At 43.9% G+C, this 141,975-nt stretch overlaps 3 protein-coding genes, 1 long non-coding RNA gene and 3 pseudogenes across 6 annotated transcripts; 5 read left to right on the forward strand and 2 right to left on the reverse strand.

The window, feature by feature from the left end:
- Positions 1 to 1,843: 1,843 nt before the first annotated feature.
- Positions 1,844 to 2,680, reverse strand: LOC136620089 (ATP synthase subunit a-like). The gene has a single exon (XM_066594816.1). It carries the CDS (start codon positions 2,678 to 2,680, stop codon positions 1,844 to 1,846), a length of 837 nt encoding a protein of 278 aa, XP_066450913.1.
- A 1,798-nt stretch (positions 2,681 to 4,478) lies between these two features.
- Positions 4,479 to 6,928, forward strand: LOC136620090 (glutamic acid-rich protein-like; annotated as a pseudogene).
- Positions 6,929 to 22,405: 15,477 nt separating this feature from the next.
- On the forward strand, positions 22,406 to 22,804 carry LOC136620091 (uncharacterized). Its single transcript, XM_066594818.1, has 2 exons — positions 22,406 to 22,469; positions 22,515 to 22,804. Exons 1-2 carry the CDS (start codon positions 22,406 to 22,408, stop codon positions 22,802 to 22,804), a joined length of 354 nt encoding a protein of 117 aa, XP_066450915.1.
- Positions 22,805 to 23,954: 1,150 nt separating this feature from the next.
- LOC136620092 (glutamic acid-rich protein-like) lies at positions 23,955 to 33,162 on the forward strand (annotated as a pseudogene).
- Positions 33,163 to 34,244: 1,082 nt separating this feature from the next.
- On the forward strand, positions 34,245 to 38,544 carry LOC136620093 (glutamic acid-rich protein-like; annotated as a pseudogene).
- A 22,907-nt stretch (positions 38,545 to 61,451) lies between these two features.
- LOC136620512 (class I histocompatibility antigen, F10 alpha chain-like) lies at positions 61,452 to 109,658 on the reverse strand. 3 transcript variants are annotated; one of them, XM_066595330.1, is made up of 8 exons: positions 109,502 to 109,658; positions 100,057 to 100,317; positions 96,855 to 97,133; positions 81,066 to 81,338; positions 72,693 to 72,791; positions 64,037 to 64,068; positions 62,704 to 62,748; positions 61,452 to 62,267 (listed from the first exon to the last, which is right to left on the reverse strand). In XM_066595330.1, exons 1-7 carry the CDS (start codon positions 109,557 to 109,559, stop codon positions 62,722 to 62,724), a joined length of 1,029 nt encoding a protein of 342 aa, XP_066451427.1. In that variant the 5' UTR covers positions 109,560 to 109,658; the 3' UTR covers positions 61,452 to 62,267; positions 62,704 to 62,721. The 3 variants fall into 3 exon arrangements, with proteins under 3 accessions (XP_066451427.1, XP_066451426.1, XP_066451425.1); XM_066595329.1 differs by lacking the exon at positions 62,704 to 62,748 and having other exon boundaries at positions 64,039 to 64,068; positions 72,693 to 72,785; XM_066595328.1 differs by lacking the exon at positions 62,704 to 62,748 and having other exon boundaries at positions 64,039 to 64,068.
- On the forward strand, positions 67,716 to 73,981 carry LOC136620516 (uncharacterized). The gene is made up of 3 exons (XR_010791150.1): positions 67,716 to 67,768; positions 68,958 to 69,053; positions 73,925 to 73,981. It is a non-coding gene; the product is annotated as an uncharacterized lncRNA (long non-coding RNA).
- Positions 109,659 to 141,975: the final 32,317 nt, after the last annotated feature.

Here is a 141,975-nt window from a genome sequence, read left to right on the forward strand (position 1 = left end):
AGAAGAGGAAGACGATGAATCTGAATATGACAAAGAAGACGACAAAGAAGAAAATGAAGAAGAAGCAGGCAAAATAGACGAAGATTAAGAAGAAGACAAAGAAGGCAAAGAGGAAAAATAGAAGGCAAAGAAGATGACGAAGCAGAAGAAGAAGACAAAGAAGGTGAAGAAGATGAAGAAGGTGAAATCGAAGAAGACAGAAGCAGAAAACCAAGACAAAGAAGATGAAGAAGACAGAGAAGAAGACGACGAAGACAAAGAAGATGAAGACGAAGAAGACGACAAAGAAGAAGGCAAGGAAAACAAAGAAGATGAAGCAGTCAAAGAAGATGAAAAAGGCAAAGAGAAAGACGAAGAATGTGAAGAGGAAGGAGACGAAGAAGAAGCATAAGAAGAGGAAGAGAAAGATAAAGTAGAAGATGAAGAAGACGAAGATGAAAAAGTTGAGGAAGACAAATGAGAAGCAGACGAAGAAGACGGAGCAGAAGACTAAGAAGAAGAAGACAAAAAAGAAAAAGACGGTGAAGAAGACGAAAATGATGAAGATAAAGAACACAAAGAAGATGAAGAAGAAGATGCTGAAGAAAAAAAAGACGAAGAATAAGACAAAGAAGAAGGCAAAGATGAAGAAGACGAAGATAAAAACATGAAGCAAACAAAGAAGAAGCAGACAAAGAAAACGAAGAAGAAGATGAGGTAGACGAAGACAAAAAAGACAAAGTAGACGAAGAAGAAGATGCCGAATAGAAAGACGAAGAAGATGTAGAAGAAGATGAAGAAGACGTAGAAGTAGAAGACGCCGAAGAAGACAAAGAAAAATACGAAGAGGAAGACGAAGCAGACAAAGAAAAAGAAGACAAAGACGAATAAGACAAAGAAGAAGGCGACAATAAAAAAAAGTAGATGAAAAAGAAAATGAAGTAGAGAAAGAAGACAAAGAAGTTAAAGACGAAGATGACAAAGAAGAAGCAAAAAAAGAAAACGAAAAGGACACAGAAGATGTAGAAGAAGAAGACGAATACGAATATGAAGACAGAAAAAGTATAAGACAAATACGAATATGAAGAAGACATAGAAAAATTAGAAGACAAATACGAATATGAAGAAGGCATAGAAAAAGTATAAGAAGAAGACAAATACGAATATGAAGAAGACAGAAAAAGTAGAAGATGACAAAAAAAGAAGTCGAAGATGAAGAATAAAAAGATGACGAAGAAGAATACGAAGAAGAAGACAAGGAAGGCAAAGAAGAAGAAGCAGAAGAAGAAAATAAAGACAAAAAAGACAAAGGATGAAGAAGACGACGAAAAAGACAAAGTAGAAGAAGCAGACGAAGACAAAGTAGAGAAAGAAGACAAAGACTAAAAATACAAAGAAGAAGACACAGAAGATGATGAAAGCGAAGACGAAGAAGAAAACGCCAAAGAAGAAGACAAAGACAAAGAAGAAGACAAAGGCAAAGAAAAAGATTAAGCAGGCAAAGAAAAACAAGACAAAGAAGAGGAAGATGGAGAGGAAGCAGGTGAAGAAGACGAAAATGAAGAAATAGAAGACAAAGAAGGCATAGAAGAAGCAGAAAAAGAAAGCGAAAAGGACGAAGAAGATGAAGAAAAAGACTAAGACAAAGTAGAAGAAGAAGATAAAGTAGAAGAAGGCGAAGAAGACCAATGCGAAGAAGCAGAAAAAGAAGACGAAGAAGATGAAGAAGACAAAGAAGACAAAGACGAAGTAGCCAAAGAAGATGAAGACAAAGATGAAAAAGATGAAGAAAGACAAAGAAGAAGATCAGAAAGTTGAAAGTTGAAAAAGACAAAGAAGAAGATGAAGAAGACAAAGGAGAAGGCTAAGAAGAAGATGAAGAAGACGAATAAGACAAAGAAGACGAGGCAGACAAAGTAGAAGAAGAAGACGAGGATAAAGAAGATGTTGACCAAGTAGAAGACAAAGAAGATGAAGAAGAAGACGACGACAAGAAGGCGAAGAAAAAAAAGAGGATAAGGAAGTCGAAGAAGATGAAAAAGGCAAAGAGGAAGACGAAGAAGGTGAAGATGGAGACGAAGAAAAAGAAGATAAAGTAGAAGATGAAGAAGACAAAGATAAAAAAGATGAAGAAGACAAAGAAGAAAAATACAAAGGAGGAGCAGACAAAGAAGACGAAGAAGAAGACTAAGAAGATGAAGAAGAAGATGCTGAAGAAAAAAAAGACGAAGAATAAGATGAAGAAGATAAGGAGAAAGAAGACAAAGAAGAAGCAGAAAAATAAAGCGAAAAGGACAAAGAAGATGAAGAAGACGAATAAGAAGACAAAGTAGTAGAAGACACCAAAGAAGAAGACGAAGGCGAAGAATAAGATGAAGTAGGCCAAGAAGAAGCAAAAGAGAAAGAAGACAAAGAGAAAGACGATGAAGAAGACAAAGTAGACGAAGTTGAAGAAGATGAAGATGAAGAAGGTGAATCTGAATATGACAAAGGAGAAGACAAAGAAAATGAAGAATACAAAGAAGACGATTAAGAAAAAGACGTAGAAGAAGACCAAGAAGAGGACGGAGAATAAGTCAAAGATGAAGAAGCAGATGAAGAAGACGCAGGCAAAATAGACCAAGATGAAAAGGAAGACAAAGAAGAAGATGAAGACAAAGATGAAGAAGACGATGACGAAGAAGATGAGGAATGTTACCATGCGGCAGCTGCCGGGCCGCGGGTGATTGGTAATTACGGTGCACGTACTTGTCGGTCCAGGTGGTTTCAGTCAGTGTGTTTGTTTCCTGCTCTGTCAGTCTCCTGTTGTCAGCTTGTTTGCTATATCTGCTAGCGTATCCCATCTGCCTCAGTCTGTTTGTATTTTCTGTTGGTTTATTCATCTTCCCTTCCTGTCGGTATTCTACCCTGTTCCAGCTTGGTATGCCAGTGTCCCTCCTCGGTCCCTAGCGAGGGTAGGGACCGCCGCCCAATTGCCTGCCTGGGGTTAGACAGGAGTGGAGGCAAGTAGGCAGGGACAGGGGTTGCGGGTAAATTCTAGGACAACCCGGGCTGGCGTATCATCGGGTAGGATACTGTAACAAGGAAGTTGAGAAGGCAAAAAAGACAAAGAAGACAAGGCAGACAAAGTAGAAGAAGAAGACGAGGATAACGAAGACGTAGACAAAGTAGAAGAAGACAAAGAAGATGAGGACGAAGTAGACAAAGAAAAAGGTGAAGAAAACAAAGAAGATGAAGAAGTCGAAGAAGATGAAAAAGGCAAAGGAGGAAGAGGAAGAAGGTGAAGATGAAGGAGATGAAGAAGAAGCAGACGAAGAAGAAGAGATGTAGAAGATGAAGAAGACAAAGATGAAAAAGATGAAGAAGACAAAGAAGAAAAAGACAAAGGAGAAGCAGACAAAGAAGAAGAAGAAGACTACTTACACACCTACAGCTTTCGGACTGAATAGGCAGCATTTATTCATGGGAGTAACAATGCACCTGCTCTAAAGGCGGGGTTTTTTATGTCTCCTACCTATTGAATAACTGCAGCAATTTAACTAAGCTGGGAACATCATTCTTAGTGAGCCGACCTAGACTTCCCTCTAGCTCTAGGACATATAACACTGGATACAGGGGTAGAAAATCTGTCAACGTTGGTACAAAATACCGGTTGCCTAGACACTGCTTTCCCCTTTCTAAAATATAGGGGTGCAGTTTTTTATAGTTTTTTGTTTGTGTGTCTAGAATTTAGGATTTTGAGATACAAAATCCTTTTTATTAGTTTTTTGATGATTAAAAGTTACGTTTTAGAGATACAATAGAACCCTCACTGTGACGAGTTTATTCTACATCTAGGTGTTCTTCCTGCAACTGTGAAACCCCTAAAGGCAAAGAATAAGATGAAGTAGGGCAAGAATAACCAGACAAAGAAAAAGATGAAGATGAATCAGATGAAGAAAAAGAAGATAAAGAAGACAGAGTAGAAAAAGTTGAAGAAGATGAATCTGAATATGACAAGAAGACCAACAAGAAAATGAAGAAGAAAACAAAGAAGATGAAGAAGAAGACGAACAAGAAGACTAAGAAGAAGACAAAGAAGAAGAAGCAGACGAAGAAGAAGCAGGCAAAATAGACAAAGATGAAGAAGACAAAGTAGGCGAAAGGGGGAAAAAAGGCAAAGAAGATGCAGAAAAAGACAAAGAAGGTGAAATCGAAGAAGACAGAGAAGCAGAAATAGAAGACGAAGAAGACAAATAAGATGACGAAGACAAAGAAGATGAAGACAAAGATAAAAAAGACGAAAACAGACGAAGAAGATGAGGAAGTTGAAAAAGACGAAGAAGAAGATGAAGAAGACAAAGGAGAATAAGACTAAGTAGGTGAAGAAGACGAAGAAGGTGAAGACGAGGAAGATGAAGAAGAAGCAGATGAAGAAGACAAAGACAAAGAAGAAGATGATGAAGACGAAAAAGACAGAGAAGAAGATGAAGAGGAAGTCGAAGTAGACTAAGAAGACGATGAAGACGAAGAGGAAGAAGATGATGAAGACAAAGGAGAAGAAAAATAAGACAACAAAGATGACAAAGAAGGCAAAAAAAGCAAAGCAGAATATGAAGTCAAAGTAGACTAAGAAGAAGATGAAAAAGAAGATGAATATGGAGAAAACAAATTAGAAGAAGACAAAGAAGATGAAAAAGACGAAGACATAGAAGACGAAAAAGACAAAGAAGAAGAAAAAGAAGACAAAGAAGGCGAAGAAGACGACTAAGAAGAAGGCGGAAAAAAAAGATGAAGAAGAGGTTGAAGAAGACAGAGAGGTAAGAAGAAGACAAAGTGGAAAAGGAAGAAGACATAGACAAAGAAGAAGACACCGAAGAAGACGAAGAAGAAAATGATGCAGGAGAAAAAAAAGATGAAGAAGCGGAAAAAGAAGACTAAGATGATGAAGAAGAAGACAAAGACGAATAATACGATGAAGAAGACAAGGGAGACAAAGTTGAAGAAGACGAAGAAGGCGACAAAAAAGCAGATGAAGAAGATGCAGAAGAAAATGAAGAAATAGAGAACGAAGAAGAAGACGAAGAAGCAGGTGAAGAAGACGAAGATAACGAAGAAGAAGACAAAGAGAAACGGCGCAGATAAAAAAGGTGAAGAAGAAGACGAAGAAGGTGAAGAACACAAAGTGGAAGAAGACATAGACAAATAAGAAGAAGACGCCGAAGAAAAAGACGAAAAAGAAGCAGACAAAGAAAAATAAGACAAACATGAATAAGACAACGAAGAAGAAGACGAAGAAGATGAAAAGGACGAAGAATATGAAGAAGACAAAGTAGAAGAAAAAGACAAATTACAAGAAGATGTAGAAGACGAATGCGAAGAAGAGGTAGAAAATTTAGAAGAAGACGACGAAGATAAAGACGATAAAGCAGAAGATGAAGAAGATGGAGACAATGACGAAGAAGACAAAGCAGAAAAATACGAAAAAGAAGTCAAAGATGAAGAAGAATATGAAGACAAAGAAGAAGCATAGGGAAAACACAAAGGCAAGGAAGGTGAAGACGAAGAAGAAGCAGAAGAAGAAGATGAAGGATGAAGAAGAAGAAGATAGAGAACCAGACAAAGAAGTAGAAGAAGACAAAGTCGAAGAAGAAGGCGAAGACAAAGAAAACGTAGACTAAGTAGATGAGAAAAAAGACAAAGACGAAAAAGATGAAGAAGAAGGCGAAGAAGATAAAAGGAAGACAAAGAAGAAGATGATGAAGAAGAAAACAAGGTAGAAGACGTAGAAGATGAATATAGAATTGAAGATGAATGAGACAAAGAAGACAAAGAAGTCAAAGTAAAAGAAGACGAAGATGAAGAAGATGTAGACAAAGTAGAAGAAAACAAAGAAGACAAAGAAGATGAAGTGTAAGGCAAAGAAGACGAAAAGGATGACAAAGAAAAAAAGCAGAAGAAAACAAAGACAACGATGAAGAAAAAGTCCAAGAAAATGAGGACGTAAAAGACGAAGAAAGCACCAAAGAAGAAGACAAAGCAGACAAAAATGAAGAAGACAAAGAAACCTAAGAAAAAGGCCACAAAGAAGAAAACTAACAAGATGAAAAAGAAAATAAAGTAGAGAAAGAAAAAGAAGACGAAGAAGCAGGCAAAGAAGAGGAAGATGAAAAAGAAGACAAAGAAGGAGAAGACGAAGAAGAAGAAGAAGACAAAAAGGATGAAGAAGAATGAAGATGAAGAAGATGAATACAAAGAAGACATAGGAAATGTAGAAGACGATGAAGAAGATGAAGACGACAAAGATGTAGAAGATGAAGACAAAGATGAAGAAGATGACAAAGAAAAAGACAAAGATGAAGAAGACGACGAAGAAAAAGATGAAGAAGACGACGAAGAAAAAGACAAAGAAGAAAACTAAAAAGATGAAGAAGACAAAGAACACGAAGAAGAAGAAGATGAAGACAAAGAACGCGAAGAAGAAGACGCTGAAGAAGACAAAGAACACAAAGAAGAAGACAAAGATGAAGAAGCAGTCGAAGAAGAAGCAGACAAAGAACACGGCAAAACAGTAGACAAAGATGATGGAGAAAATGAAGACGAAGACGAAAAAGATGAAGAAAATGAAGATGAAGAAGGCAAAGGAGACGAAGGAGAAGAAGACGAAGATGAAGAAGATGAATATGAAGCAAATGAAGAAAAAAGAAGAAATAGCAGACAGAAAAAAGAAGACAAAGATGAAGAAGACAAGGAAGAAGACAAAGAAGACGAAGTTGAAGAAGATGATGATTTAGAAGAAGGCGACAAAGAAGAAGATAAAAAAAAGAAGAAAACGAAGAAGTAGACAAAGAAGAAGACAACGAAAAAGAAGACGAAGAAAAAAAAGCAGGCAAAGAAGAAAAAGATGAAGAAGACAAAGAAGGCAAAGAAGAAGTCGAAGAAGGTGAAAATGATGAAGAACATGAAATAGAAGATGACTAAGAAGTCGAAGATGAAGAAGAAAAAGATGACGAAGAAGAACACAAGGTAGGCAAAGAAGAAGAAGCAGAAGAAGAAGATAAAGAGGAAAAAGACAAAGGATGATGAAGAAGACAAAAGTAGAAGAAGCAGACGAAGACAAAAATACAAAGAAGACAAAGAAGATGAAAACAAACACAGAAAAAGACAAAGAAGATGATGTAGAAGAAGGTGAAGAAAACAAAAAAGAAGATGAAGAGGAAGTTGAAAAAGAAGATGAAGACGAGGAAGAAGACAAATAAGCGAAATTAGAAGAGGGTGAAGAAGATGAAAAAGACAAAGAAGACAAAATAGAAGAAAAAGAAGACAAAGATGAAGAAGATGAAAATGAAGAAGACAAAGAAGATGATGAAGAAGAATGCAAAGAAAACAAAGAAGATTATGGAGACAAATTAGAAGAAGAGGAACAAGATGAAAATGGCAAAGATGAAGAAGAAGACCAAGAAGGCAAAGAGGATGAAAAAGACAAAAAAGAAGAAGACAAAGTAGAAGATGAAAAAGACTTAGACAAAATAGAAAAAGACAAAGAAGGTTAAGAAGACGACTAAAAAAGGCGAAGAAAAGAAAGAAGAGGTCGAAGAAGATTAAGAAGAAGACAAAGTGGAAGAAGAAGAAGAAGACGTAGACATAGAAGACACCGAAGAAGAAGACGAAGCAGACAAAGAAGCAGACAAAGAAAAAGACGACAAAGGTGATTTTCAGACGAAGAAGACGAAGCAGAAGAAGAAAAAGATGAAGCACACAAAAAAAGTTAAAGATGAATAAGATGATGAAGAAGAATAAAGACGAATAATACGATGAAGAAGACAAGGAAGACAACGTTGAAGAAGATGAAAATGGCCACAAAGAAGCAGACGAAGATGCAGAAGAAAATGAAGAAGTAGAGAATGAAGAAGAAAACGAAGAAGCTCGCGAATAAGAAGAAGATGAAGAAGACAAAGAAGGTGAAGAAAATGACAAAAAAGGTGAAGATGAAGAAGAAGACAAAGTAGAAAAAAAGACAAAGTAAAAGATGATGAAGAAGACAGAAAATATAGAAGACGGCGAAGAAGAAGAGGAAGATGAAGCAGAAGAATACGAAAAAAAAGTTGAAGATGAAAAGGAAGAAGATGAAGACGAAAAATAAGCAGTAGGAAAAGATGAAGAAGACAAAGAAGGTGAAGACGAATAATAAGCAGAAAAGATCAAGACAACAAAGGCAAAGAAGGTTGAAGAAAGAAGAATACCAAGAAGACAAAAGCAGAAAAAAAAGACGAAGAAGAAGAGGACCAAGTGGAAGAAGACCAAGTAGACAAAGAAGAAGACAAAAACGAAAGACGAAAAAGACAAAGTAGAATGCAAAGAAGATGAAGAGGAATTCAAAGAAGACAAAGTAGAAGAAGACAAAGAAGATAAGAAGGTAAAGAAGGTGAAGGAGACGAAAAAGAAGATGGAGATGAAGAAGACATAGACAAAGTAAAAGAAGACTAAGGCTAAGAAGACCACAAATAAGAATGCGGAGAAAACAAAGAAAAAAATGAAGGAGTCGAAGAAGGTGATGAAGAAAAAGGAGAAAAAGGGGAAGAAGATGAAGAAGACTTAGACAAAGAAAAAGATGCTGAAGAAGAAGACAAAAAGGACTAAGATGATGCAAAAGAAGAAGACGAAGAAGAAAATGAAGAGGACAAATACGAAGAAGATGTAGGAAATGTAGAAGATAAAGAAGATTAAGATAAAGAAGACGAAGATGGAAATAAAGAAGTAGACAAAAACAAAAAAGATAAAGAAGACTAAGAAGATGAAGACAAAGAAGATGAAGAGGTAGATGAAGACAAAAAAGACACTGAAGAAGATGAAGACGAAGAACACAGAGAAGATGAAGAAGGGGGCGCTGAAGAAGAAAACAACGAAGCAGGCAAAGAAAAAGGAGACAAAGAAAAAGACGAATAAGAAGAAGACAAAGTTGAAGAAGATGAAGAAGGCGACAAAGAAAAAGATGAAGAAAATGAAGAAGATGAAAAAGAAAATGAAGAAGCAGAGAATGTAGAAGACAAAGAAGGCGAAGAAGATGGAAAAGGTGAAGATGAAGAAGAAGCAAAAAAAGAAGATGAAAAGCACAAAGAAGATGAATAAAAAGACAAAGTAGAAGAAAGCAAAGAAGACAAAGAAGAAGACGTAGAAGATGAAAACAAAGGCGAAGAGGATGACAAAGAAGAAGGCAAAAAACAAAACAAAACAGAAGATGAAGAAGAAGTCTAAGAAGAAGACAAAATAGAAGAAGACGTAGATAGAGAAGAAAACATAGACGAAGAAAAAGATGCCGAAGGATGAGACGAAGAAAACATAAAAGACGAAGAAGACGCTGAAGTAGAAGCAGACAAAGAAAAAGACCAAGAAAAAGCAGACAAAGAAGACAAAGACGAATAAGGGGACAAAAAGAAAAAGACAAAGGCGTATAAGATGATGTAGAAGACAAAGAATACAAAGTTAAAGAAGAAAGAAGCAAAGAAGACAAGAAAGAACATCAAGAAGCTAAAGAAGTGAAGACGAAGAAGCAGAAAAAAGACGAAAAGGACAAAGAAGATGAAGAAGACAAATTAGAAGAAAAAGACAAAGTAAAAGAAGATTAAGAAGACAAATACAAAAATGTAAAAAAGACAAAGAAGATAAAGAAAAAGATGAAGAAGACGACGAAGAAAACGAAGAAGACGAAGACCGAAATGAAGAAGTAGACGAAAACAAAAAAGATGAAGAAGAAGACGAAGAAAAAAAACAAAGAAGAAGCAGACAAAGAAGATTAAGAAGAATACTAAGAAGATGAAAAAGACAAAGAAGACGAAGAAGTAGAAAACAAAAGAAGATGAAGACGAATAAGAAGATGAAAACGCAAAGAGATGAAGAAGACAAAAAAGAACCAGACAAACAAGAAGACGAAAAAGAAGACTAAGAAGATAAAGACAAAGAAGAAAAAAGGTAGACAAGGATGAAAAAGACAAAGTAGACAAAGAAGACAAAGAAAAGGAAGATAAAGAAGACGAAGAAGTAGACAAAAAAAGATGAAGAAGACAAAGAAGATGAAGAAAACGACTGCGCAGATGAAGACAAAGAAGATGAAGAGGAAGACGAAGACGAAAAGGACGAAGTAGGCGAAGAAAAAAAACAAAGAAGATAAGGCAAAAGAAGAAGCAGACGAAAAAAAGATGAAGACGCAGACAGAAAAAGAAGACAAAGACAAATAAAACAAAAAGACAAAGAAGACGAATAAGAAGGCAAAGTTGAAGAAGATGAAGATGATGAAGAAGAAGGCGACAAATAAGAAAACAAGGAAGATAGGGGGGCGTGGCTAGACATGGAGGAGTAAGGGCGCATGCTCCGGAGCTTCGCTGCCGCTAAACTTCAGACACCAGGGAAACAAGACAGCAAGCAGCCCCAAAAATGATGACCAGAGTGGGGAAAAGAAGGGTGAGCCAGCCGCATACCCGCGGATCCCCCCTGAGCAGATACCTGCACGGAACAAGCGCCGGAGCAGAGAGGAGACCTGCCGGCTTGCATGTGGAGCCCGTTCCACAACCGCCCAGGGGAGCAGAGGCTCCCTCACCTACTACAGCAGTGGGCACAAAGAAAACGGCGATATCGGGAGCCCCGGGGCTGCAGAAGGAAGCCGAACAGCTGCGGAGCAAGGAGAAGGGCTCCCCAATACAGAGCACAGCAGGAGCGCTGAGGCACTCCGCCAACATGGCGCCAGTTCCACACAGAAAGCCCGCCGGAGATGCAGAGGCTCCGGAACCAGAAGCCAGCGTTCTTGCCACCTTCAAAACCCCACACGGGGCCACGGAGTGCGCCTCACAGCAAGATGGAGGGACAGAGGCTCCACACACAGATTCCGAGGAAGCAAGAAGAACCCCCCCTCCCCTATGCAACATGGCGCTGAGACACCACGAGGCGCTGGGACCTCGGCATGCAGAAAGCGCGGCATCCCAACTCCCAGGAGGGACAACTGTAACGGTCAGTTAAGGGAAGGGGGCAGTAGACCCTGGGACACCACAGGAGCACCCCACCAACCCAATTCACCACACAGGGGGAAAGGGGGATGCTGAAGTACCCAGACAGGGACATGGCATTACGAGAAAGCCCCACTTAGGAGACACTGAGGCAGCCATCACCCAGACACCAGAGGCCACAATAATTGCATTGTCTTGGAAGAAAAGCGATACTAATGAAGCACACAAACAAGGTCACAACACGAACACAAGGACCTGCGCATACAGTAGAGGAGCATCCCCCCCACAACCCACAAAGGAAAATGCAGCTATAACTACAGGAGAACAAGAGGGCTCACTGTCCCCCCACACTCGTTCTCCACTCACTGAAGGGGTTAAAGCAAACAATAGCCGCACTCCACCTGGCCCTTACCCCTCACAACTACCTACAAAGACGACCCCTGACAACTCAATAACACCACCTGCTGATGACTCCCAAACACTGCATGCCTTGTGGGTCATGATTCGTGCGTTACCTACTAAGACAGATCTTGAGATGCAACTGCGACGTATAGAAGAAAAACATGATAAAGCCATCGCTACAGTCAGTCACTCAGTACAGGCCCTCACAGCACGGGTTACGGCCCTCGAGGAAAACCCAGAGGTCTCGTCTACGGACTTTCAACAACTCTCACTGATAGTAGAAAAACAGCAGAAACAGATTAGAGACCTGACCTTCCATCTTGATGACATCGAGAACAGAGGTCGCCGCAACAACCTAAAACTACGAGGCCTCCCAGAAGACATACCCCCAGACGCATTGCATGACTGTGTAACTGCCATCTTCAATAAACTAATGCAGCGCCCGGAGGACAGAACAATAGAACTGGACAGGGTCCACAGGATGCTGGGGGGCAGAACACGGAATGCCAATCTGCTTAGGGACGTAATATGTCAGGTGCATTTTTATAGGCAAAAAGAGGAAATCAAACGACTGGCCTGGGAAAGAGGCCTAGTCAAATTCAATGGAGCGGAGATCACTATCTTGCCCAACGTCTCTAGGCTGACCCTCAACAGCAGGAGAATGATCCGCCCCTTGCTCTAGGCAGCGCGCAGAGCTTATGCCACATATAAATGGGGTCATCCTTTCCATCTGATCCTCCGAAAAAGAGGACGCATCTTTATTGTTAGATCTCCGACAGACCTGGAAGGAGCGTTCAAGTTCCTGGAGGTCCCAGCGGTCCCGATCCCGGATTGGACTGAACCCATGGACTTAGCCCCCCACAATCCCCTGAGCCAAAGAGTCCCCCAAGAGGAGGATACCAACATCCCAGCCCTGGAAATAGACTCACATGATATACACATTGAACACGGGACTTATTGACTTCGTTCTCGTTCGTTTTTAATGTTGAAAGTTCTTCAAAAAGTGCCCTCAGGCGAAAGCAGCCCTACAACTAGCGGTCTATACAGTAACATACTCACTCATAGTTTCCCACACATTAGGTCTTTCATCGGCGGCAGCCTGGAGCTTCCAGGCAGGATTGCAAAGGAAAGACACTACCACAAGAAAAGAATATGGTTCCCCCTCTATTTGATATACACAGTCAACAGACTTGGGAACCCGGAGGTTGCCTTGCTGATTCGGTGCACTTCCACGTTTTTCCTAGTAGGGCATCAGGGGACCTGGTCTGGCCTCACGGTTTGGAGGCATCAGGCTCCCTGATTAAGTTGTAGTTGCTAACCACTAGGTTGGTTAGAGGTTAGCCTTCTTGTTATTTTGTTCTCCCTAGTGTGTCGTGTGTCCCTCCAACTGACCCCCACCCCCCCGCCTCTTTCTTTTCCATCCACTCCCTCTACACATCACTTCTACCCCCCCTTCCCTCTGTTTATCTTCTAGTGACAACCCCAAGGCACATAGGTAACCATGTCATCGGATCCTAATAACCCTTCGATAATTTCAATTAACGCACAGGGCCTAAACATTCCAGAGAAACGGTCCTCCATCCTCCATCTACTCTGAAAGAAGAGAGCACAGGTGGCCTTCATCCTGGAAACCCACTTCCGTACGAACGCTTGCCCTAGGTTCACGGACGCCAGATTCCCAAAAGCATACCACAGTACGAACGCTGAGTCCAATTCCAAAGGGGTCTCAATCCTCCTGGACAACTCCATTCCTTGGAAGCATGGGGAGATGCGATATGACCAGGGAGGCAGGTACCTGTTCCTCAAAGGTAAGCTCGCCAGCACACCAGTCACATTTGCCGCGATTTATTCCCCCAACTCCGACCAGGTGTCCTTTCTTGAAAGGATCCTGGAGGACTTGGACGAATTCAAAGAGGGCACCCTGGTGCTAGGAGGAGACTTTAATGTCCCCTTTGACCCACGGATAGATACATCTAAGGGATCTGATAGCCTCTCCGCCTCTGTACACCGCAGAATCAAAAGAACACTCCACAAACACCAACTTGTAGACGCATGGAGAATATTGCACCCCACGACCAAAGACTACACATTCTTCTCCCACCCACACAACACGTACTCCAGAATTGACTACTTCCTCCTCCAACATTCCACACTATCGACCTTAGTCTCGGCAACAATAGACAACATTACCTTCTCAGACCATGTTATGATCACATTAACAGTAAAATTACCCTCCTTATACAACAGAACATGGTATTGGCGGTTCAATGAATCGTTCCTCCACGACCTGGAAATCTCGGACGAAATCCACAAAACGCTAAAGGACTACTTTACCCATAATACAATGCCAGATGTAGACCCACTAACGATCTGGGAGGCGCACAAATGCGTAATCTGCGGACTGTGCGTCAACCTAGGCTCCCGCATCAAAAAGGAACACCTTAAAAAGCTACTGGACCAGATCCAAGAGCTACAGTCCACCCATAAATCTACCCACGACAGCGCTAGAGGGGCAGAATTGATCCAACTCAGGGAAAAGGTCCGTTCTTACTGCCTGGGGCGGGCCAAAGCAGGCATAGCGAAATGCAGACGTCACTTTTATGAGTTTGGAGATAAACCCAGTCGCACACTGGCACGAGCCCTGCGGACCACAAGAGCCTGAACATATTCCCGCATATCAACAACTCCAAAGGCCACGCACAGCACTTACCTCAACAAATAGCTGGAGCATTCCGGGAATATTACCACTCTCTTTACAACCTATCCCCCCCACAGTCAACCCAGGCTAGAGAGCAAAAGAGAGCCATAATTCGAGAATACCTTCAGCAGGTGAACTTCTGCAAATTCCCGCAGGAGGCAATAGACATGATGGAAGCACCCATCTCCCCAAATGAACTAGCAGAAGCACTCGCAGCCTCCCGGCCCGGAAAAGCCCCAGGTCCAGACGGGATTATTTTAACATATTACAAGAAATACACAGAAATTCTAGCACCCCACTTCATCCAGGCATTTAATTACATAACCACCGGGAACGAAATTCCCAGAGACACCCTAACAGCACATATCTCGGTCATCCCTAAAGAGGGTAAAGACCCCTCCCAATGCCAAAGCTACTGCCCAATTTCCCTGCTAAATGCTGACCTGAAATTGTTTGCCAAAATTCTTGCAAACAGGATCTCCCCCTACCTACAAACTACAATCCACAAATACCAGGTCGGTTTCGTCCCAATGAGAGAGGCAAGGGACAATACAACTAAAGCCATTAATTTAATTCATGCAGCGTGCAAACTTCCCTTGCCAATATGCCTATTGTCCACAGACGCAGATAAAGCCTTCGACAGGGTGGAGTGGGACTTCCTGTTTGCAACCATGACACACATGGGAATGGGACCTAACATGCTACAGTGGATCACAAGCCTATACTCCCATCCAACAGCATCAGTAAGAGTAAATGGCCAGCTCTCACCGCCTTTCCCCATCTCGAATGGTACGAGACAGAGATGCCCTCTGCCACCTTTGATTTTCACTCTATGTCTTGAGCCATTGCTGAAAAAATCCACGCCAACCCAAATATTTATGTGATCACAACAGGTGACACAGAACACAAGATAGCGGCCTACGCAGACGATCTCCTATTCTTTATTTCCAACCCACGAGTCACTCTGCCAAACCTTATGGCCGAGATCAAGCATTACTCTACATTATCTAATTTCAAAATCAATTACCACAAGTCGGCAGCACTCAATGTCTCACTCACACAATCCCTAGTAGAAGAACTCAAGGACTTCTTCTCATTCACATGAGCAAGGGCCCATATTCACTATCTAGGAACGAACTTAACGCCGAGCAGTGAGGACCTATACATGGCCAACTTCCCAGCGCTCCTAAATAGGGTCAGGCAAGACCTTAGCTCATGGACCAAAGGCACATTCTCCTGGTTTGGCAGAGGAGCAATCATTAAAATGAATATCCTTCCCAGAGTCCTATATCTAATCCAAGCCCTCCCCATACATGTCCCAAAGAGTTTTTTCCATCACCTTCTCTCTCTTATCACCACATTTATCTGGGCAGGAAAGACATCCCGGATAGCACGTAACACACTGTCTAGGCCAAAAAAAGAGGGCGGTCTGGTGTTGCCGGACTTTGTGAGATACCACCAAGTGGCTCACCTGGTACGCATAATAGACTGGCATCGGCACTCTGCACTCAAGCAGTGGATAGCCATCGAACAAGCCGCATCTCATTCGCCGTTGGTGGTCCTCCCCTGGTCAGACGGCCCCAGCCCGGGAGAGTTGACGCAACACCCCACTATCGGTCCTACACTGTCAATTGCTGCCAAAGTATTAAAGAGGACAGATATATCCCCCAGGCCATCCCCACTGTTCCCGATCCTAGGTAACCCGGACTTCCGTCTGGGAGGGGAGAAGGGAGTATTCCGCACATGGCTCACAGAAGGTAGATATAGGGCTGAACATTTCATACAAAACGGCCAGTGGCTTTCGGTGGACACGTTGAGAGGGCCCACCGTTCCAGCCCCACTCCCACTTTGGCAGATACTACAGCTAAGACACTTCTTACAGTCCCTACCTCAGCCAAATGGGTTCTCCCGTCCAAAACACAATTTGAAGCAATATGCACTGAAGAGGGCCCCTCTAGACACACTCTATCCAGAATTTACAATATCCTTATTTCACAACCGGAAACCGCTCCCCCAAGATACATTGAGAAATGGGAGGAGGAACTGGGAATCAATCTCACCACAGAGGAAACAGACAAAATATTCACTATCACACATTCTTCATCCATCTCCAGCAGAATACAAGAATCCGGCTTTAAGATTCTCTCCAGATGGTATAGGGTGCCCTCCCATCTGCATAAGATATTCCTGTAGGTCTCCCCCAGGTGTTGGAGATGCGGATCGGAGCAAGGGACCATGTTGCATGTCTTTTGGGACTGTCCGGTGCTGGCGGGCTTCTGGTCAGAGGTCTGTCGGATCTCCTCTAAGTTTACCCATTTTACTCTACCAAAAACACCAGCACTCTTCTTCCTACATCCCAGTGATATCCCGTTGGCTGCCTACAAAAAATCGGTAGTATGTTTCTTGGTGAGCGCGGCGAGGTCATGTATAGCCAGACATTGGAGACAGACAGCCCCGCCATCGTTGGAAATGGCTAAACACAGTTAACTGGATTAAGGAGATGGAGGACCTCTCTGCAGCACTAAAGGGTACACAAGAAAGGTTCCGTAAAACATGGTACCACTGGATAGTTTTCCAAGACTCAGAAGAATACCGTCGGTTACTTAACCCTCAAACTAACTAAACTACCCCCCCACCCAATCACACCCCTCACCCCCTCTAATACCATCAGCTATATACTTACCCGCAACCCTTGTGTACACCCTTCATGGGTCTTGTCTGTCTCACTAAACACTTTTGAATATGTTATACAGTGCATAAAGTTATGAAGTTCTACACAGTGTACAGTGGAAAGAACTACAGACGGAGCCAGGAAGTTAGGCAAGATTTGATTTATTATATCATACCGTTTGACATGTTTTTATGTTTACGTGGAAATATTCGCTAACTATCCATTCCTCTAATACTGAGGCACACTGGTAATGTGAATAAGGTTGAACCTAAAAGTTGTAACTCAGTTGTTATTGAACAATTACCTGCAATAAATAAAGAATTTATTAAAAAAAAGAAAACAAAGAAGACAAAGAAGTAGACAGACAGAAGAAGACAAAGTAGAAGACGATGACAAAAAGATGAGAAAGTAAATAAAAATGAAAAAGACGAAGAAGACGAGGAAGACAAAGAATATGAAGAAGACAAAAGACAAAGAAGACAAAAAGGAAAACAAAGAAGACAAAGTGGACAAAAGCAAAAAAAAAAGACAAGTGAAAAAGATGAAGACAAAGAAGCAGACAAAGAAGATGAAGAAGGCTAAGAAGATAAAGAAGACAAATAATAAGATAAAGAGATAGACGAAGATGAAAAAGATGAAGTAGATGAAGAAGAAGACGCCGAAGAAGGAGGTGAAGAAAAAGACTATGAAGAACATTAAGAAAACGAGGCAAACGAAGAAGCAGACGAAGAAAGATATGAAGTAGCAGACAAAGAAAAAGAAGACAAAGATGAATAAGACAAAGAAGAAGACAAAGTAAAAGATGACAAAGAAGACGAGGTTTAAGAAGATGAAGATGATGAAGAAAAAGAAGACGGCGACAAATAAGAAGACGAAGAAGTAGGCGAAGAAGACGAAGAAGACAAAGAAAGCGAAGAAGAAGACAAAGAAGGTGAAGATAAGGAAGACGAAGAAAAAGTGGAAGACAAAAAGGACAAAGAAGACATAGAAAACGTAGAAGAAGACGAATGAAGACAAAGATGAAGAAGACAAAGATGAAAACGATGAAGAAAAAGACGAAGCAGCAGATAAAGAAGATAAAAAAAGATGAAGAAGAAAATGAAGACATAGAGAAAGAAGAAGAAGTTGGCAAAGAAGACAAAGATGAAGAAGAGGAAGTCTTAGAAGGCTAAGAAGATGAAGCAGGCAAAGGAGACAGAGAAGATGCAGAAAAAGAAGACAAAGTAAAAGAAGATGAAGAAGACGGCCCCTTTGATAAAGAAGATAAAAAAAGATGAAGAAGAAAATGAAGACATAGAGAAAGAAGAAGAAGTCGGCAAATAAGACAAAGATGAAGAAGAGGAAGTCTTAGAAGGCTAAGAAGATGAAGCAGGCAAAGGAGACAGAGAAGATGAAGAAAAAGAAGACAAAGTAAAAGAAGATGAAGAAGACGTAGACAAAGTAGAAGACAAGACAAAGAAGAAGGCAAAGAAGAAGACGAAGATAAAGAAGACAAAGTGGAAGAAGAAGACATAGACAAATAAGAAGACGCCAAAGAAGACGAAGAAGAAGACAAAGTAGAAGAAGACGAATATGAAAAAGACAGAAAAAGTCGAAGATGAAGATGACAAAGACAAAGACGAAGATGAAGTAGACAAAGTAGAAGACAAATATGAAAAAGATGAAGATGATGGTGAAGCAGAATAAGACAAGAAGAAGATGAAAAAAAAGACAAAGACGAAGAAGACAAAGTGGAAAAAGAAGACGAAGAAGACAAAGTATAAGATGACGGAGAAGAAAAAGACAGCAGACAAAGTAGAAGAAGAAGATGAAAAAGACAGACAAAGTAGAAGAAGACAAAGAAGATGAAGACAAAAATGAAAAAAGACGAAGAAAAAGGCGAAGAAAGCAAAGAAGATTAAGAATTTGAAGAAGGCAAAGAAGAAAAAGATGAAGAAGATACCGAAGGAGAAGACAAAAGGCGAAAAATAAGATGAAGCAGGCAAAAAAGAAGCAGACAAAGAAAAACAAGGCAAAGAAGAAGATGACACAAAAGAAGCAGTTGAAGGAGACGATAATGAAGAAAAAGAAGACAAAGACCACAAAGAAGGCGAAGAAGAAGCAGAAGACGAAGAAGACAAAGAAGAAGACAAATTTTAAGAAGCCGATTACGAATATGAAGAAGACATAGAAAATGTAGAAGATGAAGAAGACGAAGATGAAGAAAACAAAAGAGAAAAATGAAAAAAAAGTCGAAGATGAAGAAGAAATAGATGACGAAGAAGAAGACAAGGAAGGCAAAGAAGAAGCTGAAGAAGATAAAGATGAAAAAGACAAAGGATGAAGATGAAGAAGACAAAGTAGAAGAAGCACACGAAGAAAACATAGTAGAAGAAGAAGACGAAAAAGACAAAGAAGATGCTGAAGAAGAAGGCGAAGAAGAGGAAGTGGAATAGACTAAGAAAAAGATGAAGACAAAGAGGAAGAAGAGAAACAAGAAGAAAAAGAAGATGAAGAAGACAGAAAAGATGAAAACAAAGAAGATGATGAAGAAGAAGGCGAAGAAAACAAAGGAGAAGATGAAGAGGAAGTTGAAGTAGACTAAGAAGAAGATGAAAAAGAAGATGAAGATGAAAAAGATGAAGAAGACAATTTAGAAGAAGATGAAAGACAATGAAGAAGACCAGCAATGCAAAGAAGACAAAAGTAGAAGATGAAGAAGATGTAGACAAAGTAGAAGACAAAGAAGGCGAAGATGACTAAGAAAAGGGTAAAGATGAAGAAGAGGTCGAAGAAGATTAAGAAGAAGAAAAAGTGGAAGAAGAAGAAGAAGACATAGACAAAGAAGAAGACAAAGCAGATGAAGAAAAAGATGAAGAAGCAGACAATAAAAAAGACGACAAAGACAAATAATATGATGAAGAAGACAAAGAAGAAGACAAGGAAGACGAAGTTGAAGAAGACAAAGAAGGTGACAAAGAAGCAGACAAAGAAGAAGATGCAGTAAATGAAGAAGAAAATGAAGTAAAGAACGAAGAAGACGAAGATGAAGAAGGCAAAGAAGACAAGGAAAGCGGAGAAGAAAATGAAGAAGACAGAGTAGAAGAAAAAAGAAAAAAATGATGAACACAAACACGAAGAAGACATAGAAGAAATGTAGACAACAAAGAAGATGAAGCAAAAGAATATAAAAAGAAGTCGAAGATGAAAAGGAAGAAGATGAAGAAGAAGAAGAAAATGAAAAAGAATCAGAGGGAAAAGATGAAGAAGACAAAGAAGGTGAAGATGAAGAATAAGCAGAAGATAAAGACAAAAAAGACAAAGAAGATTGAAGAAGAAGGATTAAGAAGAAGACACAGTAGAAAAAAAACCAAGAAAAGGACCAAGTAGAAGAAGACAAAGACAAAGTAGAAGACAAAGAAGAAGACAAAAGCGAAAGACAAAAAAAACAAAGTAGAAGGCAAAGAAGATGAAGAGTAAGTCGAGGAAGATGAAGAAGGTAAAGAAGTTGAAGAAGATGTAGACAAAGTAAAATAAGACAAAAAAGACATAGAAGATGAAGACTAAGGCAAAGAAGACGGCAAATAAGAAGGCAAAGAAAACAAAGAAGAAAATGAAGAAGGATTCAAAGAAGATGAGGAAGAAGAAGAAGACAAAGGGGAAGAAGACGAAGAAGATGTAGACAAAGAAGAAGATGCTAAAGAAGAAGTCGAAGAAAAAGATGAAGCAGATGAAGGAAAAGACAAAAAAAAGCAGACAAAGAAAAAGAAGACAAAGAAAGAGGTGACAAAGAAGAAGATGAAGTAGAGAAAGACGAAGACAACGAAGAAGAAATGCAACAAAGAAGAAGATGAACAAAAAGAAGAAGAAAATGAAGAATTAGACAATGAAGAAGAAAAAGAAGCAGGCGAAGTAGATGAAGATGAAGAAAAGGACAAATAAGGGAAGAAGGCAATGAAGGTAAAGACGAAGAACAGAAGAAGACGACGAAAAGGACAAAGAAGATGAAGAAAAAGACAAAGAAAAAAGGGAAGAAGACAAAGTAGAAGAAAATGAAGAAGATGATCACAAAGAAAATGAAGATAAAGATGAAGAATACGAAGATGGAAACGAAGAGTAGACAAAAACATGATGAAGAAGATTATGAAAAAGGAAAAAACCAAAGAAGCAGACAAAAGAAGACTAAGAAGATGAAGACAAAGAAGAAGATGACGAAGATGAAGAGGTAGATGAAGACGAAAAAGACGAAGAAGGAGACGCTGAAAAAGAAGAAGATGAAGCAACCAGAGAAGAAGCAGACAAAGAAAAAGACGAAGGAGAAGACCAGGAAGGCAAAGAAGACAAAGTAGAAAATGTAGCTGAAGAAGACGTAGACAAAGAAGAAGATGCCGAAGAAGAAGACAAAGAAGAAGACAAAGTAGACGAAAAAAACAACTATAAGGAAGACATGGAAAAAGTTGAAGAAGATGAAGATGACGAAGAAGACAAAAAAGAAGACAAAGAAGACGAAGAAGAAGTCGAAAAAGACAAAGACGAAGACGACAAAGTAAAAGAAGACTAAGTAGATGACGACGAAGGTGAAGATGATGGTGAAGCAGAAGAAGACAAGGAGAAGATGAAGAAAAAGACGAAGAAGAGGACAAAGTGGAATAAGAAGACAAAGAAGACGAAGCAGACAAAGTAGAAGAAGACGAAGATGAAGATGTAGACAAAGTAGATGAAGACAAAGAAGATGAAGACTAAGATGAAGAAAAGAAAGAAGAAGGTGAAGAAAAGGAAGAAAAAAAGGAAGAAGAAAAGGCAAAGAAGATGAAGGAGAAGACAAATGCGAAGAATAAGATTAAGCAGGCAAAGAAGAAGCAAAACAAAACAAAGAAGAAGAAGACAAAAAAGATGAAGACGAAGAAGAAGCAGGCGAAGAAAACGAAAATGAAAAAAAGAAGGCAAAAAAGATGAAGAAGAAGCAGAATAAGATGACGAAGAAGGTGAAAATGAAGAAGCAGAAAATGAAAAAGACAAAGTATAAGAAGAAGACAAATATGAAAATTTTAAGAAGACGATTACGAATATGAAGAAGTCATAGAAAAAGTAGAAGATGAAGAAGACAAAGAAGAAGAAGATGAAGAAGACGAAATAGAAGATAAAAAGGAGTCGAAGAAGAAGAAAAAGATGATTAAGAAGAAGAAGACAAGGAAGGCACAGAAGAAGATAAAAATAAAGACAAAAAAGAGAAAGAATGAATAAGAAGACAAAGAAGATAAAGTAGAAGAAGCAGACGAAGAAGACAAAGTAGAATAAGACGAAAAAGACAAAGAAGAAGACAAAGAAAATAAAAACAAAGACAAAAAAGACAAGGAGGACGATGAAGTAGAAGGCGAAGAAAACAAAGAAGAAGATGAAGAGAAAGTCAAAGTAGACTAGGAAGAAGATGAAGAGGAAGAGGAAGAAGACAAAGAAGACAAATGAGAAGGCGAAGAAGAGGAAAAGGACGAAGAAGACAAAGAAGAAAAAGAAGACAGTAGCAGAAGATGAAGAAGACAAAGAAGAAGAAAACAAAGACAAAATAAGACAAAGAAGATGACGAAGAAGAAGGCAAAGAAAACAAAGAAGAAGATGAATAGGAAGTAGAAGTAGACTAAGAAGAAGGTGAAAAAGAAGATGAAAAAGACAATTATGAAAAAGACATAGAAGACAGAGAAGATGCTGAAGAAGAAGACGAAGCAGACGAAGAAAATGATGAAAAAGAAGCGGACAAAGAAAAAAGGCAAAGATGTATAAGACAACGAAGAAGAAGACAAAGGCAAAAAAGATGATGAAGAAGACAAAGAACGTTACAACAAAGAAGAAGAAGATGAAAAGGACGAAGAAGATGAAGAAGAAGACAAAGTAGAGGAAAAAGACAAAGTAAAAGAAGATGAAGACGAATGCAAAGAAGATGTAGACAACTTAGAAGAAGACGAAGAAGATAAAGACGAAAACGCGAGAGACAAAGACCATGGAGACAAAGACGAAGAAGAAGACGAAGCAAAAAATATGAAAAAGAAGTCAAAGTCGAAGGTTATAGAAGAAAAAGAATATGAAGACGAAGAAGCAGCATAGGGATAAGACGAAAAAGACGAAGAAGATGAAGGATGAAGAAGATGAAGAACCAGACAAAGTAGAAGAAGAAGACAAAGTCGTAAAAAAGGCGAAGGCTAAGAAGACGTAGACAAAGTAGAGGAGAAAATAGACAAAGCAGAAGACAAAGAAGAAGAAAAGACGAAAAAGGCAAAGAAGGCAAAGAAGATGAAGAGGAAGACAAGGTAGAAGAAGATGAAGAAGACAAAAAAGAAGACATAGAAGAGGAATACGAAAATAAAGAAGAAGGCAAAGAAGAAGAGGACAAAGAAATCAAAGTAGAAGAAGACGAAGATGAAGAAGACTTTGACAAAGTAGAAGAAAACAAAGAAGACAAATAAGATAAAGACTAAGGTGAAGATGACGACAAAGAAAAAGCCGAAGAAGCAAAGAAGATGAGGAAGGAGTAGAAGAAAATGAAGAAGACAGGCGAAGAAGATGTAAAAGATGAAGAAAACACCAAAGAAGAAGAAGACGAAAAAGAAGAAAACAAAGCAGACGAAGAAGAAGCAGATGATGAAAAAAGAAGAAATAGCAGACGCAAAAAAAGGACACAGACAAAGAAGAAAAGGAAGATGAAGACGACTAAGAATAAGGCAACAAAGCAGAAGATGAAGAAAAGGAAGAAAATGAAGAATTGGAGAAAAAAGGAGAGAACGAAAAAGAAGACAAAAGGCGAAAAAGCAGGCGAAGAAGACAAAGATGAAGATGAAGACAAAGAAGGCAAAAAAGTCAAAGGTGAAGATGAAGAAGAAGCAGAAGAAGACCAAAAGGATGAAAAATATGAAGATGAAGAAGACAAAGTGGAAGAAGACAGAGTAAAAGAAGACAAATACAAAGAAGACATAGAAAATGAAGACGAAGAAGACAAAGAAGATAAAGACAAAGATGAAGAAGAAAAAAAACTAAGAAGACAAAAGTGAAAAAGATAAAGAAGAAGAAGAAAAAGACAAAGATGAAGCAGACAAAGAAGACGAAAAAGAGGAAGACAAAGCAGATGAAGAGGTAGCCAAAGACGAAAAAGACAGAAGATGATGAAGAAGAACACCATGACGAAGAACACAAAGAAAAAGAAGCCGCCGAAGAAAAGAAGATGAAGCAGACATAGAAACAGACAAAGAAAAAGACAAAGATGAGTAAGACGAAGAAGAAAACAAAGACGAAGAAGACAAAGAAGATGAAGTTGAAGATGAACAAGGCGACAAAGTAGAATACGAAGAAGATGAAGAAAATCAAGAAGTAGCGAATGAAGAAGAAGAAGATGAAAAAGCAGGCGAAGACGACAAGGAAGGTGAAAATGAAGACGACGAAGACGAAGAACATGAAGAAGACAAAATAGAAGAAGGTGAAGAAGACGAATATGAAGAAGACAAAGATGAAAGACGACAAACAAAAAAAACAAAGAAGACGAAGACAAAAATAAAGAAGTAGACAAAAAAAGATGAAAAGAAGACGACAAAGTAAAAGACAAAGATGAAGCAGACAAAGAAGGCGAAAAACAAGGGAAAGAAGACGAAGAAGAAGCAGACGTTGAAGAAAAAGAAAACAAAGTAGAAGATGATGAAGACGTAGACGAAGACAAAGAAGAAGTCAAAGAAGATAAAGACAAAGATGAAGTATGCGAAGAAGATGACGAAGTTGACAAAAAAGTAGGATAAGAAAACAAAGAAGAAGATAAAGAAGAAGTCAAAGAAGACAAAGGCAAAGAATAAGACGAAGTGGGCCAAGAAAAAGCAGACAAAGACTAAGCAAATGAAGCAGAAGAAAACAAAGTAGAGAAAGACAAAGTTGAACAAGACGAAGATGAAGAAAATGAAAAGAAGATGACAAAAAAGAAGACGAAGAAAATGAAGTAGAGAACAAAGACAGAAGAAAACGAGAAGACGAAGATCAATAAGGAAAAGACAAAGAAGGCGAAAAAGATGAAAAGACAAAAAAGAAGAAGACGAAGAAGAAAACAAAGAAGGCAAAGAAGTCAAAGGTGAAGATGAAGAAGAAGACAAAGAAGACCAAAAGGATGAAAAATATGAAGACGAAGAAGACAAAGTGGAAGAAGACAAAGTAAAAGAAGACGAAGAAGATAAATACAAAAAAGACGTAGAAAATGTAGAAGACAAAGAAGACAAAGATGAAGAAGAAAAAAACTAAGAAGACAAAAGTGAAAAAGATAAAGAAGAAGAAAAAGACAAAGAAGAAGCAGACAAAGTCGACGAAAAAGAGGAAGACAAAGCAGATGAAGAGGTAGACAAAGATGAAAAGGACAGAAGACGATGAAGAAGAACACCATGACGAAGAGCACAAAGAAGAAGAAGAAGTTGCGAACAAAAGAAGATGAAGCAGACATAGAAACAGACAAAAAAAAATAAGACAAAGACGAGTAAGACGAAGAGGAAGACAAAGACGAAGAAGACAAAGAAGATGAAGTTGAAGACGAAGAAGGCAACAAAGTAAAAGACGAAGAAGATGAAGAAGAAAATGAAGACGTGGAGAAAGAAGAAGATGAAAAAGCAGGCAAAGACAAAGAAGGCGAAGAAGACAAGGAAAGTGAAAATGAAGATGACGAAGATGAAAAGGCAAAGAAGATGAAGAAGACAAAGTAGAAGAAGACAAAGTAAACGAATACAAAGAAGAAGACGACAAACAAAAAAACAAAGCAGAAGACGAAGACAAAAATGAAGAAGTAGACGAAAAAGAAGACGACAAAGTAAAAGACAAAGATGAAGCAGACAAAGAAGGCGAAAAAGAAGAAGACGAACAAGGCAAAGGAGACGAAGAAGAAGCAGATGTTGTAGAAAAAGAAAACAAAGTAGAAGAAGATGAAAAATAAGATGTAGACGAAGACAAAGAAGTCAAAGAAGATAAAGACAAAGATGAAGTTGGTAAAAAAAAAGTAGGCTAAGAAAACAAAGAATAAGATGAAGAAGAAGTCAAAGAAGACAAAGGCAAAGAATAAGACGAAGTGTGCCAAGAAAAAGCAGACAAAGATAAAGCTGATAAAGAAGAAGAAAACAAAGTAGAGGAGGACAAAGTTGAACAAGATGAAGATGAAGAGGAAAAGAAGATGACAAAGAAGAAGACAAAGAAGAAAATGAAGTAGAGAACGAAGTCAAAGAAGAAAAATGGAGAAGACGAAGATGAATAAGGAAAAGACAAAGAAGGCGAAGAAGATGAAAAGACAAAAAAGAAGAAGACGAAGAAGAAAACAAAAAAGACAAATATGACAAAAAAGTTGGAGAAGAAGACAAAGAAGGCAGAGAAAAAAAGAAGACAAAGGCAAAGTAGAAGATGAAAAAAAGACAAAGCAGTAGACGATGACAAAAAAGACAAAAAAGCAGACAAAGACAACGAAAAAACAAAGCTGACGAAGAAGACGAAGAGGAAGACGAAGAATACAAATAATAAGCAGATAAAGAAGACAAAAAAGCGGAAGATGAAGAAGACAAAAGAAAAAGAAGACAAAGACAAAGAAGACGACGAAGAGAAAAAAGTAAACATGAAGACCACAAAGAAGAAGACGACCAAGAAGGAGAAGACGAAAAGAAGACAAAGAAGATGAAGAAGATGAAGAAGGAAAAAACAAAGAAGAAACAGACAAAGGACACAAAGAAGATGAAGAAGACAAAGAAGACGGAGAAGAAGACGAATAAGACAAAATAGTTGGAGAAGAAGAAGGCACAAAAGACGGAGAAGAAGACAAAGGCAAAGTAAAAGATGAAGAAAAAGAAGAAGACAAAGCAGTAGACGATGACGAAAAAGACAAAGAAAACAAAAAGAAGCAGACAACGAAGATGAAGTTGACGAAGAAGACGAAGAGGAAGACAAAGAAGACAAATAATAAGCAGATAAAGAAGACGAAGAAGACAAATAATAAGCAGATAAAGAAGACAAAGAAGACAAAAAAGAAGATGGACGAAGTAGACAAGGAAGAAGAAGATGAAGAAGACAAAGACCAAGTAGACAAAGAAAAAAAACGAAGACGACTAATACCAAGAAGAAGAGAAGCAAGAAGTAGACAAAGACAAAAAAGACAAAGAAGAGGACAAAGACAAAAAGACGAAAAAGATGAAGATGAAGAAGAAAAAGAAGAAGCAGACAAAGACGAAGATGAAGAAGAACACCATGGAGATGAAGAAGACAAAAAAGAAGAAGATGAAGAGGTAGACAGACGAAAAAGACGAAGTAGATGAAGAAGACAAAGAAGATGAAGAAGACAAAGTTGACAAACAAGACAAAGCAGAAAAAAGGGAAGAAGACGAGGAAGTAGATGAAGACAAAAAAGACAAAGTAGAAAACTGACAAAAAAGACGAACAAGTAAATGAGAATGAAGGACAAAAAAGTGGATGAAGAAAACAGGAAAGCTATGAAAGACGAAAAAGAAGAAGACAAAGAAGATGAAGACGAAGACGAAAAAGACGAAGTAGACGAAAGCAAAATAGATAAAAAAGAAGACGAAGAAGAAAAAGGAGCAGACGAAGAAGTAGATGAAGAAGACAAAGGCAAAGAAGACGAAAAAGAAGAAGCAAATGAAAAAGATAAAGAAAACGATGAAGATGCAGATAAAGAAGAAGCAGACAAAGAAGATGATGCATAAGAAAATAAAGGAGTAGACACGGACAAAAAAAAAGAAGACGACGAAAACAACGAAGAAGATGAAGACTAAAAAGTTGGAGAAGAAGACAAATAAGACGGAGAAGAAGAAAACAAAAACAAAGAAGACGAAGTTGACGAAGAAGAAGGCGAGGAGGAAGACAAAGAAGGTAAAGAATAAGCAGATAAAGAAGACGAAGATGAAGAAAATGAAGAAGAAAAAAAGATGAAGATGAAGACAAAAAAAGACTAAAAAGAAGACGAAGAAGACAAAGTAGATGAAAAAGATGAAGCAGACAATGAAGACGACAAAGGCAATGAAGAAAACAAAGAAGATGAAGACGAAGAAAAAGAAAACAAAGTAGAAGATGAAAACTAAGAAGTAGACGAAGACAAAAAAGATGAAGCAGTAGATGAGGAAGCAGATGAAGATGAAGACAAAAAAACGAAGAATAAGAAGATAACAAAGAAGATGAAGAAGTAGACAAAGACGAAAACAATGGAGAAGAAAAAGTCAAGAAAGAAGATGAAGACAAAAAAAAGAAAGAAGAAGCAGGCGAAGAAGAAGACAAAGAAGATGAAGAAGACATAGAAGAAGATGAATAAGAAGAAGACAAAGAATAGGGCGAAGAAGACAAAGAAGAAGCAAACAATGAATACGAAGAAGACAAAGACTGAGAAGACGAAGACAACGTCGAAGATGAAGAAGAAGAAGACAAAGAATAAGACTAAGAAGTAGGCGAAGAAGAAGACGACAAAGAAGAGAAAACTAAGAAGACAAAGACCAAGAAGAAGAAGAGAACCAAGAAGTATCAGAAGATGAACACGGAAAGAAAACAAAGAAGGTGAAGAAGAAAAAATGAAGAAGACGAAGACGAGAAAGACAGAAGCAGCAAAAGGAGACGAAGAAGAAGACAAAGAACATAGAAAAGACAACGAAGATGAATAATACGAATAAGAATAAGCAGTAGACAAAGTAGTAGACGAAGAAGACAAAGAATGCGGAGACGAGGAAGACAAAGAAGAAGAAAACAGATGACGGAGGAGAAGATGAAGTAGACAAAGTAGAAGATGAAGACAAGGAAGAAGACGAAGAAGAATAAGATATAGAAGAAGTCGAAGAAGAAGATGAAGTTGAAGAAGACAAATACGAAGAAGAAGGCGACAAAGAAAAAGAAGATGAAGAAGAAAGCGAAGAAGTAGAGAACAAAGATAAAGACAATGAAGAAGCAGGCAAAAAAGACGAAGATAAAGAAGAAAGAATATAGATAGGGAACAGCACTTCCGATATAAGTCCAAAAATGCACTTACAGGCTTTCAAAGGTGCATGATCCAAAGCAAAAGTCCGGACCCAGAGACGAGGACATCTATATAGGTTGTGTTGAATCCGCACTCCAAGGGTTTTTTCAGAAAGTAAAAAACGGTTTATTCCTCAATGGTAAAACATAGCATGCTTGACAAAGATCCAGTGTCTGTAAGGATCGAAACGTTGCAGCTATGTTTTACCATTGAGGAATAAAGCGTTTTTTACTTTCTGAAAAAACCCTTGGAGTGCTGATTCAACACAACCTATATAGAAGATAAAGAAGAAGACACAGAAGGTTAAGAAGAAAATGAAGAAGAAGAAGCATAAGAAGAAGACAAAAAGGACAGAGGAGATAAAGAAGACAAAGTAGAAGAAGACGTAAAAAATGTGTGAGAACTTGAAGATGAAGAAGATGAAGACAAAGATGAAGAAGATGACGATGAAGACAGACAAAAGTGACAAAATCAAAAAAAGATGAAGATGAAGAAAGTAGATGGTGAAGAAGGTGAAAAAGACAAAGAAGCAGACAAAGAATACGAAGAAGAAGATCAAGAAGAAGACAAAGAAGATGGAGAAGACAAAGTATAAAACGTAGAAGACGAAAAAGACAAAGAAGCAGAAGACTTAGAAGTAGACGAAGAAGACAAAGAAGACAAAGATGAAGAAGTAGACAAAGAGGAAAATAAAGAGGACAAATAGTAAGCAGATGAAGAAGACAAAGAAGCAGAAGGCGAAGGAGACAAAAAAAAGAATGAGAAGATGGACGAAGTAGACAAGGAAGACAAAGATGAAAAGGAAGATGAAGAAGACAACGAACAAGTAGACAAAAAAAAACAAAGACAAAGACAAAAAAGACGACGGCGAAGACAAACAAGAAGAAAATGAAGAAGACCAATACCAAGAAGGAGAAGAGCAAGAAGTAGACAAAGAAAAAAAAAAGAAGTCAAAGAAGACGGAAAAAAAGAAAACAAAGAAGATGAAGACAAAAAGAGGAAGTAGCTTAAAATGATGAAGAAGAAGCAGACAAAGAAGATGAAGAAGATCACTAAGAAGATGAAGAAGACAAAGAAGATAAAAAAGAAGATGAAGAGGTAGACGTAGACAAAAAAGACAAAGCAGATGAAGAAGACAAAGAAGAAGAGACGAAGTCAACAAAGAAGACAAAGCAGAAAAAAAGGAAGACGATGAAGAAGTAGATGAAGACAAAAAAGACAAAGAAGTAAACAAAGAAGATGAGAAAGACATAGAAGACAAAAAAGACGAAGACGAAGAATACAAAAAAAGAGACAAAGACAAGGAAGATGACAAAATAGACATAGATGATGAATAGGAAGAAGATGAAAACGACAAAGAAGATGAAGAAAAAGAAGGAGACTAAGAAGTAGATAAAGAAGATGAAGGCAAAGAAGATGAAAAAGAAGAAGAAAAGAAAAAAGACAAAGAAGCAAATGAAAAAGACATAGAAGACAAGAAGAGGAAGAAAATTAAGAAGATGCAGAAAATAAAGATAAAGAACCAGCAGATAAAGAAGACGACGAAGAAGGCAAAGAAGTAGACACAGACAAAAGACGGAAACAACGAAGAAGAAGGCGACGAAAAAGAGGAAGACAAACAAGACAAAAAAGTTGTAGAAGAAGACCCAGAAGACGGAGAAGACCAAGGAGATGGAGAAGAAGAAAAAGAAGACAAAGACAAAGAAGAAGACGAAGTTAATGAAGAAGAAGACAAAGAAGGTGAAGGGGAAGACAAAGACAAAGAATAAGCAGATGAAGAAGACAAAGATAAAGAAAATGAAGATGAAAATTAGGAAGAGAAAGAAGGCGAAGAAAAAGATGAAGAAGACAAAAAAGACTAAAAAGAAGAAGACAAAGATGAATAAGATGAAGCAGACAAAGAAGACGACAAAGGCAATAAAGAAGAAGAAAACAAAGAAGATGAAGAAGTTGAAAAAGACAAAGCAGAAAAAGATGAAGACGAAGAAAAAGAAGACGCAGACTAAGAAGTAGACTAAAACAAAAAAGATGAAGTAGATGAAGACGAAGAAGACAAAGAAGAAGCAGACGAAGAAGACAAAGTCAAAAACAATGAAGAAGAAAAAGACAAATAAGAAGATGAAGTCGCTGAAGAAGTAGACAAAAAAGCAGCAGATGAACAAGAAGACGACTAAGAAGAAGGCAAAGAAGAGGGCGAAGAAGAAGACGAAGAAGACAAAGAAGAATCAGACAAAGAATGCGTAAAAAAAGAGGACAAAGAAGGTAAAGCAGACGAAGAAGATGACGAAGACAAAGTAGAAGACGAAGAAGACTAAGAAGTAGGCAAAGAAGAGAAAGACAAAGTAGACAATGACGAAAAAGACGGAGTAGTAAATGAAAACAAAACAGGCGAAGATGAAAAAGCAGAAGACAAAGGAGACGAAGAAGAAGACAAAAAAACCCGAAGAAGATGAAGAAGACTAAGAAGACAAAGAGGAGGAAGACGAAGAAGACAAACAAGAAAAAGAAGAAGACAAAGAAGATGAAAAAAAAGAAAACGAAGAACACAAAAACAATGACAGATGACGAAGAAGAAGATGAAGAAGAAAAGGAAGCAGACGAAGATGAAGAAGACGAAGGCAAAGAAGATGAAAAAGAAGATGGAAAAGACAAAGAAGACGCAAATGAAAGACGAAGAAGACAAATATGAAGCAGACAAAGAAGAAGAAAAAGAAGACAGAAGTAGACGAAGAAGAAAACAAAGTAGACAGAAGATGAAGAAGAAGAAAATAAAGAAGATAAAGATGAAGAAGAAGTAGACAAAGACAGAAGAAGACGCAAATAAGACAAAAAGAAAACGAAAAGGAAGAAAAAAAGGAAGACAAAGATGAAGAAGATGATGAAGAAGAAGAAGACAAAGATTAAGAAAAGAAGACATAAAAGAAGAAGAGGACCAAGAAGTAGAAGAAGAAGTTGAAGACGAAGAAGAAACCAAAGGAGAAAAATACGAAGAAGAAAACAAAGAAGATGCACACAAAGGAGGAGATGAAGAAAAAGAAGATGAAGAGGACGAAGAAGATTAAGCAGAAGACAAAGAAGACGGAGAAGAAGACAAAGTAGAAGACGATAAAGCAGACGGAAAAAAAAGACGAAGACAATGTAGTAAAGGAAGAGAAGAAAAAGAAGACGAAGAATATGAAGAGGAAGATGAAGACAAGAAGTAGACGGAGACGAAAAAAAAGAAGACAAAGAAAATAAATGCAAATAAGATGATGAAGAAGATGAATAAGAATAAGATGAAAACCAAGAAGAAGAAAAAAGAAGATGAAAATGAAGACGACAAAAAAGATGAAGAAGACAGAGAAGTCGAAGACGAAAAAGACGTACATGAAAAAGACAAAGAAGAAGCAGACGAAAAAGACAAAGAAGAAAACAAAGAGGAAGATGAAGACAAAGAAGTAGACGAAGACAAACAAGAAGACAAAGAAGATTAAGAAAATTAAGCCAAAGACAAAGAAGACGCAGACTAAGAAGAAGACAAAAAATAAGACAGAGAAGATGGAAAGAAGACGACAAAAAAGTTGAAGACAGAAGAGAAAGACGAAGAAGACAAAGCAGACAAAGAAGAAGACAAAGGCAAAAAGGAAGAAGATGAAGAACACGTGGCAGATAAAGATGAAGATTAAAAAAAGAAGACAAAGACGAAGAAGACAAAGACTAAGCAGTAGATGAAAACCTAAAAGACGAGAAAGTAGACAAAGAAAAAGCAGATGAAGTAGACAAAAAACGAAGAATAAGACGAAGACAAAGAAGATGAAGCAGCAGACAAAGACAAAAACAACGAAGAAGAAAAAGACAAAGAAGTAGATGAAAAACATGAAGAAGACAAAGAAGAAGCAGACGAAGAAGAAGACAAAGCAGCAGGCAAAAACAATGAGGAAGAAAGAGACAAAGAAGAAGATGGAGAAAAAGAAGACAAAGAAGAATACGAAGAAGAAGATGATGAAAAAGATGAAGATAAAAAAGATGAATATGACAAGAAAAAGAATATGAAGTAGACAAAGCAAACAAAGAAGACAATGAAGACGACAAAGGCACCGAAGAAGACAAAGACGAAGAAACAGAAGACAAAGACAAGAAAACAAAGAAGACGCAGACAATGAAGATGAAGACGAAGATTAAAAAAGAAAAGAAAGACGAAGAAGACGAAGACAACAAAGAAGAGGAAGAAGAAGACAAAGAAGTGGATAAAAATGACGAAGAAGAAGACAAAATAATAATAATAAAGAATAAGATGCAGGAGACAAAGACGAAAACAGCGACGGAGAAAAAGACAAAAAAGATAAAGAAGAGGAGGATGAAGAAGACAACGAAGAAGATGAAGACAAAGAAAACAAAGAAGAAAAAGACGTTGAAGAATAACAGGACAAAAACAAAGTGCAAGATGACAAAAAAGATGAAGACCAAGAAGTAGACGAAGATGAAGGAGAAAAAAAGAAGCAGATGAAGAAGACAAAGAATAAGTAGACGAAGAAGACAAAGAAGGCAACAAAGAAGGAGAAGAAGATAAAGAAGACAAGGACGAAAAAGAAGAAGACGAACAACTGGAAAAAGATGATGAAGACAAAAAAGACTAAAAAGAAAATGAAAAGAAACAAAGAAGACAAAGACAGCGAAGAAGACAAAGTAGACGAAGATGAAGACAAAGAAGAAGATGAAAAAGAATACGAAGATAAAAAAGAAGACAAAGTAGATAATAAGGAAGTAGAAGACCAAGAAGAAGTAGATGAAGACGAAGAAGACAATGTAGAAGCAGATGAAGAAGGCAAAGAAGACGACGGAGAAGAAGATGAAGAAGACAAAGAAAAAGAAGATAAAGAAAAGGAAGACAAAGTAGATGTTGAAGAAGAAGACGACAAAGAAGAAGATGAAAAAGAAGAGGACATAGACAAAGTAGAAGCTGAAGGGAATAAGATCGAGAAGTAGACCAAGAAGAAGACGACGAAGAAGTAGATGAAAACGGAGATGTAGAGGCCAAAGAAGACAGAGAAGAAGAAAACAAAAGACGAAGAAGTAGACAAAAAAGCCGACGAAGAAGAAGACAAGGGAAAAAAAGACAAAGAAGACGAAAATGAAAAAGACAAAAAGATAACGAAGAAGACAAACAAGAAGCAGACAAAAAACAAAACAAAGAAGGCAAAGAAGAAAGAGACAAAGAACAAGACAAATAAAAAGAAAAAGAAGACGTAGAATAAGGTAAAGAAAACAAATAAGACGAAGAAGATGACAAAGAAGAAAGCAAAAGAGAAGATGAAGAAGCAATAGACCAAGTAGAAGCTAAAGAAGACAAAGAAGCAGACGAAGATGAAGAAAACAAAGAAGAAGCAGACGAAGAAGAAGACGGAGCTGATAAAGAAGATGAAGAAGAAAACGAAGAAGACGAAAAAGACGATGAAGATGAATAAGACGAAGACGACGAAGAAGTAGACAAAGAAAAAGAAGACAAAGACGAAAAAAGCAAAGAAGACGAAAAAAGAAGATGACAAAGAAGATGAAATGGAAGAAAACAAAGTAGAAAAAAGCCAAAAAGAAGGTGAAAAAGAAGATTAAAATAAAAAGAAGAAAAAGTAGACAAAGAAGACCACGAAGAAGAAGACAAAGAACATGAAAACAAAGAAGACAAAAAAGATGAAAAAGACAAAGAAGAAGTAAACCAATAAGTCAAAGAAGAAAGACAAAGAAGAGGAAAAATGCGGAAGAAGACAAATCAGACTAAAATAACAAAAAAGAAAAAGACGAAGACAAAGAACACAGAGAAGACGAAGACAAAGTAAAAGATGAAGACAAAGAAGAAGACGAGGAAGACAAAGAAGACTAAGAAGTTGACGAAGAAGAAGACAAAGAAGTAGGCAAAAGCAAAAAAGACAAAGAGGAAGACAAAGATAAAGACTTAGCAGTAGACAAAGTAGAAGACGAACAAGACAAAAAGACGAAGAAGATGAAGACATAGACAAAGAAGAAGCAGATAGAGGACAAAGAGGGAAAAAAAAACAAGAATAAGATGATAAAGTAGAGGATGAAGAAGACAAAGAAAAAGGAGATGAAGAAGACAAAGAAAAAGACGAAGAAGTAGATAAAGAAGAAACAAGAAGACAAAGCAGAAGCAGATGCAGAAAACGAAAAAAAAATGAAGACAAGGAAAACGATGAAGAATACGAAGAGGAAGACAACAATGACTAAGAAAACGAAAACAAAGAAGATGAAGACTACAAAAAAGTAGACAAAAAAATTGGCCAACAAGATGAATATGAAAAAGATGAAGACCAAGAAGAAGACGAAAAGACAACAAAAGACTAAAACCAAGAAGATAAAGAGGTAGACAAAGACGGAGACAAGGAAGAAGTAGATGAAGAAGTCGAAGACAAAAAAGACGAAGTTGAAAAAGATAAAGACGAAAATGAAGCAGAAAAAGAAGACAAAGACGAAAAAGAAAATGAAGAAAATGAAGCAGATGAATATGAAGATGAAGAAAAAGAAGACAAAGAAGATGAAGAAAATGAAGATGAAGAAGACAAGGACAAAGTAGAAGACGAAGACCAAGTAGTAGACGAAGACAAAGTGGACAAAAAAGAAGCAGATGAAAAAGACAAAGTAGACACCAAAGTAGGCAAAGATAATGAAGAAGAAGAAGATGAAGAAGACATGGAAGAAGCAGACGAAGAAGACAAAGAAGCAGGAAAAGAATACAAAGAAAAAGCTGAAAAAAAAAGAATACAAAGAAAAAGCCAAAAAAAAGAATACAAAGAAGACGAAAACAATGAAGATGACAAAGAAGGAGAAGAGGGCGAAGAAGGCAAAGACGAAAAAGATGAAAAAGACGAAGAACTAGACAATGAAGACAAAGAAGATAAAGAAGACAAAACAGACTGAAAAAGAAGATGAAGAAGACTAAAACGAAAGACAGCAAAGAAGAAGACTAGGAAGACAAAGACAAAGAAGAAGATGAAAAAGAAAACAAAGTAAAAGATGAAGAAGAAAACGAAGAAGTAGACAAAGATGAAGAAGACAAAGTGGAAGCAGATGAAGAAGATGGAGCAGAAAAAGAAGGTGAAGCAGAAGAAGACGAAGACAAAAGTAGATGACAAAGAAAAAGATGAAGACCAAGTAGCAGGTGAAGACGAAGAAGACAAACACGCAGAGGACATAAATGAAGCCGACGAAGATGACAAAGAAGATGAAGTAAATTAAGACAAAGATGGCGAAGATAAAAAAGACGAAGAGCTAAACAAAGATTACGAAGAAGACAAAGAAGAGAAAGAAGAAAAAGAAGAAGAGAACAAAGGCAAAGAAGAAGACAAGAAAAGACGAAAAAGACTAAGAATATGAAACAGATGAAGAAGACAAAGAAAAAGAAGACAAAGATGATGAAGAAGAAAACAAAAAAGAAGACGAAGAAGACAAAGGAATACGAAAAAGGCAAAGAAGAAAACAAACAAGAAGATGAAGTAGACGAAGATGAAAAAGACAAAGACAAGAAGAAAGAAATGAAGAAGACGATGACGAAGAAGAAAAAGGAGACGAAGAAGACAAAAAAATAAGAGGAAGAGGACATCGACAAAGTAGAAGCTGAAGGAGAATAAGATCTAGAAGAAGACCACGAAGAAGAAGAATATGAGGACGACAAAGAAGACAAAGACGAAGAAGAAGTAGGAAACGAAAAAGAACACAAAAAGACAGACGCAGAAGACGAAGAACAAGATGAAGAAGACAAAGAAGAAGCAGATGAAGAACAAGACTTAGAAGAAGACAAAGAAGATTAAGGCAAAGAAGAAGACAGAATAAAGCAAAGAAGACAAAGAAAATGAAGAAGAAGAGGACGAAGACAACGAAGAAGAAAAAAAAGCCGAAGAATACAAAAAAAGACGAAAGCATAGACAAAGTATAAGCTGAAGAAGACGACAAAGAAGTAGATGAAGATGAAGAAAACAAAGAAGAAGCGTACGAAGAAGACGGAGCTGACAAAGAAGTGATGATAAAGAAGAAAACGAAGATGACAAAGAAGACAAAAATGACGAATAAACCGAAAAAAAAAGAAAGAGATGAAGAAAAAGATGACAAAGACCAAGAAGAAGACAAAAAAAGAAGACAAAAAGAGGAAGAAGAAGATGAAGAAAACAAAGAAGACAAGGAAGAAGCAGACAAAGAAGCAAACGAAGAAGAAGACAAGGAAGAAGCAGACAAAGAAGAAAACGAAGAAGACAAAGAAGAAGCAGACAAAGATAAAGAGAAAGAAAAAGACAAGGAAGACGACGAAGAAGAAAACAGAAGAGGACAAAAAAGAAGATGAAGAATATGCAAAAGACAAAGAAGAAAACAAATAAGAAGACAAAGAAGATGAAGATGAAAAAGACAAAGAAGACAAAGCAGAAAAACAAGACATAAAAGACAACGAAGATAAGGAAGATGAAGAAGAGAAGGAAACTAAGAAGAAGAAGAAGATAAAGAAATAGACGATAAAGACCAAGAAGAAGAATAGACGATAGGGAAGAAGAAGAGGAAGAAGACAAAGAAGAAACAGATGAAGAAGACAAAGAAAAGGAAGACGAAGCAGACAAAGAAGATGAAGAACGGGAAGACAAAGTAGACGTCGAAGAAGAAAAAGTAGACTTAAATGACAAAGAGGAAGATGAAGAAGCAGACCAAGAAGACAAAAAAGACAAAGATGGCAAAAAAGAAGACGAAGAAGATGAAGAAGGTGAAGCAGACAAAGAAGGCAAAGAAAAAGAAAACAAAGTAGATAAAGACGAAGAAGAAAAAAGACGACAAAGAAGACGAAGATGGAAGACAAAAAAGAAAATAAAGAAGACAACCAAAAAAAAGACGACGAAGAAGACAAAGAAGAAGCAGATGAAGATGACGACGAAGATAAAGAAGAAGACAAAGAAGATGAAAAAGCTGACACAGAAGCTGATGGCAATGGAGAAGAAGATGTAGAAGAAAACGAAGAAGACAAAGCAGACAAAGATGTAGATGAAGAATAAAAAGACAAAGAAGATAACAAAAAAGAAGACAAAGAAGATGAAAAAGATGATAAAGAAGTAGAAGCTGAAGAAGATTAAGACTAAGAAGAAGAAAGCAAAGACATAGACAAAAACTAAGTAAACAAAGAAGAGGCAGATGAAGAAGACAAAGAAGAAGCAAATAAAGAAGATGGAGCTGACAAAGAAGATAAAGAAAACAAAGAAGAAGATAAAAAAGACGAAGAAGACAAAGAAGATGACGAAGATGAAATAAGACAAAGAAGCAAACAAAGAAGGCGAAGAAGATAAAGTAAAAGAAGACAAAGAAGACGCAGAAGATGAAAAAAACGACAAAGAAGATGAAGGCAATGAAGAAGACGACATAGAAGAAAATGAAGAAGACGAAGCAGACGAAGATGAAGATGAAGAAAAAAAGACAAAGAAGAAAACAAGAAAGACGAAAAAGAAGATGGAGAAGACAAAGAAGAAGTAGAAGAAAAAGATTAAGAAGACGACGGAGAAGAAGAAGATGAAGAAGAAAAGGAAGACAAAGAAAGCGACATAGAAGAAGACAAAGAAGACAAAAAAGTAGAAGAGAAGAAGACCAAGACAAATACGAAAAAGAAGCAGACAAAGAAGACAGAGATGACAAAGATGAAGAAGACGAAGAAGACAGAGACAAAGAAAATGGAGAAGTCAAAGAAGTAGACGAAGAAGAAAAAGACAAAGAAGACGAAGACGACAAATAAGAAGACGAAGAAGAATACGAAGAAGACAAAGAACATGAAGACAAAGCAGAAGATAAAGACAAAGCAGAAGATAAAGACAAAGAATAATACAAAGAAGAAGTAGACTAAGACGACTTTGAAGTAGACAAAGACGAAAAAGACACAGACGACAAAGAAAAAGGTGACGAAGAAGCAGACGAAGAAACAGGCAAAGAAGCAGAAGACAAAGTAGACAACATTGAAAATGAAGAAGACAAAGAAGAAGAAAGACAAAGAAGCAGACGAAGAAACAGAGAAAAAAGCAGAAGACAAAGTAGACAGCATTGAAAATGAAGAAGACAAAGAAGAAGAAAGACAAAGAAGAAAACAAAGAATACAAAAAGAAGACAAAAAAGAAGATAAGAAAGACAGAAGAAGATGAAGAATACAAAGACACAGAAGCCAAAAAAGGAGAAAAACGAAGAAGACAAAGATGAAGAAGACAAAGACGAAAAAAAATGAAGACAAAGAGGATGAAGAAAACTAAGAAGAAGATGAAAAAGAGGACGAAGGCAAAGAAGAACAAGACAAAGAGGAAGAAGACAAAGAAGAAGACGACAAAGAAGACAAAAAAGAAAGTGACGAAGAGAAAGAGGAACAAGACAAAAAGTGGAGATGAAGACAAAGAAGACAAAGTAAAAGTAGAAGACAAGGAAGAAGACGGAGACGATGAAGAAGACGAAAAGGCAGACGAAGAAGATTACGATGACAACGATGACGATGAAGAAGATGACAAAGAAAAAGAAGATGAAGACGACAAAGAAGATGAAGACAAAGTGATTACTACTTGATTATTCAATTCTAAGTGCAAATGTTAGTGACCCCCTATGTAATGTAACTAATAACACAAATCTGTACCGCATAAACATGAAATTTGGCAAGACCATTCTTTAGGTCGTAATAAGGAATAGTAAAGGGGTCACAACTTGATTATTTAATTCCAAGTGCAAAAGTAAGTGGCCGCTTTTGTAATGTACCTAATCTAATTCTCTAACATCCCACTGTGGTACACACTTGAAATTTGACACGATCTTTGTTTAGCTCCTAAATAGGAAAAGTAACAACTCAATTATTCAATGTTAAGTGCAATAGTAATTACCTCCCTATGTAATGTAACTAATAACACACATTTGTATGGCACAAAGGTGAAATCTGCCTCAACCATTCTTTATGTCCCAACTAGGAAAAGTAAAGTGGGCGCAACTACAATATTCAATTCTAAGCATGTAAAACTGAAAATTCTTGATACATGAAAGAGCTCTTTCCTCAGAAAACATAACCCTAGGAAAATAATTTGTATACTGAAGAGAATCTACACCTCTATGTGTATGTACTGAGGAGAATTTAACTGACCTTTGTTTATATACTGAGGAGAATATCACTGACCTCTATGTGTTTATACTGAGAAGTACCTACCTCACCTCTATATGTATATACTGAGGAGAATCTAACTGACCTTTATGTGTCTATACTGAGGAGAATCTAACTGACTTCTGTGTGCATATACTGAAAGGCTGTAAAATACTTAAAGGGGTTGTCCGGCCGCCCATGGTTAATTTTTTCCCCCACTAATAACCTGTAAAGTAAATGTATTAGAGCATACATCATTATACAAACAAAAACATTATTCAACTTACCTTTTATCTTTTTTGTCTTCTCTTTGTGAAACTGACATGCTAAATGAATCCAAGATGGCCGCTGTCCTTACACTTCCAGGCAGATCAGTAGCAGTAACTTTTTCTTCCCCACTTCTGCCCTAATTAGTAATTCCAGCAACCTGATTGGTAAACCAGTCAACCCAAACAACCAATCAGGTTGCTGGATTTGCTGATTAGGGCAGAAGTGGGGAAGAAAAATGTAATATGCCCACCTTCCCTGCAAGCCAGCTGGCCCGACAAGAAAAGAAGATGAATTTGTCATATCCAAGGACGACCGGAGGATCAACACGGGGGTGGGGGCACCCCTGTAGGTAAGTATATAACTTCTGTTTGGCCAATTTATAGTGCACAAAGTGCATTGTAATGGGCAAACAGGAGTGCTCACATGAATTTATTACGGCCAGACAACCCCTATAAGGAAGCAGCCATAGGCTGCAGGGATGGAGCATGCCTCTAAGACTAAAAAGAGGCTGCAACCTCTTGTCTGGGGGTTAATTTGAATCAAGAGGGGAGTTACTTTTAAGGGTAAAAGGTTAGGAGAGAGGGCGGGTTGGCACATTCTGCAGAGGGACATCGGTACATGCAGTCTGAAGAGAATGTAATGCTACTCTATGTGTATACATATTTTATTCCTCTGAAATAACCACAACTTCATAAACTTTTTCATGCGAACAACAGGTGAACACATGTACCAAATTAACTCGGGTGTAGCCGGATATATCAGCTAGTATGTAATATTGTAATGTTAAAGAAAGGTCTCCATGCCCCTCTTAAACTCTTATCAAATTTGCTAACACCTGTCCTCAAGCAGAGAGTTCCATAGTCTCACTGCTCTTACAGTAAAGAACACCCTTCTATGTCGGTGTACAAACCTTCTTTCTTCTAAATGTAGTGGATGCCCCCTTGTTATAGTCACAGTCTTGGGTATAAACAAATCATGGGAGAGAGCTCTGTATTGTCCCCTGATATATCTATACATGGTTATTAGGTCGCCCCTCAGCCATCTTTTTTCAAAACTAAATAACCCCAATTTTGATAACCTCTCTGGGTATTGTAGTCCATTAATTCCATTTATTACTTTAGTTGCCCGCCTTTGTACCTGCTCAAGCTCTGATATGTCCTTCTTGAAAATCACTGCCCAAAACTACACAATATTCCATGTGTGGTCTGACCAGTGACTTGTTAAGAGGAAAAACAATGTCATCATCAGCACATAGAAAATATATTATAAGAGCAGTTCAAGAGATGTAGGTGCCATGAATTAAAGAGGCAATTAACGCAGTCTCACCTGAAGATAAGCTGTTAGCTGCTGGAATATAGAGCTAAGAGTGTCTCACAGGGTGGATTTATAATGACAGCATGTGTCTGAGGGCCATGCAAGAGATGCAGGTGCCATGAATTAGGAATAAATGCAGTCCTACCTATGACTTTGGAGAAAGGGCAACAGGGCTAATGACTAAGCCATCGTGCCTTTTCTTCCTTCTTCTTCTTACTCTTTCTCCTACTTCCTCTTCCTCCAGAGAAGAATGAGAGTAAGATATTCTCCTTCTCCTCCAGGAAGGAAAAGGGAAGAAGCTTGATGGCTCAGTGGCTAGCACTGTTGTCTTGTACTACTGGGTTTATAGATTCATGTCTATGGACAACATCAGCATGGAGGTTATATGTTCTCATTGTGTTTATTATTTTCTTTCTTCTCCTTCTGTAGAGAAGAAAAACAAGCATGGTGTTTCAGTGCTGGAGTTGTAGGTTCAAAGCTGACCAAGGGTAACACTGTATGGAGTTTTTCAAAGTTAATGTTGCCCTTGTTGAGATTTGAACCTAGAGCTCAAGCATTGCAAGAAAACAATGCTGACCACTGAGCCACAGCCATTGAAGAGGAGGTACCCATCGCGGCTTGTCGGTTATGACGGTGTCATGGCATGTTGGCCATGATTCAGGGACAGACCAGTCACTCTGCCACTATGCAGGACACTGGTTAGCACACATTTTGCGGGGGCTGCTGGCTGCTATTACTACCTGTATGCTGCATGCTGGCATTCTACCTGAGAGTCCAACCTGTGAGAGAGGGTTTGACGGTGCGGTTCCTTCTCTGTGCTACCTATCAGCAGGTGAGGAGGGCTTTATATTCCTACCCCTCTTTGTCCACTGCTGCTTATTTAGTTCCGTTGGAGGTAGTGATTGGAGCCTTTATCCTGGGTTGAAGCTATCTACATTCAGATAAGTGCTGTTTTCTTTCCTTTTGCTTTGTTAGTGGTTGCACAGTTGCTTTGCGGTGTTTAGTACATCCCTCCAGGTGACTTCTCAGGGATAGTCATCTCCTAGATGAAGACCAGGGGGCTGTCCTTACCAAGACGCTAAAGCTGCATTTAGGCAGGGGTTCGACTTCTTGCTGACTAGTAAGGGGCAAGTTTCTCCATTTTCTATTACCTGGAATGATGCAGTCTTTCTCAGCATTATATAGTATGTGGTTTTGCGGTTCTGTGTGAACGCTGCCCTGCGTCTGTTCTGGGCGTGGTGCTGTGGTGTCACTTGGACACAAGAACACCACCCCTTGCATTATTTGTAAGACATAACTATTCCCCATTAAAAAAAGCTAAACACATTGACATCAATAGGGAACAAAGTAGAAACATTTGATTCCTTTTTTATTTTCATTTCTCTGCTTCTCAAATGGAACAAGAGAATAGAAGTGGTTAACTGAAGCTAATGCCAGTGTGAACAAGTCCTCAAGCCTCATTTGCCACTTTTCTGCCCAAGCTTCCAGCTTATCCAGATCCATTTGAAACAATCCTCTCTTGTGTTAATTACTTTACATAGTTTTGTATCCTCGAATATTGCTATTTTTCCTGTATAATCCCTCTACTAGATTGTAAATATATTTAAAAGAATAGAGCCCAATACTGCCCCCTAGTAACAGTGACACAATCCTAGTATACGCCATTGATATCTACACTCTGCTTTCTATTATTGAGCCGGTTACTTACCCACTTACCCACATTCTTGCCCAGACCAAGCATTCTCATTTTATATACCAACCTTCTGTATGGTACAATATCAAATGCTTTGGAAAATTCAAGGTATATGACATCCAGTGACTCTCCCCAGGCCAGTCTAGAACTTACTTCCTTGGAGAAGCTGATTAGATTGGTTTGACTGGATCGACCATTCTTACACCCATGCTGATATGGAGTTACACAGCTATTTTTCTGGAGTCATTCACCCTTCAAACATTTCACCCACAACAGAAATCAGTCTTACCAGCCGATAGTTTTCAGGTTCACTTTTTAACCCCTCTTTGAATATTGGCATCATATTTGCTATGCGCCAATTTAGTGGAACAGACCCCATTGCTATACAGTCCTTATATATATGTAATAATGGTCTATCATTTACATTACTTAATTATTTTAGAACCCAGGGGTGTATGCCATGAGGATCTGGCAATTTGCCTATTTTGATCTTTTTAACCCCTTGAGTGGCGGGTTTCCTACCACCCTGTCGTGCCCACCAGGGCAGGTTTTTTAAAATGGTCTAATCATTGAATTTCAACTAATTTTGCAGTTGCGTCTCAAGAGCCATAACTTTTTCATTTTTCCATTGACATGGCCATATAAGGGCTTGTTTTTTGCGGGACAAGTTGTGATTTTTTAAACAGGGGGAAGGAAAAAAAGAAAAAAAGGGGCCATGTCATTAAGGGGTTAAATAATGCATTAACTTCCTTCTCTGGGTCATTACGACACATGGATACCACATGTGTGATTGTATTTTTGATTTTTTACAAAGTAAAGGGAGACAAGTGTTTTTATTATTTTTTTTATAATTTTTTAAATTTTTTTTTTAAATTTTTTTTTTTGTCCCTTTAGGGGACTTCCACAGGGACCCATCAGGACCCCTGATCACATTCAGGGGGGTCCGATGGTGACAGTCCTTTACATGCTGCAGTGACAGCCCTTTACATGCTGCAGTCACATAGACTGCAGCATGTAAAGGGTTAACACAGCAGAGATCGGAGGTTTTCTCTGATCTCTGCTGTAAGAGCTAGTACCTAGCTGTCCTCTGACAGCCAAGCACTAGCTCTCCCTGCCACAGAGACCATCGGCTTGCTTCTGACAAGCCGATGGTCTCTATGGCAACCTATAAACAAAGCAGGAGATTGCCGACATATCGGCAATATCTTCTGCTGGTTTTTCAAAGCCCTTGCTTTGTTCTCTGTGGGACTGTGCAGGCAGAGCACACTGTCACAGCTTGTGGCATTGTGCTCTGCAGCCCCCATAGTGATACATAGCCCGGAAATCTTCCGGGCTATGTTGCTATGAGCAGTGGAGCTCGTCCCGGAAAATTTCCGGGCGTGCCACTCAAGGGGTTAAAGCTGCTCGGCACTTCTTGGGTCAGACTGGTGACTTACTGGCGTGAGTGATATACTGGCGAAAAAACTGTTCAAAAATAATGTAGGAAAAATTGTAGAGGGTGTGGAGGATAAATCAAGTCTATTAAAGGGCCAGCAGCTTCAGAATTAATCTTTTTACTATTTATATAATTGAAGAACAGTTTAAGGTTAATTTTACTCTCTTTGGCAATAACTCTGTTTCAATCTTTGCTGCTTTTTATATAGTTTATTTTTACATATATAGTTAAATAGTTCGTAAGGCTGAATGAAGACAATGTCCATCTAGTCCAGCCTGTCTAGCCTCCTGTTTTGTTGATCCAGAGGAAGGCAAAAAAAAACCTCAAGAGCAGAAGCCAATTAGCCCTTTTGGGGGAAAAAATTCCTTCCCGACACCCTAATGGCAATCAGACTGTTCCCTGGATCAGCCCCTAATAGTTCCTACCTGCCTGTATACCCGGATTAACAAATAACCTTAGATTTATAGCCTATAATATCCTTCCTCTCCAGAAAGACATCAAGTCCCCTTTTAAACTCCTCTAAGGATTTTGCCATCACCACATCCTCAGGCAGAGAGTTCCACAGTCTAACTTATGGCTTTTAATACTTCTTCACTGCCTTCTTAGCTTATAGATTTTTATTGCTTCTTCGCTGCCTTCTTCCCTGTATCCCTGAAAATAAACCCTACCATAATATTTCAGAATTTTTGAGGATGCAGAATAATTTTTCAGGGTTTTTGAGGATGCTTAAAATATATGCCCTACATGAAAAATAAGCCCAAGTTACAAAAAAGTCAACCTAAATAGTGTCCAGCTAGCTATTCATATAAAAAAGTTACATTTTTTGGAGCAAAAATGAATATAAGACCCTGCCTTATTTTCGGGGAAACAGGGTTGTTAGTGGTTTAAATATTTTATTTTTGTTGTTTACTGCCCCCTTTTACTTTATTTATCCACATTCGTTTTCTCCCACTACTAATTATTTTTGTCTGTATGAATCTGTATGAAGAAACTTGCTACCTTTATGCGATCCGCAGGTTTCAGTTTCCCAGTTTACTTGTATGTCCGGATAAAGTCCTCCATAAAAATAACCTCATTTTGATTTGCAGCATGATCAATTTGTCTTAAGGTGCGTGTAGGAATAACGATGAACGTTCAAAATGAAAGTGAACGATAATTGTTAGGTTTAAACACGAGTTAACGACTGAACAAGAATTGTAAAATTTTCGTTTGTCGTTCAATTTCAGCCAAAATAAAATTATTGCTTGCTCATTGACTTCTCGTTCAGTTTAAACACTTCCACAACACAGGAATGTGAAACACTGAATGAGAAGTGAATGATCCTCCACAATGATCTGCTTGTCTAAACAGGCTCCCCGAGTGCAAATGAGTTAGCAGTGACATCGCTCGATCATTCAAACGAGAATCGTCTTGTCTATAAGAGGCATTAGTAATATGGTTTTAGTGGATTCTGTCTAGAGATGAGTGAGCACCAAAATGCTCGGATGCTTGTTACTTGAGTCGAACTTTTCGTAATGCTCGAGAGCTTGTTTCGAGTAACTAACCCCATTGAAGTCAATGGGGGACTCGAGCATTTTTCGAGCTGACCGATGCTCCGCATAGTGGAGGTTGTGTGAAACACCTGAAAGTCATGGAAACACCATAGAAACGGATAGGGAACGGCAGAGGCAGCATGCATCTGAGGCTCCCAGGTCGCACTATTAAGCCAAACTAGGGAAAAGAGCCTGGCAGTCACCCCCCTAACAAGCAATTGTATAGGTGGACCCCTGAAACATTTCTGTAGCAAGATTATAGGCAAACCCCTCAAACCTTTCTGTAGCAAGAGTATAGGCGAACCCCTGAAACATTTCTGTAGCAATAGTATAAGCAAACCCAAGAAACCTTTCTGTAGCAAGAGTATAGGCAAACCCCTCAAACCTTTCTGTAGCAAGTGTATAGGCGGACGGCTGAAACATTTATGTAGCAATAGTATAGGCGGACCCCTGTAACATTTCTGTAGCAATAGTATAGGCGGACCCCTGTAACATTTCTGTAGCAATAGTATTAGCGGACCCCTGAAACATTTCTGTAGCTAGAGTATAGGCAAACCCCTAAAAGCTTTCTGTAGCAATAGTATAGGCGAACCCCAGAAACATTTCTGTAGCAAGATTATAGGTGAACCCCTCAAACCTTTCTGTAGCAATAATATAGGCAAACCCCTCAAACCTTTCTGTAGCAAGTGTATAGGCGGACGGCTGAAACATTTCTGTAGCAATAGTATAGGCGGACCCCTGAAACATTTCTGTAGCAATAGTATAGGCGGACCCCTGAAACATTTCTGTAGCTAGAGTATAGGCAAACCCCTAAAAGCTTTCTGTAGCAATAGTATAGGCGAACCCCAGAAACATTTCTGTAGCAATAGTATAGGCAGACCCCAGAAACATTTCTGTAGCAAGTGTATGGGCGGACCCCTGAAACATTTCTGTAGCAAGATTATAGGTGAACCCCTCAAACCTTTCTGTAGCAATAGTATAGGCAAACCCCTCAAACCTTTCTGTAGCAAGTGTATAGGCGGACGGCTGAAACATTTCTGTAGCAATAGTATAGGCGAACTCCTGAAACATTTCTGTAGCAATAGTATAGGAAAACCCCTAAAAGCTTTCTGTAGCAATAGTATAGGCAGACCCCAGAAACATTTCTGTAGCAAGTGTATGGGCGGACCCCTGAAACATTTCTGTAGCAAGATTATAGGTGAGCCCCTCAAACCTTTCTGTAGCAATAGTTTAGGCAAACCCCAAAAATATTTCTGTAGCAATAGTATAGGCCGACCCCAGAAACATTTCTGTAGCAAGAGTATAGGCGAACCCCTCAAACCTTTCTGCAGCAAGTGTATAGACGGAACCCTGAAACCTTTCTATAGCAAGAGTATAGGCGGAACCCCTCAAACATTTCTGTAGCAATAGTATAGGCGGACCCCTGAAATATTTCTGTAGCAAGAGTATAGGTGAACCCCTGAAATATTTTAGTAGCAATAGTATAAGCGAACGCCTGAAATATTTCTGTAGCAAGAATATAGGCAAACCCCTCAAACATTTCTGTAGCAATAGTATAGGCGGACTCCTGAAACATTTCTGTAGCAAGAGTATAGGTAAACCCCTCAAACCTTTCAGTAGCAAGTGTATAGGCGGACCCCTAAAACATTTCTGTAGCTAGAGTATAGGCGGACCCCTGTAACATTTCTGTAGCTAGAGTATAGACGAACCCTTCAAACCTTTCAGTAGCAAGTGCATAGGCAGACCCCTGAAACATTTCTGTATCAAGAGTATAGGTGGACCCCTGAAACATTTCTGTAGCAAGAGTATAGGCGAACCCCTCAAACCTTTCAGTAGCAAGTGTATAGGTGGACCTCTGAAACATTTCTGTAGCAAGAGTATAGGAGAACCCCTCAAACCTTTCTGTAGCAATTGTATAGAAGAACCCCTGAAATATTTCTGTAGCAACAGTATAGGCGCACCCCTGAAACATTTCTGCAGCAAGAGTATAGGCAAACCCCTGAAACATTAGTGTACCAACAGTGTAGGCGAACACCTGAAAAAATTTGTTTACCAAGAATATAGACAAAGCCTGGAAAATTAGTTGGCTAAGAGTATAGGTGAAGGCCTGAAAAATTGGTGTACCAAGAGTATAGGCGAAGACCTGCAAAAAATTGTTTACCAACAGTATAGGCGAAGCCCAGAAAAATTATTTTGCTAACAGTATAGGTGAGGGCCTGAAAAATTGGTGTACCAAGAGTACCCCGAGGATAGTTGAAACCAATAAACATTTTGTAAAGATACAGCTCATTGTTGCTTAATTTGTAACAGAGCCTGGAGGCAGCCCTCCAAAAAAATTGTTTTAACAGAAAAATTGTCAGTTCAGCATGATGACATGCTGTTTTAGGAGGAGTAATATCTGATCGGAAAGACCAAGCTACTTGTCCCCTTTTTTGGGGTGATAGATGATGCATATTTCTCCTGTTGCAGCGAAAAGAATATGATCGCTGCTTTCCACTGGTGGAGAAAAGAAATCAGGGGAAATCCAGCATTTGTTCATCTTAATGAGTGTAAGCATGTTGGTGCTGTACGCTTATCCGTGATGATCCCCCCAACTACACTAAACACCCTCTCTGGTAAGATGCTAACGGCAGGGCAGGCCAGCACCTTCAGGGTGTACAGCACAAGTTCGTGCCACGTGTCCAGCTTTGACACCCAGTAGTTGTATGGAGCAGAGGCATCATGGAGGACGGTGGTACGATCGGCTACATACTCCCTCACCATCTTTTTACAGTGCTCCCTCCAGCTCAGTCTTGACTGGGGAGTGGTGACACAATCTGGCTGGGGAGCCAAAAATGGCAAAGGCCTTCAAGAGTATTCCCCTGCCTGTGCTGAACATGCTGCCTTATCCCTGCGCCTCCCCTGCTAGTTGGCCCTCTGAACTGCGTCTTCTACCGCTAGCGCTATCAGATGGGAACTTTAGCATCCCTTTTTCCACCAGGGCCCTGTGGTATTGCATCACCCTCGTACCCCTTACCTCTTTGGAAATGAGAGCAGAAATGTTCTTCTTATACCGTGTGTCGAGAAGGGTGTACACCCAGTAATCCGTGTTGGCCAGAATGCGTGTAACGCGAGAGTCACAGGAAAGGCAGCCTAACATGAAGTCAGTCATGTGTGCCAGAGTCCCAGTACGCAACACATCGCTGTCCTCACTAGGAGGATGCTCCTCCTCCTCAGCCCATACACGCTGAACAGAAGGAGGCAAAATAGGTACCCTCTGCAGTATGGGCAGCAGTCTCTTTCCCCTCCTGCTCCTACTCCCCCTCCCACTCCTCCTCCTCCAAAACACAGACGTGAGGGTGGTCTGGCTATCAAGCGACATACTGTCATCCTCCATCTCCTGTTCTAACTGCAAAGCGTCAGCCTTTATGCTTAGCAGCGAACTTTTCAGCAGGCAAAGCAGCGAGATGGTAATGCTAATTATGGCTGCATCACCGCTCACCATTTGGGTAGACTCCTCAAAGTTTCCGAGGACCTGACAGATGTCTGCCATCCATACCTACTCCTCTGTGAAGAACTGCGGAGGGTGACTACCACTCCGCCAGCCATGTTGCAGCTGGTATTCTACAATTGCGAAAGTAGGTTAAAGATAATGCTGTCCTCACGGAAATAGTGTCCACAAGCCTTTATTAGTATGAAGTTGTCAGGACCTCCTGCTCTCGGGGTCTCCGTGCCCGCACCTCCTATCACCCGACCTGATTAGGTGCGGTGCAGGGGAGCCCCGGTCTTGGTGACCTCACCTGGCTGCCGGGGTCCCGGACATTGGCTCCAGTCGCATGCTCCTGTGCGGCGCCTGGGTAATCAGGTTGCTGGGGATGCGGCGATGTCGTCCCCGTTGTCATGACATTCTATTAGCATGTTCTGCACTTGCTGCTGGATGTCTGGGATCTGCACTCGCTGCCTTTTGCCTGGGTCTGGCTGCTGGCCGGCTCCCCTGCCCAATCAGCTGCTGGGGCGGGAGTTCTGACAGCATTTAAGCGTGCCTTTTTCCTTCCAGCATTGGCAGTGTATGTTTGTCTCCAGGCTACACCGGCATTATTCTTATCTGATTTCCCGTTGTGACACTCAGCTTTTGGAACTGACTTTGACCTCGCCTGATCCCTGGTACCGCGTATTCTCCTGTTGCCGATCCGGACTTCCTGACTTGCCTTTGTGTCTGTTTGTTTCTGTATTTGTTTGTTAGTCTGACCCCCTGCCCTGCTTTCCTAGTGAGTATAGGGATCGTCGCCCAATTGTCGCCCTGGGGCTTAGCCCAGGGGGGCAAGTAGGTAGGGACAGGGGTTGTGGGTAGCTTTCAGGCCCTGACTAACCTGGCACAGGACCTGACTTCCCGTTTGGAGCACCAGGAACAGGTGTGGTCTAAGGCTCAGGTTCACCCTTCCTCGGTGCTGGCGACTATCTCTGAGCCTCAGGCCACGCTGCCTGATTTTTTTTCTGGGGAAAGGAAGCAGTTCTTCTCTTACTAGGAAGGCTGTAAGCTGTTTTTTGATTTGCGACCCCATTCATCTGGCACTGAGTACCAGAGGGTGGGCATCATGATTTCCCGACTGAGAGGAGAACCCCAAAACTGGGCATTCTCCTTACCCTCTGACTCTCCCTCACGACAGTCTTTAGACACTTTCTTCTCTGCTCTGGGTCAGATCTATGACAAACCCGACCGTGCTGCCTACGCTGTCGCTCAACTATTGTCCTTGCGCCAGGGTCGGAAGGTGGCAGAAGATTATTGTTCCCAGTTCAGACAGCACTGCACTGAATCGGGGTGGAACGACTTAGCACTCAAGGACTTGTTCTTGACTGGTTTATCTGAAGACCTAAAGGATCTGCTGTTGGTCCAGCCGGAGCCTGGTACCCTGGAACAAGCAATGTCATTAGCCATCCGAGCAGACCGGCGCCTGAGGGCCAGACGATCTGCTCGGTCCAGTCTGGTCCACCCGGCCTCCCCGGCCACTTCCGCTGTAAGACCAACAATTTCCCCTCCCGCCGCTGAACCCCTGGAATTGGGGACGGTGTCACCTAAACAGCGATGGGAATATCGGTTAAAGAAGAACCTTTGTTTGTATTGCGAAGAGTCTGGTCATCGCATCGCTATCTGCGGGAAAAAACCTCGGCAGGAGAAATGTCCGCTCCTAGGCAGTTGTCGGGAGGACTGTCTAGGAGCTCAGGTACTCCCTGTTGTGTCTAAAATGTTCTTGCCCTGCGTTTTAGAGTTACGTTCCTTCTCTCATGCAGGGCAAGCCTTTGCTGATTCTGGGGCAGCAGCAAACTTTGTAAATTTTGATTTTGTTGCTCAGATTTTGGGTTCCTTGCTACGTTTAGATCCTCCTATTCAGGTTTCAGGGGTAGACTCCACTCCATTGCATGCCGGCCTCGTCTATCTTGTTACCCCAGAGTTGAAATTTACCGCAGGAGCCCTGCATACTGAGACTTGCGCCTTCCTCGTTATGAAAGACTTGTCGGTGGACATAGTCTTAGGGCTCCCTTGGTTAAGGGAACACAATCCCACTATTAATTGGAACACGCTGGAGTTGGTCAAGTGGGGGTCCCACAGTTCCAGTCACATGAATACGGTGAATTTGGATACTTCTGTTTTGGAGGGGGTCAAGTTACCAGACTATATTGCTGACTTTTCTGATGTTTTCTCCAAACAACTCTCTGAAGTATTGCCTCCTCATAGAGAATTTGATTGTAAAATTGATCTGATCCCAGGTGCCAAACTCCCTAAGGGTCGGATCTACAATGTAACTGTTCCTGAGATGGAGTCCATGAAGGACTACATTCAGGACAGTTTGACCAAGGGACACATTTGACCCTCGGAGTCTCCTGTGGGCGTTGGGTTTTTCTTTGTTGAGAAGGACGGGGGTCTCAGACCCTGTATTGATTACAGGGAGCACAACCAGATAACAATCAGAAACCAATACGCTCTTCCTCTCATCCCCGAACTCCTCAATTAGGTTTCCGGGGCTCAGTAGTTCTCCAAGCTCGACCTGAGGGGAGCCTATAATCTCATCCGTATTCAGGAAGGGGATGAGTGGAAGACGGCTTTCAATACACCTCTGGGCCACTTTGAATACCTTGTTATGCCTTTTGGGCTATGTAATGCTCCAGCGATTTTCCAAGGGTATATGAATTCAATTTTCCAGGATATAATGGGTGTGTTTGTTGTGGTATACCTGGATGACATCCTGATTTTCTCCCCTGACTGGGAGACACACTGTGTCCAGGTATGAACTGTGCTGACTCGCCTCAGGGCTAACAAATTGTTTGTGAAAATTGAAAAATGTGTTTTCGGTGTTCAGAAAATATCATTCCTGGGGTGTATTATTACACCATGTGATATTCAGATTGATCCAGTTAAGGTGAAAGCTATCACGAAATGGGCTCAGCCAGTTACTCTAAAAGCTCTGCAGCGCTTCCTTGGGTTCGCTAATTATTATCGTAAGTTCATTAGAACTTCTCTGTGGTGGCTAAGCCTTTAAAGGATCTCACCAGAAAGGGGGTGGATGTAATTGGTCTCCGAATGCTCAGCCTTCTCTACACTGAAGGCTGCTTTCTCTTCAGCCCCCGTCCTCATCCAACCTGATCTATTTAGTCTGTTTGTGGTGGAGGTAGACGCCTCCGAGTTTGGAGTTGGAGCAGTACTGTCCCAAGGTCCCTCCACACTCACAAACCTTGGGCCTTGTGCCTACTTTTCCAGAAAATTCTCCTCCACAGAACGAAATTACGTGCACGTGAGCTGTCCCAGGCTCTGACTCGGTCCCAGCCTCCACCAAGTTCACCCAATGTGCCGTCAGGGAGATATAGTGGCCCTGCCCGCCAATACTTGTCCACGTGTTTGTTGTTAAGTGGACCTTCCCAGTAACCGCGTTGGTGAGGGCATGGTTTATGTTGCGGGAGACGTGCTGGTGTAGGGCTGGGACGGCGCACCGGGAAAAATAGTGGCGACTGGGGACCAAGTAGCGCCGGACCGCCGCCGCCTTCATGTTTTTGAAAGCCTCCATTTCCACAAGCCTGTATGGCAGCATCTCCAGACTGATTAATTTGGCAATGTGCATGTTTAAAGCTTGTGCATGCGGGTGGGTGGCGGTGTATTTCTGCTTTTGCTCCAATGCTTGTGTTAGCGACAGCTGAATGCTGCACTGGGAGACATTGCTAGAGGCCGTGGAGGTGAGGGTGTGGGTGCAGGCCGGGAGGCGCTCGTGCCTGCATCCTGGGAGGGGGGTTGGATCTGTGTGGCAGATGTTGGCACAGGGGAAGAGGCAGTGGTGTGACCCAGAGGCAGTGAATGGCCTTCGTCCCACCTCGTGGGGTGCTTGGCCATAATATGCCTGCGCATGCTGGTGGTGGTGAGGCTGGCAGTGGTGGCTCCCCGGCTGATCTTAGTGCGACACAAGTTGCACACCACTGTCCGTTGGTCGTCTGCACTCTCACTAAAAAACATCCACACCTTGGAACACCTAGCCCTCTGCACGGAGGCTTGCCGTGAGGGGGTGCTGTGGGAAACAGTTGGGGAATTATTGGCTCTGGCCCTGCCTATCCCCTTGGCCACCCCACTGGCTCTTCCAACCTGTCCTGCTGCTGCACTTGCCTCGCCCTCTGATGCCCTGTCTTCAGTAGGCTTAGCAAGCCAGGTGGAGTCAGTCACTTCATCGTCCAGCAGCTCTTCCTCTGAATCCTCTGTCCGCTCCTCCCTCAGACTTATTACCCTTACGACGACCTCACTGACAGACAACTGTGTCTCATCATCGTCATTCACAAAAAGCTCTTGAGACAGTTGCCGGAAGTTCCCAGCCTCATCACCCGGACTCTGGGAAATTTCAAAATGTTGGGCATCGGTCACACCAAACTCCTCAGGTGAGAGAGTAACCGTTTTTTCCCACTCATGGCCGGGACCCGAGTACAGTTCCAGGGAGTCTGACTGCTCAGAATCTCTCCTTTTCCTGGAGTGACGAGGCTGGGAGAAAGGAGGAGCAGCCAGAAGATTTAGAGGTGCAGTCCCTAGCCCGGTAGTGGACTGTGTGGAAGACTGGGTGTTTGATACATTGCTGGACTCGTTATCCATGATCCACGACAGGACCTGATCGCACTGCTTTGCTTGTAATAAAGGTCTACCACGCGGACCCGCAAAATGTGAGATGAAGCTGGGGAGCGGAGACATGGTGCTCTCCTAATCCCTCAGCAGACGGCTGTGGTTCACCCCACCCAGGACCTCGGCCTGTGCACACACCCTCACTTGGACACCCGTAAGTATAAGGGATAGAGCAGGGCCCAAATAAAGTACTCCGCTGTATAGCGCTGAGAACTGGGGCTAATTCACCGCACACAGAGGCTTGTAGATACTGGAAGTTCTATGCTGTGACAGAAAAAATTAACCCGCTGTGTTGCGCTGATACCGAGGGGTAATTTACCGCTCAGAGACTTGTAGATAAGATAGGATGTATGGAGTGGCAGAAAACTATTAACCATGTGGATAGTGCTGATAACTGCGGCTACTTCACCGCACACAAGGAAAGAGAATTGTGAAATGCTCTGCACAGGGACAGAGAACTATTAACCCAGTGGAAAGTGCTAATAACTGCAGCTACTTCACCGCACACAAGGAAAGGGTATTGTGAGATGCTCTGCGCAGGGGCACAGAACTATTAACCCAGTGGATAATGCTGATAACTGCGGCTACTTCACCGCTGTACTCACTGCTGTAGACGTGCACAGGGCTGGCATGTCTCAGCAGGAAATGGTAATGCCTTCCCTGCATGTTTAGTGCTAAACACACAGGGAGGGGAAATGAAATTGACTTGAGTACCGCGTGTTGCTTGACTCGAGTATCGAGCATCTCAAGTAGCCTAATACTCAAACCAGCATCAAGCTCAGACAAGTGTGCTCGCTCATCTCTAATTCTGTCATATTTAGTGGCTTATAGCAAACCCCTATGAGGATTATATTATTGTTTCCCCCCCATGTATTTCTACCCATAGAGACTCCATATGTTCATCTCTCTTGCATATGTCTTCCCATAGTATTTTTTTTAACGGCAATTAACATAAAGACAAACTCCTCCCCCTTTCAAGTCTTTAAAATAAATCTTATTTGTATAGTGCCAGCTTATTCCGCAGCGCTTTGAGGTAATGTATTAATTATCCCCCACCAAGCTGGGTACTCATTTTACGGACCTCGGGAGGATGGAGGGCTGAGTCAACCTTGAGCCGGCTACCTGAACCATGGAGGGATTGAACTTGCAACCTTCAGGTCGTGAGCGAGAGTTTAGGATTGCATTTCTGCTGCCTTAGGGTGGCTTCACACGAGCGTGTTTTTGTGCATGCGTTCTATTTGCAACAATGCATTCCCTATGGTGTGTTCACATGTCTGTGCTTTACAGGCGTGTGCCTGCAAAGATAAGACATGCGTGCACCATAGGGAATACATGCATTGCTTTCAATGGAGCCGTGGCTGCTGCCAGCGGCTCCATTGAAAACAATGGTCTTCCGGCACCCCTGCATTCTTTGTCAGGCACCCCGAATTAATGACGGGTGAGAGCTGCCTGTGATTGGCTGAGCACCTCAGCCAATCACATTTAGCTCTTTCAGCAGCTGGGGATTTTAAGTCCCCGGCTGCTGATAGATTAGCACCCCGGCAGCTGAAGCAAGGTGAGTATCTACTTTCTTTTTGTTTTTTTAAACCACTTTTACTTGATTTTCAGGTAGGGATTATATTTAAAGCCCTTCCCTGAAATCAATTGCCGGCAGCAGAATCCTCTACCGCAGCTGACATGTGTGGCAGCTGCGGTAGAGAATTGAAGAATTCCTCTGCTGCATCTGTCACAGATGTGGCAGATGTAGCAGCAGGGAATTATTTTAACTAGCGGGGATGAAGGAAACTTTTGCCGCATGCGGCAGATGTGTTCTGCATCCCTGTGGGAGTCACAGGAGCAGCAGACAGGTAAGTATATTTTTTAATTTTTTTACACTAAAATTTTTCTTTTTCAGGGAAGAGCTTTCCTAAAAAAGAATGCAGGGGCCCGGCAGACCATTGTTTTCAATGGGGCCGCTGGCAACAGCCGCGGCTCCATTGAAAACACTGCACGCAGCTGCATACACGCGTGTTTTTGCTCGTACCTAGGTGCGCACGCATGTACGCACAAAAACACGCTCGTGTGAACCCACCCTTAACCCCTTGAGTGGCAGGTTTCCTACCACCCTGTCGTGCCCACCAGGGCAGGTTTTTTAAAATGGTCTAATCATTGAATTTCAACTAGTTTTGCAGTTGCGTCTCAAGAGCCATAACTTTTTCATTTTTCCATTGACATGGCCATATAAGGGCTTGTTTTTTGCGGGACAAGTTTTGATTTTTTAAACAGGGGGGAAGAAAAAAAGAAATGGGGAAAAAAGAAAAAAGGGGCCATGTCATTAAGGGGTTAAATAATGTATTAACTTCCTTCTCTGGGTCATTACGACGCACATGGATACCACATGTGTGATTGTATTTTTGATTTTTTACAAAGTAAAGGGAGACAAGTGTTTTTTTGTTTTTTTTTAATAATTTTTTTACTTTGTTTTTTTTAATTTTTAAAAAAAATTTTTTTTTTTTGTCCCTTTAGGGGACTTCCACAGGGATCCATCAGGACCCCTGATCACATTCCAGAGGTCCGATGGTGACAGCCCTTTACATGCTGCAGTGACAGCCCTTTACATGCTGCAGTCACATAGACTGCAGCATGTAAAGGGTTAACACAGCAGAGATCGGAGGTTTTCTCTGATCTCTGCTGTAAGAGCTGGTACCTAGCTGTCCTCTGACAGCTAACAACCAGCTCTCCCTGCCACAGAGACCATCGGCTTGCTTCTGACAAGCCGATGGTCTCTATGGCAACCTGTAAACAAAGCAGGACATTGCCGACATGCCGGCAATATCTTCTGCTGGTTTTTCAAAGCCCTTGCTTTGTTCTCTGTGGGTCTGTGCAGGCAGAGCACAATGTTACAGCTTGTGGCATTGTGCTCTGCAGCTCCCATAGTGATGCATAGCCCGGAAATCTTCCGGGCTATGTTGCTATGAGCAGTGGAGCTCGTCCCCGGAACTTTTCCGGGCGTGCCACTCAAGGGGTTAATACTCTGCACCACACGGGGCTCTGAAAAAGCTTATTTGTATAGCACCAACTTATTCTGCAATGCTTTCAGGTAATTTATGAGTTATACAGTCTCCTCTGAACAGACTGTAACCCTGTAAGTTCCTTCGCTCAGTCCCAGCTTTCACCCAACCAGATCTTACTTATTCCCACTATGTTGTAGTTTCTTAGATATTATTACTTACAGTTCATCAACTTTATTGGTCAGACTTCTAGCATTAGTCATCATGCAGCGCCAGGAAAACAACAGGTGAGATGCTTATCTAAATGTACTTTATTGATAGATTTAATCAACAGAAGGTCAGTAAGCAGAAAATAATGCAAGATGGATTTATTTCAGCCCCGCACAGTAGAAGCGCTTACATTGTCCTCCTGTTTACAGATGTAGCAAGGTTTAATTTGACTGGCATCGCTTTCTGCGACAAGTTAGATTACGTCATTCAAAAGTTATCTTGCTCTTCTCTTCACATAACAGAAGCCATTGTAAAGCAATTTAAGGTGTAAACAAATTGCAGCACAGAAAGTTATCATAAGGCCTCCTTCACACGGGCGATAAAGTCGCGCGATTTTGTCGGGTATCTACAAGTTGCATGTTTGAGAAGCTCATGCTTTCCTATGGGTTCCTTCATGCATGTGATGTTTTATAGCATGCAACAAAACGACACAAAAACGTCACAGGTCCCGCTATATGCCAGCGACTCGTGAGGTTTTGTAGCCCATGTTTCGCTATGGAACCTTCCTCTATGTTGCAATGCACGAAAACGTGGTTTGCATGCAATGCAACTTTGACAGTAGCACATGCTACTGTCAAATCTATAAACTAAGCCCTGGCTGCAGAAAAAAAAACAAAAAACACACATACATACATCACCTTCGACACGCTGTCAGCCCGGCCACAGCTTCTCTCCGGGTCCCGGCACTGATCTTCTTCTCTTCTGGCCGGGGACTCAAAAATCCCCGCCTCCTTAAAGCGCTGGCTGTGATTGGCTGACACTGTGATTGAACCAATTACAGCCATTCTACGAGCAATGCTGTGATTGGCAAAGCGGCAGCAAGTCACAGCCAGCGCTTCCAGCAGCCGGCCAGAAGATGAAGAAGACCTAGAGAGAAGGTCAGCCGGACAGCGCGGGATAGGTGATGTATACTTTTTCCCACCCCTTTAGTTACAGCTTATATTTCAAGCCCCCCCCCCCCCCCCCCGAAAATCCTTGCATGTAATGCTACAAAGTCGCGTGACTTTGTAGCATCACATGCGACTTTGTAACACTACAAAATTGCGGTATTGCCAGAAGACGCAGTGATATCATACGGTGCAGCAATGCGATTTCGCCGTGATTTTCCCGTGATAATGCAGTGTCGCCTGTGTGAAGAGGGCCTGACAGGTAAATCAAGTAAAACTTTGCCCCATCTGTACTTGCTCACCCAGTGATAATTATTCCCATTCTCTAGGCAAAACAACATCTCAGCAAGCCTATACATCCATACAATAATCTGGTTAGTACATCTATATAGACACATGGGTGGCTGAGATGACATCTAGGGGCATACGGAGACCGTCCGGTATTCTCCCATCATGAACCCCACTTTTTATTGTCATTGAAGTGTATGGAGAATACTGTGGCTGAGAATTTGCAAACGGTGATTGGGTATTATTAGTATGTGGCTGTACAGTGGGCCCAAGGATAAATTATACTGTTGGGCCCTAGGCACTCCATTCCAACACGGCATATAGTATGGGATATAATGGGGTTTGACTTCCATTAGCCAGATCTGTTGCTTCTGTCAGAAACCATTCCCAAAGATGGCAGCTACATGGATGAATTTCTTTGTACTGATGTTTGGAGTGACCCAAAAACATGGTGGTCGTCCATGAAAACTCTTTGTCCATGTTTGTAGAAGTCTTCATGCACTCCTGAACACGACTCACTGTTAGTGACCAGAGCTGCCCCCGTCCTGCCCAACCTGAGCTTGTTCCTTCACAGCAGACACATAATACAACTATATGTCGTGTCCAACAAGCCGATGTGCAGCTTCCTATATAAAGATAATTCAGTACAATTCGCACATCCTTGATGTAAATATGTGCTGCACAATGATGGCTTACTGACCCCTCATTAGTCTCATGGTCTTCTGGCATCACTATCGGGGGTCCCCAAGTAACCCAACCCCCACTCACCCTCTTCACGCAGGAACGTAAGGTGCAGGGAGCGTTGTATCCCTGTATTGTAGGTGTGACATGACTAATCCGTGCAGAGCGGCCAGCGGGGGGCGCTCCTGAGCTGTATCTTGTATGGGGTCTGCAGTGTGAGGACTGGAGGGATGAAGAACTATTCTTTAGTCTATTTACAGCAGACATCTCCCTGTAATATGGAAGAACGGATAACTGTGCCTCACATCAGATACAACTGTTACCTGTGCGGTGTGACGTCTCCTGCGCTGATATCACGTTGTACAAACACAAAACAATCCACTAAATTACATCAAATCATGAAATACAATAAAATGTAACTGAAATCCCTACTGAAGATATGAAAAGCCTGAAATAAAGCGATATAATGCAATATAAGCCGATCCTGCCCTCCATGTTATAAGCTGTAAGGCACTTTTATTGTAAATTAGTGTAAGATAGTGAAAACTGTAAAGCCTGAACCCCGAAACCTTATTGTAATTATCAAGGGAATGTAAAGGAAACATCAGCAGAACGTGAGACGTCCGATCAGAAGAGAACCGGACGGATAACAAATGTATCACAAATGTCATTTACTACTGGATCCTCTTAATAGTTCTCCCAGGAAAGCTGATCTCCCGGGTCCGACCGCTGAAACTACCGCTGATCAGTCATTATGGCTGGGGACCGGCTGGTGGGCACACATTCCCCGCAGCGGCTCCATCCAGCAGCTTTCCTTTATGGCTGATATGGGGGCATCTCAAGTAAGAGCCGAGGAGTCAGTAAGCCGAACCTCTGACTCCTTCATAAATGGCTCATGTATAATAAATAGTAATACATGTACTGCAGTAAATGGTGACATCAGGATTATTATATGCTAATATATAACATTTTTATTTGGAGTTGGAGCGGGCATATTTTTATTGACTTCACCAAAAACCTGACGTTTTCTCCACAGCCCTTAGGGCCCGCCTTCTATGACATCCATATGTTCTGGCAGAGCAGATGGTCAAAGGTTGTCAAGTTGGGACAACCCCTTTAAGTCAGCCTCTTAAAGACCTTTCGGCCTCCCTCACACAGGGCGTTTTCAGCAGCGTTTTCAGCCCAGCGCTAAACGCTGTACAACACTCCCATTCATTTCAATGGGGCTGCTCACACAGGGCTGAAAACGCTGCTTTGAAAAACGCTACGTTTTGTAAGCGCTGCATGTTCTATTCTGGGGCGTTTTCAGCTGAGTCTCCCATTGAAATGAATGGGCAGCCACTTCAGCTGGGCTGAAAAGGCAACTGAAAGCTCGGCTGAACACTCGGCTGAAAACTCGGCTGAAAAGGCAGCGTTTTGCAAACGCCCTGTGTGAGGGAGGCCTTCCACACACAGGAATTACCCCTCCCTCTGATATGTCCTCACAGCGAAATGGCTAAAGGTCCATTTACACACAGATGATCGCTCAGAATTTGTCAGAAACTGACAGTTGTGAGCGATCATTTTGTATTACCGTGTTTCCCCGAAAGTAAGACAGTGTCTTACTTTCTTTTTATCCCCAAAAGCCCCACTATGTCTTACTTTTGGGGTATGTCTTATATTGGAAAAACGCCGGTAATACAAAAAAAAAAAGTGTAAAAAAAAAAAATCATTACTCACCTCCCCCGGCGTTCTGTCGCGCTCCGGCAGGATGTCGCTCGCTCCTCGTCCCCGGCGCAGCATTGCTTTCTGAATGCGGGGCTTGAAATCCCCGCCTCCAGAAAGCTAATACACACGCCGTCAGCCAGTTACAGAATGGCTGTGATTGGCTGAAGGCGCACGTGTGTTAGCAATCACACCCATTCAATGATGTCATTGAATAGTGTGATTGGCTGAAGCCACGTGTGTTTTAGCCAATCACAGCCATTCAATGATGTCATTGAATGGCTGTAACTGGCTGACGGCGTGTGTATTACCTTTCTGGAGGCGGGGATTTCAAGCCCCGCATTCAGAAAGCAATGCTGCGCCGGGGACGAGGAGCGAGCGACATCCTGCCGGAGCGCGACAGAACGCCGGGGGAGGTGAGTAATGATTTTTTTTTCTCTCCACTGTATATACGGTATGTCTTACTTTCGGGGTACGGCTTACATTGGCTGACCCCCCTGAAACCCCCGATACGTCTTACAATTGGGGGTGTCTTACTATCGGGGAAACACGGTAGCTACTAATGGGTTAATCAGTCCATTAGACAACAAGTAGCTTCATTTGCATGTATTTAGAGAACAGTAGGTGGTCTGTTCTCTAAATACATCACTATTGTTCTCCAGTGGACAGCAGCTGAAAGAATGTTATCAGCGCTGCCTGTGGAGAACACAGCATGCGGTCCGACAATGGATTTTATGCTGAGCTGCACTCAGCAATGGACAAAAAGTACACAGTAAGTGCACAACAGGCACACATTTAAACACAACGATTATCGCTCAAAGATGGCTTTTGAGCAAATTTTGAGCAATCATCATTGTGTGTAAATGTTCCCCAAGACCCAGATAGTGGGGACCTCCGGTGACACCCTGACGGCACATAGTGATTATTAGGAAGTCATCAGATGAATATTTCCATCAGTGTCCCATCATATCAATGACCCGTCAGGCGCCGGCTGGACGCTCAGTGAACACTACAAATCCCAGCAGTAGAGTAACCTCTATGGAGGACAGAAGTGGCAGAACTTAGGAACTTCAACTCTCTTCAGGTTTGGGAGATGTTCCTGTGGGTGATATTGCCGGAGAGGCTGTTATATACGAGGATTCGGCTGAACAGACTGAGATTCTTGTATCCGGCAGGATCCTCTTATTTCACACAAGGAAATGACAGATTTATAGGGGAGAATTGTTGGATCCCAGAAGAAAACTTGTCCGGTTCTGTAATGAGAGAACAGTAGAGAACATTCCCATCAGAGGTCATTGTACGGGGCTAATAATACCCAAAATGCTCAATAACCTTCTAGAACAGGAGACGATACAGTATAATATTACATGAGTGTTATTACAGCAGGAAGTGAGAACCAACATATTGTAAAGGACCCGACGGCTCGGAGCAGCGCTGTATATAGCTTATATATAATGGACAGAGCTGTAGATAGAATTATATCACATGCTTCGCACCGGTCCTGAGCTGTTATCGCACTAAGTTGGTTTTCATTGAAACTGTCAACAAGCTTGTCAGCAGACGCCTCCAACAGCTGAACTTCTATACTTCAGTCACAAACATACAGCGCTTTCCTGGATATGCTACGCAGCAGCACATTCCACATCTCATTACATGGCGGCAGCGCTTATATAAGACATTATCACTCACCGTTAGGCTCTGGCGGTATTAAATGGAGTCAGATGATATTTCTGAACCCGTAAAAATAGGAAATTATGTAAAAGCGACATTCCACATTAATGTTTCCCAGCTAAAATATAAAGTTTAGGAACTTTGTAGATTCTTTGATTTACAGTTTTTGTACAGATTGTTTGTTATTTTTTCCTCATTCATGGATGGCAGAAAATCCTTCTGGTTTTGTTTCGCCCAGACAGCGATTATCTCTGTTCTGCGGACGGTCATGTGACTTCACAAGATAAGTAAGGCAAACAATTTACAAAGTTATACAACAATTTATGTAAAATTAAAAGGGATCATATGGGATTAGAAAAATATGGCTGCTTTTGTCCAAACACAGCACCGCGCCGGTCCATGTGCTGTCTGGTATTGCAGCTCAGTTTTATAACCTTAGAGTAGCCCCTCCCCCATCTGGCGGACACAAGCCATCCATGTACAGTATTTTCATGATATTGGTGGAAAATATCTGGCCAGCCAAGACTTTACCCAACAAATCTGCCAAGGCAGCTCCCATATTATATTGATGTCCATGGTGGAGCAATACCTTTGGGCTAATATCACATGGGTGAGTGCGATATTGAGCCATAAATCACAGCCCATATCGCACTCACCAACATGGAAGTTCACCGCAGATGTGAGGCGTTTTTATGTCAAAACCACCTTGCATCACTTTGGGGAAGTAGCAATCCTCCTCTGTAGCTGACAGCCGTTTCTCTCATTGTTTTCAATGGGGAGACCTGGCATCGCACATGGCGAGCAGCTGCTGTCGGACACATTGAAAACAATAGGTAATGTGATAGGACGCCTCAATATAGGATGTGCTGCAATTTTTTACCCCGCACTGCAATGCAGAGGAAAAAAGAAAATCGCTCATGTGTATATCCCCATTCAAAAGAATGGGCTTCAAATTTCTGCAAGATTTGTGTGCCTCGCAACGCACAAATTTTGCACAATTTTCTCTGCCATGTGAAAATGGCCTTAAATTGAGGATTATTATAAAATTGCACTTAAAGGGGTATTCTCAACTCAGTCGGCCCTGGCTGATATGGGAATACCCATCTGTATGCCGCGGCCAGAGATGAATCAGATTACAGTAACAGGATGGATGTTCGATGTCTTTCTGTATCTCTCATAGACGTGAATGGAAGCCAACAATGCCCTTCACTGTCTCCACAACTTGGGAGTCGCAGTCACAGCCGCTCTCATATACATCATATACTGTCCTCCATACTCCATCACTAACAGCACATTAGTCATCGTCACCAATAGTGAGACCCCCCAGCGGAGCCGCAGACACAGAATACTCACTGCTGGCCGTCTTGTAGCCGGATTTATTTCCTATAATGAGAAGAGTAGATGAAATTAGAAAACCTGAAGAGTCCGTTATAATTGGTGACAGATGAGAGAACAATTCTGGGAATCATCAGCCAACTCTTATGGAAATGTCCGGTCACCCACCCCCCCACCCCTGTTGGGGGACAGATGGGGCTTTTATTCATTTAGGATATTTTGTTGATTATCTTGATCCCGAGGAATGAAGCACAAACTAAGCCTGATGTGCGCACCGGAGTCTGAGGAGGGCAGATTTATCACAGTGGCTCATGGGGGTGAGAAATCTGGCTCATCTTTAGACACTTTTGTCTGACCGTATACCACCTATTTTGGCTTTCGAAAGGAGTTTCATCATAATAACTAAAAAAAAAAAAAAAATTCTATACTGACATATTCTTTCCCAGCCAGACTCCTTACGTCATCTTCTCCTCGCTGATCTTCTCCAGTCCCCCGGGTTACCTCACCTCCAGCCAGCCGATTCTTCTTCTCCTTGTTATGAAGCCTGCATTCCTTGCATTCCTCTTCCTGCAGGTCAGTGAAGGTCACGTCTCTATGACGTAACATTCACTGGTTAGGAAGGAATGCTGATCTATTGGAGATATTGAATGTAGGTAGCCTCACAGGCTTTTGGACACATTTGAGCGAATTGTTATGAAAGAAATCAGAAATATAGATCAGAAAGAGTTCAGGAAAACCACAAACATGTCCCAGAAAGAAATGTCAGCCCTCAAGTCATTGGAAAATGACGAAAATATTGTCCTGAAACCGTCTGATAAAGGCGGGAATATTGTCATCATGAACAAAACGCAATATTCAGATGTCTGTTTAACACTACTACAAGACAAAAATACATATGAGAGATTACCATCAGACCCGACGGTACTATATTCCAAACAGTTACTCTCAATTGTGGAGAAAGCGCTGATGAAGAAACTAATCAGCCCATCCGAATTTGAATATCTAATACCTAAACACCCGAGAGTGGCTACCTTTTATATACTACCTAAGGTCCACAAAGGGCTGTCACCGTTACGGGGTCGACCAATCGTCTCCGGGATAAACAACATCTCCCAAAATGCCAGCATATACATTGACAAAATATTAAGACCGTTCGTCTCGGCGCTCCCGTCGCATGTCGAGGATACGCTTGACATGCTACGTCAACTGGACGGCATTCACGTCGAGACACATGTTTTGTTGGCAACCCTTGACGTGGAAAGTCTTTACAGCTCAATCCCCCATGATCTTGGACTAAAAGCTGTAGCACACTTTTTGGATCAAAAAGGAGTCCACTTCACAGAACATAACATCTTTGTGAGGGAGCTACTTAGCTATGTGCTGACACATAACTACTTCCTATTTCGGGGACACTTCTTCCACCAGCTCAGGGGCACCGCGATGGGGACATCGTGTGCCCCATCGTATGCTAACTTGCTCCTGGGCTGGTGGGAGGAGAAATTCGTATTTTCAGAGGAAAATGTGTCTCAAACTGGTAACATTCTAACATGGGCTAGGTATATCGATGATATTTTCATTCTGTGGACAGGGAGTAAAATCGACTTTGAGATGTTTGTGGAAAAACTGAACAACAACAACCTGAATTTAAAATTTACTGCAGAATGCGATTCATCTACCATCACGTTCCTGGATCTGAGAATTTCCAAGGGTGAGGATGGCATGCTAATAACAACTAATTTTCGTAAGGAAACAGCCACCAATTCCTTACTAACCTGGCATAGCCATCATCCGTATCCGCTCAAACGTGGTATACCCAAAGGTCAGTTCCTGCGGATTCGCAGGAACTGTTCCTTGGAGAAGGACTATACGATGGAAGGAAACAAACTTGCCACACGTTTCAAAGAAAGGGGCTACCCTGAAATCTTAATAGACGAAGCATATGATCATGCAGCACAACAAACAAGATCTCAATTACTACAGCCCCGTCAAAGGGAACAATCAGACGTGCTCCGCATTATAGGCACCTACGATACAGGTGCCTCCAAAATCAGACAGATCCTCACGAGTTTCTGGGATATCCTAAGGGACGATGAGGATCTGCGAGAAGTCTTACCGACCATTCCATCAATCACGTTCAGAAGAGGACGTAATCTACGTGATAGGTTGGTGAGGAGTCACTTGAAATCCAACATCCCTAGCACAATGTGGCTGGGTAGACACAGATTCTTGGGAACATTTCCATGTTCGAACTGTGCTGCTTGTACGTTTATTAAAAAAAGCCCCAAATTCTGTTGTTCAGTAACCTCGGTTGAATACACGAATCGTGAATTTATAAATTGTCGTTCAACAAATGTAATATATCTGGCAACCTGCACATGCCCACGTGACTATGTGGGCAAGACGAATCGGCAATTCCGCCGCCGCATACTAGATCATGTAGGGAATATCAGGCGCCACGAAAGCACACCAGTGGCATCCCACATGTGGGAAGTGCATGGTGGGGACATTACACAAATACGATTCCAGGGAATTGAAACGATCCGACTGGATGGTCGCAGAGGTGACTTAGACAAATTATTACTACAGAAAGAAACGAGTTGGATCTTCCGCATGCAGTCAGTCATCCCTCTTGGGCTAAATGAGAGTATATCCTTCAACAGCTTCGTCTGACATCTGTCTGAAATCTATGCGTATTGGGACATGTATTTCACTGTAATTATAGCCCCAGTTGTCATTTGCCTGAACTTATGCATTTATGCATGGTTGTTCCATCAGAAGTCTTGTAATCATTGCGCCAGTACAACTAGTGCGTTTACCATCAATTATTTTGCATCATAAAATCTTATGAACATCTAAACATGCATATAAGTCTTATATAAGCAGTTTTGGACGCTATACACCATCCCTTTAATAGGTTGACGAGTATGAACACAATAAATCCTTCTCAGGAATTACGTGCTTTACCTCTTTTTAACAGAGGTACACACCACCATGATAAAAATACAATTGCTTGGGAGCAATGAATGTGCACAATTATACACAAGTACATTACTATAATGGCATGTACATATGAGGCATCTTATATAAGTGGCCCTTTAGTGATATTGAAGCAATATTATCATGCGAATTGATATCTATTCCTTTTGAAAAGGGACTATACGATAAGAGTCAAATACGAGATCCATCTAGGTTAATCAACATAGCATAATGGAAGAAAGAAGTTGGAGGATTATGACTAAGGAAACAGCTGTGGGCTCATGCAATATGAATCTGAACTAGCTCATTGATCTCTATCTTCTCCAAGGCTTCCAACTGATTTAATACCATGGAATGCTTAAACGGAGCCTTAAATGATATTAAAGGGTTAAATCAGAGATGCTTGAGCGATTATGCGATCATGCGATGCAGATTTACATGGGCCTGCTTTGTTCTGCCCCTTGTGATAGATTAAAACTGTTCCTCTAGCATTGGATGCCGGGGGGGGGCGGGATGTAATGTGCTAATGAGGCGGCCGCATCACTAGATGATGTATGCGATCACATGACATGAACTCTGACACTCAGCCAGCCCCCCTCCAAACCACGCCCCGTGATGATGTCACGACGTGATGCGTATGGTCAGGTGACCGGGAGCAGGTCACATGACCTATTGCTCCCAGGAAGCCACTGATCAAAACGAACTTTTTACTTCATCAAAGATGCTATGCCATTTAGCAATGTGCAGGGAGGACTCATGCTACATCTCCCAGGTAAAGAAAACGTCAATTACTAATGTTCATAAAGGAGGAAGAAGTATTTTTTAAAGCGATTGTGTTCCACTTGATTACCATGGTTACCAGGATGTGTATGGGCGTTGCATTAGTATACCTGCTGTGTGGATTGGCCGCTGTGGGGTACACACCCTTAATGGGTGTAGCTATGCAAGCCTTATTTAAGAAGCTAGGCTACAAGGATTCAGTATGCTGGCAGTCCACCACCAGGACTGTCATGCTGCCGCTTGTTCTATTTATTTTATGATTTCATTCTGCTTTATCTGATCCTGATAGGGGGGGAAACCTTACAACCCTTCACTAGGCTGAGAATTTGCCTGACTGCAGAAAAACCCTATTTAGTGGGAGCTATTCTATTGATAGCTTTTGAGTATATCAAAACTCACCTACTAAAAGGATCTAATAGACAGCGATGTATTACCTGGGGAACCTTTTTTTAGTGCGCAGACTATCTGGGTATTGACCAAGACATCACTCTAAGTGATAACTGGGCACTGTTCCTCTAGGAAATATTATTAGGCTATTAAGTACCGCATATCAGCTTAAGAGGTATTATTGCAGCGATCACTCCTCATAGTGGGGTGCTAATTCAATACAGTACCTTACCTATACTTACTCATTGCCTCTAATGGATTATAGTCCTAATCTATAAACAATTTTCTATACTCAGTTGATGACTGATAACCCTTTCTCCAGGGAATCATCCCAGGAGATACTTGAGCCCCTGAGGAGCCCACGCAGTGGGCGAAACGCGTAGGGCAATTACAAGGTCTATTTTGTACATAAAAACATCTGGGCAATTACAAGGTCTATTCTGTACATAAAAACATCTCATGTCTATTATACATTGGACTATATGAGTTGCATGTAGATTCCGGCTAATTACGACATCATGTTCAGGTTCGGAAAAAATGCATAGGTTTTTTGGAACATTAAAACCAAGAAACCCCCCCAAAAAAAGAGCTATCTTTTGGACGTAAAAGACATAATAAAGAAAACGTTCAAGATCGATACTGATCTTGAAGTGTTACTGTATGATACAATTTCACATTCCCTACCGGATAGTGGATTTTTTTTTTTTTTTTTTTTGTTTGTGTGTCCATAAGGTTTTTAAGCAATATTTATTAAAAGTTAATTTTTATGAATTTATATTTTTGGGTCCTAAAAGTGAGCGTAGGTAGCCTCACAGGAAGCAGAAGAATCAGCCGGCTGGAGATGAGGTGACCAAGGGGGACTGCAGGAGAAGATCGGGGAAGAGAAATAGGTATAGATTTTTTTTTTTAATGACAGAACCCCTTAAAGGTGCATTTAAACGGAACAACTATCATTCCAAAAATTACTCAAACAAACAAAAGTGAACGAGAATTGTTCAGTTTAAACGGCAATGACTGAACAACAAACAAGAATTATGTGCTTCTCATTCGTTGTTCAGTTTCAGCCAATATAAAATCATCGTCGGCTCGTTGGCTTCTCGTTGCGGGTAAACACTGATCATTCATTATAGTTCACATAGGAATGAGAAAACACTGAACGTTAAGTGAACGAGAAGTCCACGATTCCCAATGATAATTTGCCTGTCTAAACAGACTGCCTGAGTGTGAACTGATGACGTCACCGGCTCGTCCGCTCCTGTAAATGAGAATCCTCAGATTCTTAATAGATGTAAAAAAATAACAGTTTATGCCAGTTTGGCCACACGCCTTTGCCATAACGGCAAGCTCCTTTTTTGGATGAAGTCCAAAGTGTCTAAAGGTGATAATTCTGATGCAAAGCATGCAAGACTGTTTTTTTTGGCACAATTTGCACAAAAAAGTGGCCAATTTTCAATAGTAAATCTGCCCCAATATGTATATACTACATATATACACATGACCCTGTATGGGAGAGCAGCAGCACTGCATTATTACTGACACTAAGGGCCGGTTCAGATGACTGCATTTTTGCCCCCTATAACAGTCAAGCAGGACATTCACTAGGCTGATGTTTCACACGGACTAATGCTCTACGTCAAATACATCATGCAGGAGATGAACACGTGGAATCTCTGTGGGTAGAAATACAGAGGGAAAAAACAAAAACAAAATCCTGATAGGAGATTTCTAAAGACCACCAAAAGCAACAGAAGAAACGGAAATCTTATTATTGAGACAAATAGAAGTGGCGTCAAACCGCAATGAAGTAATTATCATGGGGGACTTTAATTAATCCGGATATAATATGGGAAGACAAAACCTGCATATCTCACAAGGGTGATAAGTTCTTAAGAACAATTAAAGATAACTACCTTGCCCAACTTGTGCGGGAGCCAATGAGAGGGAGGGCCATTCTGGACTTAGTATTAACTAACGAACCGGACCGAATAATAGGGGTGCAGGTTGAGGGGCACTTAGGAAATAGTGACCACAATATAAATAATTTCCAGCTATCTTTCAATAAGAAGCCTTATCAGGGAGCAACAAAAAACCTAAACTTTAGTAAAGCAAAATTTGATCAACTACTATCGGTAACATTAACTGGGACAACATCCTCAAAAACAAAAGCACAGAGGACAAATGGGAGAAGTTTAAAAACATCCTAATCACCTCATGTGAGCAGTTCATACCCTTTAAAAACAAAAGAACTGCAAGTTGAAGGAAACCACTGTGGCTTGACAAGACTGTAAGGCGGGCAATAAACAAAAAAAGAAAGCGTTTAAACTACTAAAGCAAGAAGGCAGCGAAGAAGCGCTAAAATCATACAGGGAAAAAAACAAAATATGTAAGGAAAAGATCAAAATTGCTACGGAGGCAGCAGAAAGACTGGTCGCCAAAGAAAGCAAAAATAACCCTAAACTATTCTTCAAAAATATTAACCTTAAAAGGATTTCCACTGAGAGCACTGGCCCTTTAACAAATAATGCAGGAGAAACCATAGAAGATGATAGGGGGAAGGCAAATCTATTAGTTTCTTTTCAAGTGTATTGACGAAAAAAAAAAAATGCCACACAAGATGCAGGGGGATAAAACTAACCCCCTCTAAATATTGCATGCCTAATACAGGAGGAAGTGCAGAGTCGGTTAAAGAGGATTAAAATTGATAAATCGCCAGATGGAATACACCCAAGGGTTCTAAGGGAAGTAAGTGACATGATAGCTAGACCGCTATTTCTTATATTTATGGACACTATAGAGACCAGGATTGTACCACTGGATTGGCGCACTGCCAATGTGCTTCCAATATACAAAAAGGGACTAAAAGAGAACCTGGTAACTACAGGCCGGTAAGTCTCACTTCAATAACGGGAAAAATATTTGAGGGGTTTATGAGAGATGCCATCCTAGAATACCTAAAGGAAAATAATGGTATAATTCCTCATCAGCATGGGTTCATGAGAGGTCAATCATGTCAGACCAATCTGATCAGCTTCTATAATGAATTAATTCTAGGCTGGACCTGGGAGAGTCTATTGATTCCATATATCTGGATTTCTCTAAAGCATTTGACACCATACCGCATAATAAATTGATATATAAAATGAGACAGCTCGGATTGGGTGAAAACGTGTGTAATTGGGTAAAGAACTGTCTCAGGGATAGAAAGCAGAGGGTGGTAATAAATGGTTCGTACTCAGATTGGGCCACCGTTGCTAGTGGGGTGCCACAGGGCTCAGTATTAGGCCCCATTCTGTTTAATATATTTATTAATGACCTGATAAAGGGGCTGCACAGTAAAATATCAATATGTGCAGATGATGCAAAATTATACAAGGTAATTAATACAAAGGAGGACAATATACGGCTACAAAAGGACTTGGATAAACTGGGGGCTTGGGAAGAAAAATGGCAAATGAAGTTCAATGTTGATAAATGTAAGGTTCTGCACATGGGCAGGAGAAACGGATGTCACCAATATACACTAAACGGGGTACTGCTAGGGAAAAGTGACATGGAAAAAGACCCTCGGGTACTAGTGGATTGTATACTTAACTGGAGCAATCAATGCCAGTCAGCTGCTCCAAAAGCAAATAAAGTATTGGGTGCATTAAAAGAGGTATAGGGGCGAGGGACAAAACATTATTCTTCCACTATATAAGGCACTTGTCAGGCCTGACAGGGAATACTGTGTACAGTTTTGGACACTGGTGGTCAAGAAAGAGGTTACAGTGCTTGAGGGGGTTCAAAGAAGGGCAACTAAAATAATAAATGGAATTAGAAGACTGGAATACCCTGAGAGGCACCAAAATTGGGATTATTTACCATGGAAAAAAGACGACCAAATAACTATGTATAAATACATGAGGGGACAATACAAGGATCTCTCCCATGATTTGTTTATACCCAGGACTGCGACGATAGCAAGAGGGCATCCGCTACGTCTAGAAGAAAGCAGGTTTCATCACCAACATAGAAGGGGATTCTTTACTGCAAAAGCAGTGAGGCTGTGGAATTCTCTGTCTGAGGATGTGGCAGAGAGTTATTGGCAAAATCCATAGAGGAGTTTAAGAGGTCACTAGATGACTTTCTAGAATGCTATGCTATTACAGGATGTAGTCATTAAATAACCAGCAGGGTTGTTGATCTCAAATGTTGATCCAGGGATTACTCTGGCTGCCATTATGGAGTCAGGAAGGAATTTTCCTCCAAAAGAGCAAAATGGCTGCTTGGGGTTTTTGCCTTCCTCTGAACCAACAAGGGAGGGGGTTGAAACAGGCTGAACTAGATGGACATGGTCTTCAACATGGTCTTCATTCAGCCTAACAAACTATGTTACTTTTATATTGAATTCTCATCCATCTCACAGCCTTGAATAGCGCACAATGTGAGGGATCCGTGATCATCATGGGCTTCTAAAGGGTTTTGCTCCCGGTTTTCTTGAGTACAACATGGATCCGGCAGTGTGAATATAGCGCTATACTGATACTTACTTCTATATAGGAGAAATCCAACAACCGCAGCAACAAGAAGAGCGACGACCACCACAGCGACGACCACTGGTGTCACCCAGGAACTCGGCTGTTCTGGTTCTGGTTAGAAAACAGAAGGGTAACGATGAGCTGCGGATTATACTGAGAGCTTCATGTATCAGAGATCCACACGAGAGTCTCCCCCGCTGTAGTAACGACATACGTGTAGTGTAATAGTATCACATACATGCGCAGGATCTAGATTTATATCTCTTCACACAACTCCCTCTTATGGCCCATTCACATGACTGTATTTTCCGGGACAACATGTGAGGGGCGCTCAGCCACATTATTCTAGTCACGGACACAACATAGAATATATGCAAGTTATTATACATAAAGGCAATTTCAAATCCCAACGTCATAGAAGAATTTGGGAGTACAAATTTATGACCATGCTTGATACTATCCAAAACTAAATGAATCTCGGAGGGAGGGGTTTGCATCAGTGGAGAATATGAGCAGAGGTAACACGCTGGCCCAGTGACTCCCTAACACCAATTAAGAGACCACAAAACTTTCACATTCCTTGTCACTGAACTAATTTAGTATTTAATATCCTGCTCATCCCTTTCTGGTATTTATCTTAGTGGTTATTAATCACACCATATCTTTGTCTTCTTATCCTGTTCTGGAATTCTTTTTAAGTGCAAATTAATCACACCATGTCTGTGCCCTCACATGTGATCATGTGTATATCTATTTATATAGCTGCATCTTCAGATCTGTTCTATTTGCCTGAGGAAGAACCCTGAGTAGGTTCGAAATCTCACTATAGCATCATGTTAAAGTAGTGTCTGCGCTCCAAGGAGGAGAAGTAAGAATATGTAATGATTGGTTTAAATATAAAGTGCAGATGGACTCATCTGGTGTGGGGCCTGTCGGATGTTCACATCTATGGTCTACGTAGGCAATCACAGAACCTCACAGACATATAATCCTGTCAAGAAAGATGGCCGTTAGAGCGTCAATGGAAATACCCGGGTTGTGGGACCTCGGTTGTAGACAGCAGGATAATCACAGGGTGAACAGAGTTATAATTCACAAAGTGGCTTTTCGCTCTGGTGTTAGAGCATTTGGCCGTGGTGGTGAGACAGAATCCCACTGTGCACGGTCTCTCAATAGGGCCCAAAGAGTACAAAATGTCTTTGTTTCTCTTCAAGTCAACTAACTTGTTTTTTTCTCTTTTTTAGATGATGCGCACCTTCCATGTTCCGGTTATGCCCACCCGTCACACAGCACCTAGGACCTTCTTTTTGACCACCTTGCACTGTCTAAATTTTTTTTATTTTTGTACATGATTGTGTCCTTATATATTATGACCATACAATAAACATTAATTTTAATTGTTATTCACATTTCCTTGACTTTACCTTCAACATGGTGCGTTGTGTATTGAAATTCTGAGTACCTAAGTGCCCTTCTGCAGTCTGGCATTTGCTATATGCAGCGCCTCACTATGGTGACATGTTATTATTGAAGTCCTTTTGCTATGCATAGTATGGTACGGCCACTGTTAAACAGAACAGCCTCTTATGTTGTGTCTACATGGACCTTGCGCCGGACGCGGTGACGTCATTTCCTGACGCTCACTGTCTTGTGGAACGCACCTACGTCGGCTGTCATGTGGTGGCACGCTCCCATGCGGCGCACGCGGTGACGTCATTTTTCTGATGTCCGCTGTCACGCTGACCGCATTTACTATAAGCTGTCACTGGTTGACACGCCCCCATGCGGCATCCCGTACCAGGGTTACCTCCTATGTGTCATCACCCCCACATACGTCACCATGAGGCTTCCATATAAATATCTATGCTATTGTGCGCCGTTTATCCCGGCTGGTACGTGATGATATGTACATGTGACACTTCATCTTACCCAGTAGATTCTTATATATGTGTGTATATATATTTATATATGGCACCATATAATCATTTGCGGTTACTTTATTATGCAATACTGCATCATTAGTACATGTCTCTATACACACACTGACTGCACTAGGGATAGGTTTTTTTCTTGGTTGATTGGTTACTAGGCAACTCCCTATTTACTGCAAGCTGGATGTGACATCACAAGGGTGGAGCTCTGTTCACTACTTCCTTATCACTATGCTATTTAAGAGCTAGCTGCTGCACCCTGTGGACATGTGGAACATGGACTCCATACCTTGTGTCATCTGTTTTTTTGGTGCGTATCATCTTGTTTTTTAGTATGCTCTCTTTGGTTTTTATCTATGTAAATATTTTATGATATGTATGTACGTTGAGATATTTGTTTAGTGTTTATACACTTTTGTTATTGTCTTTATAGGCTTGAAAAAAACCTTTACAGTTTGAAACGTCGCCTAATTTTTAAACTATGAAACAATAAAGCATGTTCCTTTAGACAAGGAGTTTTTTTTGTGCATCACTATATGCTGCCACCTTTTCTGCTATACGTGTTTCCCCAAGGGGCTTCTGTCCATAGCCCTGTTGGTGGCTCTGCATCTATCTAACTAGATTTTTTTCGCTACAGAGAACTAAGATTCTCCTCTATTTAAAAATACTATTTTTCTCTAATTTGCCTCCCCCTAGTATTTTACTCTGGTGGGGTAGAGTGTGTGCCTTGGTCTTTTGCTTACTACTGTTTGTTATTAGGACCGGCAGCTCTCGGGGTCTCCGCATCCGCACCACCGGTCCTATCACCCGAGCTGATCAGGTGCGGCGCAGGGGAGCTCCGGTCTTAGTGACCTCCCCGGGCCGTCGGGGTCCCGGACACTGGCTCTGGGCGCGTGCTCCTGGGCTCAAGGAGCGGCGCCTGGGTGGTCAGTTGCTGGAGATGCGGTGATGCAGTCCACGTTGCCATGACATCCTGACTAGCAGCATCTGCACTTGCTGCTGGATGTCTGGGATCTGCACTTGTTGCCTTTTGCCTGGGTCTGGCTGCTGGCAGGCTCTCCGCCCCAATCAGCTGCTGGAGCGGGAGTTCTGACAGCATTTAAACATGCCTGTTTCTCTCCAGCATTGCCAGAGTATGCTTGTCTCCAGGCTACACCCGCTTTACTCTCATCTGATTTCCCGTTGTGACCCTCTGCTTTTGCACCTGACTTTGACTTCGCCTAATCCCTGGTACCGCGTATTCTCCAGTTGCCGACCCAGACTTCCTGACTTGCCTCTGTGTCTGTTTGTCTCGGTATTTGTTTGTAAGTCTGACCCCCTGCCCCCGCTTCCCTAGTGAGTGTAGGTACCGTCGCCCAGTTGTCGCCCTGGGGCCTAGCCCAGGGGGGCAAGTAGGTAGGGACAGGGGTTACGGGATGCGTTTAGGGACTTCCAGTACCCGAACCTCAGTACCCTGACATTTGTATGCGGATTATATGCTATTGTATATTACACAACCGCGTATCTCCCTTCCAGCGATTTTTGCAGAGATTCGCAGGTTTGGCCAATTGAGTAACTTTAAAATTAATAAGTCAAAATCGGAGGCACTGAACGTATCTATACCTCCCGGGGACGTTGCTAGCTTATCACAGCGTTTTCCATTTAAATGGAGGAACTCTAGCATAAAGTATTTGGGCACACATATAGCTAGAGATGTGTCGTCAATATATTCTCTAAATTACCTTCCATTACTAGAACGTACTATTAAGGACTTAAATAATTATGGCCAAAAATTCTTGTCCTGGTTGGTCTGTATTAATGTTCTTAAAATGGATGTTCTTCCTCGCTTCCTATATCTTTCAGACACTCCCCATTGTCCCTCCAGAGGGTTTCTTCAAACAACTACAAACAGCATTTACCGCATATGTATGGGGAGGGGACCAGAGTAGGATAGGTTTTAGAACACTAACAAGACCTAGAGGGGATGGAGGAGCGGGGCTACCTGACCTTAGGATATACCATTTGGGCTTGGTTTCTAATGCGCTTGTTTGACTGGCATTTCCACAAAGAGTCCAAGCAATGGGTGAGTCAAGAAGAGGATTTGTCGGAAACGAAGGTGGGGGGGGTTTGTCATGGTTGGCACAGACATTAAGACCTAATACTATAGAGCGCTCGCCTTTTGCAGAAGATTTCCTGAAAATGTGGGATAAATCGTCAATAACATACGGACTGTCCAATAAGAGGGGACCATTAACTCCATTATTTGGTAACCAAGATTTCCCTCCTGCTATGGAGGCTTCCAGCTTCCTAGGTTGGTCAATGAAAGATGACATTAGAGTGTATCATATTTTGAGAGAGGTAGGGGTCCCATCTTATGAAGGCCTGAGGGCAGCTCAACCAGGAAAATCATTATCATGGTTCTCATACATGCAATTGGCACACTTCCTGAAATCCAATTACACAAATTTCTCGATTATACCCACTCCCTTTGAAATACTATTTACTAAAAAAAATCACGCCCACCTAGATGCCTGTCAAAAGTTTACCAAGAAATTATGGTAAATACCTTTAACTGCCCCACCTTCATAAACAAGTGGGAACATGACTTGGGATGTTCAATTGAACGCGAGGAATGGGAGAGAGCCTTCTTACTGGCTCACAAGCTGCCCATGGCCTGTAGAGCACAAGAAAGGAATTATAAAATAACGAGGTGGTACAGATGTCCAGCTATGTTGCACTGCATTTTCCCCGCGGTCTCTCCAGATTACTGGAGGTGCGGTAAAGAGCTTGGAACCATGCTGCATATTTGGTGGAATTGTCCTAGCCTTGTGGAGTGGATACAGGGGCTAATGGGTTGATGACTATGGAGGAGTTGGTGGCAGAGGAGAGAGATAATCGGGAGAAGTTTATATGTATTTGGAGTCCTTGGATGCACTTCCAGAAATCTCCGGAATGTAGGGGACTGATTGGAAACTAGTAGAATGACGTTTAGGATCGATCTTTATTGTTCTTTTTATATGTCACATGAGAAATAATAGCTTCACCTGGATATAGACAGATATTTTATTTTTCCATATATCATTATACTACATATTTTTCCTTTCCCACTGATATGTGTATGGTGCATGGATTACAGTTTCCCCTTCTCCTTCTTTTAGAACAATCTAATTCTGGTAACTGTACGAAGAGCTATGATTCACGGGAAAGCTTAAAAAATAGGGCTTAGGGTGCGTTCACACGAGCGCATAAACGGCGCGGTTTTGCGCCCAAACGTATATACGTGACCATCTGAGGCATTGGTTTCCAATGTATTCGTTCGCACAGGCGATTTTACGGCGCGTAAAAACGGCAACCCGGAAAAAAAACGGAACATATGCGACCGAAATACGTGCCGGCGAATATTCGATGGCCGAAAAGATAGTTTGCAAAGTAGGAACAAACGATAATATGCTTTCTAGCTCTGGTCATGATCGCCGAAAAACGTTCTTTCCGGCGATTAAACGCTGCGCACGTGCGAACGTAAATACGCCTACGCTCGTGTGACCGCGCCCTTAGATAAACGCAACTGTTGGGTCATTTGATAGACAGGAATGTTAATTAAGGGATATTAGCACAATTAAGAATTATCACTTGTTGTTTGACTATCTGATTGTGTTCTGATATAATAGGTGGTTTAGTGAAAGATACAAGTAATGATGATGATGATTGAAAATGTTTATTTACAGTTATCTAAAAACTAAAATGCTTCAATAAAAACTGATTAAAGGGGTTCTGACATGAATAATTTTTTTATGCTTTAGCAGCCATTGTTCCCTGGTCTGCCTAATGGACCCAGGGAACCCATGGGTTAATGGCTGCTAAAGCATAAAAAGATAACACTTACCTGTTCTTCTGTTGTTGTTGACATTGGGGGGTCAGCTCCCGGCAGGCAGTCTTCTTCCTCCAGCAGCCGCGCCGCTCCGGGATCGCGCGCATGCGCAGTGGAGAGGTGCCCTCTGACAGGAGCCAGGACGGGCCGCGTCTCCACTGCGCATGCGCAGCACTCCGGAGTTCAGCCGGACGGACGGGCCGCCCACAGCAAGCACTGCTTGTGACGTGCTTGCTGTGAGCGGTCCGTCCGTTGACCTCGGAAGTGCCTGACGGACGGACCAGAGCAGGAAGCGGTCTTTTTGACCGCTCCTGCTCTGCTTTAAAGGCACAGAAGAAGATGCCGGCTGGAGGGGACATGCCTGGCGATCAGGCCAGGCCAGGCAAGGTGAGTACAATTTTTTTTTTTTCATGTCAGAACCCCTTTAAGCATAATTCACAAAGTGAGAAAAGAGAATCCAGCGCTGCTGTATGCTGTGTGGATACAGGGTGGAGCGGTAGTAATGTGTAAAAACAGGGATGTATCAGGTTTATGATGCTATTTTTTGAGCACTATTGTACATGTATCTCATGGGGTGTGAGGGGTTAAACTGTGACTGGTTTACTAGATCCTGAGTCAATAACATGTTCAACAAGAACAGATTCATTGGGATATACATACAGACGGGTCTTTCTTTAGATTCACTCTTAAAGGGGTTGTCCCGCGCCGAAACGGGTTTTTTTTTTTTCAACCCCCACCCCCCCGTTCGGCGCGAGACAACCTCGATGCAGGGACTGAAAAAAAGAACAGCACAGCGCTTACCTGAATCCCAGCGCTCCGGTGACTTCTATACTTACCGGTGAAGATGGCCGCCGGGATCCTCTACCTCCGTGGACCGCAGCTCTTCTGTGCGGTCCATTGCCGATTCCAGCCTCCTGATTGGCTGGAATCGGCACGTGACGGGGCGGAGCTACACGGAGCCCCATAGAGAACAGCAGAAGACCCGGACTGCGCAAGCGCGGCTAATTTGGCCATCGGAGGGCGAAAATTAGTCGGCTCCATGGGAACGAGGACGCTAGCAACGGAGCAGGTAAGTAAAAAACTTTTGATAACTTCTGTATGGCTCATAATTAATGCACAATGTATATTACAAAGTGCATTAATATGGCCATACAGAAGTGTATAGACCCACTTGCTGCCGCGGGACAACCCCTTTAATGCAACTTTTAATTACTTTACAATTGACTTTGCTGTGATAAGAGATCAGCCCCATTTACACGTAAAGATGATCGCTCAAAAATCACTCAAAAAACAGTTTGAGTGACAGTTTTGAGTGATCATTTTGCATAACTACTAATAGGCACTAATGTCCATTAGCAGCTAATTAACTGAGCCTTTGGGAGATGTATTTACAGAAGAGCAGGCAGTCTGTTCTTTAAATACATGCCCTTTGCTCTGCTGCGGGCTGTCGGCTAATAACAATGTTATCGGTGCTGCCCGCAAAGAACTCAGCGTGCGGTCCCTACTATAAGCTGGCAGGCCAAACAATGGTTTTTATGCTGAACTAAAAATCATCGTTCGGCCAAAAGCTAATGATGGTAGCATTTACACGCGACGACTATTGCTCAAAAGACACTGTTTGAACGAATTTTGAGCGATAATCGTTGCGTTTAAATGGGTCTTAGTGGATTAAGATAGGATAACTTTCTGCAATGATCTCACAATCAGGGTAAAATGTCACATCTTTATGTCTAGAACTCAGGGGATTATCGGACCGCTAAAATAGGGGCGGGATCAGTAGTGGATCTATTTAGATGATTCACATTAAATGGGATGTCTGACCGCTGCATTGTCTCCTCGCAGGTCCTTCTCCCCAACACCAGTCCTATCCCCCCACGTCATTACACACTGCTGCTGGTACCGTAACCATCAGTGCTGCTCTAGAAACATCCTTACTAATGATCAAAGCACCCACAACAGATCCAGATAACATGTGCGGCAATACGACTGCTATATCACAAAGCAGCCGGGGCGAGACGGAGGGTGACCCATGGGGCGAACAGCAGGAAGTGATACATTCTTCTGGCCATGTGACCAAAGGACAGAGCGGACCTTGGGGTCTGTTTTAGATTTCGCCTCCTGCCCATATAAAAACAAACTTCCTTTTAGGTGACCAGACGGTCCTTTAAAGGGAACCCATCACCTCTGATCACCACAAACTAAGTTATGGTGCTCTTCAGGGAAGGTGATGGGGGAGCTGAGGGATGTAACTTTTATACTCACCTGCTCTGTTGTTCCCCCGCTGTTGTTCCATTTCTATAGGACAACATGTGCACGGTGCTCTGAAGAGAGTCAGAGTTTCAGACTGTGTGCGGCCTTCACTGGGGGGACGGAGCGGGAAGAGGGGAGCGGGTAATTATAAAAAAAAATAAATCCCCTGGCTCCGCCATTACCTCCTCAAACAGCATCATAAGTTACTTTATGGCGCTGTTCAGAGGTGACAGGTTCCCTTTAATGAGATGCCGGTGATCGATCAATAGATTCTATAATTATATATCACAGTAGTGATCGCCAGTCATGACATATTCCATAGTCTTCTGTCATCCAGCCACTAAGGATATAACTCACCCCACACAATGTTCAGCGGCGCCCCCAGGCTGCTGTGATCCACATAACAGGAGTAACTGTCGTCCTCGCCGGGCATCACGTCCGCACTGACCCTGATCTGATAGGTGCCGTCAGGATTGGGGAGGACATGTGTGGTCTCATATGTGGGAACGTCATCCACCCCGTTCTTCATCCATTTCACATCCACAGGTCTGGGATGGAATCCGTACACCTGACAGTGAAGCATCAAGGTGCCATCTTTATGCTGACCGGATACCTTCACCTTTGGCCGAACTGAGAGGGAAATGAAGAATATAAAATGACAAGAATTAAGATGACGCATCAAACATCTTCACTCGGTAAGAACGAGAGCCGACCCTCCAGCAGCTGGGCATATGAATAACATGCATGGGGGCAGTACTGAGTCACTTACATTCTGGGGACTCTTTCTTTGTGTCCGGCCGCATAGTACGTGTAGTGCACCAGACCTGTGTATGCCATATCTGTGTGCAGGTATAGTACTCAGCAGCGCCCCCCTCAGTATAAGGAGGGGTGTGAGTGGTTGTCCATCAGTACCTTCACCTGTGCGGTGGCTCCTCCATATAGCAGTCTGGCTGTCTGCATGTTGAGGGATGTGGTGCTTCTACCTGCCCTCTTGTATTAGTACATTGGTAATTATATGGCCGCTTCCTGTGATTGTGTTTGTTAATATATTCAGTGCCTATTAGACTGATGGACTTAATGTTACACTTATCATAATTAGTCATATGGATCTCACAGAGATATATAACTCACTGGATCTGGACTAGTTACAGGCCTCTAAGTATCTGATGTCATTATCAGTAAGGGGACACGGTACTTATGTCCCCCGACCCTCTTAGAACAAGAGGTGAGTTAGCCCCTTATCCCGGTAGTCTGTTGGGGTTTCTAGTTTCTACATCATACATTTGTATAATGCACCAGGATGGGGGCAGAGAAACGTGCTGCTCTCCCCCCTCCAGACACCGGGTGCGCCCTTCATATCTAGAGGCACGCTCAGTTTAGACTACCTTGGCCTACTGACCCAATACTGTACTACATTATGACCTTCTGTCATGTCTGACTATGTTCCCCCACATGGCGATATTATAGCCCAGAGCTCTGATGGTCTCCGTTCCCCTCTTACAATAATTAGGTTTACTCCCCCTCATTCTATAATAGTCCTAACACTATCTCATAACGTTAAAGGGTTTAACCTCTCCATTTAAAAGGAGACAGGCCGGCATACAATATCTCACATCCAAGGGTGGGCATGGCTAGCGGTAGAGATGAGCGGACGCGTGTGCAGACAGCTCCGGCCAAGAAAGCGCATTCTACTGCAAATTAAACAGCCTTCTCAGCACCAAGGTAGCCCTAGGATACCTACCCTGTATTTGGGTGTCAGCTGACGACGGAGGCACAAGCGGAACCTGCCGGTAGGGCTTCAGGCGCCGCAGATAGACTTGAGACCTACCTTAGAGCTTGGGGCTGCGGCCTAAAGTTTCGTCTGTCAGGCGCAACAGAGGCGAGACTGCTCGGACGTGTGCCCGCGGACCTCCTGCTCTGCACCAGAGAACCACCGGAGAATGGAACTACGGGCTGATCCCGTCTCCTAATCAGCAGGGACGCTGTGGAGGCTGGGGCCCAGTGATAGACCTAAAGTCAGGGGCTGAATTTCCAGCCACCCAACGCGGTGGCCGGACTAAGATCCGCGAGTGCCCACAGACCCTCCTGCTCTGCACTAGGGAGACAGCGGACGGAGGTGCGGAGCACCAGACACATCTGGAGAGTGGTGGTGGTGCCTACTGCTGGGCCTGAAGCCGCGGACTAAATTATCGGGGCCAGCTGACCCAGAAGACGCAGCTGGAGGGAAGATATCCAGATCGCATTGAGGTAAATGGGCACTAAGTCCTCCCTACAAACCAGAACTCACTCCCCCAGGCCTGCAGATCTAGCCACAAGAGGCTTCCAGAGATTTGGGCACCAGAATTCTCTGCCTGCTGAAGCTATTAGAATTCTGCGAGCCCTGCATAGAAATAGAGCATGCCACGATTTGTTTACCGCGTGTGAAAAAATCGCGGCCGTCTAATGCAATCCTATGGCAGCTTCCAAGGGCGGAAATTTTGCGGGAAATCCCATCGCGGAATTTATGCCCGTGTGCAGGGGGCCTAAGACCTGTTATGGTTATTGATTGGTTAATAAACTTGGGTCTGTAAAACAGAGTTTACAGGAAGTGTTATGGTTATTATTGGTTACATTCTTTATCCAATATTGGTGTCTGTGTCGGTTATTTATAAGAGTTTGGTAAGGTTTTAATAAAGCGTAAGATCCCATGTGTCATCGGAAAATGAGTTTTGTTAAACATTCAGAATATTTTGTTTTTGCTGAAACTTTCAGTCACAATCTATATTAATTTTTTTTCCCTTCCAAGGGCCCTCTTAACCCCTTAGTGACCACATGTTTTTGCTTTTTTACATTTTCGTTTTTTCCTCCCCACTTTAAAAAAATCGTAACTCCTTTATTTATCCATCGACGTCGCTGTATGAGGGCTTGTTTTTTGCGGGACGAGTTGTATTTTCTAATGGTGCTATTTAATGTACCATATAATGCACTGAAAAACGTAAAAAAATTTTAAGTGGAGTAAAATAAAAAGAAAAACGACATTCCGCCATCTTTCGGTGCATCTTGTTTCTACGGCGCACAAACTTGAACAAAATGATGTGATAGCTTTATTCTATGGGTACTGACCGATTACTATGCTACCAAACTTGTAGACATTAAATTTTTTTTTTTTATTATTTTCTGCCGCCATCTTCTGCGCACAATAACTTTTTTATATTTCCGTTTGACGTGGTTGTGCAAGAGCTCATTTTTTGCAGGACACCCTGTAGTTTACGTTGGCACCATTTCGGAATAATACGACTTTTTGATTGCTTTTTATTGCATTTTTTCTGGGAGACAGGCTGACTTGAAAAGTGCATTTCTGGCGTTCTTTATTTTACTTTTTTTTTTAGACGCTGTTCACCATGCGGGGTAAATAATGCACACCTTTGATAGATCGGACTGTTACGGACGTGGCAATACCAAATTTTGTATTTTTCTTCTAGGAGTTAGATGTTTTTATTATAGCTATGGCAAAAGGGGGGTAATTTAAAACTTAACACTTTTTTTTTCACAATTAGTAAAACTTTATTAATCTTATTTTTGCTTTTTTTTAGCTCCCCCTAGGGGACCACAACTAGCGATGCTTTGATTGCTTCTGCAGTATGATGTAATGCTACGAGGGGCTGTTGATAAGTCTTTGGCTTTGTGGGGGTTTTTTTGTTTCTATGGTAACAAATGTTACATCACATGAAAGCCTTATTTGTCTAATATATGTTTTCAAAATGTGTTTGTAGCTTACGGCAACAGTGATCTAGCCACGCAGAAAAACAAAATGGCGGAGTGTAAGGCGATATTCACAGTAAATTACAGCAGAGGAGTGATGAAATTCTCGTTTCTGCAAGGAAAGTCCGCGAAGGATATTCATGGTGATATGTCACAGACATTGGGGGATCAACGCCCTTCATATTCTACAGTTAAGAACTGGGTTGCCAAATTTAAAGTGGGCCACTTCAGCACCAATGATGAGGAACGTCCGGGACGATCGAGAGAGGTTGTTGTTCCAGAGATCGTCGATGCTGTGCACAACCTCATACAGGAGAATCGGCCAATTTCAGCTGAAGGAATCGCAGACATCATGGGGATTTCTGGTGAACGTGTTTGTGTCATTATCCATGAACATCTGAACATGAAGAAGCTATCTGTAAAGTGGGTCCCCAAATGTTTGACAACAGATCAGAAAAGCATGCGAGTGAAAACTTCCCGGTCCATTTGTTAGCGTTTCCGGACTGATAAGAACTTCCTGGATCGACTGGTCACTATGGATGAGACCTGGATTTATTTGTATGACCCTGAAACCAAGGAGCAGTCAGAAGAGTGGAGGCACAGTGGTTCTCCTCGCCCAAAGAAGTTCAGGGTGCAAACATCAGCCACTAAGGTGATGGCGTCTGTGTTCTGGGATAAGGAGGACGGGCTGCTAATGGACGACCTTCACAATAGTTCCACCATCAATGCAAGGTATTACATTGAACTTTTGGCCCAATCGAAGGCAGCTCTGAAGGCCAAAAGGCGCGACAAGCTGTCCAAAGGAATCTTGTTCCTGCAAGACAATGCCTCCGCTCACACTGCACAAGCGACCACGGCAAAACTGGTGGAGCTAGGCTTCCAGCTGGTTGACCAACCACCTTATTTACCAGATCTGGCTCCCTCCGACTATCATCTGTTTCCAAACCTGAAGAAACACCTCAAGGGGACCAAATTTCACACCATTTCTGATGCCATGGCTGCTACAGATGACTGGTTTGAGGCACAACCAAAATCCTTCTTTTTGCAATGCTTACAGAACTTGGAATACCGATGTAAGAAGTGTATTGGCATCAGTGGACAGTATGTGGAAGTAATGTAAAGTTTCATCTTCCTATCTCCTTTCTTTCTGGGTAAAGCCAAAGACTTATCAGCAACCCCTCGTAAAGCATTACGTCATACTGCAATCTGACAGGCAGTCTACCAACCCACCCCACGGTGATGGCTTGATAGGCAGTCTGCTAAGGCAGCCCTGGGGCCTTTCAGAAGGCCTCCGGCTGCTATGACACCCGTACATCTCCCTGTGATCTCACGCAGGGGTGGCTGTACAGGACCCCCGAACATAGTTTGCGGCATTTAAAGGGTTAATAGCTGCGACTGGCCGCACGGCCAATTGCAGCTATTGCCCATGGGTGTCAGCTGTAATAAACAGCTGACACCCACGCTGTATCAAGAGAGGTCATGCCGCGATCTCTCTTCATACAACATTGCAGGACGTAAATGTAGATCCTGGAGCTGGAAGGGGTTAATGTACTGAAAAAATTTAAAAAAAAATTCTAAGTGGAGAGAAATGGAAAAAAAATGGAATTTCCGCCATCTTTTGGTGCGTCTTGTTTCTACAGCACACAAACTGCAGCAAAAAACATGATAACATTCTTTTGTTCAGTACGATTACTACGATACCAAACATATCATTTCGATTTTTTTTGCTGCTACTCGTATTTGTTCCAAAGATATTACTTTAAAAAAAAAATCTTTTCTGCCGCCATTTTCTGCACACAATAGCTTTTTTATTTTTCCGTCAACATAGTTGCGCGAGGGCTCAATTTTTGCGGGATGTCCTGTAGTTGGCGATGGTACCATTTTGGAATACATACGACCTTGATCACTTTTCATTGCATTTTTCTTGGAAATCAGAATTGACAGCTGCATTTAAAGGGTTAAAAGCCCCGATGAGACACATCGGGACTGTTGCCGCCGGGTGTCAGCTGTAAGAAACATCTAGGATATATAATGGGAGATCGCTGTGCAATCTTCCTCCATACATGTTCTGTAAAACAATATAGCACCGTCACTAAGGGGTTAAAGGGCTAATGTGCGCTCCTGAATCCTATCCCCCACCAATCACCAGCCATTCCCTGTTATATTAGACATCCTCCCCCTTATGGAGAATGCCTGATCAGTTGCTCTCTTATTACTACTTCTTGTAAAGCCCCCATTTGTGTATATCCTGGTGCTGATCCTCACCTGGTGCTGATCCTCACCTGACTCTGACCTGACTCTGGACTTTATAATTGCTTGCTGCCGGCCCTGATGTTCAGCCTGGACCTCGTTAATACACTTGTGCTGCCGACCCTGATATTCAGCCTGGACCTTGTTAATACACTTGTGCTGCCGGCCCTGATGTTCAGCCTGGCCCTCGTTAATACACTTGTGCTGCCGGCCCTGATGTTCAGCCTGGACCTCGTTAATACACTTGTGCTGCCGGCCCTGATGTTCAGCCTGGACCTCGTTAATACACTTGTGCTGCCGGCCCTGATGTTCAGCCTGGCCCTCGTTAATACACTTGTGCTGCCGGCCCTGATGTTCAGCCTGGACCTCGTTAATACACTTGTGCTGCCGGCCCTGATGTTCAGCCTGGACCTCGTTAATAGACTTGTGCTGCCGGCCCTGATGTTCAGCCCGGGCCTCGTTAATACACTTGTGCTGCCGGCCCTGATGTTCAGCCTGGACCTCGTTAATACACTTGTGCTGTAGACCCTGATGTTCAGCCTGGACCTCGTTAATACACTTGTGCTGCCGGCCCTGATTGTAGCCTGTATTACTGCAAGACTCCTGTTCAGACTGTTGGGTGCTGCGACTCGGCCCAGTGCAGCGTCAGCAGCCAGACTACGGGGACTATCCGGATGAGTAACGGCTTGGAGACCCTGCAACAAACACCGGATCCAGTTTGGAAGTGTCAGGGGTGCCGGACATAAACCTCCAGTGGCCGTAATTATCTTTTACTAAAAACAATTATGCCGAGGTGGGGCAAGGGGCTGAATGGCGCCACCCTAACACAGAACTGCCAAGACCTACTCCCAGATGTCCAGTCAATGCCATTGCAAGCAACTTCTCCTACATCGTCAATAGTTTTGGACACAAGGCCCTCCATGAAGGGTATAACCTCCTCCCCCTCCCCCGTCTCCTGCACTAATACATGGGGGAAGAGTCAGGTTATCCTCTGCATAGATCGCACTGCGTCTGGCACTACTGACAGTGTGAGTGAGAAAGAAGTGGCTTGTAGGAATGGTGATGTCCAACCAGAGGTTTGGGGTGTGGTCAATTACTAAATGAGGCCACAGAGGGGGCACTTACTTAGTGGGGGCACTATTACTATGATGGATACTGAGAGGAGGGAGTAGCGACACAACGGTAAGAGTCTACAGAGAAATCTTCACGGCGATCTAACTAAACCAGACGTCCCCTATAACCACAGGAGGTAACCGCACTGTTATCACTATCACTGTGTAGAGCTGCTATCTGACTGGGTCTACTAGAGCTGAGCTGCTATGTCTGCTGGGTTCTACAACTTGTTTACTAGAATAATATATAAAGTTTTATTTGGTAATGATTCGGAGTTCTGTAATGGGGCCCCATGAGTTCTGTAATACCCCCGACTATAGTAGGTCATGAGGGGCCCCTGGACTACCTGTGCATTATTATGAAGGTGTCAGCAGCTAGAGCCCCAATATGAGGGGTGTCTGTAGCTCGCGCCTCACTACAAGGTGAACCGATGACACAATACAGGAGGCAGCTAGCACTTTAATACAAGGGGCCTTAGAGTACAGCGTCAGAATATAAGAATGGTAATAGACATTTTGGAGAAAAAGATGGCCGCCTTAGTGGGGCGTCATGTCACCTTTTTGCCTTGGACAGAAGAAAAGTCAGAATGTGTCCCGGTCTTACGCCTACATGAGGTACAGTAAAGAGAGCATGGAGGCGGTTCTGTTACTGCCATAAAAGTAGAATAGCGGAATATATCACATACTGCACCACCAGATGGCGCTATGATAGAGTCCGGCTGTATTCTGTACTGATTGCGGGGAGAGGGGGGTCCGGACTGTAATATCTCTATATAATAAATACACTAATATATAAATCCCGCTGCAGCTCCGTATCTAAGCCACAAGAGGCAGAAAAAAGCCTCGTATCATAATCCACATTATCACACAGAGGACGGGCGGCTTATCCGGAGATCAGCGGTGCAGGAACAGGATAATGTCAGCACAGGAAGAATAATCTAAATTTCATTGGGGACATTTATAATGCCAGAAAGACATTAAAAAGTGCACATTTCTGTGGAAAATGTCTGCAAAAATTTGAACTTTTTAGCTTTTGTGCAGGCCTAGCCATTTCTGAAGAAAAAAAAAAGATGGGGGGCTGCCCTGGCCCGACATATTTAAAGGGGTTGTCCCGCGCCGAAACGGGTTGTTTTTTTTTTTAACCCCCCCCCGTTTGGCACGAAACAACCCCGATGCAGGGGTTAAAAAAACAAACCGGGTAGTACTTACCCGAATCCCGGCGGTCCGGCGTCTTCATACTCACCTGCTGAAGATGGCCGCCGGGATCCTCTCTCTCTGTGGACCGCAGGGCTTCTGTGCGGTCCATTGCCGATTCCAGCCTCCTGATTGGCTGGAATCGGCACGTGATGGGGAGGAGCTACACGGAGCCGGCATTCTGCACGAGCGGCCCCATTGAAGACAACAGAAGACCCGGACTGCGCAAGCGCGGCTAATTTGGCCATCGGAGGGCGAAAATTAGTCGGCTCCATGGGAACGAGGACGCCAGCAACGGAGCAGGTAAGTGAAAAACTTTTAAAACTTCTGTATGGCTCATAATTAATGCACAATGTACATTACAAAGTGCATTAATATGGCCATACAGAAGTGTATAGACCCACTTGCTGCCGCGGGACAACCCCTTTAAGTGTGAGTTATGCCAGAAACTGGAGTAAATTATGCCAGAAATGTACAGCGGGGGGGGCGTGGCTAACCAGCGGCGGGAACGGACGCCATCTCTGGGGCTCAAAGCTGGAGGAGACTTTGAGAGGCAATCTCGCCATCCTGAGAGCACCCCTGGAGCTGAGAACAGGCACCGCTGACACCACCGGAGCAGGAGCTGCAGAACGAAACCTTCCACGGGCCTCTAGCTGGAGCTGCAGAATCGGGGCCTACCTCGCCGGGTGCATCCCCGGCTAGAGTTGGGAGCACGGCCGACCGGAAGTGGAGGCTGGCTGACCGGAGGTGGAGGCCGGCCGCGGACGACTGCAGGGAGCTCCTAATGGGAGGCAGCTGAAGGGGAGGCACGACTGCTGGAGAGAGAGGGCCAGCTGAGAAGGTGGTGGTGGCGCCGGAGGGGAGGTGAGAAAACCCTGGATCTGCCTGCAGGCACTGGGAGGGCTGAGACTGCCACAGACTGAGGGGGGGGGGGCTGAAGAGGTGGGGAGCTCCATCTGCACTGAGGGCCTCTGTCGGGAGTGCTGTCCAGGAGGCCCCTGAGGCCAGAGAGGGGGTCATCCTCTACTCTCTGGGACTGCCATTTATTGTGAGCAGCAAGCCATACACATACAGGCTGCACAGCAGAGATGCAGCAGAGCTGGGACTGTTAAAAGCCTGTGCAGCTCATCAGACACCACAGTACAACACTGGGGCTATATTCTGTGGGCCAAAGAAGCACAAGCCCACATTTTCAGCCTTTACTTTGTTTCATAACCCACAAAGCCTGCTTCACTAGCATCTACCCATTGACTCTTGACCTGCTCTCTGCTGACACCTAGTGGTGGTGTGGCGCCAGTTCACTGACATCATTGCATCATCTCAACAGTTATGCCACTAACCACTAAACTACATGTGAACTCCCCCTGCGATACGTTACAAGCTCGGGCCGACGGATATCTCCAATTGTACCCCTCCGACGAGATGGCACCCATTAAACAAAATAAAATAGCCAACAAGCTGCAACAGTATGCCCGACCCAGCGGCTCAGCGGACACCCGATCTAACGAGCCCTGCAGCCCACAAGGCACATCGCCTGCGGGGGCTGCCCCAGTTTCACCTCCTGTGCCCGTCCCGACCATTGCTGATGTGTTGAAAGCAATTACGGAGTCCCGCTCTGCCCTCACCGAGAAAATCGATGCCTTGCAATCAGACTTTAGTCTGCTGAGAGCGGATGTTCAAACGTTGCGGGAACGCACGACCGAGGTTGAGACCAGAGTATCTGACCTGGAGGATATCACTACACCGCTCTTGGACCGGGTGCAGACTCTAAACACCAGATTTGCAGCGCAGCAGAGGAAAATTGATGACATGGAGAACCGGTTGCGTCGGTGTAATCTCAGGTTCGTGGGACTGCCGGAGGGAGCAGAGGGCGAAAACCCCTGCGACTTCTTGGAATCACTCCTCAAACAGACATACGGCCCAGATTCCCTTTCGCCTCTGCTCTGTGTGGAAAGAGCCCACCGTATTCCATCTAGAGCCCCGCCACCTGGAGGACCCCTCCTACCTTCATAGCTAAATTGCTCAACTATAGGGACAGGGACAAAGTCTTGGCGCTTAACCGCATGAAAGATCCGCTGAAGGTCGGAGGGCAAACAGTCCGAATCTTCCCAGACTTCTCTTTGGAGGTGCAGCAGAGGCGACAAAAGTTTGCAGAGGCAAAGAAAGCTCTGCGCGCTAAACAGCTTGTCTACGCCATGTTGTACCCTGCTAGGCTAAAAGTGATCAAGGACAATCGCTCCCATTTCTTCGAGAGTCCAGATGTCCTAAATTGGCTCGGGCAAAATTGAATCCTGTTTGTGAGACATTACGAAATTGATGCCGTGGCTGGCCTACTCTTTCTTCTCTGTGGCAACAACTGAAGGAAATTCCTCTCCTCTTCCCTACTGCTCCCTGCCCTCTCTGGTTTCCTTTCCCCTTCTTCGCTTCCTTTCCCCCTTTTCGCCTCCTCTCCCCTACCCACCTCCTTAGCCCTTTGGGCCAACCACTTATGATAAAATCGTCTTTGGTATGTGATGTGGATTTTGTTAACTATGCTATTCTTTTCCTCTGACTTTCCCAGCGACCTGGTAATGTTACTCTCTGTGGCCTTCCCTGGTGGACCCCAACTCATGGACAATGGCCTGGGGGGGGACTCCCCCTCCTTGGGCAACCAGCCCACATATCAGTTTCCCAGGTTATAGCCGGGTATATGCAAGCTGTGGAGATACAGCCCACATGACGCAATTGTGTCTCGCGCTCTTTCGCAGGGGGACCATATGACTATATTTGTTCTCTCAGTCCTCTCTGTTTTAAGTTTCTCTGTTGGTTCGCTGGGGCAGGCCTAATGCCCCTCACAAAGTTTTGTATTCTGGGATCCAAACCTGTCCTAAGTTTGGGGGGATGGGTAGGGTGGGAAGGGGTTTTTTGTTATGGTTCATACATCTAAGATAACCATTCTACTTTATTGCACTTTGTTTTGGCGCGACTCTTCTTTCGGTGTTATGCGGGTGTCCTGCGCAAACAATGTCCAACTCTATGGCAATGGCTAACACGCATCTCAAGCTGATCTCCTGGAATGTTAGGGGTTTGAATTCCAAATTTAAGAGAGCTTTAACTTTCAATTTTCTAAAAATCCATTCTCCCCACATCATACTACTTCAGGAGACACATTTACAGGGCTCAAAGATACTGGCTCTTAAGAGGGCCAATATAGGTGCTGCGTACCACGCTACTTATTCCAACTATGCCAGAGGAGTCAGCATCCTGGTAACTAAAGCAGCCCAATTTGTACTCCGACAAATCCACATTGATCCTGGGGGTCGGTTTTTGATGCTTCAGGGAACCTTCCATGGCCGGCTCCTCACAATAATCAATATCCATCTGCCGCCCCCCGCTGATGTTAAAATCCTCTCCGATGTGATGGCCCAGGTGGTTTTGCTCAAACCTGCTCCAATAATATTTATGGGGGACTTCAATCTGATTTTGGACCCGATTCGGGACCGGTTCACTCCAGCTGCCTCGGTATCAACCAGATTACTGACATGGGCTGACTCCTACTTGCTGCAGGAAATATGGCGCCTGCGACACCCGCATGACACTGCCTATTCATGTCATTCCCTAATACATAATACTTTTTCCCGCATCAACCTGTGTTTTGGCTCCCCGGACTGTCTTCCTATGGTGTGGGATGTTTCCTATCTGCCCAGGGGCATATCGGACCATTCCCCACTCCAGCTGGTCTTTGACCTTGGTGTGGAGGGCTCTCACCCTTTGTGGAGACTCAGCCCTCTATGGCTGGCGCAGGGAGAGGTACATGAGTACACTGAGCAGGAAGCAGGGATATACTGGGAGGTCAATGAGGGGACTGCTTCGGAGCCGACTGTGTGGGACGCCTTTAAGGCTTTTACTAGGGGGGGTCTTTCACATCCGCCATTGCTGAGTATAGAAGATCGCTGCAGGCTGCCCGATTGAACCTGGAACGCTGCCTTGTTGCGGCGGAGGCCAGACACATAGCAGATCCTTCCCCAGAGGCCTACCTGGACTTAAATAACCTACGGCGGGAATACAAGCTACTACTCACTGAATATACCAAAAAGAAGTTTCTTTAAACTCGTCACCAGGTCTTTGACCAGGGAGATAAGAACGGTCATCTGCTGGCCTATTTAGCAAGGAAGGATCAGACATTGCCGCCCATCACGGTGGTGCGCGATGCTTCGGGGGCCCTGGTGGATAATCCCAAACTGATCAATCTAACGTTTGCCCACTTCTATAGTAATCTTTATACTTCCAAACTTAGCTGCTCGGATGAACAGCTAATAGCTTACCTTGGTGATATCCCCTTCCCAGCGCTGAGCCCAGGTAGTGCCACTTATGTGGATGGGGACTTGAGTATAGAGGAGGTAATGGACGCTATCAAGTCACTTCCCAATAGGAAATTGCCAGGGTTGGATGGACTCCCTGGGGAATGGTATAAAAAGAATGCGGATTTCCTAGCTCCCCGGCTTCTAACTTTATATAATTCTATCCTGCGAGATGGTGCCCTGCCGGACACCATGCGCAAGGCCATAATTGTCATGATTCCTAATGCTGGAAAAGACCCTGCAGATTGTGGTTCCTATAGGTCCATTTCGCTTCTTAACAACGACGTTAAAATTCTAGCAAAAATACTGGCGACGCGCATAAATTCCGTTCCTAATGAGATTATGCACCCTGACCAGTCTAGCTGCATGCCTGGCAAAAGTGCAGACATAATTCCAAGGCGGCTTTTTGACCATCTGACATATGAACACTCTAACTGCGGAAAACGCACCCTGGTATTTATAGACCAGGCAAAGGCCTTCGAATCAGTAGAGTGGAGGTACTTGTGGGCAGTGATGCAACGGTTTGGATTTGGGCCAGTATTTATAAGATGGGTAAAGATCCTATATGATTCCCCAGTAGCCAGTGTTAAAAACAATGTCCATATTTCGGCCCAGTTCCCCCTCGGTAGAGGCACACGACAGGGTTGCCCCCTGTCCCCTGCCCTGTTTGCCCTTGCTATAGAGCCAATTGCAATCCGGGCCCGGACATCGCGGGTAATAAAAGGATTTAAACTTCACAACTATGAAGAGCGCATAGCACTATACGCTGATGACACCCTCCTCTTCCTCCAGGATCCTGAGTCCTCGCTTGACTCTGCACTCACCATTTTTGACACATTTGGCCTACATTCTGGTATTCGGGTCAATTGGGACAAAACCCATTTAATTGCGATAGACTCTGCAGCGGCTGAGCTCTCTTTGCTCCACTAAGCTGGACAGCTCAGACAACCTATTTGGGTATAAGAGTGTCGGTGAGGGCTTCTGCCTTCTTTGACCTTAATTTAGCTCCCCTCCTGAAATGGGCTGAGGAAATGGCGACACGATGGACCTCTCTCCCGCTCACTCTGGTGGGCAGGGTTAATTTGATAAAGATGAAGCTGCTACCAAAATTTTTGTACGTACTCCATAACTCCCCTGTCCTGGTCCCAATCAGATTCTTCGCTACACTTCGTGGGATTGTTCTGCGTATCCTGTGGAGAGGCTCCACCCCCAGGATTAAATTGGAGACCCTGTGCCTCCCGATGAGCTGGGGAGGATTAGCCTTACCCCTTTTTACTACCTGGCCAGCCAGCTGGTGTATGCTGGGTGGTGGCTGACCTCATCGGATTACAATCCGGTGGTTGGACTGGAGCGCAGGGTGGCGGACCCCACCCTGGGATTGAGGGGTCTGCTGATGCGCGGCCACTCCTCTTCTAGTGCCCCCTTACCTGCCCCCATGCTGGTAACACTTAAAATATGGCACAAGGCATTGCGGCTGACCCCTGCAGGGGAGGTCACATGGTCCCCGCATACTCCTCTGTTGGATAATCCACACTTGCTGCACCTGCAGTGCTTTACAGAGTCTGCATTCTGGAGAGCCCAGGGTATTAATCTACTGTCTGACATAGTCACTAAGGGCATCTTCTGCACCTTCCTTCAACTGCAGATAGTCTACAACCTGCCTGAACACTCCTATTTCAGATACTACCAGCTATGACATGTGATCAGGGCTCAGTTTCAGGGCCTGTCCATACCGCTGTCCCTGACTCGGTTGGAGGGTTTGGCACAGATGTGCAACATAGTAAGACCATTGTCCAGTTTCTATGCCCACTTAGTGCAGTGTCTTGCCCCGTTGAGAGAGAGAGAGAGACACCCAAAAATGGATCATTGACATTCCTGATCTGTTGGAGGGAGAGGGTGAAGACATATTGACGAGCTCTGGTCCTCCCTTGATTAGTGCTAGAGATAGGCTCATTCAGGTAAGGTTCCTACACCGGATATACTACACCCCATCTAAGCTACATGTAATTGGTCTACTCCCCTCGGCGACCTGCCCCCGATGTTTAATTGCCGATGGGACCATCATACACATGTTTTGGGACTGCGGTGTCATGTGAGACTACTGGGGGGGACGTCCTATTTATGGAATCTCGCCTGGGGGCCCCGAGGATCATGCACCCTGGGGTATGCCTCTTTGGGCTTGGTGGAGACCTACCAGTGGCAGCGGCAACCCGCACCTTATATAAACTACTATTTTTCTATGCTAAAAAGGTGATTTTGTTGAATTGGAAACACCCTGGTAAGCAGACCAGGAACGCATGGATCCAGATGGTGAACTCTGTGCTTCCAATGTACAAACTGACTTATATGGCGAGAGGATGTCTTGAGAAGTTTGACAAAATTTGGGGGGGCTGGGTAAACTGTCCTACAACGGCAGCCGAGATGCCTGTCTAGATACTAGGAAGGGATAAAATAACGTACACCCGCTTGAACCGATCTACTGTTTACTTTTTTTCTTTTCTCTTTAAGAGTCGCGCAGGTGTGTTGTTTAAGGGATTAAGGGGGGATGGTTAAAATTCTTTCTGGGAGGGGGGGGGGTTCTCTAATCTTTCTTATGTCCCTTTGCTTATTTTGACCTGGGGGGGGGGTCCTCCCATTCTCTTTTTCTTCTCTTCCTTTCTCTCCTGGTATTTTGGGACTCCGAGGCTTGGAGCCCTAACCTGGTTTGGGTTTGTTTTATTATGAGCAGTTGAAAAATAAATGCAAAAATGAACAGCCAAATACTATGTTTTATGAGAAATGCACACGCATATGCGAGACACTCAGTGTTTTTACTTTTGTCCTCTTTTTCTCTCAATTCTCATATACTGTGATGTATCAATAAGATGTGCATTCTTTATGGTGTCCGCTGTTTTTGTATAAGTATCTATTTTGGCTAAATAAACGTTCCTTTAAAAAAAAAATGTACAGCGGGTCGGACCTGGCACACATTTCTGAGAAGGTGCCTGGAGGTGCTGAGATGCTCCTAATAGATGAAGAGGTGTGCGGCCGGAAGCCACTGCTCCAACCCCTGTGTAGTGGCCGGCGCTTGTAATTGCAGATGTAACTCCCCTTCTATTGATTTTAATGGGACCCCAGCCTGCAGTTACAAGTGCCGGCCACTAAAGTGGCTTCTGCTCCGATCCCGCGCTGTCAGTGGGTGCCGGAGCAGAGGGCCTCAGCCGATCAACTATTGATCAACTATCCTAGGAGAGCGCAGCAATAGTATTTTCGTGGAAAACCCCTCGAATAAGTTATACAATAAGTTTTATATGTATCCAAAATGGCGCTGCTACGGAAAAAATAATCATCTTGCTAAAACAAAGTCCTCGTACGGCGGCGTCCGCCGGGGAATACAAGTTATGGGCCTTGGAAAGGAAAAGATCTGTGACTGTACTGATGGACGGGGCTCCATACCACACACATACCACACACACACACACATACATACCACATGCCACATACACACGTGACATGATGATGAGCCTCACCTCTCCTCTCCAGCTCTTCTCTCCCGTTCTCCACATGTTTCTTCAGCCAGTCTATACATTCATTCTCCAGATAATTCCTGTATCTCTCCCCCGCTCGTAGTTCCTGACTGTTCAATTTCTGTGTGGTGATCAGCCCCTGGCTCATGGTGGCCGTGTATGTCCAGGTCTGTGTGTCCAGCGCCATGAACTCCCCTCCATCATATCTGTACTGATTCCATCCTCTGATGCTGCCGTCATCATCCAGCTCACAGCCGGACATCACCTGGAAGATATGGAAACCTGCAGACAGAACATGTTATACAGAACAGGTATGTAATGTACCGGTCATATGTGCAGTGTGTGTGTGTAACATGTAATATACAGGTGTATGACACAAACTGTACATATTATATACACAGGTCACTCATGTGATGTTATACGTGTCCTTCACATGTACTATATACAGTCTATAACACGGCTTATTAACAGCCGGGTGCGAACACTTGTATGTTGACCAGACTATAAAATCTAACTTCTATTAATACAAATAAAATATCGATATAAACGAGACGAACATCTCACAAAAAATAGAAAAACTATTCCCACTTATGGTGTGCGGGAATTAGGTCAGGACTCTGTGGAATAATTATTTGTCCTAAATCCACTATGAAGGGGATATATTTCTTGTATTCTGTGTCACAACCATTACTGATAAACATTGATCACTCGCACCGGGCACACTTCACAACTCGCAAGTGAGGCGTCAGCTCCACTGAGTCACTGCTATCACCTGTAGACAAATTAATACGATTTTTTCACCTTTAAAACTTCAAAAGTTTAGTCTTTTTTGGACTATCCTTGCCTCAGTGAATCAAACACTTGTGTGTGAACTACAGTTCCCAGCATGCCCACAATCTACCAGTTGTAGTTCAGTGGGCTAAACAAAGTATGTACTGCTACATCATCCCTAGTCATGTGACTGGCAGTCCGTGTAACGGTAGATGGCTCCGCCCACATATGGCACCTGGGCAGGTAAAGGACATGTTCCCTATAACGGATGTAATGGAAGAGCCCAGAGGAGAAACGGGGAGGAGAGGTGAGGAAGGGGTTAATGCCCCCCATATTTGTACTTCTCTGTACATTATTATATATCTGCCTCACCGACTCCTTGTAGTCTGAGGAGGAGCGTAATACTGTAAGGAGACTTATTACATGCCCCGTGTCCTCACACCTATCACTGCGCATCATACGCAGGAAATCTGCAGAATCATGGAGGCGATCACTAACTATAAGTCTGGGTTCCCACTGAGCGTAAATCTCGCAAAATGACCGCAGCAGGACCGCACAGAAATCCTGCGAGATTTCTGTGACAAAAATGCAGCTTCAAAACCATTCACTGCGGGTTTTGAAGCGGCTTCACTGTTTGTAGTCCACTGTGCCCTCTGTCGCGGCTTTGATTTCCGCGCAGCATGTCAGTTTCAGCACAGCTTGGCTGCAACGGCTCGTCCACAGTGTAAGGATGAGGTTTTTGCAAATCTCATCCACTTTGATGCTTTATCTCGGGATTCAAATTGCAGGCGGAAAGTCTGCACGGAAATTCTGCGGCAATTCCACCCAGCGGGAATCCAGCCCACGGGCACGTAACCCGCTGCGGACGATCTGCGGTCACCACATACGGATCTGCGCTGCGCCTGGACCTACCGACTGATACAATAATGGTGGATCACATGTAGCGTCAGCGCCCGTCCTCACCGCCATATGGGCATCCGGGAAACGCACATGGTTTAGTCCAAAAACTGGCTGATTACGTAGCGTCTCACTGACCCGCAGGCCATAAGGGGTTAAACGTAGTGAAGCCGTGCGAACGTTTCTGTGGGTTTCTTATTTTTGTGGGATTGAAGCGCCGCGTTCTGTCCGCAAATACAGCGGATAATAACTGATACAATTATTTGTTCGTGTTCCAGCAATGGGTTTAGTTTCCGCTCGTCTCGCGGGCGCGCTTATCTGCGATTTCCGTTTTTCTGTATTGAGTTCCGGAACTTTCCTGACATTTTATGAGGATTGCAGTAAATACGGACGCTGCTCATTTATAGCGGATTCTACCGTATATCACACATACGATGTAATAATGAGAATGTATCCTATAAAATGCGTTGTTTACACTTTCTGTGCGTTTTTCACATGCAAGAAATGTAGCTGACAACGTCTGTGTGGGCGGGGCCTAAAAACAGCGCAAAATCCACAACACAAGCAGAGAACGGTGTGGGGGGTATTCTCACTGCGGAGATGCTTCCACGGACGTGTTGTGGGTTTTGTTATTCCGCCACAAATACACGGATACATTCTTTTAAATCCACTGTGAAAATTACGCCCCTGTGAGACCACCACAACGGGTCCACCACCTGACACGGAAGATGTGGCGATATGGACACATGAGGCGGCTCGCGCAGAGCACCGCTGGGAACTGTTCTTGTTTAGCCACGACTCTAAAACCACTGAATTCCTGCCCGAACACAAACCCCAGGAGGTCCTGACGGAGGGGAGCGTCATCACATAGCGCCATCCTTCTGTAGTGGTGGGGAATACATGTCCTTCTGCTCCATAGTGGTTTGTCCTCCCTCGGCTCACATTAGGACCCCCGCGTTACGGTTACCGCTGGGAATGTCATGTGACTATACCAGGCGGCAGCGGCTCACCGCCATTCACACGCAGGAAACGGGGAAAACCAGAGTCACAGAGGCGCTCGGAGGTCGCACCCCACAGGGCGATGTTATCACGCGGGTTTTGTCCGATATGGATGGAACTCGTACAGTGAGAGGACTCAATATTTACTATCAATGTATTCACATGAGCGATATATATATTTTTTTTTTTTCTGGAATTCTGGATTTTTGTATATTAGAAAAAGTGCAGTTTGTATATTGTATATATCAGTGAGCACAGGGGATACCATGTGTATATAGTGTGTCTATATGAATGTGTATACAGTGTAGTATATATATTTATATCAGTGTGTGTGTGTATATATATTATATATTGTGTATATATCAGTGTGTATGTATGTACTATATATATATGTGTGTGTGTATATAGTGTATATTAGTGTGTATACAGTGTAGTATATAGTGTATATATCAGTGAGCATAGAGTACACCATCTGTATATTAGTGTGTATTGTGTATATGAATGTGTATATACAGTAGGGTGTATACTAGTATCTCACCTCTGGTCTGGTTGAAGCGCTCCATCAGTATCCTCATATCATGTCTGTATACAGCCTCATTTCCTTTACCAATCTGTGTCTGATCCTCCCAGTATTCGGGTCCCACTTTCTTCATCCACTCCGCTCGCGGTAACATCCTCCGGCTGACTGAGTTATAATTCGTAATCTCCTGATCATCCACATATCCAACTATGGAGAACTCAGGTATCCCGGACCCCGGAGCCGAGACCCCCGTGTGATAGTAGCGCAGAGAGTGACTGTCTGAGAGATACAGAGTGTTACATATCACACACGGGGCGGAGTCACACCAGCGTGTTCGCACACAATACACAGAGGATAGAACCCACTGATTTCAATAGCTTCATTCTCATTACTCATCTTTGCGCGTGCGAAAAAAAGCGCCACGCTGTATTTTTGTGCACATTTGCGCACCAAAGGCCCCATAGAAGTCTGAGAGCTGCGCAAATTCACACTCAGTATCCGCACGGCTAAATAGCCATGTGAATCGGGCTGCGGCTGTGACCCGTGTGTATGTGGAATGACGCAGCGAGCGCAAAAAGTACAGTAATATGTGCAAAAATACAAGCGAAAGCACGTCTTTTACGATGCAAACACCGTGCAACACTCATGTGAAGCCGCCATATACTACAATCACAGGAAGAGTTATCACGCATATATCTATAAGGGACAGGATCTGGGTCATGTATATATGTATGTACAGCATGTAGGTGACAGAGTCTCGGTCATGTATGTATGTATGTATGTAGAGCGTGTAGGTGGCAGGGTCTCGGTCATGTATGTATGTACAGTGTGTAGGTGACAGGGTCTCAGTCATGTATGTTTGTACAGCGTGTAGGTGACAGGGTCTCAGTCATGTATGTTTGTACAGCGTGTAGGTGACAGGGTCTCGGTCATGTATGTATGCACAGTGTGTAGGTGACAGGGTCTCGGTCATGTATGTATGTACAGTGTGTAGGTGACAGGGTCTCAGTCATGTATGTATGTACAGCGTGTAGGTGACAGGGCCTCGGTCATGTATGTATGTACAGCATGTAGGTTACAGGGTCTCAGTCATGTATGTATGTACAGTGTGTAGGTGTCAGGGTCTCGGTCATGTATGTATGTACAGTGTGCAGGTTACAGGGTCTTGGTCATGTATGTGAGGTGCAGCAGATGTTACATGATGTGATTTTCTCCGTGTTGTACATGCTATGTTCTCGTCTCTCACCGCGCTGCCAGGAAGCACTACAAGGGGGCTCTGTATGTGATATAATGTGTGCTCCACAGTACCTTATAGCTCCTCAAAGAGGTTCTGAGGCAGCTGCTGTTATTTACTGTCTAGTGCACACTGCACCTGCTGCAGAACATCTATTGAAAGTTTTATATCAAACTAATGATTTAAAGAAGCCTTTGTCTGCTTCATCAAGATGTTCTGCAGCAGCTGGACCCCAGTGTCCACTGACACAGCGGCTGATGCTGCGATTATTACATCCGGGGTCTGAGCGGTACGGACCGCCAGTTGTGGCATTTATATAACAAACTATCAATCAGCCATTATATAATGTACAGTCTGTGAGGATGATGAGGGGAGGACGCAGCCGTGTAGAACTTGTGAGGTACGGATGAGAGATATCATCAGTCATATAAGATACATGACGTTATACGGCAGAGGATATGGCGCATGTGATATAACTGCCGAATGTCGCTAGACATGTTAGATACATTTCTTCCCTTACACGACCCCATGGCGGTTGTACATACACACCAATAACTCGCACCACAAACTGATGCGGCTTTAATAAATGTATCACATTGTATGACTCTTAGCTGCTCCCCTATTTTCCATGTTCTGTAATATATAATATATTTGGCGCACATCATGTGCTCCTTTTTTTGCCTCCCTTTCCTCTGTAAATCTCATTAGTTTTCTAAATATTTACATGTAGTGGAGTAATACCGCCATACTGTCACACGGTGATTGCATCATCTTTAGTGACAGAAGAACGCCTGAGCCCAACGCAGAGTTCCCAGAAAACAGTAGCATTTCTTCTAGGGTGCAAATTATATCCTGCCGTCAGGGGCGTACCTAAAGGCTCAGGGGCCCGGGTGCAAAAGTTCAGCTGGGCCCCTTCCCTCTACATCTATACCTAAACCGTGCTAATTTACAAACATGATCTAGCCCCTTGGTGTAAGCCTTCTCATCAGGACTCCTTTCCTTGACTACGTAAAAACCTGTTGGTAATGTCTTAGGCTGCTTTCACACGGCCGCAAAAATTGTGCGAGATTTGTGCGTTGCAAGATGTACAAATCGCACATGAATATGAACCTATTCTTTTGTATGCGATCATACACAGGAGCGATGTTTTGGTTTTTCTCTGCATCGCACGAGAATATGATGCTGTGATGCGAGCTGGTTGTAACACAACAGCCCCTCACATCCGCGGGGACGACACACGTTGGCGAGTGTGATATGGGGCATAGTCTCACGGCCCAATATCAGACTCACTCGTGTGAAATTAGCCTAAGGTCGGCTGCACACGGCTGGATCTGCATTCTGGAATATGGAGCGGGCGTCCGCCTATGGATTCCGCAGAATGTACGGCCCATAGCATGTTATGGAAAAGGGTTTTTTCCTCTACACGAGCGGAAAGCAATTGCGGTTTTCCGCTCACGGAGGAAAAATCACAGCATGCTGTATTTTAGTGCAGATTCTGCACGGACGGCCTCCATTGAACTCAATGTAAGCCGTGCGACCCGCCGCCCTGACATTGCGGAAAAGTCGCGGGCGCCCGCGTCATCTCCTAGCGACAGCGCTGGAAAGTCAGTGATTAAAAGAAGAAAAAAAAAAACGTACTGCGCGGGTCCGATGGCTCGCCTTGTGGACCATCCACAGTACAGGAAAAAGAAAGAAATTACAGGTACGCGCAGATGCCAGCGGGCACAGGGTTGGATTCCGCCGCGGGCTCACACATGCAGAATCCGACCCAGTGGTGTGCAGCCGGCCTAACACTGTGTTCATGGATTTTGTTGCATTTTTGAAGCACAATTAAAATCACTTCCAAAAGCCGCATGCACTATTACAAACCGCATGTGGGTTCAAACAATACAGGCAGTTTTTAAACGGCATGCAGGTTTCTGATGTATTTTTCAGTTGTGTGTAAAGTGTTCAAATATACAGTATATACCCAGGTTACACCAGCTGTACATATATAATTATATACAGTATATACCCAGGTTACACCAGCTGTACATATATAATTATATACAGTATATACCCAGGTTATACCAGCTGTACATATATAATTATATAGTGTACTGGCGTACCCGTCGCGCGTTGCTGCGAAGACAGACATACATACATACATTCGTTTTTATATATCTAGATAGCAGCTTTCATGTTACCTCAGCAGTATAATATATAGCAACCAATCACAGCACAGCTTTCATGTTACCTCAGCGGTATAATATATAGCAACCAATCACAGCACAGCTTTCATGTTACCTCAGCAGTATAAGAAATAGCAACCAATCACAGCACAGCTTTCATTTTTCCTCAGCAGTATAAGAAATTGCAACCAATCACAGCACAGCTTTCATTTTACCTCAGCATTCTCAATATCCAGGAATTGTCTTGTGATACGTTCGGCGGTGCATCATTTTGTAGTTGAACACTCATCCCGTTGCTCGTAATGCCTTTTGCTTTCGTGCTTGAGATGGAAATCAAACGATTTTTGTCTGGGGGGCATAACTGTCGACGACGCTCGCACGCGCGGCACCTATCATAGGATATTTGTACTATGCCAGTAATCTTCCCAGGAGTGTACTCAGCAACTTCCCAAAGTTTCATGGCGATTAGATGAATGGTGTAGTAGCGCAAAAAGGACAGACATACATTCCTTTTTATATATATAGAGGACATCAGGAAGTGAGAGAATTAGATTCCGTACGTAAAATTTGGACGCTAATTCTTTGGCGCTTAGAATTGAATAATCGAGCTGGGACCCATTAACTTTTCCTATTTATGACATAATCAATGCTCGTGCCAAATTTCAAGTTTCTATGACATCGGGAAGTGAGAAAATTAGATTCCGTACGTAAAATTTGGACGCTAATTCTTTGGCACTTAGAATTGAATAATCGAGTTGGGACCCATTAGCTTTTCCTATTTATGACATAATTAATGCTCCTGCCAAATTTCATGTTTCTACGACATCGGGAAGTGAGAGAATTAGTGGCAATGATGGAAATCGAACGATCTACGTGGGGGGGGTAACTGTCGACGACGCTCGCACGCGCGCGCGCCATTTATCATAGCATAAATGTACTATGCCTATAATCTTCCCAGGAGTGTACTCAACAACGTCCCAAAGTTTCATGGCGATCGGATGAATGGTGTAGTAGCGCATAAAGGACAAACAAACAGACAGACAGACACGCAGACAGACATACATTCAATTTTATATATATAGATATACCCAGGCTATACCAGTTGTACATGTATAATTATATACAGGAGAAGTTTAAATTATACCAGCTGTACATATATAATTATATACAGTATATACCCAGGTTATACCAGCTGTACATATATAATTATACACAGGAGATCTCCAGGTTACACCAGCATGGTATATACAGGAGATGTATAAGTATATACATCTCCTGTATACAGTGATATTGGCCATGCTGGTGTCACATCTGCGTCGGGACCTCTGGCCGGAGATTTCATCACAGATCCGGCACCAAATATGGAGTCCTTCCGGCGCTATTCGGTTCTGTCCACAGACGGATCGCTCTTCCGCAGGGATTCCCCAGTGCAGATGTGAAACCTCCCAAAATTGGATATCTTCTGTATATATTTATACATGTACAGCTGATATAAGTTATACATTCTGTATATAGTAATATAGTATATCACTATATACAGGCTGTAGAGCTTCTACCAGCTGTATATATATATAATTATATACAGGAGATACACAGGTTACTGCAGCATGGTACATATCACTATATACAGGATGTATAAGTTATACCAGCTGTACATATATAATTATATACAGGAGATACACAGGTTACTACAGCATGGCACATATCACTATATACAGGATGTATATCCCCCTGTATATAGTGGTATGTCCCATGCTGGTGTAACCAGTGTATGTCCTGTATATATATATATATATATATATATATATATACACACACACACACACACACACACACACACACACACAGCTGGTATAACTTATACCAGCTACACATATATAATTACATTCCTACCTCTGCAGCAGTCTCTGGGCAGCCTGTAATGGAAAGTCCTGACTTTTGATCACATGACCAGAGCCTGGTCATGTGATCTGCAGCCACAGGTCCTACTGCAGTCTCTTGTCCCGTCTCTGCATGGATCGCTCCTGAGGTGAGTAGAGCCGCACCAGCCCCTCCCCCTGGTAATCGCTGGCCGGCAGAAACTGATAGACTGCAGCTGTGACCACTCACAGCTGCAGCCTATCGGTGGGAGGGCCGTGCCGTGGGAGTCTGCAGCCTGTAATTGGCTGCCGATCACGTGTAACAGCCCTCCCTTCTGCTCTTGCCGACCTGCGGCGCTGCCTCCAGTCTCTCCTATGCTCTCTCTTCTCAGCCATCTTGTGGCCGACAGCGCCGCACTGTGCATGGTGAATATGGCGGGGCCCCCTCAGTGCAAGGGCCGGGTCGCCGTTGCGACCCCTGCTTCCCCTCACCGTACGCCAGTGCCTGCCGTTTAATAGATTACAGCATATCAGTACATAAAGGCAAACCACAAAAATAATAATCGTCTGCTATAATATAATATATATATTACACACACCGTATATTTCGCTCTATAAGACGCACCTAGGTTTTAGAGGAGAAAAGTAGGAAAAAAATATTTTGAACCAAAAAGTGGGCTAAAGTATATAATAAAATACCAGAGTAATATATAAGCATGAACAGCAGTCAGTCAGCAGCCGCAGTAAGAAGTATTATTACTGTAATTAACAGATGAGCAGAGATCTTTAATTTTGGAACAATACACCTCTAGTCATCAGGAAAACCCAAAAACTCCTCACTGCTGTCCAAACTTATCCATCTCAGTGGCTCACTATCACTGGTGTCAGCATCTTCATAAAGAATTCCATCCTCAGAACCGTCCAAGGCATTACTGATGCCACATTATATGAAGGATCCTACAACAATTTCGTCCCTCACAGCCGCCACGATGTCTTCACCCACTCACAATCTGGGGTGATAGCGGGCCTTCTCATCCGCCCATTGGGTGTCCGGTCAGGATTCCCAGCCGCCATCCACTTGTTTCACTCCTCTCGCATGAAAACTTTAAATGGAATCATCCAGAGGCTGCAGCTGGCTGGTCAGCCCCCAGGAATTACAGCTAGATGGGTCTGATTCTTTAAATATTTATTACGTGTTTTTCACTGATATCTGGCCTAAACTGGTCATGTACTAGTAGGGCAGGTTTCTTCAGAAGCCACTCCAGGGCGTTTGGACCACACGATTTGGACCCATATTTTCATTCCACCTTCATCCATCCTTTCTCATGAACATGGACAGTAACTCCTCGTGGGATCGCCTCTTTGGCATGGTGGAAGTTTGGTGCCATCCGCCCTGCAGGACAACACAACGTGTAATGTGTTTTCTCGTGTCCTTAGGTTTTCACAGTTATGGTTTTCGCACCTTTCAAATCAACAGTCCTGTTTGATGGAACATCACAGGTTATCAGGACTTCATCCGTATTCCCAATCTGGCCTATTTCAAAGCCATTTTTCTTTCTTGCATCAATTACAAATTTATGAAGAGACACAACCTTGGATTCATATTCTTTAGGCATTTTTTGCGCAATCCCAGTTTTGGTTCGCATAGCAAGGCCACATCTCCTCCTGAACCTGTAGCACCACGATGCGGATCCAGTGAAGTCCTCAATGCCTTTCTCTGCAGCAAGACGCTTGGCTTCAAAGATGATCCTTATTGTAGAGACTGAAAATCCGCTGTTCCGGTGACGTATGATCCACTATTTCGTTTCCACGTCTATCTGTGGCCATTTTGCAGCGTGCCCATGAAAACTGTGCTTACTTTTATCTGCTTTTTGCAGATCCTCCTCCTGTTTCCTCACTTCCCGTATCATTTTTTCAGTTGGAGGCGGCCCACAATGTCTCTCAGCTGCTGTTTCCACGTTCTTCAGCGTATTTCACTGCCTCTAGTCTAAAACGGTTTTATATGCTAGTCATCTCTGCTTTGACGTATTTCTAACATTGGATGCAGCAGGAGACTAAGGTACCTTGGTAATGCAATAATGGAAGAACTGTCAGCACTGCTTCATAGGAGGAAGGGGTTAAGCTGATTGGTGGAGGCAGGGGAGCAACAGCTGTTCCCGCCGGTGCAAAGGAGAGAGAACTGCTCTCCTAACTGATCGCAAGTTTCTTCGGTGAATTGTTCATGTGATCACCCGTTAACCCCTTAGTGACGGAGCTTTTTTGCTTTTTTCCATTTTTGTTTTTTCCTACTCCCTTTTAAAAAATCGTAGCTCCTTAATTTATCCATCGACGTCGCTGTATGTGGGCTTGTTTTTTGCGGGACGAGTTGTATTTTTCAATGGCACTATTTATTGTACCATATAATTTACTGAAAAACTTTTTAAAAATTCTTAGCGGAGAGAAATGGAAAAAAAAACGACATTCCACCATATTTCGGTGCGTCCTGTTTCTACAGCACACAAACTGCAACAAAAACAACCTGATATTTTTATTCTATGGGTTAGTACGATTACTACGATACCAAACTTGTATAGTATTTTTTTGGCTGTAGTACTTTTATTTTTTTTTTAAGATATTTAATTTTTTTCAATTATTTTCTGCGCTCATTTTCTGCGCGCGATACCTTTTTTATTTTTTCGGCAATGTAGTTGAGCAAGGTCTCATTTTTTGCGGGATGTCCTGAAGTTTCCGATAGTATTAATTTGGAATACATACGACTTTTTGATCACTTTTTATTGCGTTTTTCTGGGAGACAGGGTAACTAAAAAAGTGCATTTCTGGCGTTATTTTTTTTTTCAGATGACGTTCACCGTGCGGGAAAAATAATGCACTACTTTGATAGATCGGACTTTTACGGACGCGGCGATATCAAATACATATTTTTATTTTATGATTTTGATTTTTTAATAATGGATATGGCAAAAGGGGGGTGATTTAAACTTTTATAACTTTTTTTTTTTTTTAACAATTGAAAAAACTTTATTGATTATTTTTTTTACATTACTTTGAAGTCCCCCTGGGGGACTTTAACATGCGATGCTTTGATCGCTCCTGCAGTATGACGTAATGCTATAGCATTACGTCATACTGCTTTTTACAGGCAGTCTTTCAAGCCACCCTGTGTGGATGGCTTGATAGGCAGTCTGCTAAGGCAGCCCTGGGGCCATTCATTAGGCCCCCGGCTGCTGTGAAACCTGCACGGCTCCCCCGATCTCACCGCGGGGGGGGCGGGGGGGCGTGCGGGACCCCCGAACAGCGCTCGGGGGATTTAAATGCCGCTGTCAGAATTGAGAGCGGCATTTAAAGGGTTAATAGCCGCAATCGGCCGAACGGCCGAGCGCAGCTATTGCCCGCGGGTGTCAGCTGTAATAAACAGCTGATGCCTGCGCTGTATGGAGGGAGATAGCGGCGCTACCTCCCTCCATACACGTCCTGCAACAGCAGGACGTAGTTTCCCGATGGCGCGGTCGTTAAGGGGTTAAACTCACGATTGCACAAACAAACAGCATGTTCGCTCTATAAGACGCACTGACTCCACACACACACTTTGGAGGGAGGGGGGGGGGGGAGGAAAACTGCGTCTTACCTACCTAAATAGGAAAAGTAAAAGGGTCAGAGCTTGATTATTCAATGTTAAGTGCAAAAATATTGGCACTGACAACATATTTTTTTTTACTTTTATATAAAGGAAATGCTGCATGGTCGCCTCCACATGGTGCTTCCTGGGTAATGCGAAGAACCAAGCAAAATAGTGAACATAGTTTATTCTTCGGTTCCTCTGAAGTAGCCACAACTTCATAAAATTTTCCATGCAAACAACACCTAAACACCTGTACCAAGTTAACTCGGGCAAAGCCGGGTATATCAGCTAGTATACCATATAATCCTCCTCCGTACTACCCAGAATACACCGCAGATAAGTGATATAATAACTGATCCCCCACCATACTACCCAGAATACACCGCAGATAAGTGATATAATAACTGATCACCTCCATATTCACCAGAATACACTGCAGATAAGTGATATAATAACTGACCCCCCTCCATATTCACCAGAATACACTGCAGATAAGTGATATAATAACTGACCCCCCTCCATACTACCCAGAATACACTGCAGATAAGTGATATAATAACTGACCCCCCTCCATACTCACCAGAATACACTGCAGATAAGTGAAGGAGAAGCACAATGAGGGGGAACATCTTCCTCATCCTGATACATTGGAGACCCCGAGTGACGGGAATATAAAGAACTTCTCCTACAAACAACTGGAGCCGTCAGTCAGTGACTCCGCAGACTGGAGGCGGAGCTCAGCTCTGATTGGACGGAAGGTATCCTCTCCACCAATAGTAAAATAAATCTGCGGCTGGTCATCAGTTGCCGGGCAGAGTGAGGCCGGAGAGGTTAGACGGCGGAGAAAGTGAAAGTAAGATGTTGGGATTTTCCAGAAATAATGGAGATTTGTAGAGAAGTGTGAGGAGCTGATAATGAGGAGTAAGCCGGGCAGGGAGGTCTGCTGGGGCTGTGAGGTGTGAGGAGCTGATAATGAGGAGTAAGCCGGGCAGGGAGGTCTGCTGGGTCTGTGGGGTGTGAGGAGCTGATAATGAGGGGTAAGCCGGGCAGGGAGGTCTGCTGGGTCTGTGGGGTGTGAGGAGCTGATAATGAGGAGTAAGCCGGGCAGGGAGGTCTGCTGGGTCTGTGAGGTGTGAGGAGCTGATAATGAGGAGTAAGCCGGGCAGGGAGGTCTGCTGGGTCTGTGGGGTGTGAGGAGCTGATAATGAGGAGTAAGCCGGGCAGGGAGGTCTGCTGGGTCTGTGAGGTGTGAGGAGCTGATAATGAGGAGTAAGCCGGGCAGGGAGGTCTGCTGGGTCTGTGAGGTGTGAGGAGCTGATAATGAGGAGTAAGCCGGGCAGGGAGGTCTGCTGGGTCTGTGAGGTGTGAGGAGCTGATAATGAGGAGTAAGCCGGGCAGGGAGGTCTGCTGGGTCTGTGGGGTGTGAGGAGCTGATAATGAGGAGTAAGCCGGGCAGGGAGGTCTGCTGGGTCTGTGGGGTGTGAGGAGCTGATAATGAGGAGTAAGCCGGGCAGGGAGGTCTGCTGGGTCTGTGAGGTGTGAGGAGCTGATAATGAGGAGTAAGCCGGGCAGGGAGGTCTGCTGGGTCTGTGAGGTGTGAGGAGCTGATAATGAGGAGTAAGCCGGGCAGGGAGGTCTGCTGGGTCTGTGGGGTGTGAGGAGCTGATAATGAGGAGTAAGCCGGGCAGGGAGGTCTGCTGGGTCTGTGGGGTGTGAGGAGCTGATAATGAGGAGTAAGCCGGGCAGGGAGGTCTGCTGGGTCTGTGGGGTCCGCTGTGATCACCATGGTGATGTGTAATAATAACGCCTCTGTCCAGCATTGTGTCGCTCTCCTCATCAGCTTCTCATTGCTCTGTGGAGGACAGAATGGCGCGGCGAGCTCCGCGGTTCCATCCGGCGACAACAAGCGATATCTGACCGATGATAAAGGGGAATGATGATGGATGTGACGTATCTGTGAGGACAGAAGCCTGACAGCGGTGTGACCAGAGCCGGACGGACACCGCCGTCACCACGGAGATATATTCATCGCTGGAGACGCCATTTACTGTATAATCACCGCTGACATCCATGTAATGTCCTGTACAGAGAGCAGCGGCCGTAGGAGGAGATGTCACCGCACCGCAGTACCCAAGTACTGCAGCTAACTGCTGCTATAGAGACGGACATTATAGCAGAGCGTGTAAGAACTGCAGAATGGCGCCCCCCTCAGGGAGCGTCCATACAGGACGGGATATACAGAATATCCCAGAAATCTGCAGCAGCGGGAAAACATCACAAACGGCTTTGGTGAGACAAACCCCCAGCAGACCCGACCCGTATAGACGGACCCCCAGCAGACCCGACCCGTATAGACGGACCCCCAGCAGACCCGACCCGTATAGACGGACCCCCAGCAGACCCGACCCGTATAGACGGACCCCCAGCAGACCCGACCCGTATAGACGGACCCCCAGCAGACCCGACCCGTATAGACGGACCCCCAGCAGACCCGACCCGTATAGACGGACCCCCAGCAGACCGACCCGTATAGACGGACCCCCAGCAGACCCGACCCGTATAGACGGACCCCCAGCAGACCCGACCCGTATAGACGGACCCCCAGCAGACCCGACCCGTATAGACGGACCCCCAGCAGACCCGACCCGTATAGACGGACCCCCAGCAGACCCGACCCGTATAGACGGACCCCCAGCAGACCCGACCCGTATAGACGGACCCCCAGCAGACCCGACCCGTATAGACGGACCCCCAGCAGACCCGACCCGTATAGACGGACCCCCAGCAGACCCGACCCGTATAGACGGACCCCCAGCAGACCCGACCCGTATAGACGGACCCCCAGCAGACCCGACCCGTATAGACGGACCCCCAGCAGACCCGACCCGTATAGACGGACCCCCAGCAGACCCGACCCGTATAGACGGACCCCCAGCAGACCCGACCCGTATAGACGGACCCCCAGCAGACCCGACCCGTATAGACGGACCCCCAGGCCGGCCTCACACCACAGGATCTGAATTGCGGATTCTGCCATCGCCGTCCGCACGGAGGATCCGTGGTTAAACGCAGACATTGAAATGCGTGTATTTTGGAGTTTTCCTTCACACTCGCGGGTCTGAATTGCGTATTCTGTGAACATAAAATCGCAGCACGCTCTATTAACACCGATTCCAACTGCACAGCCTCCATGGAAGTCACTGGATGCGCCCCGCAGCCGGTACACAATAAACATGGCGTATGAACGGCGTAATTGCTTGGAACTCGGTATGAGAACACATAGAAAAGGAGAGAATCTAACCTGAGGGATGTGCTACTACTCTCTGGTGTAGTTTTCATGTCTGCGCTGCTTAGCTTAGGCCTTAACGGAAATGTGGAGCCTTACCTCTCCTGATGGTGAGGGGGCGCTGCTGAAGGGCCTCCTGACATAAACAGCGTCCTGGGAATCACGATAATGGATGGTGTATGACGAGGGGGTTTGGTGGTACTTATCCCTCTTCAGCAATCGCTCGCTCTCTTCCTCCCCAGGGATCAGCGCCGTCACTCTACTGTAGTAGCCGCAACTCTCCACACGGGGTCTGGTGACTCTCCTGACAGGAATCCGCAGGGCTCCGGACTCCTCCGACCTCCCAACAACAGCTTTCACTGCCACTAACCCTCTCCTCACTATCCGATGACTGCGTCCCTATGACAACTCCTATGGGCACACTCCATTATATTGCCAGCTTTCCCTACAACAGACTAACAGACTCCCACTATCCTATGGCCGCTCTCCTGTACCGACACTGACTGATCTCTCTCACTATTCCTCATCTCTCTCTTCTCTCGCCGGCTCCTACACGCTGCAGTCACTACACTCTCCGGTACAGTAACCGTCCTCTTCTCTGTCCAGCAGCCGACTGACAGACTGACATTAGTGTTTATCTGCTCACAGTGATGGCTGACCGGACTCCTCTCTCTCTGCTCTCCTCTGACCGGACTCCTCTCTCTCTGCTCTCCTCTGACCGGACTCCTCTCTCTCTGCTCTCCTCTGACCGGACTCCTCTCTCTCTGCTCTCCTCTGACCGGACTCCTCTCTCTCTGCTCTCCTCTGACCGGACTCCTCTCTCTCTGCTCTCCTCTGACTGGACTCCTCTCTCTGCTCTCCTCTGACTGGACTCCTCTCTCTGCTCTCCTCTGACTCCTGCCTGCTCTGCCCTCTCCCTCCTGTCTCCTCCTATGACCGACTGTCTGCTCACAGCTTGTTATTCTCTCTCCTCCCCTGCGCTGCTCTGGTGTAACCAGGCAACAGATGCTCCAATCACAGGTCTCCAAGCTCCTGTCACCTCACGGCATCACAGCCTATCAGGTCGCTCGGCTCATCTGTGCTGCTGTTCTATCAGGGCTGAATCTGCCAGCAACCAATGAGAATTAACTGGTCACCAGGCGGATTATTAATAGCTCAGTTGTGGGGCAGGTTAACCCCTGCTTGCCCTGCTGATTTTAAACACCAACAAGTAATGACAAAGACGCTTTTGTAGGAGCCATTTATGGGCCATTACAAATATTTCACTCCAATTTTTCTTTAATTTTGTGAACTTTTTGCACCATTACTGCATCTGGAAATAACACTTTCTGATTTCTTGAATTATTGTTTAGCCGTCATCATAGGACATGGAATCAAACGTTACCCCATTTATGGTGAAACATGTAATAAAACCAGGCTGGATTAGACAGGTCTCCTTTCATGTAACTGTAGGGGCCCCAGAGTCAGTTCTACTGGAGGGCCCCGGTACCCCAGTCCAGCACTGCATCCATGTCATGTCCGGTACAGAGAACATCGGCATTTTGGGGTCTAAATAAATATTATGAGGGAAATTTATCAAAACGTCCACTTCTTACAGTATGAAATAAGCCGAGAGCGAGAGAAATATGACTAATTTATTAAGAGGTAGACAGAAGGCTGATTGGGATGCGGTAAGGGATCGGTGCGTCGGCGGGTCACATCGGGAAAACAACAGTTTAGTGTCAGACGGTTATATCCAACAAACATCAAATGACGCGGTCAGTCAGCTGATCGTTAACCTCTTAGTGACCAGGCCTGTTTGCGACTTAATGACCAGGCCAGAATTTGGAAATCTGACACGTGTCACTTAGGCCTGATGTCCACTAGAAAAATACAATCTGCGCAGAATCTGCCGCGGATTTCCATGGCGGATTCCGCGCGAATTTGCTTTAAATGGTATTTTTTTGCATGCAGATATCCACACACATTGCTATCAATGTGATAGCAATGTTGCCGATCCGCGCGGAAATGGAGCATGCCGCGTTTTTTCTCCCGCATGTGAAAAACGCAATTCTTTTAAAATGCCATCCGCGTGTGCAAAAGTCAATTTAATGGACCCACGGATGGCCAATGATTCCCTATGGGCAAAATCCGCAGCGGAAATCCGCTGCAGAATCCGCAATTCCATTTAGCTAGTGGACATGAGGCCTTTGGGTAGGTTTTGCATAGGAATAAAAATTTTGCTTGAAGGTGATTTAGGCCTGTAGCGCATGCTGCTAATATGAAAGGGACATACGAAAATATGAACAGCACCTCCCAATCTCACTCCGATCGGAGAATGTAACTGCCACTGTTGGAATTAATGGTGGCATTTAAAGAGTTGTCAGCTTTGAGCAGTGGCAGTGCTGATGGCAGCTGTTGCGGGCGGGTGTCAGCTGCAAGAAACTGCGGGCATCTGCATTGTATGGAGTGAGATCCACCTCCAATCTCTCTCCATACAAACCCTAAACCTCCATGACATAACTGTATGTCATGGAGCTTTAAGGGGTTAAGTCATTCTGAATTGTGACTGCACACTTAAATGGTATATGAATACTTGTGGTGAGACAGTGCTCATGCGCAGTCTCAGCGATAGCTCGGCATTCCATACTAGACACTAGTGACATAACCTACACTGACCTGCCGGAAAGAGACTGCCAAGAATGGATGCTCCAAAACAAGAGTAAGAGCGTCCGTCCGGCTTGCGGTGAGGTGACCCTTTAACCCCTTGAGTGACACGCCCAGAAATTTTTCCGGGACAAGCACCACTGCCCATAGTGAAATAGCCCAGAAGATTTCCGGGCTATGTTTCACTATGGGACCTGCAGAGCACAATGCTATAAGCTGTGGCATTGTGCTCTGCCTGCAGAGACCCACACAGAGCAGTGCAGGACTTTGAAAAATGAAGCAGAAAGATATAGCCGTTCTGCCGGCAACTTCTATTTTCAAACTCCTGCACTGCTTTGTTTACAGGTTGCCATGGAGACCATCGGCTTGTCAGAAGAAAGCTAATGGTCTCTGTGGCAGGAAGAGCTGGTGCTTGGCTGTCAGAGGATAGCCAGGCACCAGCTCTTACACAGCAGTGAATGGAGAAAACCTCCGATTTCTGCTGTGTTAACCCTTTACATGCCACGGTCTATGCGACTACAGCATGTAAAGGGCTGTCACCATCGGACCCCCGGAATGTGATCCGGGGGTCCTGATGGGTCTCTGTGGAAGTCCCCTAAAGGGACAAAAATTTGAAAAATAGTTTTAAAAAAGTAAAAAAATGATAAAAATAAAAACACTTTTCTTCCTTACATCTTTCAATGCATTTTGTTTCTACGGCGCACAAAAATGACATGATAACTTTATTCTATGGGTCAGTGTGATTCCTACGATACCAAACTTGTATATATTTTTTTTTTTTTGCTGTAGTACTTGCATTTTTTTCAAAGACATTTAATTTTTTAAAATTATTTTCTGCTGCATCTTCTGCGCACAATAACTTTTTTAGTTTTCCATTGACGTAGTTGAGAAAGGGCTCATTTTTTGGCGGGATGACCTGTAGTTTCCAATAGTACCAATGTGGAATACATACAACTTTTTGAACACTTTTTATTGCATTTTTTCTGGGGGACAGAGTGACTGAAAAAGTGCATTTCTAGCGTTCTTTTTTTTTTTTTTCGGACTACGTTCACCGTGTGGGGTAAATAATGCACTACTTTAATAGATCAGACATTTACAGACGCGGCGTTTATTATAGATATGGCAAAAGGAGGGTGATTTAACTTGTATTACTCTTTTTTTTTTTTTTTTTAAACTGTGAAAAAGTCGTGAAAAAGAAAAAAACTATTACAATTTGGTATGGGCATAATCGTACCAGCTTGTAGAATGACTGTAATACATTATTTATACTGCTCAGAGAATGCAGTGAAAAATAAAAATAAAAACATGACAGAATTACAGATTTTGTTAATCTTACCCCTAGAAAAAATGGAGCCCCAAAAACCAGGCCTTCTAGAGCTCTGGCAATGGAAAAATAACATTAATACGGCTCTTGGAATGTGGCGACACAAAAGTGAACCTTTAAGGAAAAAAAAAATGTTTTAAATGTACACAAATAGCAAAACATAAAAAAAACTATGAACTCGGTATTGCCCGAATCGTGTGACTCAGAGAATAATGTTATCACACTATTTATTCCGCACACTGAAAGCCATAAAAATAAAATCCAAAATACAAATGGCAGAATTTCTTTTTTTTCCCCCCAATCTCCCTATAAATTTTTTTTAATGAAAGTTATGCAATACATTATATATACCCAAAAATTATGCCACCAAAAAGTACAACTTGTCCCGCAAAAAACAAGCCCTCACATGGCCGTGTCAATGGAAAAAGGAAAAAGTTATGGCTGTTGGAACGCGACTGCAAAATTAGTTGAAATTAAATGATTGGCCCATTTAAAAAAACCTGCCCTGGTGGGTCTGACAGGGGGGTGAGAAACCCGCCACTGAAGGGGTTAAGGAGTATTGCCTTTCCGAAGTGAAATGAGGAATCCTTGAGACCTAAAAAACAAATATATAACTAGAGATAAGCGAGCGTACTCGGCCACGCCCCTTTTTCGCCCGAGCACCACGATTTTCGAGTACTTCCGTACTCGGGTTAAAAGATTTGGGGGGCGCCGTGGGTGAGTGGGGGGTTGCAGCGGGGAGTGGGGGGGAGAGGGAGAGAGAGAGGGCTCCCCCCTGTTCCCGGCTGCTACCCCCCGCTCCGCCACGCCTCCCCCCGGCGCCCCCCGAATCTTTTCACCCGAGTACGGAAGTACTCGAAAATCGCGGTACTCGATCAAGTAATTACTCGAAACGAGTACGTTCGCTCATCTCTATATATAACCATATATAACACAACAATAATAACTTGGACATGTGGGCAGGAGTCCAATCAACTGTCCTTGTATAATCCATAGGACAACCCATCCAAGGACTGGAGGAGCCGCACGAAGCAAAACTGTCTACCTCCTAACTATAATCCACAGGCGAGGGTCTGTATCCAGGGATGAACATGCAGGGGGACCGAAAGTCCTGAGAGCCTTTTATAGCTTTACAGCAAGTTACTCTTCAGCAGGTGAGAGTAAGATGACCTCAGATTTAGGTCTAATGACAGACTTGGAGTCGCCTTGCCTCGTGATTGTTACTCCCACTCTCTGCACCTTGCCGTATTCTCCAGGGAGGATCTTTCTCATGTGTTCCTTTACACCTTTTGGTCCTTCATGAGAAGAAGATCAGCTACTTGCTTGTTTGCTTTGACAAGCTGCCATTTTCTCCTTGGAGGGTAACGAGTTCCTCTTTCTTACATCTACTCCAGAAATGCAATGGAGCTCTACAAGTATACTCTGGTGTTCCCGATTCAGGGGTTAAGTACGAGCTGCTTGTAGAATCATGGACTGATCATACAGAATTTTATGTAATCAACTGATTTATGTGTTACCAGACAAAAGTATAGTTTTTAGACAAAGACATTAAATACGAGGCGAGAAGCCCCCTTACTTATATATGCATAGCTTGTTACAATCCATTATTGGTATTGGTCATTATTAACCCTTAGCCCGGGAGGTGACGTCATCTCCAGGCAGGAATGTCTCCCAGGTCATGTCCGGCCTGCATGCTATCTGTTAGCTGGTTAATCCATAGGCTTCCTTCAGTCAACTTCTCTCACATGTCGTTAACTATCTCTGGGGTCATTAGTTGGTTAGACAAACATTTCTGAGCTTGTAATTGGCAATCAGTTAGGACTTACATGAAGGTTACAAAGTCATATGTATATATCAATAAATAGAGCTAATTATCATCTGTTTCACTATACAACATGCATATATTCCATCACCTTGTTATAGGAAGCTTTTGAACCTCTCGGGGTTCTTGCTCATCCTGAGAAAGGACCCTGTGAGATCCGAAAGCTCACAATAACATCATGTATTTTTGTTGGCCAATAAAAGATATCATATCTACAAGATTACTTGGTTTCTCTTGCTGGGAACAATCACATTTTACTCTTAGGCCTTAGTCAGACGGGCGTTTTTTCGCGCGATTTGCGCATGCGCATGCGTCCGGCGATTTTTTTACAACCATTGCTTTGCAATGGTATCGGACACATGAGCGCATTTTATGCGCTCGTCCGATAAATTATAGAACAGAAATCGCAGATCGCACCGATCTGCGATTCCTGTTCTCTTCTCTATATGCGCTCAATGGGGCCGGCGGCAGCAGCGCCGACCCCATTGAGAACATATAGTAGACAAATCATTCTCCTCTGCCACAGCTGTAACAGCTGTGACAGAGAAGAACGATGTTTGCCCATTGAATTCAATGGAGCCGGCAATACAGCCGTTCCATTGAAAGCAATGGGCTGCCGGACAGCGCTGGATGAATTGTCGGGAAGGGCTTAAATATATAAGCCCTTTCCTGCAATTCATCCAGAAATGTGTTAAAATAAAAAAAATATATATACTTACCTTGTCCCGGCAGACGGAGTTCAGCGCAGCCGGCCTGCAGTGGGTGTGAAGGGGGTGTGAGTCAGACCTGCCCCTGATTGGCTCAGCGCTGAGCCAATCACAGGCAGGTCTGACTCACACCCATTCATGAATTCGCCCGCAGCGCATTGCTTTCAATGGAGTCGGCTGTATTGCCGGCTCCATTGAATGCAATGCGCTGGACAGCTCCGGCCCATTTCTAATGAAATGCGGCTAGGAGCAGATTTTCGGGCGATTTTTGGGCCCTGGTCACGCGATTTGCGGATGCGCATCCGTCATGCGATCCGCAAATCGCGCGAAAAAACGCCCGTGTGACTAAGGCCTTAGGCCTCGGTCAGACGACCGTTTTTTGCCGCGATTTGCGGATCACATGTCGGATCCGCATCCGCAAATCGCGTGACTGGGGCCGAAAAATCGCCCGAAAAATCTGCAGCTAGCAGCCCCGATCACAAGAGCGCTGTTCAACCCATTGCAATTCAATGGAGCCGGCAATACAGCCGGCTCCATTGAAAGCAATGGGCTGGCGGTGAGCGCGGGATGAATTTTCGGAAAGGGCTTAAAAATATAAGCCCTTCCCTGAAAATCATACAAAAATGTGTAAAAAAAAATATATACTCACCTTGTCCGTGCAGCCGGAGTTCAGCCGCGGCCGGCCGGCAGTTCTCCTGAACTGCTCTGGGTAGTATTCAGCAGCCAGGGATTTAAAATCCCCGCCTGCTGAATGGGCTGCCTCTGATTGGTCACAGCCCTCACCAATCAGAGGCAGCACTCACTCACCCATTCATGAATGGGTGAGTGAGAGCTGCCTCTGATTGGTGAGGGCTGTGATTGGTGAGGGCTGTGACCAATCAGAGGCAGCCCATTCAGCAGGCGGGGATTTTAAATCCCCGGCTGCTGAATACTACCCAGAGCAGTTCAGGAGAACTGCCGGCCGGACGCGGCTGAACTCCGGCTGCACGGACAAGGTGAGTATATATTTTTTTTTTTTTCTTTTTTACACATTTTTGGATGATTTTCAGGGAGGGGCTTATATTTTTAAGCCCTTCCCGAAAATTCATCCCGCGCTCGCCCGCAGCCCATTGCTTTCAATGGAGCCGGCTCCATTGAATTCAATGGGCGAACATCATTCTTCTCTGCCACAGCTGTGGCAGAGGAGAATGATTTGTCTACTATATGTTCTCAATGGGGTCGGCGCTCCTGCCGCCGGCCCCATTGAGCGCATATAATAGAACACAAGGAATCGCAGATCGGCGCGATCTGCGATTCCTCGTGTCCTATAATTTATCGGACATCCGCATAAAAAGCGGCCATGTGTCCGATGCCATTGCGAAGCAATAGTTCTATTTATGCGCAGATCGCATTGCGCAAATCGCACGAAAAAACGCCTGTCTGACCGAGGCCTTATGCTGCAGTCACATCCAGAGCTGCAGTCACAATTCTTACATTCTTGTAACATCAGAGTCGCATTCCAATTGCTTTCGCTCCAGTAAATGAGAAATCACTTTGCTTTATTTCTTTTCAGGTAGATCACATCATATACTCTAGTTACATTCAGAGCTGCATTTACAAATGTTACACTCCCGTCACATCCTGGACCTCGTTAATAACTTTTATGCTCCAGTTACACCTAAATCTGCATGAACATTATTCACAGAAAAAGCCAAAAATACAATACCTGAAGGTCTGCAAAGCAGACACGGTCGCCATAGGCATGATCGCCATAAGGCAGGCACAATCGCCGTAGGGCACGCGCAATGGCCGTAGGGCCTGGAGATATGCAGTCAGCCAGACAATAATGTGGAGGAGCAGCTTGTTCTTGGCAGGCTAATATGCAGTCACCCACTCAACCCAGCCCAGATTGGGGAGGAGTGACTGCATATACTAATAGCCTGCACATGGGAACGATACCAAAGATGCCAGCCATAGATGGATGGTGACCCACCATACAGGATATCAACCCAGGCTGATATGACGGCGGGTTGCCCTGTATCTCTAAAGTGCGCCACACTGGCTGACATCTTGGGCTCCCCCACCAACTAGCAAACTACATACAAAAGTACTAATGCATACTAATAAAATGCGGGTGTTGGTACTGCATTTTGGCCAAAACGCATAGGCTGACGGGCCGTGCCGAGGCCACACCGCTTCCGTCAGTACCTACGCTAACTCACTATAAATTACATAAAATCACAGAAGTGAGGGGGAAAACAAAGACATTATTCACAGAAAAAGCCAAAAATACAATACCTGAAGGTCTGCAAAGCAGACACGATCGCCATAAGGCAGGCACAATCGCCACCGGCACAATCGCCGTAGGGCAGGCGCAATGGCTGTAAGCCATTTGGTATCGTTCCCATGTGCAGGCTATTAGTATATGCAGTCGCTCCTCCCCAATCTGGGCTGGGTTGAGTGGGTGACTGCATATTAGCCTGCCAGGAACAAGCTGCTCCTCCACATTATTGTCTGGCTGACTGCATATCTTCAGGGCTTACGGCCATTGCGCCTGCCCTACGGCGATTGTGCCGGTGGCGATTGTGCCTGCCTTATGGCGATCGTGCCTATGGCGACCGTGTCTGCTTCGCAGACCTTCAGGTATTGTATTTTTGGCTTTTTCTGTGAATAATGTCTTTGTTTTTTCCCTCACCTCTGTGATTTTAAATCTGCATGAACAATTCATATGCTCCGATCACAGCCAGATCTGCATTCAAAAATTCATTTCTACAAACAAACACCGTGAGATTCCAGTCAGCCGTGATCCGCAGCCGATTACAGGCGCCGCAGAGGTGATCAGACATGGATGTGATAAACCCGATCTGCCCCTGGAAGCCGGGAACCTTGTAGGCCTGAAAAATAGGAGGGACATACATGTCAACTGATGAAGAACCTGTAGGTCACCCCGCTTTCTACAAACCCCGAGTAACAAACCTATGCCATCTAGTTATCTCCACTCCTCTGACTGTGTGTCAGTCTTCACTGTAGCTCTATCATTATGTTCATGATCCAGGAGCCCCAGGACGCGCTATAGGTTATCTATAGGAGTGAAAGAGACGGATGTAAATAACTCCAGCAAAGAGATACATCTATTGATCTTCAATAAAGGGGTTACTGTGCCTTTAAGTAAAAGCAAACTAAACAAAAGCTAAAAATAAAGGCATCCCCCTACCTTGGAGGTGCTGGCTATCTCAGGGACAGTCTCCAGCTCCGGCCACTTATGGCAGATGGTCTCCAGCATTTTTTGTCACTCACCATGTTGAAATTCCTCTTGTTGCCTAGAAGAGGACAGCCGTGTCTGTACATCACTCGCTGCGGCGCAGCAACAGACTAACCTACTGGAAACAGTCAACAAGGGGCTGTTCTTCAGGGACACGTAATGCCGAATGGCATACGGGAGCATAAAAACAGTCATCTGATCAGCACAGAGGTAAAAAAAACAGAACCCTTTTTGCTCCAGTTACCTCCAGAGCTGCATTCATAATCTTTTCTCCGCACAGACACAACGCCGGCACTGGTAATAACTGTGGTGCATTGTGGGAGATGTACTTTAGTAAGTATCTAGGTAAACACTACATATCCCACAATGCAGCACAGCTCTGTCAAGAACTAAAGCCAGCAGAGGGCAGCAGTGGGAATTGCTTAAGAGTGGTAACAGGAAACCGGTTACATTCTGAATGCAGCTTTGAATGCTACTGGAGCAGTGCAGGACTTCCCCTTTAAGTAGGTACATTTGGGAGTTGCATGGGTGTATACAATGTATTAAACGTGTTAAAAAAAAACAACAACAACGGCGCAGAATGCAGAAACATCCGCCGATGACAAGCCGCGTTTACAAGCGACGCTCTTGGATTATTTATTTTAGCACGTAGTAAAAGCCCCTTTTTACTGCAGACGGTACAAGGAGCTCGGCGAGAGGCACTGCGACGGATCCCAGCCAAGCATGTCACATGGGGGATTCCTGGAGGGGGGGAATGGAATTTGCATTTTATCACATCGTATTGACCGAAAATGTAATTTTCAGAGGAAGCAATAAAAGCAGAGGAACCTATAAAAATAGCACAAAATGATAACTGCAAAAACAGCGAAAAACACAAAAAAATGGAGGAACCTATAAAAAGTACAAAAATGCACAAGCTGAAAAAAATACAATATCTAAAAAAATAAAATAAAAAATAAAAATACAGCTCCAGGCACCACCTACAGGTGACATGATGAACTGCTGACACTGCTTTCCCCCAAGGGAATCGCAAGCTCACAATGAACTGCTGCCTATAAAAGGAATGACAAGCTGTTGGCGCCACCTACAGGGCACACAATGTGATCCACTTAGAACAGCAGTGTCAGAAGTTCTGTCTCTTGAAGCCACCTTAATGGGACACAAACTTCTGACACTGCTGCTCTTCCAAGGGAATTCCAAGCTCCAGGCACCACCTACTGGGGACACATGGTACTACTGACACGGCTGCCCTACAAGGGAATCCCAAGCTCCAAATAACACAGTGTACAGAGAAAGAAGTGACTAAAATATACAGTGTATAGATTATGTAAAATTAACCCCGTCTCTGCTGTTGCATGGGCTTCAGTCATTCTCTAATATGCTGGAAAGAAACAGTATTCTGGGGGACAATTGAGTTTTTCTGATTGGAAGTGATAAAAATTTGTATCTCTGTTAAGCTTTGTCTTTGTGTCAGCAATTTGCGGCGATTTCTTAAAGGGATAGTCCCATCTTGAACCTCTATGGTATATCCAAAGTGTGACAGATGTGCCCCCCCCCCCCTCCCCTCCAACACTCCTGTGCCTGACCACCCCCTATCCAGCTGTATGCAGCAGTCAGGAGTTATGGACCCAGCCAGCAGGACGCAGCACGCAGAGCGGTATTCTCATCTCAGCCACAGCGGACCTTGATGGGAATACTCCTTTAAGAAAAAAGTAGAAAGCGCACTGTGACATGACGGCAGCCTGCAGTTATCACAATGTCCTAATGTTGGGTCTTGCAGGAATCTCACCTTCACGGGGTTGTACCCCAACTCCACCAAACGATGAATCCCCTCCATGACTTTATGGAAACCTGGAGACACAGAAGGATGATAATACAACTAGTATACATTGTGCAATGACAGACTCAGCTCTGCTACATCCAGAACTTCATTGAACTACATTATATAGTCTAGTGCTGCCATCTTCTGGACAGGAGCGGTACTGTCACTAATATCCTATCATCCCTGCAGTTATCTACATAATTATGCCTACAGAAAAAGCACCCTGTGACTTGCGTTGTATAATGTACTTCTCGTCACTTACTGTACCCATGGTAGGAAGGGCCTGCATTGACTTTCCAGACTGAAGCTATCCTGCTGCAGGGAGCTGCATACACATGCCATCCCCTCCTCACAGCACCCCGCTATCCCTTTGTCATCAACTCCCCCTCACTACAGCACCCCACCATCCCTGTGCCACCCCCCTCCCTACAGCACCCCACTATACCTGTGCCATTCCCCCCCCTCACTACAGCACCCCGCCATCCCTGTGCCATTCCCCCCCTCACTACAGCACCCCGCCATCCCTGTTCCATTCCCCCCCTCACTACAGCACCCCGCCATCCCTGTGCCATTCCCCCCCACACTACAGCACCCCCCCATTGCTGTGCCATCACCCCTCACTACAGCATCCCGCCATCATTTTGCCATTCTGCCATAATTGCAGCACAAAGCCAAAACTGTGCCATACCCCCAACACTATAGCATACCGCTATCACACCGTTATACCGCCTAGACTGTGCAATCCTGCCAATACTGAGCCAGTTGGCCAACGCCATGCCATCTCACCTGCGTGCTGTACTGTCTGGCACCCACACAGGGGATAGATAGCATGTAGCCGCTGCCCTCGTGTTCGGGGGTCTGTGTATAATACCCACCTTTCCTGCGCTCGAACTTGGCGGGCACCAGGGTGTCCAGGCTGATGTTCAGAACGTCCAGTCCCGCTTCCTTCAGTTTGGGTAATAGTCGCGCCAGGTTAATGCCATTGGTGGTGATCGAACTGGTTTTTAACCCTTCCAGTTTCCTCAGTTGTGCTACAAGGACCAAAATAAAGCGTAGTGATGGAGAGCAAATCCTGTGCACCGAGTGGGGGGTGGGGGTGGGGGGGGAGGGGGAGATTATCCTCTGTTCCCCTAACAGGCTCCTTTGGGGTAATTCAGTAAATATATTGACCCGCCCCCCAATAGTTCAGCTTGAGAGGTCGTTGTACAGTGCCCCCCCCCCCCCCTTCCTCCACACTTTCAGGTTTTAAAGTCTTCCAATTCACAGAAAGCAGAGATGTTGAAAACTCAGGAATTGAAACCAATATTTCAGTATCTGATACCGGATCTGTAGAAGAACACGATGGGCAGTGATTCCGGCTGCTGCTGCGGGGGATTCTCACCGATGATGTCCACCACGTCGGGCCGGATGAGGGGCTCAACCCCAGTCAAGCGGATTTTGTCCAATCCTTCCTGGACAAACAGTTTGGCCAGAGTGAGAAGCTCCTGAGTGGTGAGAAGTTCGCTCTTTGGTGTTAACTTCATGCCTTCTCATGTCCAAACATTACTGCCAAAAGAACCAACACAAGTATGTGAACCCCAACACTGACCCCCAATGTACATACTCAAGTATGCCACCCTGGTGCCCCTATGCCTACAACACGGTGTCTGCCCCGGGCCATCGCTCTCCGGTGTGTATAATATAGACTGCAGTGATATAGCTGAGACAGTACTGTGTAGGCGCTGAATGGCAGTAGTATGTGGGCAGTGTATGGCACTGTTTTTTGGCATAATTGCTTAGGCACAGTGTAGCAGTATTATCTGTGCATTACACGGCACTATTGCACCATTCTGTAGGAATTGCACTGCTATGTTGGCGCTGAATGGCAGTATTATATCGGCAGTGTATTGTACTATTGGTGTTTTAGAGTGTAATTATTTAGACATTGTGTAGAAATATTTGTTCCCCATGTGACTCCTATGTGTTCACTGTGTGACACTATTTTGCAAGCAATGGCAGAGCTACATTGGCACAGGTAGGCACTATTAGGTAGGCATTGTATAATACCATTATTGTGTAATTACTTGGGCATTGTGCAGTAGTATTTGTTCACTTCATGGCCATATTTTGTAGGCAATTATATAGCCATGTTGGCACAGTATGACAGTATTATGTAGGCATTGAATAGCAGGAGTATGTTGGTAGTGTTTGGTACTATTTATTGGCATCTTATGGAGTGAGTAAGCAAGTAATTACTTAGGTACTGTGCAGCAGTATCTGTGCATTACACAGATGGCAGTGAATGGCAGTACTATGTGGGGAGAAGGGTATTATAACCGGCATATTATAGTGTAATTACTTAGGCACTGTGAAGTATTATTTATGCCCCATGTGACAATTATATGTTCACTGTGTAACCCCATTCTGCAGGCAATGAGAGAGCTACAGTATGGCACTATTATGTGAGCAGTGTATGATACTATTATTTGGCATGTTAGAATAGAAGGACGTCGGTATTTTGCTGTAATATTATCTGTGCACCATATAGCACTATTATGCGTTCACTGTACAGCCACATTTTGCCGGTGATAATATAGCTACATTGGCACAGTATGGCAGTATTATTTGGGCACTGAATATCAATATTATGTGGGCAGTGTATGTTACTATTTTTTGGCCTTTTATGGAGTAATTACTTAGGCACTATGTTCCATATTTGTGCACCATATGACATTATTATTAGAGATGAGCGAACGTACTCGTCCGAGCTTGATATTCGTGCAAATATCAGGGTGTTCGGGATGCTCGTTACTCGTAACGAGTACCACACGGTATTCCGGTTACTTTCAGTTTCCTCTCTGAGACGTTAGCGCGCTTTTCTGGCCAATTGAAAGACAGGGAAGGCATTACAACTTCCCCCTGTGACGTTCAAGCCCTATACCACCCCCCTGCTGTGAGTGGCTGGGGCGATCAGATGTCACCCGAGTATAAAAATCGGCCCCTCCCGCGGCTCGGCTCAGATGCCTTGTGAGTTAGCTGAGGGACAGTGGTATCGTGCTGGACCTGCTGTAGGGAGAGCGTTAGGAGTTACTGTAGGCTTCAAGAACCCCAGTGGTCCTTCTCAGGGCCACATCTACTAGTGTGCAGTACTGTGTTAGCACTGTAATTTTTTTTTTTTTTTCAAAATTGGATCTGCAGAGCATTGCGCCCTGCAATAGGGACAGAAGTGGTGGTTAGGCAGGGAGAGTGTTAGCAGTGAGTGTAGGCTTCAAGAACCCCAACGGTCCTTTCTAGGGCCACATCTATCCGTGTGCAGTACTGTCCAGGCTGTTGTTAGCAGTGTTGCATTTTTTTTTTTTTTTCTCAAAACCGGCTGTGTAGACCATTGCACCCGGCATTAATACTACAGGGATAGAATTGTGTAGGCAGGGCCAGAAGACATACATTATTCATTGAATAGACGCAGTGTGGCTTGTCCTTTGAAAAACAAGGGAAAAAATTCTATTTCGCCTGCCTCTGACAGTCCTCAGGGCTCTGGGTACGTGTGTGCTGCGTGCAGAACGTTAAAAATAATCAGACTCAGCCAGCTACGTTTTAATGCAGGCTTGCGCCAATTTTTTTCCGGCATGGGAAATCCCTGATCTACTGTAGCGAATAACTTTGCATCACTGCAGTTCTCTGACACATTTGCAGGGCCACAACACAGTTATTAAACTTAGTAGTATTCATTGAATACACGCAGTGTGGCTTGTCCTTTTGAAAAACAAGGAAAAAAATTCTATTTTGGCTGCAGGCTTGCGCCATTTTTTTTCCTGGCTTGGAAATCACTGGTAATACAGCATGCTGAGGGGTAGGGGTAGGCCTAGAGGACGTGGACGCGGCCGAGGACGCGTAGGCCCAAGTGAGGGTGTGGGCACAGGCCGAGCTCCTGATCCAGGTGTATCGCAGCCGACTGCTGCGCGATTAGGAGAGAGGCACGTTTCTGGCGTCCCCACATTCATCGCCCAATTAATGGGTCCACGCGGGAGACCTTTATTAGAAAATGAGCAGTGTGAGCAGGTCCTGTCGTGGATGGCAGAAAGTGCTTCGAGCAAGCTATCATCCACCCAGAGTTCTGCGCCGTCCAGTGCTGCAAATTCGAATCCTCTGTCTGCTGCTCCTCCTTCCTCCCAGCCTCCTCACTCCACTACAATGACACATTCTCAGGAGCGGGAACACTCCCAGGAACTGTTCTCGGGCCCCTGCTCAGATTGGGCAGCAGTGGTTCCTCTCCCACCAGAGGAGTTTATTGTCACTGATGCACAACCATTGGAAAGTTCCCGGGGTCCGGGGGATGAGGCTGGGGACTTCCGGCAACTGTCTCAAGACCTTTCAGTGGGTGAGGAGGACGATGACGATGAGACACAGTTGTCTTGCAGTGAGGTAGTAGTAAGGGCAGTAAGTGCGAGGGAGGAGCGCACAGAGGATTCGGAGGAAGAGCAGCAGGACAATGAGGTGACTGACCCCACCTGGTTTGCAACGCCTACTCAGGACAGGTCTTCAGAGGGGGAGGCAAGGGCAGCAGCAATGCAGGTTGCAAGAGGCAGTGCAGTGTCCAGGGGTAGAGGCAGGGCCAGACCGAATAATCCACCAACTGTTTCCCAAAGCGCACCCTCGCGCCATGCCACCCTGCAGAGGCCGAGGTGCTCTAAGGTCTGGCAGTTTTTCACAGAGACGCCTGACGACCGACGAACAGTGGTGTGCAACCTTTGTCGCGCCAAGATCAGCCGGGGAGCCACCACCAACAGCCTCACCACCACCAGCATGCGCAGACATATGATGGCCAAGCACCCCACAAGGTGGGACGAAGGCCGTTCACCGCCTCCGGTTTGCACCGCTGCCTCTCCCCCTGTGCCCCAACCTGCCACTGAGATCCAACCCCCCTCTCAGGACACAGGCACTACCGTCTCCTGGCCTGCACCCACACCCTCACCTCCGCTGTCCTCGGCCCCATCCACCAATGTCTCGCACCGCACAGTCCAGCCGTCGCTAGCGCAAGTGTTGGAGCACAAGCGCAAGTACGCCGCCACGCACCCGCACGCTCAATCGTTAACCGTCAACATAGCCAAATTTATCAGCCTTGAGATGCTGCCGTATAGGGTTGTGGAAACGGAGGCTTTCAAAGCTATGATGGCGGCGGCGGCCCCGCGCTACTCAGTCCCCAGTCGCCACTACTTTTCCCGATGTGCCGTCCCAGCCCTGCACGACCACGTCTCCCGCAACATTGTACACGCCCTCACCAATGCGGTTAGTGGCAAGGTCCACTTAACTACGGACACGTGGACAAGCACAGGCGGGCAGGGCCACTACATCTCCCTGACGGCACATTGGGTGAATTTAGTGGAGGCTGGGACAGAGTCAGAGCCTGGGACAGCTCACGTCCTACCCACCCCCAGAATTGCAGGCCACAGCTCGGTGGTGGTATCTGCGGCGGTGTATGCTTCCTCCACTAAAGCACCCTCCTCCTCCTCAACCTCTGTCTCGCAATCTAGATGTGTCAGCAGCAGCAGGACGTCGCCAGCAGTCGGTGTCGCGCGGCGTGGCAGCACAGCGGTGGGCAAGCGTCAGCAGGCCGTGCTGAAACTACTCAGCTTAGGAGATAGGAGGCACACGGCCCACGAACTGCTGCAGGGTCTGACAGAGCAGACCGACCGTTGGCTTGCGCCGCTGAGCCTCCAACCGGGCATGGTCGTGTGTGACAACGGACGTAACCTGGTGGCGGCTCTGCAGCTCGGCAGCCTCACGCACGTGCCATGCCTGGCCCACGTCTTTAATTTGGTGGTTCAGCGCTTTCTGAAAAGCTACCCACGCTTGTCAGACCTGCTCGTAAGGTGCGCCGGCTCTGCGCACATTTCCGCAAGTCCCACACGGACGCTGCCACCCTGCGCACCCTGCAACATCGGTTTAATCTGCCAGTGCACCGACTGCTGTGCGACGTGCCCACACGGTGGAACTCTACGCTCCACATGTTGGCTAGGCTCTATGAGCAGCGTAGAGCTATAGTGGAATACCAACTCCAACATGGGCGGCGCAGTGGGAGTCAGCCTCCTCAATTATTTTCAGAAGAGTGGGCCTGGTTGGCCGACATCTGCCAGGTCCTTCGAAACTTTGAGCAGTCTACCCAGGTGGTGAGCGGCGATGCTGCAATCATTAGCGTCACCATTCCTCTGCTATGCATCTTGAGAAGTTCCCTGCAAACCATAAAGGCAGCCGCTTTGCGCTCGGAAACGGAGCCGGGGGAAGACAGTATGTCGCTGGATAGTCAGAGCACCCTCCTGTCTATATCTCAGCGCGTTCAGGAGGAGGAGGAGGAGCATGAGGAGGATGAGGAGGAGGGGGAAGAGACAGCTTGGCCCACTGCTGACGGTACCCATGCTGCTTGCCTGTCATCATTTCAGCGTTTATGGCCTGAGGAGGAGGAGGAGGAGGAGGAGGATCCTGAAAGTGATCTTCCTAGTGCGGACAGCCATGTGTTGCGTACAGGTACCCTGGCACACATGGCTGACTTCATGTTAGGATGCCTTTCTCGTGACCCTCGCGTTACACGCATTCTGGCCACTACGGATTACTGGGTGTACACACTGCTCGACCCACGCTATAAGGAGAACCTTCCCACTCTCATTCCCGAAGAGGAAAGGGGTTCGAGAGTGTTGCTATACCACAGGACCCTGGCGGACAAGCTGATGGTAAAATTCCCATCCGACAGCGCTAGTGGCAGAAGGCGCAGTTCCGAGGGCCAGGTAGCAGGGGAGGTGCGGAGATCGAGCAGCATGTACAGCCCAGGCAGTGCAACAGTATTTAAGGGCCTGGACAGCTTTATGGCTCCCCAGCAAGACTGTGTCACCGCTCCCCAGTCAAGGCTGAGTCGGCGGGAGCACTGTAAAAGGATGGTGAGGGAGTACGTAGCCGATCGCACGACCGTCCTCCGTGACGCCTCTGCCCCCTACAACTACTGGGTGTCAAAGCTGGACACGTGGCCTGAACTAGCGCTGTATGCCCTGGAGGTGCTTGCTTGTCCTGCGGCTAGCGTCTTGTCAGAAAGGGTGTTTAGTGCGGCTGGGGGAATCATCACAGATAAGCGTACCCGCCTGTCAACCGACAGTGCCGACAGGCTAACACTCATCAAGATGAACAAAGCCTGGATTTCCCCAGACTTCTCTTCTCCACCAGCGGACAGCAGCGATACATAAACAATACGTAGGCTGCACCCGCGGATGGAAGCATCGTTCTCTATCACCATCCAAAACGGGGACATTTCTGCTTCATCAATATGTGTCTAATATTCCTCCTCCTCCTCCTGCTCCTCCTCCTGAAACCTCACGTAATCACGCTGAACGGGCAATTTTTCTTAGGGCCACAAGGCTCACTCATCTAATTTGTCTAAAGAATTTTTATATGTTTCAATGCTCTTAAAAGCGTTGAAACTTTAACTTGAACCAATTTTTAGTTAAACTGGGCTGCCTCCAGGCCTAGTTACCACTTAAGCCACATTAACCAAAGCGATTAATGGGTTTCACCTGCCATCTTGGTTGGGCATGGCCAATTTTTACTGAGCTACATTAGTACTGTTGGTACACCAATGTTTTGGGGCCCTCACCTACAGTGTAATCATAGCAATTTGTATGTTCTTCGCCTGCACTCATGGTACAGAAGTGTGTGCGGGGTTGGCCTACACTTTAGCTACATAAATGTAACTTGGGCCTTGGCTATACTGCAGCTACTGAAATGGAACTAAGACTGCGCTCCCACTATACTGCTGCTTCGGAATTGTTCCTGGGGCCTGTGTAGGCTGCTACAATGACTTAAATGGAACTAAGACTGTGCTCCCCCTATAATGCTGCTAGTGATATGTTAGTGGGGCCTGTCGCTAATGCTACGGCTGAAATGTTACTAATTCTGGGCTCTGCCTATACCGCTGCTAATGGTATGTCTCTGGGGTGTGGAAACAGAGGCTTCCCAAAGACATGATGGCGGCGAGGCCATTTCCCACCAACGCTGTTACTGTTAAGGTGCATATAACCACGGACACGTGGAGAGGACACGTAGTGCCTCCAAAACATCCCCCGCCACGGCCCACTTAATCCTGGCCACATTCCGAAAACCAACAAAATAAAACCGCGCTACTAGGTCCGCAGTCACCACCACATTACCACCAACGCGGTTACTGTTAAGGTACATATTACCAGTCTGACTGGGGCATGCAGTGTTGGCCGGAGCCCACCTGCATTAAGCATGACATTACTACCTCAGCTGTGTTGGGCAATGCAATGGGATATTTCTATGTACCGCCGGTGGGTTCCAGGGAGCCACCCATGCTGTGGGTCCACAGGGAATTATAAATGCATCTGTTTCCACTTGTAAAGAACCCCAGTCTGACTGGGGCATGCAGTGTTGGCCGAAGCCCACCTGCATTAAGCACGACATTACTACCTCAGCTGTGTTGGGCAATGCAATGGGATATTTTTATGTACCGCCGGTGGGTTCCAGGGAGCCACCCATGCTGTCGGTCGACAGGGACTTCACAATAGGGAGTTGGACATGCCTGTGTCTATGAATTAAAATGCCCGGTCTGACTGGGGCATGCAGAGACACCTTGACAGAATGAATAGTGTATGGCACATAGGTTCCCCATTGCTATGCCCACGTGTGCAGCTCCAGATGGAGGTGGCACAGGATTGGATTTCTCATTGCTTCTGTACAGCATTGTGGGCTATGGCCCCCCCCCCCCCCCTTTTAAATAGGGTCGCTGCCTAGCCGTGCCAACCCTCTGCAGTGTGTGCCTGCGGTTCCTCGTCATGGCAGACGCACTTCTAAATAGACATGAGGGTGGTGTGGCATGAGGGCAGCTGAAGGCTGCGCAGGGACACTTTGGTGTGCGCTGTGGGGGGGAGGGGGGGGCGGTTGGGCAGCATGTAAGCCAGGAGAAGTGGCAGCGGAGTGTCATGCAGGCAGTGATTGTGCTTTGTTGGAGGTAGTGTGGTGCTTAGCTAAGGTATGCATTGCTAATGAGGCCTTTTCAGAAGTAAAAGTTTTTGGGAGGGGGGGGCCCCACTCTTGCCGCTATTGTGGCTTAATAGTGGGACCTGTGAACTTGAGATGCAGCCCAACTTGTAGCCCCTCGCCTGCCCTATCCGTTGCTGTGTCGTTCCCATCACTTTCTTGAATTGCCCAGATTTTCACACAAGGAAACCTTAGCAAGCATCGGTGAAATACAAAAATGCTCGGGTCGCCCATTGACTTCAATGGGGTTCGTTACTCGAAACGAACCCTCGAGCATCGCGAAAAGTTCGTCCCGAGTAACGAGCACCCGAGCATTTTGGTGCTCGCTCATCTCTAATTATTATGTGTTCACTCTATGACACTAATTAGCAAGCAATGACAAAGCTACAGTGACACAGACTGGAACTATTATGTGTGCAGTATGTGATACTATTATTCGGCATGTTATGGTGTAATTACTTACAGTAAGGCACTGTCTAGTAATATTTGTGCACCTTATGGCAATATAAGGTTTTCACTGTATGACCATATTATGCAGGCAATGGCAGAGCTACGTTGGCACAATATGGCAGCATTATGTAAGCTTTGAATGGCAGCAATATGTGGACAATGTGTGATACAACTTTTTAGCACATAATGGGGTAATTACGTAGGCAATTTGTAGTGCTGTAGTATTATTTGTACACTATAAGGCACTATTTTGCAGTAAATGCTGAGCTCCGCAGGCAATAATTGGCACTACTATGTGGGTAGTGTATTAAACTATTATAGTTCAATTATTTAGGTGTTGTGCTGTATTTGTGTATTATATGTTCGCTGTATAGCCATATTTTGCAGACAATAACAGAGCTACAATGGCACAATATAGCAGTATTACGTAGGTAGTGAGTGGCGGTAGTACTTTATGTGGCCAGGGAATAGTATAATTTGGTATTTTATAGTGCAATAACTTAGGCATTGTAAAAACCCTTTCTGCCTTCTCCTCGGGGCCTTGATGAGGACCAGTGCAGGAGTGCATCTGCACCCGATGTGTCTGATGATCGGGTGCAGATGCACTCCTGCACTGCAGTGTCGGGCCTGTCCCAACATCAGGGCTGTGGAGGAAAATAATGATGTCGGGGCAGGCCCGACATTGGATTGGAAAGGGTTAAAAGACAGTTTGAGTGACCCTTTTGAGGGATCATTTTGCATAGCTACTAATGGGCACTAATATCCATTAGCAACTAATTAACATCATTTGCATGTTAATCAGCCACCACCTGATGTATTTACAGAACAGCAGGTGGTCTGTTCTTTAAATACATGGCCTCTGTAGATCTCCCTAAAGCTCTAATGCCGGATACATCCCCGAACCAATCAAGTATAGAAAGATCACACAGAGTGGACCCCCCCAGAAAATCTGGAACTAACCAACGCCCTAGACAAGTGATCGCCAAATATCTAAACTGGGCTGTGAAGGAGAATATCCTAAAACAATATCGACGCCAGCAAGTCCTAAAAGTCAGAAACCTTGAAATACTGATATTTCAAGATTTCTCAGCATCAGTGGCCCAAAAAAAAAAATCCTTCACGACAGTCTGCAAACGTCTCCACGATAACTGTATATGATTCCAGCTGTTTCCAGCAAAGCTGAGGGTGCAGGATAACGGAAGACAGCTACTCTTCGATGATCCACAAATGGCGGCCCAACACTTCCATCTCAGAGCCGACAGACAACCACAATAGCCCATATATCTGGGGTCTTTAAGGCACTGCGGCGTGGCAATTTACTGCCCCGCCACTCTATAAGACGAACTTATCCAGTTCTCTTTTTACACAAGGGATTTCTATGACAGTTTGTAACTATGTTTATTTTAACAGTTGCAGCCGGAACTCAAGATTTGACGCCATTATACCTCTCTCATCCATTGTTGTCTAGACCTGATGCCACGGCACGCGGGCCCTCAGACGTGCCTCTTCAAACCCTTTGCTGCTCGCTTGGACAGCCGGGGAAAAGGTACAGCATAACCATGCAGCACATAAATCACCGTACCCCCATAACATGACAGACATAACTGATGAGACAGGACAGGAATACCTCACACCCTCACAGATAGAAGTGGTCTTGTGGAATCTAGCAGGTCTCAACACACCGATCAACAGAAAAAAAATCCTTACACATTTAAGACGCCTACATCCCCATATCATTTTCCTGCAAGAGACACGGGGTAGCCATTCTCTTTCGTAGAGGCCTGACATACTTAGTGGAAGAGGAACTGTCAGACAAGGAGGGCAGATTCGTGCTCCTCAGATCAAAGATGCACAACATAACAATAGCTTTTTTGCAAAAATAAATGCCCTTATGCTACAAAAGCAGTACCCCAACCTGATAGTGGGAGGAGACCTTAACACAATCACCCACCCCGCTCTAGACAGATCCTCCTAAATACAAGTCTCACACGGGCTTCTAGGGATGTGCTTCATGTTATGGAGACGCACACTCTCTGTGATCCTTGGCGTGTTACAAACACAGACTCTAGCGAATATATGTATTACTCAGCAGCAAATCAGAGTTTTTCCAGAAAAGATTATTTCCTCTGATCTGAATCATTATTTGAGAAACTCACAGACACCTCCATTCTCCTGATTGAGGTGTCAGACCATGCACCAATCACCTTGTCCTTTCAAGGTAAAGAAACAGAGAAAAACTAGAATGTGGTCCTTCCCAGCATATCTCTACCACTCAGAGGATTTCAGGAACTGTTCGAAAATACATTGGGCAAACTATCTCGATAATAACATTGAACATTTTGAGAATGCAGAGCTCTTCTGGGCAGCTTCAAAGGTGGTCATGTGAGGCCATATAATAAATTACACCTCGATCAAGCGAAAGCAAATCAGACAACAATTCTCCAAGCTGCAACACAACTTGCTTACAGCTCAAAAAGCGTACACGCAACTCCGGTCCCAATAGAACAAGGACACATATAACCACACAAGACGTATTCTAGAGTCTTATGTCCAAAGTCAGGCTCTCCGGCTTACAAAAATGGATCAAACAAATATTATCGTCAGGCCAACAAACCGGGTCGCTTATTGGCCCGCTTAACAAAGGCACCGTCTAAGAATAAACCTATCTTGTCCCTCACTGATCCAATAACAAACACCACAACTCCATATCAGGAAAATGGAAAATATCTCACTTGACTATTTTGAGGACCCGTATAGAGAGACCCCCAGGATATGGCCAAAATGCAGGAATGGCAAGACTCCCTTACATTGCCCAAACTTACAGACGTACTAACAGCCTTTTTAGAAGAACCATTCTCTGAAACAGAGGTGAGGGAAGTGATCATGGATATGGTAACGAATATTATAAACTGATGCAGCTGGATGTAGTCCTGGTCCTAACCAGGCTATACAATGAGATTTACGCTCAGAATATACAAGTAGACACACTATTAGATTCAAGAATGATATTGATACTAAAGCCAAATAAAAAACAACTCAAACACAATCATATCGTCCAATTTCCCTATTAAACAGTGACTATAAGTTCCTGACAAAACTACTAGCTAACTGCCTGCAAACCCTATGTCCGCAACTTCTCCACCCCTCCCAGAGGGGCTTTACAAATATTAGACACTCTACCAAAAATGTCCGAGTGGTGCTAGCTGCGACGATCGAGGCCAAACACCCGCAGGCCCTGCAAACACTATTGCTGAGCCTAGATGCAGAAAAGGCATTCGACAAAGTGTCCTGGCCCTTCCTACAACTCTCCCTACAAAAAAGGCACTTTGGCACAAATTTCTATTATTTTATTGATTATATCCATACTAACGCCTCAACCACCCTGACAATAAATGGACACAAAGTACATCCGATAGGCATGTTTTGGGGCACTAGACAGGGCTGCCCCCTCTTGTCTCTTCTTTTTAATCTCTCTCTAGATCCCCTACTGTACCATATTCAACCAGCTCCCCTTGACTTGTCATCCCGCTCACATCACCCTAATCTATCTATAACTCATTTGCGGATGATGTGCTTTTGTGCATCAAGGACCCAGCGCATGCACTCTCAAATTCTCCAGGACCTCCAAAATCTAGGCCCACTTTCAGGATATACTCAGAATTTGGAAAAAACAGAGGCATTATTGCCAAAAGGCTCGCAAAGGCCATGCTGGACCTATCCTTACCCCTTTCAATGGTGAATACGCTTGATCACCTATCTTGGGATTCGTATACCTAAAAACCCACATGAAACACATAGTGCGAACATAAAACCATATATAACAGCCCTAGAGCAGACTCTATTGGAGTGGAGAAGACTCTCACTCTCATATATAGGCAGATGCCATCCATTTAAGATGGTCGAATTCCCTCGTCTCCTATTCATATTCCATCCGCTCCCAGTGTACCTCACACCGGAAGATAAAAAACGGATAAACTATCTCTTGAGAACATTCATCTGGAAGGGACGCATGAGTAGGATCCAATATACACTAAATGGGGTATTGCTAGAGTAAAGTGAGATGGAAATAGACCTCCGGGGTACTAGTGGATTATAGACTCAACTGGAGCAACCAATGCCAGTCAACTGCTGCAAAGGCAAATAAGGTCTTGGGGTGCATTAAAAGAGGTATAGGGGCGAGGGACAAGAACATTATCCTTCCACTATATAAGGCACTTGTCAGGCCCCACATGGAATACTGTGTACAGTTCTGGACACTGGTGCTCAGGAAAGATGTTGCAATGCTTGAGGGGGTTCAAAGAAGGGCAACTAAATTAATACTTGGAATGAAGGGACTGGAATACCCAGAGAGGCTATCCAAATTGGGATTATTCACCCTGGAAAAAAGACGGCTAAGGGGTGATCAAATAACTATGTATGAATACTAGAGATGAGCGAGCATACTTGATAAGGCAAACTACTTGAGCGAGTAGTGCCTTATTCAAGTACCTGCCCGCTCGTCTCTAAAGATTCGGCTGCCGGCGGGGGGCGGGGAGGAACAGAGGGGAGATCTCTCTCACTCTCTCCCCCCCCCGCTCCCCCCTGCTCACCGCCGCAACTCACCTCTTACCCGCGCCAGGAGCCGAATCTTTAGAGACGAGCGGGCAGGTACTCGAATAAGGCACTACTCGAATCTCGAACCTCAGTCAAGACCAGGTGGAGAGTCAATGTGGGAACGTGCCATCTAGAGTGGGTGCCCCCCACTGTTCCTGACCACTCAGTATGAACCAGTACCACTTCCGCTCAAACTCTTCCCCCTTTTCTTCCCTTTCAATCCTCCATATGTTCATTTGTCTATGAAGAAGTTGAATAGACTAACATAGTTAAAGTTGTTTTATTTTCCTGTGAAATGATCATAGTTATAATCAAACAACAAAGACAAATCTGTACTCAATAAAATTTATTTGAACCGCTCGAGTAGTTTGCCTTATCGAGTATACTCGCTCATCTCTAATGAATACATGAGGGGACAATACAAGGATCTCTCCCATCAGGACTGCAACGGTAACAAGAGGGCATCCGCTAAGTCTAGAAGAAAGCAGGTTTTATCACCAACACAGAAGGGGGTTCTTTACTGTAAGAGCAGTGAGACTGTGGAACTCTCTGCCCGAGGATTTGGTGATGGCAAACTCCATGGAGGAATTTAAGAGGGGACTAGATGTCTTTCTAGAGTGGAAGGACATTACAGGATATCAATTTTAGGTGACCAGCGGGTTGTTGATCCGGGTCTTACAGCAGGCTGAACTAGATGGACATTCGGCCTAACATACTATGTTACTATGTAATATTCTTAGAGAACCATGGAATAACAGAGGGCTGAATCTCCCTAATATAAGAACATACAATATAGCGGCACTAACCATAATAATAATAAATTGGTCACAACAGACGTCGTTTTTCATGGACACTCTGGCAGAGCAGAAACTTGTGGCCCAAATAGCCCCCCCAACTTCTTACACTTAACATTCCAAATGATCCCAGAAGAGAACAGAGAAACCCCCTACTAATGTCAACGTGGAAAGCATGGCAGAAAATCTGCAAAGTAACCTCCTTAGGGATTTTACCCCTTAGCATTTTTTTTATGCTGCGATATCTCTGCGTTTTTTACAATGGGACTTTCTAATGTTAAAATCGCATCACAGAAAAATTGCGTTTTTTTGTAAGATGTGATTTTAACATTAGAAAGTCCCATTGAAAAAAATACAGCGATATTGCAGTGCTAAAGAAAAAGGCTAGTGGGTAAAAGCTCTTACACCCCAACTTCTTGCCTTATCTAACATTGCTAAATAACCCATATTTCCAGGCAAATTCCTCACATGGCAAACTCCATCACTGGCACAATGGGGTAATAGTCAACATCGAATCTTTATTACACCGAAACACATATAAAACAATGTTACTGGGAGATCTGCATGCTAAATACCTACAAATCCGCTTTATCTTCTTCCCATACCTACAGGCCAAAAGCTATAGGTAGAATATTGCTGAAAATACCCGCAAATGAATGACTGGGACTGAACCAGTTGCAACTGAAACACCAGAGCACAACACCATATAACCAGAATCTACCCATTTTTAAACATTCTGATAGACCATAATATTTCAAAAACAGCGCTTTCTAAATGGTCCATAGACAAACCTGAACTAACAGTACTGATGCTCCTACAAGCATTACAATACAGTATAGTCACCCTCCCAGCAAGTAGATATATAGAAAGGACTCTACAACTATATCACAGAGCGTATATCACCCCCCAGCGAGGCTACAAACTGGGAATATACAATGACGACAGATGCTTCAGATGTGGGGAACTGGGGGTGGGCCTCCGTCATTGTCTGTGGGACTGCGCGGTGGTCTGGAGATTCTGGAACAGAGTACACCGCTTCACTATAACTAGTGTGAGACACTGAAGGGGTTAATTCTGGACGCTCGCTATACATATTTTGCCTGGGTTCAAACATTACGCTCATTAGGAGTAAAGTGAGTTCATATCTCACTATGTGAGACCGGGGAAAACCAGGGAATGCAATGTGATCTCCAGCAAAGGTAGTTGCTGGGGATGTTTTGGTAAAAAATGTTTAGGGCCTGTTTTTTTTTATTTGAATAGATGGCAGGTTCAGCAGTAGGGCTGTCCATTTCACTCTCTCCACTCCAGGTCTTATTGTATGGAGGCAAGCTGCTCAGGTGCAGAGGCTGATTAGCTGGTCCATAAAGTCTGCAAAGCTGCAGACAGAGGGGGGCCGGGAGCAGCGAAGTATGCTTAAAGGGGTTGTCCCGCGGCAGCAAGTGGGTCTATACACTTCTGTATGGCCATATTAATGCACTTTGTAATGTACATTGTGCATTAATTATGAGCCATACAGAAGTTATCAGAAGTTATTCACTTACCTGTTCCGTTGCTAGCGTCCTCGTCTCCATGCTGCCGTCTAATTTTCAGCATCTAATCGCCGGATTAGACGCGCTTGCACAGTCCGGTCTTCTTCTTTTCTCAATGGGGCCGCTCGTGCAGGAGAGCGGCTCCGTGTAGCTCCGCCCCGTCACGTGCCGATTCCAGCCAATCAGGAGGCTGGAATCGGCAATGGACCGCACAGAAGCCCTGCGGTCCACCGAGGGAGAAGATCCCGGCGGCCATCTTCACCGGGTAAGTAAGAAGTCATTGGAGCGCGGGGATTCAGGTAAGCGCTGTGCGTTTTTTTTTTAAAGTCCCTGCATCGGGTTTGTATCGCGCCGAACGGGGGGGCTGTTAAAAAAAACAAAAAACGTTTCGGCGCGGGACAACCCCTTTAGGGCTGCTGGCCTCAAGAGATGCTTTATTCCTGACCAAGGGAAAACTGGACTTTGTGCAAATATTTGGTGTTCGTGCAGCTGCAGCTAGCTATAACGTATAGTTAGGGAAATTAATTATACTCTGTTTAGTAAATGCTGGAGAAGCAGGATTTTGCTTGTGCCTAAAGCTAAGGCTGTGTTTTGTTGATTTTTTTTGTACTTTTAATAAACGCAGGCCAAGCCTGTGTATGGACTATACCTGGTATCTTGGTCTCTGTCTGCCGTTCACACTGCAACCCTGCACTCTACCTGAGGTGACTCTCCCGCACTAGCCGGTCTTCTGCAGCCCCACTGGACCCTGTCTGGGCAATCTCTGGATATATAAACTCAGATAAACAAAGATGCACCCCGGCAAGCCATTAACTTCTATTTATGATGGCCATGGCAGGGGTAAAAATGGTCCCACAGACTTGGATTGATGTGACACCCCCATTCAAACTCTTCTTGGAGAAGCTCTCATTTATTATGCGTATGGACTGGGTGGAGGCCTCTTTCCGAAAGGAAACACAAGTAGAGTGATTTTTCGAGATATGGGAACGAGTAAAAAGAGCAATACATGAGTCCTTCAGAGCGACTACATGGTACATGACGAGGTCTATGACGAACAACCCCCAATTGTTGGGGTATGACTGACATGGGGGGGGGGGGGGGAATCATCACATGATTGTACAATCTGAGCACATCTCCCAGGGAAGACAACAGAAACCATCATGAGACGACGCAGACCGTGTCAGATTACATCATCCACAGGGCGGCAGACGAAAGGGATTTCACTGTAATAATTAGGACATTGTAAAGAACATTCTGATAATCTCGCATCATTGGGACAAAAATTTGCATTGGCATCTGGAACATGTCTGTATCACGTATCTGTACGAACTTGTAGCAATACAAGTTTCTGAAACTAGCCCCACAGATGAAGCTGGAGGTCAGTACTTGTATGACGCTGGGACTGTAAGTTCAAATCTGTCCAAGGGTGATGTCTGCATTGGTTTTTATGTTTAATTTCTGTTTATTCTTCTCTGGAAATGAAAGAAAGAATTAGTGTGGTGGCTCAGTTATTAGCACTGCTGCCTTGTCGAGCTGGAGTTGCAGGTTCAAACGAAGGGTGATGTCTGTGTGAAGTTTTTCAAAGTTTATATTGACAAAAGTTGCCCAGCAGTGTAAGTCAACAGTGCTAACCACTGAACCATGTGCATTGGAGAGGTGCCACCACCTTACTTGTAGAAGATATTCCTATTACCTACTTACATTTCTTTGTATTTAAATGGGCCACTTACACCCACAACAAAAAAAGCCCTAATACAGGTTTAAAAAAAGAAAAGAAAACATAAACAAATTAAAACGATTAGAATATACAGGAAGGAAAAAA

This window comes from Eleutherodactylus coqui, chromosome 3, assembly GCF_035609145.1.
Source record: "Eleutherodactylus coqui strain aEleCoq1 chromosome 3, aEleCoq1.hap1, whole genome shotgun sequence".
In the NCBI taxonomy this organism is placed as follows: domain Eukaryota; kingdom Metazoa; phylum Chordata; class Amphibia; order Anura; family Eleutherodactylidae; genus Eleutherodactylus; species Eleutherodactylus coqui.

Excerpts from the sequence above, each read along its gene's own strand:
- LOC136620089 (XM_066594816.1), bottom strand. The coding sequence starts at position 2,680 with ATGGTAACATTCCTCATCTTCTTCGTCATCGTCTTCTTCATCTTTGTC.
- LOC136620091 (XM_066594818.1), top strand. The coding sequence starts at position 22,406 with ATGCTGAAGAAGAAGACGAAGCAGACGAAGAAAATGATGAAAAAGAAG. Across the intron at positions 22,470-22,514 it reads GAAGCGGACAAAGAAAAAAG|ATGATGAAGAAGACAAAGAA; the intron begins GCAAAGATGTAT and ends AAGGCAAAAAAG.
- LOC136620512 (XM_066595328.1), bottom strand. The coding sequence starts at position 109,559 with ATGAGGAAGATGTTCCCCCTCATTGTGCTTCTCCTTCACTTATCTGCA. Across the intron at positions 97,134-100,056 it reads GCGCTTCAACCAGACCAGAG|GTTTCCATATCTTCCAGGTG; the intron begins GTGAGATACTAG and ends TTCTGTCTGCAG. Across the intron at positions 62,268-64,038 it reads CGGCTACAAGACGGCCAGCA|AACCGGACAAGTTTTCTTCT; the intron begins GTGAGTATTCTG and ends CTCTCATTACAG.